The sequence below is a fragment of the Hermetia illucens genome, chromosome 6, assembly GCF_905115235.1.
Source record: "Hermetia illucens chromosome 6, iHerIll2.2.curated.20191125, whole genome shotgun sequence".
Classification (NCBI taxonomy): Eukaryota; Metazoa; Arthropoda; class Insecta; order Diptera; family Stratiomyidae; genus Hermetia; species Hermetia illucens.
The window spans coordinates 82,168,317-82,290,212 of record NC_051854.1 but is presented as its reverse complement, the minus strand read 5'-3'; the positions used below and the strand labels follow the sequence as shown (position 1 = coordinate 82,290,212).

At 42.2% G+C, this 121,896-nt stretch overlaps 9 protein-coding genes across 14 annotated transcripts; 4 read left to right on the top strand and 5 right to left on the bottom strand.

Moving 5' to 3' along the window:
- Positions 1–3,079: 3,079 nt before the first annotated feature.
- On the bottom strand, positions 3,080–10,938 carry LOC119660241. Its single transcript, XM_038068694.1, has 5 exons — positions 10,781–10,938; positions 9,743–10,203; positions 9,593–9,684; positions 9,173–9,534; positions 3,080–4,522 (listed from the first exon to the last, which is right to left on the bottom strand). The coding sequence occupies exons 2-5, from the start codon at positions 10,184–10,186 to the stop codon at positions 4,374–4,376; spliced, it is 1,047 nt and encodes a 348-aa protein (XP_037924622.1). The 5' UTR covers positions 10,187–10,203; positions 10,781–10,938; the 3' UTR covers positions 3,080–4,373.
- A 4,772-nt stretch (positions 10,939–15,710) lies between these two features.
- LOC119660204 (protein arginine methyltransferase NDUFAF7 homolog, mitochondrial) lies at positions 15,711–17,465 on the top strand. 2 transcript variants are annotated; one of them, XM_038068639.1, is made up of 5 exons: positions 15,711–15,831; positions 15,936–16,268; positions 16,322–16,957; positions 17,022–17,198; positions 17,254–17,465. In XM_038068639.1, the coding sequence occupies exons 1-5, from the start codon at positions 15,829–15,831 to the stop codon at positions 17,416–17,418; spliced, it is 1,314 nt and encodes a 437-aa protein (XP_037924567.1). In that variant the 5' UTR covers positions 15,711–15,828; the 3' UTR covers positions 17,419–17,465. The 2 variants fall into 2 exon arrangements, with proteins under 2 accessions (XP_037924567.1, XP_037924568.1); XM_038068640.1 differs by having other exon boundaries at positions 15,786–16,268.
- Positions 17,466–23,454: 5,989 nt separating this feature from the next.
- Positions 23,455–35,749, bottom strand: LOC119658859 (GRIP and coiled-coil domain-containing protein 1). Its single transcript, XM_038066612.1, has 3 exons — positions 35,519–35,749; positions 30,204–31,929; positions 23,455–23,745 (listed from the first exon to the last, which is right to left on the bottom strand). Exons 1-3 carry the CDS (start codon positions 35,598–35,600, stop codon positions 23,562–23,564), a joined length of 1,992 nt encoding a protein of 663 aa, XP_037922540.1. The 5' UTR covers positions 35,601–35,749; the 3' UTR covers positions 23,455–23,561.
- Positions 35,750–35,809: 60 nt separating this feature from the next.
- LOC119658861 (DPH3 homolog) lies at positions 35,810–41,329 on the top strand. Its single transcript, XM_038066617.1, has 3 exons — positions 35,810–36,099; positions 36,157–36,231; positions 41,159–41,329. Exons 1-3 carry the CDS (start codon positions 35,992–35,994, stop codon positions 41,234–41,236), a joined length of 261 nt encoding a protein of 86 aa, XP_037922545.1. The 5' UTR covers positions 35,810–35,991; the 3' UTR covers positions 41,237–41,329.
- A 140-nt stretch (positions 41,330–41,469) lies between these two features.
- Positions 41,470–53,859, bottom strand: LOC119658860 (arfaptin-2). 3 transcript variants are annotated; one of them, XM_038066616.1, is made up of 6 exons: positions 53,790–53,859; positions 53,332–53,492; positions 52,765–53,275; positions 42,671–42,836; positions 42,507–42,614; positions 41,470–42,442 (listed from the first exon to the last, which is right to left on the bottom strand). In XM_038066616.1, the coding sequence occupies exons 2-6, from the start codon at positions 53,477–53,479 to the stop codon at positions 42,398–42,400; spliced, it is 978 nt and encodes a 325-aa protein (XP_037922544.1). In that variant the 5' UTR covers positions 53,480–53,492; positions 53,790–53,859; the 3' UTR covers positions 41,470–42,397. The 3 variants fall into 3 exon arrangements, with proteins under 3 accessions (XP_037922544.1, XP_037922543.1, XP_037922541.1); XM_038066615.1 differs by having other exon boundaries at positions 53,763–53,856; XM_038066613.1 differs by having other exon boundaries at positions 53,684–53,832.
- Positions 53,860–58,474: 4,615 nt separating this feature from the next.
- Positions 58,475–82,639, bottom strand: LOC119659731. 2 transcript variants are annotated; one of them, XM_038067989.1, is made up of 9 exons: positions 82,300–82,639; positions 74,355–74,426; positions 74,188–74,300; positions 73,711–74,130; positions 73,594–73,651; positions 73,029–73,501; positions 64,613–66,973; positions 59,148–59,435; positions 58,475–59,070 (listed from the first exon to the last, which is right to left on the bottom strand). In XM_038067989.1, the coding sequence occupies exons 1-9, from the start codon at positions 82,514–82,516 to the stop codon at positions 58,768–58,770; spliced, it is 4,305 nt and encodes a 1,434-aa protein (XP_037923917.1). In that variant the 5' UTR covers positions 82,517–82,639; the 3' UTR covers positions 58,475–58,767. The 2 variants fall into 2 exon arrangements, with proteins under 2 accessions (XP_037923917.1, XP_037923916.1); XM_038067988.1 differs by having other exon boundaries at positions 74,188–74,426.
- Positions 82,640–82,933: 294 nt separating this feature from the next.
- Positions 82,934–93,928, top strand: LOC119659999 (putative riboflavin kinase). 2 transcript variants are annotated; one of them, XM_038068377.1, is made up of 3 exons: positions 82,934–83,228; positions 83,353–83,568; positions 93,499–93,928. In XM_038068377.1, exons 2-3 carry the CDS (start codon positions 83,353–83,355, stop codon positions 93,709–93,711), a joined length of 429 nt encoding a protein of 142 aa, XP_037924305.1. In that variant the 5' UTR covers positions 82,934–83,228; the 3' UTR covers positions 93,712–93,928. The 2 variants fall into 2 exon arrangements, with proteins under 2 accessions (XP_037924305.1, XP_037924303.1); XM_038068375.1 differs by having other exon boundaries at positions 82,944–83,228; positions 83,417–83,568.
- A 5,866-nt stretch (positions 93,929–99,794) lies between these two features.
- On the bottom strand, positions 99,795–110,554 carry LOC119659434 (transcription initiation factor TFIID subunit 7). The gene is made up of 4 exons (XM_038067517.1): positions 110,369–110,554; positions 110,096–110,311; positions 99,965–100,894; positions 99,795–99,904 (listed from the first exon to the last, which is right to left on the bottom strand). Exons 1-4 carry the CDS (start codon positions 110,444–110,446, stop codon positions 99,872–99,874), a joined length of 1,257 nt encoding a protein of 418 aa, XP_037923445.1. The 5' UTR covers positions 110,447–110,554; the 3' UTR covers positions 99,795–99,871.
- A 206-nt stretch (positions 110,555–110,760) lies between these two features.
- On the top strand, positions 110,761–116,554 carry LOC119659436 (40S ribosomal protein S27). The gene is made up of 3 exons (XM_038067518.1): positions 110,761–110,866; positions 111,323–111,542; positions 116,367–116,554. The coding sequence occupies exons 1-3, from the start codon at positions 110,861–110,863 to the stop codon at positions 116,393–116,395; spliced, it is 255 nt and encodes an 84-aa protein (XP_037923446.1). The 5' UTR covers positions 110,761–110,860; the 3' UTR covers positions 116,396–116,554.
- Positions 116,555–121,896: the final 5,342 nt, after the last annotated feature.

The window sequence follows — 121,896 nt, the reverse complement described above, 5'->3', positions numbered from 1 at the left end:
TTTGGCTGAAAATTGGTGGAGAGGTAGCTTAGAACCAGGAGCCCGTTTAGCCCGTTCAACCGCGTTTCCTACAAAACGTGGTATAACAAAAACGCAGCTGACATGGAATAAGAAAACGCAAATGACAGCTAATCATAATTTTGTCTATGGTTAGGTAGAAAATTTGATAATATAAATTTTGTCAGAAATATAAAATCATCAGTAATTTTTATTCTATTTGAATCATCATTAACAACGCTGCGACCAAGACAATCGAATCTTTCCCGACACTTGGAATGCTTTATTGAAGAATATTCAACGACAGAAGCAAGGCGATACGGTTCCTAGTTATCCGGATGTGCGTTCTACTGATGCTCTTGGTCGTGTGTATACAGTTCATCCAAAGAATGATGATCGAAGACATCTGTTACCTTATGTGCGGTCTATTAGTCAGGTTAGGAATGCCGCCGCCAAACGGTGAAATGAATGACGCATTTAATCGAGAATTGGAACAGGAACGTGAATATGACCACCAGGAATTGGATTTAGTAGTTCAAACGAATGTACCACTGTTAAACCCCCAACAAAAGGAAGTTTATGGTAGATTAATGAAGGCAATTGATGATGGAAATGGTGGTTTATATTTCCTGGATGCCCCTGGTGGAACTGGTAAGCCAATCCTCATATCAGTAGTTTTAGCTGCTGTTCGTGCGAGATCCAACACTGCGCTTACAATTGCTTCTTCTGAAATAGCAGCCACATTGTTAGGATGCCGTACGGCTCATTCAGCTTTAAAATTGCCGTTAAATCGTCAAACTATTGAAAAACGAACATGTAATATTTAAAAAAAAACTCCGCAATAGCGAACCTTTTATCAGCATTGAAAATCATCATCTGGGACGAATGCAGGACGGCCCAAAAAGGTGCATTAGAAGCACTTAACCGAACATTGAAAGATCTACGCAATGACTCGAGATGTTTTGGAGGCCCAATGATTTTACTGTCTGGCGATTTCCGCCAAACACTGCCAATCATTCCAAGATCAACGGCTGCCGACGAAATAAACGTTTGCCTCAAATCATCGAATCTATGGCGCTATGTGAACAAACTTCAACTGACAATAAACATGAGAGTTGTATTGCTTAATGATACATCTCCTGAAGATTTCTCTGAACAATTGCTGCCTATAGGTAATAGTCGAGTACCTGTCGACAAATCAAGCGGTTTGATTTCATTTTCTCAGAATTTCTGTAATTTTGTCTCAACGTAAGACGAACTTATCAACAAAGTATTCCCAAACATCATTACTAACTACAAAAATAGTAAATGGTTGAATGAGCGAACAATTTTAGCGGCCAACAATAAAGATGTAGATGACCTAAACTACATAATTCAGAATGATATCATTGGAACAATGCATTCATTCAAATCCATTGACTGTATAGCAAATGAAGATGAAGCCACCAACTATCCAATTGAACTTTTAAATTCCTTGCCTGGCTTACTACCAGAGAATTTATGCCTAAAGGTTGACTCCGTAGTAAACATATACTCAAAGGAAAATTCGAAGGTGAGGAAGTTCTCATTCCGAGGATCCCGGTGATCCCAACCGATATACCGTTTGAGTTCAAAAGAATTCAATTTCCGATCCGTCTTGCATTCGCCATAACCATTAACAAATCACAAGGCCAATCCTTGAAAGTTTGTGGTCTGAGTCTGGAAAATCAATGTTCAATTATATGTGGCATGTTCACGGGTCGGAAGACCATCTGCGTTGTTTGTTCTTGCGCCTGATAATAAAACAAAAAATGTCGTGTATCACAAGATCCTTAACTGAAGAGTGCAGCCTATTAAAGAATCATTGAAATATCAAAAATCTTCTTCTTTTTTTTGCCTCTAAGGCGGAACAAAGTTCGAAGGGTCAGCTAGTATTCAAATAAATAAAAGCCATATTTTTAAGAAAAAAATGTATTAAATTTATTTCAATTAAAATAAATAAATGATAATTCTTCAATAAATTTTAAATGCCCTGTCAACATCTTAAGAGAAAAATATCTATATTTTATTTACGAATAATTGTCATTGAGGAATATCAGTGAAAGATAACAGAAAATATTCCAGATTATCAAATTTCCAATTAAAATGAATATTCTCTCATTTAAAAGTTCTCCAATTATTTCGCTTTTAATACAAATAATGCTTGTGTTATTTTCGACGACAAATAAATTAAATTTTTTTTGGTTGTTTTTTTTTTAAATAACTTAGCGTTTTATTCAAAGCAGATAATGATGAACGAATGCATCAGAAGTGAATTCACCTGCATATGCCTTCTTGTCAAATATTTTGAATTATCTCAACACTCAATTCTAATAGAACCCTTTCCTCCAAAAAGATTTCATTTCGAATCACTTCAACGTGTTTTCTTCAAGAATTAAATAAATATAATGTTACAATAAATATTAATAAAGTTCAAATGGACGGAATTGCGAATTATGCTAAACAATATTTAAATGAATAAATAAATTAAGTATATCATATTATTGTATAATAAATTAATACCCGCGATCAAATTAAGATTAAAATATTAAAATCAATTTATCACCGAAGGTTTACATAAGAAAATATTTTCATTTTTGTCATTTTTATGTTTTTTAACTACTAATTGAAATTTGATTAACGAACTGCACTTCGAAATGTGAAAGTGAAGAAACAATAACATTAAATAATAAAACAATATATGTTTAGAGAATGGAAATAAAGAAAGAAATGTGAAGAAAACCTATTAGATACTGGTTTAGAATTTAGTATTTGGATAAGCTGCAATGGCAACAATATTTACTAATTTTAACAGCTAATATTCAAAATTTCATTAAATAGAATCAAATTTTCATATAATTTTAATAATGTTCAGTTTAAGAGGCGAAGGAAGAAACAAGGAAGCAAAATGATCGAAATGACTCAGCTCAACAAAAGTTACCCCAACAATCACGCGCTTCTGATAAGATAGGGAAACTATTAAAATAAAAACTAACAATAAAACTAAAATTTCAACGCGTTAATCGATATTAATTTAACGTGAAAATATTCTTTTCTGTATTTCTTTGTGGCAACTACTTTTTTTTGTTTTCAATTTTTATTTTTTTTTTTTTTGTTAATTTTCATTGGAATTTCAAATTTTTGTTTAAAGATATATTAACAAACGGAATCAGTAAAGGCTTATCGAATAAAATCCACTCCGTCCTTAAAACATTACTCATAAAGAGTGCAGACGAGAACAAAAACTCGAATGAAATTTATGAAAAATATACGAGGCGGTACTTTGAAAGCGACAATCCAAACTTTTATATAAATATCAATGAATAGGATATATGTTTATGGCAAGAACAAAGCTACTACTAATTTAATATATTCTCGCCCAATCATTTTATAATTCACTACGATTCTTTACTTCGATTGGTCCCAAATAAAAATCTGAATTAAATGTATACATCATGGAAACGAAATCAAGCCATTATGATCAGAAGGCTGATATCCAATGCAAAAAATACTTACAAAAATAATTGTACAGTTGAACTTCATCTTGAGATAAAGCTAAAACTCCCAAATAACACTCGAAACTAGAAAGAAGAAATACTTGAATAGATCAAGATTCCCTCCTCATCGAGAAATTAACTTCATTTCTCGGACAAAATATTTAAATAAAGATATTTATAAGTTCTGTGGTACTCAAGGTACACAATTTCTTGTCTTTTTTTGCAATCTTCTTTTGTTCCTTTTACATTTTTTTTTCATTTATATTCTTTTTTTCAGCATAAGAAATTATAATACGTACCGAATTACCACGGGCCACTATATATCGGCCACAAATTAATATTTATTATTAATAATAAATTCCATCGAACTCTTGAGTCATTTTTTTAAATGGAAGAACACAAAAGATTATTTCATGTAAAACATTTAAACAGAGCCGAAAAGAGATAAATTACAGAAAGATAAATAACTTATTAAAACGACATGACAAATATATAAATATTAAAACCCAGAATTGAGAAACACGAAAATTAAATACACTTCTAATTAATGCAGTGAATAAAATCGAATAGAATAAAATAGTTATCATAAATTAACAGATACAATTAAAACATATGCAACAAATTTAAGTTAATTAAAATCAAAATATTTTTTTAAAAGAAACCTCAACAATAGAAGGGAACACATACACCTTACGGTTACGTAAACAACAAATCTACAATCAAAAGTTGCGTTAAAATAAAAATATTTTTTAGAAAAATAATGCGATCACATGTGATGTAACGAAAAATTAGAAAATTTTATAATCCAATTGACAAAGGAAATAAACAAAGTATTTGATTTGTGTAAACACTCCATTTTACTTAACGTCCAACAAACATTTTACGACGACCTTCATAAGCGGCTGTTTCTTTAACCAGTAATTTCTGCGCAGTAATTACGTAGATAATACCCATATATCTGATATGAATGATTAAATCGGACAAAACATTGTCAACTTTATGAACCGTATCTGTAAACAAAGTCTTTCTATAAAAAGTGTCATTGCATTAAGAAAGTAATAATATAAGATTAAAATCCGAATAAATAGGAGTAATTCATCAAAACTAAAATTCAAATCTAAAAGGCAAATTGCCCTGCAAGCTTTAAAAACTTCGACCTTTTAACAGGTTCAATACGTTTTCTGTTATCAAATTTTATGCCAGCCAACGGCGGACACGATCCGATGCGTGTGTTTGCTTATTATTGAACTATACCTAATAGTGGACAAAGAGTAGCATAGGTCCCAGGGCGAAACGTGGATTGCTGAACCAACACCAACAGCTCTACTACCAAACCCTATCTCCACCTCCACGTCGTGACCGCTGGGAGCTCTTTCTTAACGAAAAACTCCAGACGGAGAAGGATGAAGGCGAGTCTCCCGCGCCTAAAGATTCTACCAACTGATCCTCCAGGTTTGGGGTTGGGTAAGGCTGACAACAACAATTTGTTACGAAGCCACAACAGGAGCCTTGGAATAGACGGATAACACAACAACGAACCCGGCAACGAAAAAGGAATAACGATTTGGGTACTTTCTCATGGAACATGCGCTCCCTGTGTAGAGATGGAGCTGCCAAGCAGCTAGCCGATACCCTGTCCTGATATAGGGCTGATGTAACAGCGTTACAGAAGATGCGTTCGACAGGGACCGGTTTCCTGGAGAAGAGTCGCTACACCCCATTAATTATAGAGGTCATCCAGTAAACCATGTGCTCGGAGTAGGTTTCTTAGTCAGCCGGAAAAATAAAACCTTCTGATATCGGCTTTGAAAACACAAGCGAACGGCTATGTCCTCAGCGTTTGCGAGGCAAGTTTAGAAATATAAGCCTCATTAACGTTCACGCCCCTACAGAGGAGACTGCAGAGTCGGAGAAGGATAGTTTCTACGAGGCAGTAGAACGAACCCTCGAAGCCTGTCCCAGATATGATATCAAAATCATACTTGGGGATTTTAACAGCCAAGTAGGGAAGAAGCCCGTATTCAGGCGGTACGTTGGCTCCAATAGCTTACATCAAAATACAAATGATAACGGACTGCGGATTATTCAATTGGCAGTGTCACACCAAATGATTGTTGGAAGTACCTGGTTTGTGCATGCTTGGCCACAGCCGCAAAAAGAGTCGCAACGGCTGGTTTGACGATGAATGTAAGCTGGCAACGAAACGGAAGAATGATGCATACCAGGTAATGTTGCATTCTCAAAGAACGCGGGCACGCACAGAGACTTATCACAAACTCCGTCGGGCGGAGAAGCGACTTCACAGACGGAAAAAGCAAGCCTGGGAGAACCAACAAGTCTGTGAACTAAAAATGTATAGGGAGCAACCGCACCAGGCGCGCAAGTTTTACCAACAAATCAGTAGGATGAAGCCTTATACACCTCGATGCTCATCCTGCCGAGACAAAGAGGGAAATCTGCTTTCCGACACAATGGGCATATTTTTTTGGGGGGTAGGGTAGTTGAATGCATTTACGCACGCAGTGTTGGACTCCCGATCCGGTACGTCGTCGGACTACCAACTAAACACCTCCCTGGAACCGTTTGTCATTGTCACATTACTTCGGGCTAGTCTCGGAACTCTCCCGCCTTGCGAAGCCTTCAAATCAGGGAATTCCTTTCACCAACGGGAGGGGAGAGGAGGAAGGGAACTGTCAGTCCAAGGAACCCCCTGCCATCCGGCTCCTCCACCGGTCGAGCTCTATCTTCTTAGCCCGAACGTAATGGGCAACACGGCTCCACTTGTCAACACTCCTCAGCATCTCTTCGACAATGTTGCCTAGCGAGAGATCACCTGTGTTTAAATTGAGCTGCTGACGAACCCCATGCCAACTTCCAGAAGAAAAAAAAGTGTGGTGGGCGTCGTCCACAACTCCATTGCAAAACACAATCCTTTCCAATCTTGTGCAGGTAAGACTGAAAACTTCCATGCCCACTTAAAAATTAGGTAAGGAAATAATCAGTCTCACCATGCTTCTGATTCAGCCACGCACCTAAATTGCCGATGAGTCGCGCAGTCCATCTGCCTCTAGTTTCATTTTGCCACGAGAGCTCCCACTCGTCTAGAGTGCGTTGCCGTTCTTCGCGAGCAACCACCTCCTTTGGCTCATCTCCCTTGCGCTTATATATGGCTTGACGCTCCTTAGCAAGAAGGGCAACGGGGATCACTTCCGCGATCACCATCACCAGTGCGGTATGCAGACGCCAGCCGCAAAGCTCCCCGTCTCTGTACTTGCGTGAGACGTTTACGATATACCTCCTTGTTAAGAGCGTCAACCCATACCTCTGCGCCGTAGAACAGAACAGACTGCGTTGAACTCATCAGGAGACGTCACCTGGTAGACGTAGGACCCCCCAATGTTTGCAATTAGCCTACTTAACACCGAAACTCCAGCTGCAGCCTTGTTCGCTGTTGCTTTGATTTGCTCAAAAAAGCTCATCTTTGATTCAAGAGTCAACCCGACGTACTTTACCGTTGATTTTGACTCGATTGTCGACTCGCCGCACGATATGGGACGCAGAGTTGGAATCCTCTTTTTAGTCAGGATGACTACTTCGGTTTTTTTCCAGTGCAAGGTTGAAACCATGAGTAGTCATCGATCCCCTTACCCGTCGCATCAATATGCCGAGTCTGCTTTGCGCCTGTTCGACAGTGCGTCCAGCAACAAGCGCTGCGACATCATCTGCATAGCCGACCACTTCCATCCTCCTTTGACCCTATAGTGTTTCATAGAGCAGGTAGCGGTTCCTCAGATAGTCCCTCAATATCCGGTAAGAGATAGTTTGGCACATTGAAAGTATTGTCTAGTGTGCCTAGAATGTCTTTCCATCTTACGGAATTAAATGGGCATATTGGAGCGATGGGTTGAGTACTTTGATGAACTACTGAACAACCAGAATATCGGCGAGTTCGAGGTCCAGCCAACTAAAGATGACGGACAAATACTGCCACCACCAAGCTTAGGAGAAACAGTCCGTGCAATTCATCGGCTAAAAAATCATAATTCGCCAGGAGCCGATGGAATTAAAGCCGAATTGGTTAAATATGGAGGCGACCAATTACACCAAGTGATTCACATTCGCACTGTGAGATATCACACAGTGCAGCAATTATAGAGGTATCACGTTGCTGAGTACCATTTATAAGATATTCTCCACTATGTTGCTAGGCTGGATAGCCCCATACGCCCAGAACATCATTGGCCCATACCAAAGAGGCTTCACTCCAGGTAAATCAGTAACAGATCAGATTTTCTCTGTATGGCAAGCGATGGAAAAAGTGTTGGAATATGGACACCAGTTGCACTATCTTCTCATCGACTTTAAGGCTGCCTATTACAGCATAGCCAGGGTAAAACTGTCAATGGCCATGAGAGAATTCGGAATCCCAAAGAAATTGATAACACTGACTAGGCTGTCCCTGACCAATGTGCGAGGCCAGATAAAAGCAGTAGGATCACTCTCAAGACCATTCGACATCAACAACAGTCTACGACAAGAGGATGCCCTATCATGCGTTCTCTTTAACGTGGCCCTCGAGAAAGTGATCCGTGAAGCTGAGGTAAATGCAAGAGGTATGATCCTCTTTAAGTCCACCCAACTACTGGCCTATGCTGACGATATCGACATCATGGGAGAACCGAGACGTACAAACTGCCTTCATCCAGATCGAGCAGGCGCTGATTGGCGCGAGATCTTGGGCTGCCCATCAATGAAGGCGAGTCAAAGTATATGGTGGCAAAGTCAGCACCGAAAACCAACCAACAACATCAAACCGCACTGATCAAACGGGAAAAATAAAGATAGGAGAATACAACTTTGAGGCCGTTGATAATTTCTCCTATCTAGGGTCGAAAATCACAACCGATAACAGCTACGATGATGAAATTCGCACACGGTTATTGTCAGCCAACAGCCTATTTCAGCTTACAAAAACTGTTCCGCTCGAAACGTCTCACCATAGGGCAAAGCTCTTACTGTACAAGATAATGATCTTGCCAGTCCTCATGTATTTCTCGGAGACTTGGGTTCTTAACAAGAAAAATTGCGAACTCTTGGCCGCGTTCGAGAGAAGAATCCTCCGAAAAATTTTTGGCCCCCTACATGAGGGTGTACGATTCCGTAGCCTATATAACGACGAAATCTATGAACGATAGCATGATTGTCAGGTTGTGGATAAAATCCGATTCAATGGGTTACGGTGGGCGGGTCACTTAATCCGTATGGATGAGGATGATCCAGCCCGGAAAGTCTATAAGGGCAATATCTAGTGTAGAAAAAGAAGACGAGGAAGACCAGATGGAGCGATGGCGTAGGCTAGGACGCCAGACAGATTTTAGGGATATCGAATTGGTGGATCGCTTCGCAAAACCGGGTTTTCTGGAGTTCCTTATTAAGGCAGGCCTCGACCGGATACCGGTTGTTGCGCCGTTAAAGATGATGATAAATCTATTTTTTAGAAATCTAATTTCACGGTCTTTTTTTCGAGAAATGCATAATTATCGAAATATTCGAGATCGAAAATGGGCTGGGTCAAATTGACACCATGTGTACGAAATGATTCGCTGTGAAGATGTGCACACTAAGGATTAATACATAAACAGTAAATGTAATTAACTTACCCAAATTCTTCAAATTAAGTAACATTTCCTGTCCATTGAAAACATTGAGCGTCTTCACAGCTGCGAGCAAGTTGCCAACATGATCCTTGCACAGTTTAATCAAACTGGTGTCGTCACATTTCTCCTGTATACTGTGAAAAATCGTCTTCACAAATCTCAGTTCAACCGACAAGCTCTGCAATGCATAGTCGACATGGCCAGCAACACCGACATCTGCCGGAAGGATATATTTTTGATTTGCTTCTCTTTCTCTTGAGAACACTATGCTTTCAAGGATCGTCCTTTCCTTGCATAAAGACGTCAGGTAAATGTAGAGTCGACGAAACTTCACTATCAGACGATCAGCATCAATAGGTGGGTGCCTACGCAGAGGAAAGAAGTTAACGATGTAAATCATGCAATAGTTCAAGGGTCTCTTACCTGTGTCGCCCCAATCCAATTTCTTTCAAGTTGACGACGACGTCTTTGTAATCTATTGCACTAGGGCGAGCGTTTTTCGGCGAATAAATTACCTTTAATTGAAAAATATCAGAATATGCCACCCACGAAGCCAAGCAACCACAACCTTACCTTCTTTTTGAAATTCTTCGATTTCTTCATATTCGAAAACGTTTCCTTCGACAAGTGCGCTGGATAATCGACTACTTGTTTTCTACGTTCAACCCTGACTTTGTCACTTACATATACCCAACCGCCCTTTACCTTAGGGTCGACTTTTGTTTCCGGATAGTTGGGCAAAATTTTAGTCGGGCCCAAAGTCTCAACTACATTCCAGGAAGGATATGAGGTAGGATAGATGCATGGCCGAGGGACGGCGTCACATGTAACCGCAGGGAGCCCTGGCAGCATCTTTAGCTGCCAATTGCCAACAGGATTATAACGATATTCATCCTGGGGCCCCCGTCCTAGGGAGTAATATCTGTTGCCGTCATCCTCTATCAAACGCAGGAGCTCTAGTTCCTTCACGTGGATGTTGTTCTCAAGCTCGATATCGTCCATATTGAAGAAAGACATACTTGCGAATTTGGAAACTGAAAAAGGTAGAATACGAACGCCCCGCTTAGCATTTAAAAATAAAAGGAATAGAACCCATCCCTCCCAAATTAAGCTACGCCTTAGATCCTTCATAAAAATGTATTTTCTCCAAAATTTCACAAAAACTCTTCAAGTCTAGAAAGCCGCGTCAGTCACTTTTGCACAAACTGGAGCGTCGGTACTGGATATGTATCTAATATAACGGTAAACAGGCGATCGGCCAAATATAAAGCCAAGAAATATTCAAAAATCGAATGCAGTTCATCCACTAAACAAAAACAAGTGAACTTTCCATTTTTATAGCGTCGATAAAAACAAATGACTGCCAACGGGGCGCCTGATAGAATAAACTCTGCTCGGACGCCTTTAAAAGAAAGCGAACCGCCAAAACACCACGAAATAGGAAATGACTGTTAACGCAGAACGCGCCATTTTTTCCCGCGAAAACTTCCAATCAGCAAAACTCATAAATTAATCCCATCATTTCGTGACGCAGCCAACTTTGTTATTTAAACATTTAATACGATAATAGACAACTACTAAATGCTTTTTCCTTATTAGAATATAACTTACCCAAAAAAGATTCAACTTAAAATTTGGAAGCCGGAACAAAACCCTAGCAACCGCGCGCTCCCAGCAGTGAAACAGTAAAGGACGTGAATGTATCCGTGTTCTGATTTCATGGATTCCAATTCCAATTAGTACCCGACGGTATTGCCACCTGTGTTGAACCAACCCAACCACATCTTTTCCCTCAGTAGCTGAATTGTATGGAATCTATGCAAGCAATTCGAAACGTAAAAACATCTATAATGAAAATACGATAAGTCGGTCAATTTAGAAAGAGAATACATATACATTCCTGAAGATGTTCGGGAAACCCCCAAGCAAGAATTCCAAGTAGAATCGTGGGTGTTTAACCCTTAACTACAGACGTTCGATTATACAAACGTTATAACAGACCCCCGGTATTTTTTTTACCGATTATACTAAATTTAAGAAAATATCTGTATACTAAATGTGTATGCTTTCTATATTTGTTTAGAGTTTCTAGATTTAGTAAAAGATGTTAAAAAACACACAAATTTTATGAGAAAAATGTATTGAATGGCATTTTTTAGGCGGCCTGGTCTGATTATCATCATCATCAACGGCGCAACAACCGGTATCCGGTCTAGGCCTGCCTTAATGAGGAACTCCAGGCATCCCGGTTTTGCGCCGAGGTCCACCAATTCGATGTCCCTAAAAGCTGTCTGGCGTCCTGACCTACGCCATCGCTCTATCTTAGGCAGGGTCTGCCTCGTCTTCTTTTTCTTGACTTTCCGGGCTGGATCATCCTCATCCATACGGATTAAGTGATCCGCCCACCGTAACCTATTGAGACGGATTTCATCCACACCCTGATGGTCATGGTATCGCTCATAGATTTCGTCGTTATGTAGGCTATGGAATTGTCCATTCTCATGAAGGGCGCCAAAAATTCTTCGGAGGATTCTTCACTCGAACGCGGCCAAGAGTTCGCAATTTTTCTTCTTAAGAACCCAGGTCTCCGAGAAATACATGAGGACTGGCAAGATCATTATTGTCTTGTACAGTAAGTGCTTTGGCCCTATGGTGAGACGTTTCGAGCGAAACAGTTTTCGTAAGCTGAAATAGGCTCCTTTGGCTGCCAACAACCGTTCGCCGATAGCTGTTATCGGTTGTGATTTTTGATCCTAGATAGGAGAAATTATCAACGGTCTCAATGTTGTAGTCTCCTATCTTTATTCTTCCCGTTTAACCAGTGCGGTTTGATGTTGGTTGGTTTCTGGTACTAACGTTGCCACTATATATTTTGTCTCCTTCATTGATGTGCAGCCCAAGATCTCGCGCCGCCTGCTTGATCTGGATGAAGGCAGTTTGTACGTCTCGGGTGGTTCTTCCCATGATGTTGATATCGTCAGCATAGGCCAGTAGTTGGGTGAACTTAAAGAGGATCGAACCTATCGCATTTACCTCAACATCATGGATCACTTTCTCGAGGACCAAGTTAAAGAGGACACATGATAGGGCATCCCCTTGTCGTAGACCGTTGTTGATGTTGAATGGTTTTGAGAGTGATTCTGCTGCTTTTATCGGGCCTCGCACATTGGTTAGGGTGAGCCTAGTCAGTTTTACCAATTTCGTTGGGACACCGAATTCTCTCATGGCCGTGTACAGTTTTACCCTGGCTATGCCAGCATATGCGGCGTTAGATTAAATGAAAAGAAAAAAGATGATGCAACTGATGTCCATATTCCGACAGTTTTTCCATCGCCTGCCATACAAAGAAATGATCTGTTGCTAATTTCCCTGGAGTGAAGCCTCTTTGGTATGGGCCAATGATGTTCTGGGCGTATGGGGCTATCCGGCCTAGCAAGATAGCGGAGAATATCTTATAGATGGTACTCAGCAACGTGATACCTCTATAATTGCTGCACTGTGTGATATCTCCCTTTTTATGTATGAGACAGATAATACCTCGTTGCCAATCGTCAGGCATTGATTCGCTGTCCCATACCTTGAGCACAAGTTGATGAACCACTTGGTGTAACTGGTCGCCTCCATATTTAACCAATTTGAAGTAATTCCATCGGCCCCAGGCGACTCATGATTTTTTAGCCGATGAATTGCACGGACCGTTTCTCCTAAATTTGGTGATGGCAGTATTTATCCGTCGTCTTCAGTTAGCGAGACCTCCAACTCGCCGATATTTTGGTTGTTGAGCATTTCATCAAAATGCTCAACGCATTGCTCCTATACGCCCATTCTGTCGGAAATCAGATTTCCTTCTTTGTCTCGGCAGGATGAGCATCGAGGTGTATAAGGCTTCATCCTACTGACTTGTTGATAAAACTTGCGCGCCTGGTGCGGTTGCTCCGTGTACCTTCCGAGTTCACAGACCTTTTGATTCTGCCAGGCTTCCTTTTTCCGTCTGTGAAGTCGCTTCTCCGCTCGACGGAGTTCGTGATAAGTCTCTGCGCATGCCCGCGTTCTTTGAGAATGCAACATTACTCGGTAGGCAGCATTCTTCCGTTCCATTGCTGGCTTACATTCATCGTCAAACCAGCCGTTCCGACTCTTTTTGCGGCTGGAGCCAAGTATGATTGTGGCCGTATTTATGATAACGTTCTCCAGATGATTGTGAAGATCATTTGTTGATGCTTCATGTCCAGGATCTCTGTTGACTGCGGTTATTGCGGCATCCATTTCCTTCTCATAGGTGTTGCGGAGAGCTGTTTTGTGGATGGCTTCAGTGTTAACTTTTCCTGGTCGTCAGAGGGGATTCTGGGTGGTGTTGTTATTCGGCGGTGTTCGATCAACACGTGGTCAATTTGGTTGAAAGTGGTCCCGTCTGGAGAAGCTCACGAATGTTTGTGGACCGCTTTCCGCACAAACCACGCACAAACGTTCAGCAACCATTTCGTGTGGCGCTGCTAATTGAATAATCCGCAGTCCGTTATCATTTGGATTTTCATGTAAGCTATGGGAGCCAACGTATCGCCTGAATACGGGGTTCGTCCCTACTTGGCTGTTAAAATCCCGAAGTATGATTTTGATATCTTATCTGGGACAGGCTTCGAGGCTTTGCTCTACTGCCTCGTCTCCGACTCTGCAATCTCCTCTGTAGGGGCATGAACGTTAATGAGGCTTATATTTCTAAATTTGCCTCGCAAGCGCAGAGTGCATAGCCATTTGCTTATGTTTTCAAAGCCGATAACAGCAGGTTTCATTTTTTCGCTGACTAAGAAACCTACTCCGGACACATGGTTTACTGGATGGCTACTATAATATATGGTGTAGTGACTCTTCTCCAGGAAACCAGCCCCTGTGCAAAGGAGCTCCTGTAACGCTGTTACATCAGCCCTATATTGGGACAGTATATCGGCTAGCTGCTCAGCAGCTTCATCTCTGTACAGGGAGCGCACTTTCTATGAGAAAATCGTTATTCCTTTTTCGTTGCCGGGTTCGTCGTTGTGTTATCCGTCCTGTCCGAGGCTTCTGTTGTGTCTTCGTAACAAATTGATTTCCGTGTAGGATTGTCAGCCCTACCCAGCCGCCAACTTGGAGGACCAGTTGATAGAATTTGTCCCGTTTTTAAGCGCGGGAGACTCGCCTTCATTCCCAGCGGTCACGACATGGAGGTGGAGATAGGGTTTGGTAGTAGAGCTGTTGTTGTTGGTTCAGCAGGCATTTCCCAGGTTTTATGCTCCATCGTGAGTACCAATCCACGTTTCGCCCTGGGACCTATACTACCCTTTGGCCAATGGTCAAAAGGACCAATGGTCAAAGGGTTTTCCCGATTTGTCCCTAATAACCCCATTTCGCGAAAAATAATCTTTTTATCCTCTTTTTTCAAAACGTCAACCTGAAACCAAACAAAAACTTCACTCTTCAAAGCACCCACCAAGACCAATAACATTGATGCCAACTGACCGCTGAACACAACACTGAATAGATTGGGTACGTTCTGTCGCGCTGGCGTTTTACAACTCGATAGTTCCTCTAATTTGATGGTTTCTTGGCGTTTACTTACTGCGCTCATGAGCCCGTTGTTATAAGATTTAAATTCAGCCAATTCGCCGCTGAATTTTTCGTCGATATAAAAGTTTGGTCGTAATATCCGATGTTGTTATAAATGATAAGTCACACGTGCAAAAGCACTCTTTCTGGCCGGGTCTTTTGAAATTCGTCGTAAAATCGATATGTCGTTATATCCGATGTCGTTATAAACAATATTTACTGTATATATCAACATAATATTTTACACAGTTATTTTTAAAGGTAATATCTATCAAAAAATGTTAAAATAAATCGAAGAAATATTTGTTAAGACTAGAACAAACACTTAAGCCGAAATCTCTATAAATCGAACACTTTTTCCTGTTAAATGAGAATTTAACTTAGACAGGTTTTCCTGTATAGTAGCCTACGATTAGCAACTTTATTCGAGCAAGTATCGAAATACGCGTACTGCTGAGTCTAGCTATTGCAGAGTACATCTTCGAAATTATTTTGAGATAATTTTTTTTTGTTAGATAGTTGATGATAATGTGTCCTTGGTTTAAATGTAAAGTTTCCGAAACCCTATCTCCCCTTGGAATGTCCAACTAATATACGCTTGTAGAAGCACTAATCGAAACCTTTCATTTTCTACCCCACATGACTATATTCGGGATAAAAACGAGGCTACCGTAAAAGGAGGTAATTTGCTGCATGCGTTGAAGTTTAGAGCTCCAACGTCTACATCAGCTACATCAGTTTGTAAACTTTTTGGGAATGTACTTGTGGAAAATAGTTTACCTGGAATACAAACTACAAAGGAACAGATCTTAGTCAGCCAGAACTCCGACCGCAAGAGATATTTCACCGACTGAAAACTGAACCATTTAGATTTCATTCACTTAATCACGACTATCCAACCGTTTGATTGATATTCAATCATTTCCTACACCTTCTAGTACTTATCAGTTGCTTTCCAATCATGTAGTATTCACTGTGCCCATCCTCATATAACTCAGATTCAATGATCATTTTGTACTAAAGCTTCATCAGCTGATTTCGACGTTGGAGGTTGTGTTTTTCTTCCCGGTATCTGGCAAATGGTATAACAAGTTGCGATTTTTTAGAATTTTGAGGATTGTCAGTGTTCTGGGAAATATTCTTATAAATTCCCGTCAACGGCCGAATTCATTGATGTTCTTTCTAGACCACGCATCATATAGAAATGGCCACATTGCTCAGAAAATGTTGCGGGTTGATGCAACTAGTGCATAGAAGAACCTTTGCCTACAAACCGGTGAAGCGACCATCACTAATCAAAGAAGGAGGGAAGTCATCACGGTCTGAACCAAACGCAGAGTCTCTCGACCTAGCCACAATACTCCAAACAAAAATCAAAGCGGCTGGACCAATCTCTCTTGCGGATTATATGCGAAACGTCCTCACAAACCCGAATGGTGGCTACTACATGGAAAGAGATGTTTTCGGCGAAGGTGGAGACTTTATTACATCACCAGAGGTCGCCCAAATCTTTGGGGAGGTATTTACATTTCCTGCCACTCATTGCTATGCATTCTTTATTATTGTGTGCAGTTGATTGCAGTTTGGTGCCTAACCGAGTGGCGCAAGATTGGATCGCCTTCACCCGTTCAGCTGATCGAATTGGGGCCGGGTCGAGGAACGCTTTCTCGGGATATCCTCCGAGTCTTCTCGCAATTCAAGTTGGGCGACCAGTTTTCCCTGCATTTAGTGGAAGTTAGCCCCTACTTGAGTAAAGTTCAAGCTCAGCAGCTGTGCTTCAATCATTCGGAGGTCGACCCTGAATCAAACGAACCATTTTATCGACAAGGAGAGACGGTTTCCGGGGCTAAAGTTTTCTGGTATCACAAATTGGAGGATGTTCCAAAAGAATTTTCCATTGTTTTAGCGCATGAGTTCTTCGACGCTCTTCCTGTCCATAAAATGCAATACGACAAGGGTCTGTGGCGCGAAGTGATGGTGGATGTTGACCCATCTGAAGAAAAAAAGTTCCGTTTCGTCCTTTCGAATAACCAGACCGTGATGAGCAAAGTTTTCCAACCTCTAGAAGGAGAATCAAGGGAGACACTAGAATACTCACTGGAAGCAGATGCGATAATTCAACGCTTGGCGCATTGGTTTGAATTTCATGGCGGATTTGCCTTGATTATTGACTACGGACATCTAGGGGATAAAAGTGACACCTTTAGGGTATGAATACGCTCACGCTCATACGCTACTCACCCCGAAAATCATAGCTTTACAAATCTTCTAGGCGTTCAAACAACATAAATTACACGATCCTCTTTTGAACCCGGGAGCGGCTGACTTGACTGCCGATGTGGATTTTAAAAGACTGAAATTCGTTGCTGAGGCGAATGGTTGCTTGACATTCGGCCCAGTGAGCCAACAGGAGTTCTTAAAACGTATGGAAGCAGAAGCCAGACTCAAGGTATTTAGCCAATCCTTCTCAAATTGGAATAATTGCTGAAAAATTACTTTTGAAGGTGCTGTTGGAGAAGGCGCAGCCTGAAGCTCACGAAGCGCTGAAGTCTGGATACGATATGCTCACTCATCCCGATAAGATGGGATCTCGGTTTAAGTTCTTGTCGATATTCCCGCAAGTCCTCAAAGAACATTTAAAAAAGTTTCCTGTTAATGGATTTAGCTAGTCAAAGCAAATACAAAAGTTTAGCAAAGAGAACGTTTCCAATTCTAACTGATAATGATAATTTGTGTTTGATCCTGGAAGAATTATGATTTAGCGGGATTTAGTTTTCGGCTTCGGGGCAAGATTTTGTTGAATAAGGTCTTAAGATGCTAAAGATGATAGCTGTGATGCTGTCGATGTGAGCAGCAAATTGTGATTTCAGCGTTAATACGAAGAGAATTATTCTAAAAATGGGACAAATAGTACCAACTGGTCCTCTAGGTTGGGGATTGGGTAGAGCTGAAAACCCTTCACGGAAAACTGAAGTTGCGGACCCACGAATGGAGCCTCGGATTGAGCGGATTTTACAACGACGGACCCAGCAACGAGAAAATGCAAAAAGTAAATTCCTAGTTAAATATTGTCCGCAGAGGGAGGAGCAAGTAAATGGTTTAACATGCGCGTAAAGCTAAGTAAGAAGACTGAGCCAAAGAACCCAAGCGGTCGGGCTTGCAGGACCGACATAGCCTCGGCATCGGGGGGTAAAAGTAAATGTTGAGCTCCGCGAAGGATACTTAAAAAATGTCCGTGCTGCGTTTACTCCGAGAGGCGCTGCAGAAAATAATATCGAAGTTGGCAGAGCAGTCCATTCGGCAACTACAGAGTTTGAAAAGTGTGATAGGGGATAGTCCACCCGGGGAAGCTTCCTTTTGAAAAAGAGGGTCCAGGTGAATTTACTCTGTACAGCTTCAAAAGCGCGACAATCACGGTTGCGGAAAAAGGACCAGACTACACAACAATATTTAGGTATTTTTCTAGCAAGGGGGTTCAAAAGTATTAAGGAGGACTGAATTGAGGTAAAGTTTGAGGAGGAACGTAAAATAAAACCAGACATTTTGGAACGTTGATTGATGATGTCAATTAAGTGGGAACTGAAACGAAGTTTGGCATCGAAGATTACACCCAAATCTTGAACGGAGGTCAATAGTGAAAGGAGTTACCCGCCAAGATAGTAGGGAATGAATATTGGGAGAATTTAAGTGAATAGCGCATCCAGTGACATTTGCTAACATTCAGAGTCAGCTCGTTAACCGAGGACCAACGGGCCAAAGAGTCAAGGTTGGACAATCCAGCGGAAACGAAACAGACTCAAAAAATTTGAGCTCGTCAAAGTGCAGAATACATGGGCACGTGAGCACGGAGGGGAGGTCATTGATAAAAAACAGGAATAGTAGGGGGCCAAATGTGGAACCTTAGGGAACATCAGAGGCGGGAGAGGAGGAACGGGATGACTGCCCATGAAATTAAACGCTGCAGAAGAGTATAAGAGGTAGGAGGAAAGGCAACAGGGGGAGTTGAGTAGAGAACCATGTTGTTCTTTCACAGTGAGGTGACCGAAATGCACGTTCAGCCAATCGTAAACGTACCTCTCGAGAATTTTGGAGCAAAACGGACAAAGAGAGATGGGACGGTAGTTCATAGCTAGTGAAGGATCTCCGCTGTTGATGATAGGGATGATAAGGGCCTCTTTCCAAAGATGAGGAAAGTAGCATTCTCCTAAACTTTTGCTGAAGTTAATATACAGAAGGAAATGTGTTGTTTAGAGTTAACAAGGAAGAGGTTGATAATCCTATCGGGACCAGGTCGAAATTGGTATCAAGAACACCAATGAGGAATTCAACTACGGTAAAGAAGCCCTGAGGAGATGGCGTGAGATTCAGACCAGTCTGGATCAAGAAGAGGAGTAGAGGGGCGCAGTGGTTGCTGAAGTAAACACGGAAGAGAAGTAAGAGCAAAGAAGGTCGCAGAATTATTGTGGGGAATAGGCAGTGGAACCAGCAAGTTGATGGAAGAAGGGAAAGAATGGTTGAGGTTAGAGGAATGGTGAGTGTGGGACCGAAACTGTTTCCAGTTACCGCGGGCAAAGGTGTCCTCGACGCTTAACAAGTATTTTTTAGGCGCTATTTTAATCATTCCGCCTAGCCTTAAAAATGGGCAGGGTAGGCGTCATTCGTTGAATTCCAGAGTTCCTTCCGCAAAGAAGGTTTTAGGTGGATCTGATTTCCGTGGTGAACCAAGTTGGGTAGGAAAAATTAAGAGAAAAAGGGACAAAATAGGATAGAAGGTCGGACACGAAATTATAAAAAGTTCCGAGGGCTTGATCACACGTAGAGGTTGATCATTTTTTATCCCAGCTGATTGACGCTAAGGTTGAGTTGATACCGTCAAAGCAGGCTTCTAGTAGGCTTAAAGTTGAATTCAAAATACGCCCAGTTTTGGCATCTGAGCCGGGGAGCTCTGCATCAAATGCAAGTGGGAGTGGTGAATGTCAATTTTGACATAGCGGAATAGGCGAGGAAATAGAGAGAGGTGGTGATCGCGGAGGTTGGAAAGGGAGAGATCGAAGATCAAGAAATTTTTGGAGGTGTTGAAATTCAGAGCAGAACAAGTGTTCATGAAAGAAGATAGTGAAAGAGATTTTTAGAATCAATAAGAAGGCTAGGACGACTAGGCCAACTGAGCATGGGGAGGCTTAAATCTTCGCAGATGCAGAAAGAGAGGGAAGGGAATTTGACAGTAAGGAGTTCCAACAAGCCGTCCAACAATTGTTCGTACAAGTGGGAAGGGCTAGCGCAGAGGACGTAAATACAAGATACAATAAACGGGTGGGAGTTAGGCGGGCAGATACGTAGGACAACACAATCATATGCTAACCCAGAGGAGGGAAAGACGAGTTCGGCGCGGAGTATATCTTTGCAATTATGACTCCACCACCAGTGGATTTACGCGAGGCAGCGCGGTCCCTGTCGCAGCAGAAAATGAAATACCCTTCGGAGAGCTCACAGTTCAGTATATTGTCATCAAGTCAGGTTTTAGAAACACAAATTACATGATGTTGTTGAGCCAGCGCGGATAGGCGCGGAAGGCCCCCAGCTTGGTTCTTAAATCCCTTACATTTTGATAAAGAGGACGGACAGTGGACACAGAACATTGATAGGCGGGGTGCCCTAAAAGAGTTGCTACGTTCGTACGGCTTAATAAACACATGGTCAAAAATCAGAATTCCCGATTATGTCATATTCGTAAGGATAAGTGACTTTAAAAGAAGCTATCACTCAGTTGAGATTGCTGTCTTTTGTCAGTTTGGACCAAGGCAATGTTGAAAGTGCATCGACCTTGCGTTTTATGTAATCTAGTACCGCGTCCGCAGAAGTGGCGAATACAAGCTTGGAAACAAACAGGGGGGGAGAGGAGGCTGCGTCGTTGGAGGCCCTTCCTGGGGAGAGCTAGAGCAAAAACAACTTTAATTATTGTTACTTCTTTACCACCTTAAACATATTCCACAATTCTTAAAGTAAATATATAAATTCTATTTCTTCTCATTGCCATTGCCAATACATAATAACTATCGGTATACAGTTATTACCTCAAAAATAATTTTCCATTTGTTTACATAAAAAGTAGATACGAACTTACTTTTTTCTCTTGAAGAAAAAGAATTCGTACCCAAACCTTTTCATTGGGGTATGTCATCTATTATTAGATGAAAGGGAAGGAAAATGAACGTGTATTTAATATCATCATAATTTCAGTTGAAGCTCTAATTGGCATTTTTCCTTCACTTTCTCGCTTCATTGCGTATTCAAACACATTATTCGTATCAGGTTAAATTTTCAATTATCATCTTAGATACTGAATTTTATGTCGCTTGACAAGACAATAGATTACGGTGGACGAGCTTAAGTAATTCATATGGATGAGGATGATCATACTCGAGAAGTCTCTAAGGGCAATATCTGTGGTAGAAAAAGAAGACGAGGCAGACTCTGCTTGAGATGGAACGATGGCGTAGGCCAGGACGCCAGACCGCTTTTAGGGGTATCGGAATGGTGGACCTCGGCGCAAAACCGGGATATATGGAGCTCCTTATTAAGGCAGGCCTAGACCGGATACATGTTGCGCCGTTGATGATGATAGAATCAAAATAACTTCTACGAAAAAATGTCCGGGACTGATAAGAAATTCTTTCTCAATCTGGTCGCATGGACATGAGAAACTTCATGAATTTCTAGTATACGTAAACTTACTGCATCCAAATATCAGATTTTTAGGAATTGAAAACGCACTTCCGGTTAATCGCCTTGCTGTTGATTTGTTGTTGTTGTTTTAAATGCATGTCCTTATACTCAACGTACAATTCCAAATTACTGTCGGTTGTTTTTGACTATCAACTACTGCCCCAATGTCGTTCGACCGCATACTACAGCATTATTCAAGCGCCGTGTTTGAAATTTTGCTGCACCCTGATGCGCACAAGTATGTACAGTTCCATATTAAAATTAAGGGATTCACATAGTGAAACAGAACCAACAATATTCACGGAGTTACCTTATATAAAAGGTACGACGGAGCAAATCAGAAGAATTCACATCATCTTCAAATCCCCGACCAAAATAGGACAAATGCTAAAATCTTCGAAGATCAAAAAGCTGCCACTTCATACAGCAGAAGCATATAAAATCCCGCGCTCTTGCGGAAACGTCAACATAGGGACTTCCAATACTATGATACAACGACGTATTAAGGGGGTCATCCGTTATGAAGGTCGTTTTTTTTTTGGCTTTTTTAGAATCTTTTTGTGAAGAACTGGATAAAGATACAAATACGAATTTTTCACCATAGATTTACTAATATCTTGAGCGTGCATAGTAATTTTTCCAGTCCGATCACATAGTTCGTTATTGAAATACAGAGCAATTTATACACCCATCTCCAAAAAAAAGGTGTTTTTCTGCTGCCCCGCTGGAGGGTGCTGCGATCATCTTAAAGGGAAAAAAAAAGTAAACGGCATTTTAACGTACAGATTTAACTACAGTCTGCAAACTAGGATTATTAAAAAATATTAAAAGCTAAATTTTTGGGGCCGTGTTAATCTTTTCTTTTGAGAATTTTGGTGTTTTTTTAAGGCTTCTTTAATGAATAAAAAAAAACTACTGGATGAATCGCGATTATCCTAGTTTGCGGACCGTGAAAATTTCAAAGAATTCTGTTGGATAGATTTTGGGCTATTGTGGCAGCCGATTTTCAACATGCAATTTCGAGAAAAACGCATTTAAAAAGTAGAATGCGATTTTTAGCCATAAAACCTTAACTGGCCATTAATCTGTTATACCTAGTCCATAAACCTTAGGTTTCTTCAAGAAACACATGACTTCGCTAAAAGGACAAGAATTGAAGCCAAGGCTGTGGCTTCAATTCTTGTCCTTTTAGCGAAGTCATTCGGATCGATAAATACGAGCTTTATTACGGCGATTGACGTAAATCTGGCATGTGACTTATCACGTATTTACCACTATAATTTCCGAACGGCTTAGAATATTAAAAAATCACACTATATTCTACACTATATCTAGACACAATTGAAGCAAAAAAAATTCGATTCCTCGAATCCGACACACGGGATGACCCCCTTAAGGAGCACGAAAGCAGTGTAAAACACAACTGCTTCGTAGAGTCAGCCTTAGCGGAATACAAACTAGTATCGGCGCATCAATTTTCCTTCCACAGGATCGAGGTACTGTCAAAAATTGTCTCACATTTAACCACAAGAACATCATGGAGCCAAAATTAGGATTTTTTTCCACCTGAAGAAATCATTTAAAAATTAAGATAAATTTGGACATATTATCAAATGGTCTAACTCATGTTTTCTCATCCAAAAACCGATGCTTTGTTTTTTCGGGCAAAGCCTTTTATTTTTTCCCAAATAATGTTTGGATGTTGTTACAAAAAACGCTGAACTGTTCATTTTGAAACATCCAAGGAACTCTAATGATGATGATCTTATTAAGTAGTACAGCGCACTGTAATTGTAACTATCAGAGGTAATTGCAATATGTGTACGAATATTTCTCTCCAAAGTTTTGGGTTTATGAGTAAAAAAGTAAAAATTCTAGCTATATGCCTTCAGATATACAAATTAAAAGGATCCTTACCTACGATAATATTTTTAAAAACTCTCAAAATTTAGTTTCCCCGTCAGCAAAGGCAAACCCAATTTCAATTTAATTTTCCCTTTATTCATAGACTTCTACCAACATCGGAATAACAATACATCACATAATACATATTTCGGATAAATTCAACATAATTTCGGTTGATAAATCATTTCTTGCTATAGAGCAAGCTATTAATTGTTTTCATTTCCACAGATGTGAACTGTAAGACCGCTGCAATAGCATTGACCATGTGTTTTTTCCCATCTTTGTCTGTCGATGATAAATAACTGAGAATGACATTCTTTAAATACTCCAGATTGGCTCCTTCACGGGTTTTGCATCGTTCCAGCCTGGAAATAAACATATAAAACATAAATCGTTAATAATTTGACTAAACACAATTCACTTTTTCCTTAAAAGTTCCTTTGATCATCTTCGTATATTTTTTTCACGCTATTTAATCAGTGAAAAAATTGCGACTGTTAATGCTACATCTGCTTACATAATTGAAACACAATCTTTTCATTGGTACCCTTAGGAGCCATAAACAGATGCTCAGTTCAATATATTCGCTTAGAAGTAGCTTTTTGAACGAATGATCGTAAATGTATATAAAAAAAAACGTCGATGTATGGGGGGGGATATTCAATGAATTACAATGTACCCTTTGAGGAAGAACATAAATCAGAAGTTTAATATGGGAGGGAACTCGCCTCAGTAAGATATTATTGTACGAAGAAATAAGGAAGCTGCAGACTCGGAAAAGCGAATCAATGCTTGATGATTGACTAGGAGGTATTATCTGCCCTCAAAAACTGGAAAGTGATATCCGCCAGTGCTACAATTATACTTGTATCATATCGATGAATACCAGTTATCAAGATATATTCCGTTATTTTGTTAGGCTAAGTCGCCTCATACCTCCTACTTTTCAACGAGCGACGTGAATTTAAGACTTTCCGGTCTCATTTCATATCTGCCCGTACTTCGACTATTCCGCCGGTGGTTGTGGTCCTGACGGTCTTCCTAATATTTTTTTTTTCTAAATGCAAACAAGATATCTCACTTCCTCTTTCGCTAATTTTTAACAAAAGTTTATCTGAAGGTGCCTTCCAGATAATTGAAACACACACAAAAAAGGAGATGCCACTTTAGCTAGAAACTACCGGCCCGAACCATTCCTTTGTTCTACGTCTAACATTCTAGAAAAATATATCAAAGACCGCCATTCGTCTTGTTTCGAGCGTCTCATTGCCAAGGAACAGCATGGGTTTCAAACGGCCGCACCCGGCCGTAACTAACTTATTGGAGTTTAGCAACTTTGTTGCTAAATCCCTCAATGGAAGGAAAGACGTGCATACAATTTATAATGATTTCTCCAAAACTTTCGATTCCATTGATCCATCGATATATCGATCATATCGTTCTTAAGAAACTCGGTTCATATGGCTTTCCACCATCTGTACTCTTCTGGTTAGGGTCTCACTTAGTGGTAGAGTGAGTATGATCTCCTTCAACAGTTGCGTTTCAACTCCTTGTTCTCTCTCATCTGGAGTCTCGCAGAGTTCTATCCTTTTGCCATTTCTTTTCTAATAATAATAATAATTGTTGGCATAATAATCCAAATTGGAACAGGGCCTGGAAGTGTGTTAGAGCGCTACATTCAAGACCGTGACGGTACACTACAGTACACTGTAGGAAGCAATGTGGTCAGCATTGCGCTCGCCCGAAATTAATACCCTATTTTTTGACACAGGTACTCATTCACAGCTGAGTCTACTGTTATCCGGTATCTAGTCACGATAACAAATCCCTCTGCCGTCAGTGAGATATGAACCGCGACCTTCCGCTAAGACAGCCCAGCGCTTTAACCACTTGGGCCATCCTTGTTTACTAATGATCTATCTTTCATCCTTACTTACTGTCCTTGTCTTTTGTATGCACACAATTCGAAACTATTTTCTATTGTAGACTCACCTGCAGAACTCAATCACCTGCAATCAAACCTATACTCTGTCCTCTTGATGTACGCAAAACAAGTTGGTAATTAATATTAGTAAATGTTTCACGTTAGTTTTTTCTTGACATTAATAGTCCTCCATCTGTTTATTATTTGGATGGTCACCACCTTCATGTATTTCCTCTTATAAAGACTTTGGGGTAACATTCGACAGCAAGTTTCGATTTAACTGTCATTAATATTATCTCAGAGGGTAGGTGAGGAAAATGCAGAAATTGTTCAGTCTTGCAGATTACTCACTGAGAAAGCTATCATCACACCTGGCAGTTAGGTATAAAATGCAAACCTAAAAATGAGAGGATAAATTTGAAGTCCAGTAAGGATAACCGGCGGGAGTCGTCTGACTTGGTGATTGGGTCGGGCTCCCGTAATGGACAGCACGGCGTCGAAACCGCTAATCGTGGGGCGGTTCGATGTCTAGGCGCCAGGATGACCAGGGGCATTCTTTCGCCTGCTGCAGCTGTTTTGCCACAATTTGTGGCGACTAGTTCAGCAGGTTCACGTAGGCAGCGGACTGAGGAAATGAACCTCTTCATCATCTGTTCCTACTACGAAATAACAGCGGAGCGGGTACAACATTTTACCGTTTCTTGTTGAACCTAAGATTCGTTGAGCATTTCCCGCGATTCGCGCACGTTACAGTGCAGTGAATCGCAGATCAGTACCGCTGCGACACAACCCCGATCATCATCAGGGAGGGTGTTCGAATCGAGGTCATCGCCGAGACTGGTGACTAAGAGTCGATGGGCGCTGAGACGGTGGCATCAACAACATCACGCCGCACTGCAGGGAACAGTTTCAGTATTCGCTGAAGCATTCTTCTTCACCGTCCGGTTGAAGTCTTCGCTGAAATTCAGGATGCATTCCAATGAGTGTATATAGAATTCCTCGAAATGGATCCTTTGCACAGGTCAGGAGTTCCCAAGCTCTATGCATTTCCAGCAACTCCGATGATTCTAGTTCAAACCAATGATGAGATTGCATCTTGACTGTGTTCTGATATGTCGCTGTTGCAACTACAATCACTTGTGTATTGTGGTGCAGTTACGGCTGTCAGATTGCACGGTCGGAAGATTCGCTTTCGCGTTATTGGTTTAAGTAACCGAAAAGATGCCCCAAAATTCGTCTGCAACGACAGTGGGGGGGGGACTTTGGGGATTACCTGCCCAGCGTTCTGAATGGATTATCACCGAAGGCGCCCGCCATGCCACATTACCGGTCATGGATTTTGCGAATGTTACCGAAGAGGAGCTCGAAGAACTGAAGGGGTCCAGGTTTGGATCGAGTGGCAAAACTTCTGGTACAAAGAGTTCACCAGTTCGCCAGTATACATAGCCGGTTGGAACGCAACATAAATCAGGTTATGAGTCGGGCGGAGGAATTTCCACCCTTCCTCACTGCGGTGATTACCTACCTTATCTTAGGAAGACACGGTTCAGGCCCCACAGACACAAGACCAATTACTTGCTTACCAATCCTCTAGAAATTGATAACGTCCATTATTATTGGAAGGGTCAACGCGTACCATTCTTGCAAGAACAACGAGCAACTCATTATCGACCCAGTAGTTGTAGGACAAGCAACTAGAGGCCAAAGAAACTTCTTTAGTTGCTATATCGAATATGCCAAAGCTTTCAACTGCGTCCTGCATACGTGGCTACGTCCTAAGTCTGTATCCCAAACTAATAAAATTTGGCGAAAGTCATGAAAGGGTGGCATACCACCTTATCAGTGCGCTCATCTGAGGGTACCAATACATCAGAGTCTATCCGTATACGAAGAGGCATTTTCCAGGGGGACTCGGCTACTTAATGATGCTAGAGGTTTTCCAATAAAATATGGCCTACCTGCTAAGGGCGAACTGACAGACTTGATATAGTTAGATGACATCCCGCTGTATACTGGTACTGACGACCCCTTACAAGTCTGTTGCGAATAGTACACATGGTCAACCGTGATATTACGATGGAATTTGAATTAGATAAAGGTCGAATCCAAGCCATCTGCAAAGGTCATTACGAGCCGCATGCCAGATATAGCATTGGTGACCTCCACAGCCATGCTATGACCGAAACAGACTTCTACGAGTACCTAGGAATTCTGCAAGGAACCCGAGTTGGTGATCTGAAGGATGTTCTGCTGTCTGAATTCCTGCGACGTGTAAAGCTGGTACTGAAATTGCATCTCTCGGGGAAGAACAAGATAAGCACATTGAGTGTATTCGCTATCCCTTCAGTGGCGTATTAATTCAAAATATTGCCTTCGACAAAGATTGATCTGGAAAAGTCCAACGGCGGATACTGACTACTTTGCTCAAATTCCGAATGCATCATCCAAACTCTGCCGTGGAATGGATGAACCTGCCTCACGGCAGCGGAGGTAGGAGCGTGGTTGACGTGGCGGCACAACATCACTGCCAAGTCGGTTCGTTGCGAGCTTATTTTTACAGCAAAGAGCAGATGAGTCCCTTGCATGCGGCTGTGTGGGCTGACTCTACTTAACTTGAAGGGTCGATGTTTCAATTCTCTGAGTAGGGTGAAGTCGGACCAAGAGCGGATGGATGAATGGCTGTGTGCTGGGGACCTCTTTGTTGAGACGGAAGGCCACTTCCACCACCATCGGCGCTCCCCTTTTTTAAGTAGGTAGGATCGTCCGAGTCTAAATGCTTTGTGACAACTCGCCAAAAAATAAATAAACATCTAAAATTCCTTCTGAGAACCAGGTAAGAGTGAACGCTAAAGCCATCCATTGCACTTATGAGAGGAAAAGGGATGCTGCAATAACAGCAGCTAACAGAAGTGGTGAAGATGAAAGATCGACAAATAATAAGAACGTTATCATTGATACGTCCACAAACATGTTTGGCCCCAGTCGTAGGACGAATGCAAGCTGGCAACGGAAGGGAAGAATGCTGGATACCCAGGGCATGTGTAGAGATCTAACACGAACTTCATCAAGCGAACAAGCGACTTCACAGGCAGAAAAAAGGAAGCCTGGGAAAACCAACAGGTCTGTAAACTCGAAAAGTGGAGGGAACAACCGCACCGGGGGCAAGTTTTGCGAACAAATGAGGATCATCATCATCAACGGCGCGACAACTGGTATCCGATCTAGGCCTGCCTTAATAAGGAACTTCAGACATCCCGGCTTTGCGCCGAGGTCCATCAATTCGATATCTCTAAAAGCTGTCTGACGCCCTGACCTACGCCATCGCTCCAGGCAGGGTCTTGTGCTGATCGCCGCCTGCTCCATCTATATGAAGGTAGTTTAGGATGAAGCTAATTTCCGACTGTATGGACATATTGGAGCGATAGGTTAAGTATTTTGATGAACCAACCAATTGAAGAAGACGGACAAGTGCTGCCACCACCAAACATGAAAGAAAGAATCTGTCCAATTTATCGGCGTAAGAATCATAAGTCTCCGATGGAATTACTCCCGAACTGGTTAAATATGGAGGTAACCAATTACACCAAAAAGTTCAGCAACTCAAGGTGCGGCACAGCGAATCAATGCCTGTGATCCGCAATGCTGATGTTAATGCGAGAGGCACCATCCTCCATCCACTAAACTACTGACCTACACTGAGGATATTGCCATTATCCAGATCGAGTAGACGGCGATCGGCGCTATATATTGGGTTTCATATTAATGAAGGCAGGACGGAATATTTGGTGGCAACGTCAGCATCAAAGCCTGTCTGGTTGTAGATAACATCCGTCTCAATAGGTTGCGGTGGCCGGGCTAGTTAATCCGTATCTATAAGGGTGATCCATGCTGATAAGTCTGTAAAGGTAATATCTATGGTAGAAAAAGAAAACGTGACAGATCATGTCTGAGATGAAGCGTTGGCGTAGGTCAAGAAGACAGACAGCTTGATATCGAATTGGTGAACCTCGGCGAAAAACAGAGATGTCTGGAATTAATTACTAAGGTAAGCCTAGACCGGATTTCGGTTATTGCGCCATTGGGAGTCAGTGGTAGACGATGAATGTAGGGATTGTTTCCCCACCATTTGCACAAAGCTTTAGGGTATTTAAAAAAGAACACCACCCAACGGATCTCTAACAGGAAAGCAATATACCGACAATAATTAGGCCAAAAATATGAATAGAAGCTTTGAAAAAAAAGTCTATGCTCATTTGGTCTTTCATGAGTTGGCATGAGACCAAAGGGAGACAAATTGTGGAGATTGCATACCATAGAGTGTAAAAAGAGTACTTTTCAAAATCTATCCAACCCAAACATTGAAACTTTTGCCTTGCACATGTGAAACCAGTTCCTAAATTAACCATAAGTCCCTCGTTTATCACATGTTGGATGTTTGCAGAAAGGTACATGAATCATTGATTTAGACCTAAAGGATCCGGAAATTATCCGAAGACGTTCAAATAGCACACACCGTAATAAGCACCCGATTATTATCCATCTATGGTTCCAACAAAAATATCTTTGGGAAGAAAAATGTTCCTTAACACTGTGCCCATATGTACCAAAGCATTTAGAACTTCTAATAGATTAAACAGAAACCTATAAAAATATTTTCATAGAACTTGCATGCTGTACACACGTAGAAGTTGGAATCGTGGTGATAAACTTGAGAAATAACTTAAGATTAAAGTTTGGTGTGGCATGGCTTACTTGCATAATTTGTATTCTACTGATTGAGAGTTTCTGCAAGTTACATTGTTACCTCCGCAATAATATGCTATTGTAGATCAAATGTTTGATTGAAAAGTTCAAGTTTAGTTCAGTTGTAATAAAAAAAATCACTTTTCCAAAACTCACCTATCAACCTCTTGCTCCAACTTCATTATCTTATCATTAAGCGCCTCCTGTGCCGTGACCTTGTCCTGCAATGCCTGTCGCAAAGCTGTCTCAGCTGCATGTTTAGTTTTCCTCAATCCCGATATCTCAACATCTTTTCGAGCTAACTCATTCACATAATGCAAAATATGGCAGCCCTCACTAAGAGTGGATGCCGACGCGGTTGTTGTTGTTGCTGGTGTGTTCGAATTCAATACCGCATTCAAATGTGATGCAGAAATTTTCCGGGCACTGGGGGGTTCTACTGTTTCACTCGTTTGTTGCTGAGGGATGAATATTTCGAAAGATGTCTTCAGCGCTCGAATTTCATTCTCCTTTTCATCAAGAAGTTGAAGTGATCTGGATCGCTGCTTTTGTAGCTGATGCTCCAGACTGTTCAGTTTACCTCTGTAATCGTTTTCTAGAGCCTCAATCGATTCTTTCCATTTACTTCGTTCGGATTTAACAGCGTGGACGATTCGATCCGCTTGTGCTTTTAATTCGGCTTCTTGGTCGTCGATATTCCGATTCAAAACTTTGACTTTTTCTTGAAGGGTCTTGATGTGATTTTTCTGTGTCTCAACGGAATTTGCCAGGTCCTTGTTCTCGTTCTTCACTGCATCAAGTTCGACTTGCATTTTGTTATAGTCTTCCAAGCAATGAGAGTGGTCTGTATCTGTGTTGAAAATTTTGTTGATATCAATCGGATTCTGGCTTCTGGCATTTTCGATAAGAAGAATTTTCTTCAATTGCTGGATTTCGTCAACAATGTCTGCCACTCCACGTTTCGGAGATGGGGTTGGTGGAATGTCATTCTCGGTAACAGTAGCCAGCTGCGCAATTTTATCCTTCAATTTTTGAATGTTTTCTTGATCCTGCTGTCGAAGCCGGTCGTAGGTGCCAACCGTACTTGATAATTCCGCAAGGCGAGCTTCTAAGTTCGCAACACGGTCCTCATGGAGAGCAGCAAGTTTTTTATTTCGCTCTTCAGCCACAAGCGCTCGTTTCTGTTCAGACTTGATGGCAATGGCATGCTGTTGTTTTAAGTGTTGCATTTCATTTTGTAGCTGTTGCAGAATGTTCGAATTCTCCGGAGCCGGACTCATTTTTTTGTTTTCATATTTTTTCAATTTCTCCTTAGCCTCATGAAGCTCTTTTTGCAGATCTTTCACTTTAGTATCTGCATAGCCAGTAGAAGAAAACTGACTCTTAAGATCATTCAATTGCATTTCAAGGTTTTCTTTTAAATGACGTTCGTCAGCATAAAGTTTCTGAAGTTCACGAATCATCACCATGTGGTTGTTGCTTTCTTTTTCGCGCTCATGTCGTTCCACTATGATTTTCGATTTCATTCCCTCGATTTCAATTTGATGTTGTCTGCGAAGTTCATTTGTACGTTCGAGTAATTCTTTATTTGCTGCATCTTTCTGGGCAATTTCTGCTCGCAATTGCTTTTTGTCGGCTTGAAATGATGACTCCATACGAGATTTCTCTGCTGATAGAGTGGCAAGAGAGTTCATTAGCGTGGCAATTTGAAGCTGTAATTCGCCACTGGAAGCGGCATCTTGTGATGGAGCGGTGTTTGTTTTGTCGGCTGTACTAACTTGTGGAGTCTCGTCGGACTTAGCTTTGCTTGAGGTCAGTGCTGCAAGGCTAGCTTCCAGAGCTTCCTTTTCCTTTAGCAGACCCTTGTATGCCGTGACAACATCTGAAAAATTCATTCACCTCGATTTATTTATCAATGCACTAGATTTGTATATGATTTTAAAAAACAGTAGGACAGGAATTTTAGTTGGTTATTGATTAGGACATAGTGAGTTTGTTTTAGTCTAACTGGCTGAAACTAGGAAATTTTGAACTGTTGTGTTAGTCAGAGATGGCTTGTATTTAGCCACGAACTGAATATAGTTGGATAAAAACTCGGAATATTTATGAAACTTCAATTGTAAAGTAATTACTGTTCGCGTACTGCCTTCGCGCTCAGAAACTCAACAGTCTTATCGTGAAAATAAGTCTAAATGTACCATATCAACTGGAATGCCAACATCGAGCGATGCAATTTCCGCAAAGATTCGATACCATCTACCAGGCTTCATATGTAGGCAACTGTAACATAAGTCACACAAAAATTAATTTGCTTTAATTCGAATGGCAAACTAAAACTCAGAGTCGCAATAACGAGGCGTTTCAATACCAAATAAAAAATCTGACCTTGACAAGGATAATCAACAGTGTATGTTAAACAACAAAATATATAAGGATTGATATTGGCTTTTTAGACAATATTTTGCCCTGTAACTGAGTCAATTCAGGGTATTAATCTATTGCTCCTATGGTACTGTAATCCTGTAGTGTACTGCTACGGTCTTGAATGAAGTGCTCTAACATTCTTCAAGGCCCAGATCCAATAGGATTCTCGCGCCAATGATTATTATACGGGAAGTAACATAGTGGGATTCTGGATAGTACTCCTCCTCCTCATGTAGCAATGTGATTTATAAGATCGAATCGATGAACGGAAGAGATTGAAGATTCTATTGACCTCTACTAGTGGTGACGATACTGTGTGTAATTGCACCTCCGATGGTTCCGTGAGGGACGTTAACGGTCTAGGCTGACCCTGACCAATGTCTGAGGCCAGATAAAAACACCATGATCACTCTTGAGACCATTCAACATCAACAACGGTCTACGACAAGGGGATGCACTACCATGCGTCATCTTCAACCTGGCCCTGGAGAAAGTGATTCGTGATGCCGATGTAAATGCGAGCGGCACCATCCTCTTCAAGTCTAACTACTGGCCTATGCTGACGATATCGACATCATAGGAAGAACAACTCATGATGTACAGTCTACCTTCATCCAGATCGAGCAGGCGGCGCGAAATCTTGGGCTGCACATTAATGAAGGTAAGACGAAGTACATGGTGGCAGCGTCAGCGCCAAAACCAAAAGAACGAACAACAACCGATAACACCTATGACGATGAAATCCGCGCACGCGGACAGCCAACAGACCCTATTTCAGCTTACAAAAACTGTTTCGCTCGGAGCGTTTCACCATAGGGTCAAAGCTCATATTGTACAACACTATGATCTTGCCAGTCCTCATGTATTCCTCGGAAACTTGGGTTCTTTGCAAAAAAAAAATGCGAACTCTTGGCCGCGTTCGAGAGAAGAATCCTCGGAAGAATTTTTGGCCCCTACATGAGGATGGACGATTCCGTAGCCTACATAACGACGAAATCTATGAGCGATACCACCACCGTCTGGTTGTGGATAAAATCCGGCTTAACAGGTTGGGGAGAGCGGGTCACGTAATCCATATGGATGAGGATAATCCAACCCGGAAAGTCTATAAGGGCAATATCTATTGTAGAAAAAGAAAATGAGGCAGACCCTGCTGCGATGGAGCGATGGCGTAGGTCAGGACGCCAGGCAGCTTTTAGGGATACCGATTGTTGTGCCGTTCATGATGATGACGAGCGCAATGCTAACCACATTGCCTCCTACAGGGTACAGTAATCCTGTAGTGTATCGTTACGGTCTTGAATCAAGTGCTTTAACAAACTTTAAGACCTTGATCTACTATGAATAGTTGCGCCAACGATTATCATTATTATCATTATGTTGTTCTGATAATAGCTACTGGGGACGACACGAAAGTTTGGCTAGAGGTACAATCGCATCTACGCTACGCGACGCGACACTACATTCAGCATATTTCACTATCGCAGCATGTTTTGACATTTTAACAGGTGGATACAAACCAAAACGAGAGAATCGTAATAGTCAAATAAGTTCGCTGCAAAATATTTTCGGCCTGGCAGCTTTGCCGCGTCGCGTAGCTAAATGCCGCGCAGCGTAGCTTCGCTCAAGTCTGTATTGCTGCTTCCAAAATCATATAAGCAGCAGATTCACTCTCAAGACCATTCGACATCAACAACGGTCTACGACAAGGAGATGCCCTATAATGCGTCCTCTTTAACCTGGCCGTCAAGAAAGTGATCCGTGATGCTGAGGTAAATGTAAGAGGTACGATCCTCTTTAAGTCCCCAACTACTGGCCTATGCTGACGATATCGACATCATGGGAAGAACCACCCGAGACGTACAAACTGCCTTCATCCAGGTCGAGCAGGCGGCGTGAGATCTTGGGCTGCACATAAGTGAAGGCAAGACAAAGTACATGGTGGCAACGTCAGCATAAAAAAAAAACCAACCAACAACATCAAACCGCACTGGTCAAACCGTTAGAATATAGATAGGAGACTACAACTTTGAGACCGTTCATAATTTCTCCTATCTAGGGTCGAAAATCACAACCCATAACAGCTACGATGATGAAATCCGCGCACGGTTGTTGGCAGCCAACAGAGCCTATCTCAGCTTACAAAAACGCCGGATGTCAGGACGCCAGACAGCTTTTAGGGATATCGAATTGGTGGATCTCGTCACAAAACCGGGATGTTTGGAGTTCCTTATTAAGGTAGGCCTAGACCGGATGTCGGTTGTTGCGTCGTTGATGATGATGATATCTAAATACAGTTAATGCAAAAAAAATTCGATTGCTCGGATCCGACACACAGGATGACCCCCTTAAGCCGAACAGAAGATATCGAACAACGGGGTTACGTAGTGGCCCGTGCCGTGCTATTCGTAGCACCGCAGGGTGCTGCATCTGATAAGAATACCCATGGTGCGGGACAAAACCGAAAATGGTTTTCTGCTCATTATTGAAACCGTTTTGAAGTCGTGCGAACGAGCAGAATATCGATCTGGAGTAGAATCTACCTGCAGCGAATTTTCATAAAACTGCATTATGCAGCAAATCTACCAAAGTAAAACACAACCAAAAGCGATAAACAACGTTCAATAAAATTAGTCAGGGCAGTTTCCGGCATACTAGCATTATCGCTGTATCTAAATTGATAACCTACCATAGCGACAAGCATATACGGCGATGCTAGTTCTGAGTGCAAACGAGGCCAATCATTGCAACGATGCAGCTCGCCCTCGTGAATTTATATATGTCCTTCAACTATGGTTTAACAATTGATTATTGCATTCATTGGGACCAAAGTCGCATGGTTACAACTCTAAAGAATGAAGACCTCATTAGTAACGAAAAAGATAAATGTTGAACCTATGCTCGTATATTAACATTGCCGCGACATCGGCAAATATTGTGTCCTTATTTCTTCTAAATTTAATTTACTTTTACTTCTATTAGATTTTACTGAGAACTCATGTACAATTAATAATAACAAAATTTTTTGGTTGTCCAAAACAAATTACCTTTAAGCCTTGTTTCATATCGTGAAAGTTGCTCCTTCTGCGTTACGACAAGAGACTCCAAGTCCCTCTTGCTGCGATCCATTTCACCAAAACTAAGCAGTGGCAATCGTCAAGGAAGTAGATGAAAACATCATATTTTACAAAACATTACGAGTTCACCGCGGAAACTCACAAATAAGAAACTTTAAGACGTCAACAATTTACACAGGTGAGACGTAAGACTGAGAGCAAGCATTGCCAGCAGTACCCGAGATTTTAGTATTTTTAGTAAACATTTGAATCATCTGACAGATGGCTGATTGGCGCATATACTCGTGTGTACAGCGGAATGTGGGGCTCGTGGATCACAGGAGGGACTTGGTCTAGGGAAGTGTTTTATTCAGGCGATTCAAGGTGATTCTAATTAAGGATTCAAGCGATCGGGGTACCTGTTTTTCATCTTTCCCTTCTTTGTAAATCATGTGATTTTGAACATGAGTATCTATCACGACGAAGTGGAAATCGAAGACTTTGAATATGACGAGGAAGAGGAGATGTACTACTACCCATGCCCTTGTGGCGATAGGTTTCAAATATCGAAGGTAACAAAATGTGCTTGTCATTTAAATCCACAATTGTTGAGCATTCTGACTTTGCAGGAAGAGCTGATAGCCGGTGAGGAGACAGCCACTTGTCCCAGCTGTTCATTGATAGTCAAAGTTATCTATGATCCGGTAAGTAATTACATATATTGCGTCGCCTGCTTTGAAGCATTTATAAAAATCCACTAGTCAGCTTCGGGAAGAATACACGATTGATGTGTGCAAACTGTTTGATATGTGTAGCTTACACCGTGAATGATATGCATAGTATGTAGCTCTATCCTTTCGAAGTTTCTCAGTGACCAATTCGAGTCGCCTTTCGTACACAATTTAAGTTAACATGCAGTTTAACTTCAGGGACCGGCCTTCGTACTAAGCTATAGGTTTAAATTATTGTATCACAGATGGACATATTTCCCTGGTGAAACATGTGTGGCCATCATGCAAGCTTAGGATATCTCAGTTTTACGAATATCCACTTTTAAACACGTGATTTTGTATGATGCTTCCTGAAAACTCAAAATTTCTAAAATCTGGAGGAAAAAACCAAGGTCTTTTGCGGTAGCGCATTAGATCCTTAACGGAGCGCGGTTGTAATACCCTTAGAGGTGGGGAAAAGTAGCGAAAGTTGACTGTACAGGTCAGTTAGCATTGCGGGCTTGCACGTCTCTGTGTTAGCCATGCTCGAGAATGTAGGCGATGGAGGTCATTTTGACACTTTAGTTTCCCACACGTCATTAACAAAAATTTCATATGTCCTTTAATATAGTGCGTTGAGAACACACTCGAATCCAATATGAGAAGTTTGAAAAACGCACGCAAATCTGTGGAAAAAATTCGTGATCTGATTGCCGAAAGATTGCGGAAAGATTCACTACGCCTCTCCTGCCTCCGGTGTAAATGAAGTGCGACCTTTGGGCTCTCTTCCCTACCTAGCCAATTCATTTTTTTTTTGTAGCAAAATCAGAAAAACAGAAACCCAGATGGAATTTTTCAACTTCATAACACCACTCTACTCGCAGAAATCAGACGGCGGAGAGCCACTAAAACCCCAAATTTTTTGTGTAATGTTTGCGCAATAAAAGTCCCCACAAATTGCATTATTAGAATGAAAAACGTTAGGAAAGTAGCTCCTATCAAGTTTGGTGGAAATCGCACTATTAATAACGACGTTATAATAGGTCAAATTAGTAACTTCTTTGCAAATTCAAGACTTTGAATGTCAATATCACGCGAAAGTGGATATTCTCATATACTATATGCATATATGACTCGCCAGGTACTAATGTGTCAAATGCACATTCAAATGGCTTTATAAAAGTCATACACAAAACTTTTCATACCTGAAACTTCCATTGGCAAAAGTTCATGACCCTGTGAAGGGGCAAACAGATGTCATTAGCGTAGGCGGGATGTTGGACGGAAAATGTTATTGTCCATTAAACTCCTCTATGTCTTTCGAACAAGGCAACATGAAGAATGTCACCGACAACCATTCAGGACGGCGTGGTCGCCACCCGAGCTTTTAGCTCATCATGTGTAATGATATTTATCGAGATAAGAGATCAAGTCGATCCCTTGAGTGGCCGATAACGACCTAGAGGGTAGAGCTATCCCAAAAAGCTAAACAAATTGGCAAAATTTGACCGTGAAGGTCCGCCCACAAAGATTGCAGCTCTATCAAAGTGCTCGGTCGACACGTTCTTGCACGCCTCTGTGCTAGCCAGGCTCGGGAATGTGGGGGGTTCCTTTGAGCGCTTTGATCCCTCACGCTTCATTACTTAAAACAACGTGCCTTTTCCGATGCGTGGGTCCGCACCGGATTTTAAATTCGATTTTAAGTCGGATTTCGCGACGGCCTATCGAATGAAAACCAGAACGCGAGCTAAATTGGAAAATAAAAAAAAACCGGCCCGACCGCGCGCGTGGAGCCGTAAGTCTCCGGACCCGAGTGCCGCGATCAAGGAGGGGAAGATCCACGACGGATCACCGTCTCGATTGCCGTCTCTTCCGCCTCAGATCTTGTACGAGGCGCGGCCGATGAGGTTCCCGCCCTCCCTCGACATCCTCCGGCCAGTTATTCGATTAGAGGATGTCCCATTCATAAGAATTCCGCGGGAGTAAGGAGGAACTAAGGGGAGGAAGTCCTCAAACTACGTCGGATTATTCAAAATTCATTGTTTATAAAAATTCTATGATATTAGCCATAAACACAAAAATGAAAATAAAAATAAACAATTATTCAAATACAAAAAGGAAATAATAAAGCAAATGAAAAATAATTAAAAATAAAAAAAAAAGAAAATAAAATAAAAGAAAGTCCAAACAGTAACTCACCCAAGTCGTCACGCCGAGCTCGGTTGGCGGCTGGTGTACCTATTTTTTTGTTTTTAAAATTCAAAGTATTAATTATTTCAAAATATATAATCGCACAGCGCGGGAATTCAGAACTCTACTTCGTCGCCAAAGATTAACTTTAACTCATTTAAAAATTCAATTATGCGTTCTTTCAATTGTTTTCTATGTCTTAGTTTCAAACCACTGCCTTCATTATCTGCTAACGATTGAATTTATTCACGGCACATCTGCTGGAACATCACTTGCGCTCTCGAACCCTCGTTCAACGAACACTTCCGTTCCCTTTTTTTCTTCTCCCAGACTTGTCCAATTCCTTTTCTTCCTCTAGTCTCTTTTTTCTTCATCCAAATTCAATCCCGTTCCTCCGTTGCTCCTTCAATCTTTCCACTCAGATCAAATCTCACTCCCGTTCCCCTTTTCTTCTTCTCCCAAACTTGTCATTTTCCGAAAACTCCTCCCGAAACATCTAAGAATTCTCCGCCACAACCAAAACTTCTAGACACAGCCCGATGAGCCACCTTCTCTTGATATTTCTCCTCGTCCTCCACCAAGACGCTCCAACCACCGTCCTCCAGATCCAAAACCAAACTCCTCTTCCCGCCAAAACTCTTCTCCCCAGCAACATCCTCGCTGTCTTTGTTCGTGCACCGCTTCTATTCCCGCTACATAGCCTTTCTCACTCGGCAATGTTGCGGCAACATGCGCATGCGCCTGCAGATGCGGCAAATCATTCCCCTCCTGTCAAGATCAATTCGCTTGAATACATTGAATAATGTGCAATCTGCGGCGAACTTTAAGGCAATTGCACACTATTAAATGCATTGTTTAAGCAAATTAATTAAGAAAGAGCCGAATGAAATTCCGCTCCCGTCGCGCAGCCGCGGTCACTACACATGAAAGAACGGGTGGAGATTGACCAGTGCAGAATGTGTGGTTCGGCATTAGAGACGTTCGACCATCTCATTTCTAGCTGCACTGTTATGATACCAGTGCAATACATCACCAGGCATAATGCTGTATGTACGGTTATCCATCAAAACCTTGCATACAAGCATGGGCTGATCACGGGAACATGTCCGGTTTACCGATATGAGCCGCAACAAGTACTTGATAGTTCTACTTACAGCATCTATTGGGATTGGCAAGTTCTGATCGCCATACTCTACAAAACAAGCCTGACGTACTGTTAGTTGAGAAGTCGGGTCATAACAGGAACATCGAACGGAAATACGTGGAGAAGAAGGTCAACTATGAGCCACTAGCTCGGGAAATCAAAAAAATTTGGCATCTCGACTGGGTGGTTGTAGTTCCCATAATATTGTCAGCTACAGGTATCGTACCTAAATCCCTCACGGCTTGCCTTGATGTCCTGGGACTTTCGTACAGTCTGGTTCAAACCATGCAGAAGTACACCATTCACCATACGTGCTCGATGTAGCGGGGAGCTCGCGACGGACTCCCATTAACCTACCACCTTCCTTTTCCTTTTGTCACGGTGCGCACTACCTTGAACTTCTCGGTATCAGAGTTCGAACGCGTCACGCCCGCCCTCACTCGCAGCCGTCAATAGAACCTTCAATCCCTTCCATTAATCGATTCGCTTCCACGATTGCACAGTCAGCCAGATCTTATACCGCCCCTTCGGGAAGAATATATTTTTGGTTTTTTTTAGACTTGGTAAAAAAATCATAAGAAATCTTTTTCAACATTTTTTTTTTAGTTCAAATAAAAGATAATTTAGTATTGAAGAGAGTAAGCTATAATTCATTCTAAAGCATTTATTAGTCCGGACAGTGGGGTGGGTGGCCAAGTTCTGTGAATCCCGTAGCTTTTAGGGCAACCCTCCCAACCAGAGCGGTGTTAACGTTCGCGTTATCCTGCATAAACTTTACGACTGCCTCACGTGCCTGACTCAGCAAATTAGCGTAGTTCTTTCCGTTCATTGTAGCCCCTTTAGGCAAGTAATCAATTGGTAAAATTCCCTCTCCCAAAAAATGGTAGCCATAAGCTTCGATGCCGACTTTTCCAATTTGAATTTCTTTGGTGGCCTTTCTCCCTTTTCTATCCACTGCATCGACTCTTGTTTGGACTCCGGATCGTATTGACGAATCCAAGCTTCATTAACAGTCACAATACGGTAGCAAATTTCGTCCAAATTACCTGACACAATTCCAAAAAAGCTTTACAACTCTCTAATCGTCGTTGCTGTGAGCATTCGTGGTATCCAACGTGCACTTTTTTTCATGCAAAATTTCTCCAACTCGTTCCTTGCTAATCTGCAGTTCTTCCATTATCTGCCACAATTTAATTCTTCGATCGGCCAGTACTAATTTTTCGACTCTTTTTAACATTTTCTTCGGTGACTACTGTCACTGGGCGACGCGGGCGGATGTCGTCTTACCAGGACTCGCTTCCTTGTTCAAATAGTCGAGCCTATTTTTTAACCATTATATGCGACCGTGCAGAATCCCCAAGGACAGATAACATTTCTTCCAAAATTTGTTTGACATCGTGTCTGCTTGTACCAGCAATATTACAAATGAACCAAATAAAGGAAAGAGGAGAAGAAAAGAGAGAAGAAGAGAAAAGGAAGTAATTAGTGACTTATCAGTCTCCCCTCGTAAATGTGTATCTCTTTTGCCCGTTGTAAATATGGTTGAATTCGAACTAACCATTCATCCTTTTTATATTTAATTTACAGGACATGTTCCAAGCGGAAGAGGACGAAGAAACCATATTAAATGAAAAATTAAGTGATTTGAAATTGGAGAAAAATTGAGTGCTAATTTAGATTAAAAGAAATCCTTCCTTAGAATATTTTAAGTTTATAACTTTTATTGGTTTTTCTAATAAAGAATATTTACTACGTGAAGAACTCTTTTCATTTGCCTAAAGACAATTTTTCTTACATTAGGAATAGTAAGTCATGAATACAATATTTCAGTGGTAATGTTCTCGATCAACAAAGAGACTATTGCGCCCAGATCTACGCAAAACTGCGGCCGCCGAAAACTTGGCGACGAGTTCAGTTTGTAATCTACTCAAACCTGTGTCGAACAGCTTAAAAGCAAAAAATTGCATGTGCTTAACTAACAACGAAATGCGCAAGCATTGCAACTTGTATGTCAGAAAAACGGTGGGAATTGGGTTACAAAACTACAAAAAAAAATGGCATAAAAAAGCTTTATGAATCGATATTCAATTTTTATTAGACATTTGATGCTCTAATTTATTTTTGCTAAGATTAAATAAAAATATTGGATTACATGAAGTCAAGATACATTACGTACACATATATATCTTATTATCAACTTAAATTCTAATGGAAAATAATTTCACTTTGGGGAAGAAATAAAGCGAGGCCAATGGTACATAAAATATGCAGCAGTTAGCCGCTGTAAGCGAAATGATAATAAAATTAAAAATACAATCACAGGTTCTATAGTCGTTTTTAAAGAAAAAGAAATAAGTTAATGTACATAAGGTTTGCACAGAAATCTCTGATGAAATCGCATTAAATTGTTTCATTGTGTCGTTGATAAAACTACGGAAAAATCACTGGACAGTGAAGACATGCAGCTTTTTTTCAAACGATTGTGTGAAAATAATTCTCTCCTTTCCTTCCTCTCTCTGGGTATATGGCTTTCGATCAGTATTTCTTTTAGTACGGAATTGAATTAACGAATACATGTTATATATATGTATGAAATCGCTATGTATAAATATAAAGAGAGCCTAACTACACATTGGACTTAAGATTTTGCACATTCAATAATCTTCTTATGATATTTGTTAGCTTTGAGATTTTCCGTCCAGTTCAACTTGTTCGAATTTCTCCGTTTCCTTGCTCGTTTGTTGAGGTTTATAAATAAAATTAATGGCATGGTGAACCTTTCGTCAATTCGTTAATTAAGAGGTTTGGTAGTCACTTGTTTTAATACTACTGCTCTAACCAGGAGCCTGTTACCGAGTTAGGAGATTTCAACTGGAAATGAGTTGGGCATTTTGTCACAACAATTACAAATTCAGAAAGTAGCGCATCGACTTACCTTAATGTTGAATTGTTTCAATGTTCCCTCCAAAGCGGTTGCATTTCCCGAAAAATATGCAGCGACAGCGTTGTGTAGTAACACTAGTTGTTTATGCATTACTTTAATCTGTAAAATGATTTGTTAGAATAAAAGTTATGGATGAAGATTTCCAAATATGGTACCCTATTTTCGTCCAGAAACTGCATCTTAACGGCTACATCGGCACGTAATTTCTCATATTGTTCCTTATGCCTAGCGAAATTCGTTTGCAGATCTTCTGATATTGGACTATTTGGAGGCTCTGGCCGGGAATTCTCCAAATCCATCCTATATGCGTCATACTCAATCCTGTGGATAAGTTTAAAATATTTAGATTACGATAAAACTTATAATTTAAAATCAACTAAGATGCTGCTACCAGTTAGAAGAACATTCAAGAACCTTTAGGAAAGTAGACGATTTGCGATTTCGTCCAGAGCAGAGGCCACTCAGCCTGCCGTGGGAGTAGCGTGACCGAAATATTTACAAGTTACATTCATAAGGACGACGTGAGTAGTAATTATATTTAGGACAGGTTAAATCCATTCCTAAGCCAATTGAGAGAGCCTGGAGTTCATCATTCATTTGATGGCAGAAACTTTCCTGTTCGTGCTCCCCGCCCCCACTATTTTCGGTTAGCACCCATTTTTTTTTTTAAATAGATGACTTCCAGTTTCGTTCAGCGCAGAGGTAACTAGTAAGACGCTACCCGAGAACCACTTCAATCACGGTGCTCCCAAGGCAGAGGTAAAACAGGAGAATTCTTTGCTATCACGCTACTAACCGATAATGTGACTTTCAATGTGAAGAACTGGAAGAATATGTAGCGACGGGAGCGGAATCTCATTCGCCTCTTTCTAAATGAATTTGCTCAAATAATACATTTCATAGTGTGCAATTACTCTAATGTTCGCCGCAAATTGCACATTATTGAATGCATTTGGGCGAAGTGATCTTGACAGAGGGGAATGATTTGCCACATCCGCTGCAACATGAACTCAATAGAGTTCAAGGCGAACGTAGCGGCATGGAGAGCGGTTCTTCGGGAAACAGCTGGACTGGCAGGTGAGATTAAAGAGAAAGTTTTGGATTGACAGCGGAGACAGCTGTGAAGACGAGAAGTGAGGTTCGAGGAGAGCGAGAGCATCTGGTGAAGCGGATCTTTTTCAACGGATACAGATCGAGGAGTGTAAAAGGATACGTTGGAGCAGAGGAAGTTGGAAATTGTAATGGTCAAATGGTAGTATAGGTCCCAGGGCGAAACGTGGATTGGTACCCACGATGGAACATAAAACATGGGAAACACTTGCTCAACCAACACCAACAGCTCTACTACCAAACCCTACCTCCACCTCCACGTGGTGACCGCTGGGAGCTCTTTCTTAACGAAAAGCTGCAGACGGAGAAGGATGAAGGTGAGTCTCCCGCGCCTAAAACGGGGACAAATTGTAACAATTGGTCCTCCAGGTTGGGGGTTGGGTAGGGTTGACAACCCTAGATGGAAAACCGATGTTACGAAGCCACAACAGGAGCCTCGGACTGGATGGATATCACAACGATGAACACGACAACGATAAAGGAATAACGATTTGCGTAATTTCCATTGGAACGTGCGCTCCCTGTACAAAGACGAAGCTGTTGAGCAGCTAGCCGATACCCTGTCCAAATATAGGGTCAATGTAACAGCGTTGCAGGAGATGCGTTGGACAGGGACCGATTTTCTGAAGAAGAGTCGCTACCCCATATTTTACAGCGGCCATCCAGTAAACCATGTGCTCGGAGTAAGTTTCTTAGTCAGCCAAAAAATGAAACCTGCTGTTATCGGCTTTGAAAACAAGCGAACGGCTACGCACTCTGCGCTTGTGAGGCAAATTTAGAAATATAAGCCTCATTAACGTTCACGCCCCCACAAAGGAGACTGCAGAGTCGGAGAAGGATACCTTCTACGAGGCAATAGAACGAACCTGTCCCAGGTATGATACCAAGATCATACTTGGGAATTTTAACAGCCAAGTAGGGAAGGAGCTTACACCAAAATACAAATGATAACGGACTGCGGATCATTCAATTAGCAGTGTCACACGAAATGGTTGGAAGTACCTGCTTTGCGCGGAAAGCGGTCCACAAACATACGTGGGCCTCTCCAGACGGGACCACTTTCTACCAAATTGACCACGTGCTGATCGAACGCCGCCATCTCTCAGCCTTGATGAATGTTAGAACATATAGGGGGGGGCCAATATAGACTTGGATCACTATCTCGGGATGGTGCTCCGAGCTCGAATAACAACACCACCCGAAATCCCCTCTGACAATCAGGTGAGAGTTAACACTGAAGCCATCCATAACACAGCCCTCCGTAACACCTATAAGAGGGAAATGGATGCCGCAATAACCGCAGTCCACAGAGATCCTGCAGATGAAGCATCAACAAATGATTTTCACAATCACCTGAAGAACGTTATCATAAATACGGCCATAAACATACTTAGCCCCAGCCGCAAAAAGATTTGAAACGGCTGGTTTGGCGATGAATGTAACCTAGCAACGGGACGAGACAAAGAGGGAAATCTGATTTCCGACGGAATAGGCATATTAGAGCGATGGGTTAAGTATTTTGATGAACTGCTCAACAACCAAAATATCGGCGAGTTAGAGGTCCCACCAACTGAAGACGACGGACAAATGCCGCCACTACCAAGCATAGAAGAAAGTCCGTGTAATTTATCGGCTTGAAAACCATAAATCGTCAGGAGCCGATGGAATTACAGTCGAATTGGTTAAATATGGAGGCGACCAATTACATCAAGTGGTTCGTCAACTGATACTCAAAGTATGAGACAGCGAATCAATGCCTGACGACTGGCAAAGAGGCATTATCTGTCTCATACATAAAAAGAGAAATATCACACGGTACAGCAATTATAGAGGTATCACGTTGCTGAGTACCATCTATAAGATATTCTCCGCTATCTTGCTAGACCGGAAAGCCACAAACGCCCAGAACATCATTGGCCCATACCAAAGAGGCTTCACTCCAGGCAAATTAGGAACAGATCAAATTTTCTCTGTGCGGCAAGCGATGGAAAAACTGTTGGAATATGGACATCAGTTGCACCATTCCTTCATCGACTTTGATGAGACTGACTAGGCTGATCCTGAACAATGTTTGAGGCCAGATAAAAGCAGCAGAATCACTCACAAGACCATTCCACATCAACAACGGTCTACGACAAGGGGGTCCTCTTTAACCAGGCCCTCGAGAAAGTGATCCGTGATGCTGATGTAAATGCAAGAGGAACGATTCTCTTTAAGTCCACCCAACTACTGGCATATGCTGACGATATCGACATCATGGGAAGAACCACCCGAGACGTACAAACTGCCTTCATCCAGATCGAGCAGGCGGTAATCGGCGCGAGATCTTGGGCTGCACATCAATGAAGGCAAGACAAAATATATGGTGGCAACGTCAGCACCAAAAACTAACCAACCAAAATTATGAAACTGGACTGGTCAAACGGGAAGAATAAAGATAGGAGAATACAACTTTGAGACTGTTGATAATTTCTCCTATTTAGGGTCGAAAATCACAACCGATAACAGCTACGACGATGAAATGTGCGCACGTTCTTCGAATGACAAATTTATTTGGAGTCAGAATATATCGCGAAAGGAGGGAACTTTTGAGCGTTGAGCAGCTCCGGGCATATTTCGGCATACTGTTACTCCCTGATGTATATTGCTCGGACGAGGTATATTACACAAGTCCGGGGTGCTATCAACGGCAGACCAATTTTCTGAAAAGCCATGAGCCTCGAAATTTCCTGAAAAATTGAAAGATACATGCGCTTTTACGACCGCAAGCTGGTGGTCAACACAACCATCTATCGTCCATTCGATTCGTCCTCGAAAAAAGTGCCAGATCCATTTGTACTCACCACAAATACATCACTTGGCATGGCTGCTCGCATACGTTAGAATTAATTTCATCAAATTTTTATAGATAACTGATTTTATGAAAGAGTTCTGATAAATATTCAATTATCATGTCTTTTTTATGGAATCACTAGAATATTGAAAAAAGAGTGAACAAAGAGTGAAGAGTGAAACTTTGCTGAAAACGGCCGATAATGTGTAGGAGGTGAGGCAATTTTCCCTGATGAGGGCATAAAAGGAGGAATTGAACATTTTGGCATTGAGAATCCCTCTGACTGCCAGTACAGTTTTTCTGTAAGGAGGAAGTTCGGCCACTAGCGCAAAGATGACACGTGTTGGAGAGGGCCTCATGAAGGCAAGACAGCGCCTCAGGGAAGCAGTAGGGAGAGTTTCAATTTTTTTCTCAAGTATTTGAGAGCAAATACTGAGGAGGAGGCGTAGTCAAAGTTTGGAAGGATGGACTCCCTAGTTGGCTATCGTGGAAAAATTTATGACCCTGGTCGCCTCCTTGGCCTTATCTAAGAGGTATTCAATGTGCTCTTTGACTGTGAGAGAGGCAGTGATGATTCTTCCCAGGAAGGTGATTGACTTTTTATGCTCAAGATAGATATTATACACTGAAGTACGGTTTTGACAACTTAACACTATACAGTTTGCGAAAGGAACCGCGCAAAAAGTTAATTCACAAACGTATGATATATCTGACCTGCCCAGCATATCACATAATATATAACAAGCCAAAAATAAAAGAAGCTGAAAAAAAGAAATTAAGGAAAGATACAAGACTCACGTTTGTAGCTCCCAAAAGACACCCGGACATGTTGCTCAGTATTCTGTTAAGTGCTACCGCGAACGGCTTCTGAACAAAGGGAAACTCAACAAGACAAGAAGACGTCCGAACTCTACAACGGCTGGTAAGAGAGTGTACATTTATCCGGAATTTGTAATTTAAATAAACCGCGCTAATGATTTTCAAATATTTTTTTTGTACAAGCTGTTAACACTGTACTTAATTATAGTCGATAGACTTGTTCCACAGATTTGAAATCTCTTTAAAAAGATTAAAATACGCTGATCTTATTGAACACGGTAAATGGCGTCAATTCTTATCCTACATTAATGGAATGGAAACAAGTCGACAGTCATCAGTATGGCAGAGAAAAGACCGACAAAAAAAAACCGAGACCAAATAAACTACATTTCGTTGAAGCAACTGAAATAATAATAATCGTTGGCGCAACAATCAATATTGGATCAGGGCCTTGTGTTAGAGCACTTCATTCAAGACCGTAGCGGTACACTAAAGTAATACACTGTAGGAGGCCATGTGGTCAGCAATGCGCTCGCCCGAGATTATTATCCTGATTTTGACTCAAGTACTCATTCACAGCTTGGTCGCCTGGTATCCGAACTTCCGTACGACAGCCTTGTGCTCTAAACACTCAGCTATCCGGACTGAAGCAACTGAAAGTTATACCGAAAATAGCCTAAGCCTAAAGGCTAAATGTTTCAAAGAATGGAAAAGACGTTGGCGAATGTAAGTTGCATCACATGGAACCGACTTTATTATTATTCTGTTAAGGAAAAGTCGCACCGCGTCCTTAAAGAACTATTGTGCCCCTTTTACTGGTTTAGTGTATACTAAACTATTATTGATCATAGTATCTCAAGCAGGCCTATAACCGTGAGGAACTTTAGTATGTTCCCTACTTCCCTCTTTTAGATTTGCATCTGGTATTAAGTGTTCTCACAAATGCCTCGACCTACTTTGCATAAGTGCCGGACACTGTCCCCCACAAAATCTGCAGACAGTGTCCGTAAATATCCCTAGCTTCCCTAGGTGATAGTTCACCCGACAATGACCAGTGAGAGTTCCCACTATGATTCGGGGGTTTTTTTGGTGAGGTTTAAGCAATCCTTTGTGCCCCCAATAAGCATCCTGGACTGCTCCAACCCTGGTAGGCCCGCCCAGTATAGTTCACTCAGCTGTTCCTCTTCATTTCTTAGAATCATAGCCATGAAAACGTTTTCGATTCCACAGAAGGATTCTGGCTCGTGTAAGGGCGTCTCTGCTCCCTTCTTAGCTAGTTCGTCCGCTGCCTCGTTGCCTTCCAACCCAGCATGGCCTGGAACCCAAAGTATCCAGACCTTGTTGGACGAGTCGAGTGTATTCAGTCTCTCAAGACATTTCCACACCAGTTTAGAGCTCACCTGGTTGGATCTAAGTGTCTTGATCGCTGCTTGGCTATCGGTGAGAATAGCTATGTTCTGCAGGGAACCTACTCTGAAGAGGATGTAGTGACCGCGGCTTCGCGACGGGAGCGGAATCTCATTCGGCTCTTTCTTAATTAATTTGCTTAAGTAATGCATTTCATAATGTGCAATTACCCTAATGTTCGCCGCAGATTGCCGTTATTGAATGCATTCGGGCGAATTAATCTTGACAGAGGCGAGTGATTTGCCGCATCCGCCGGCGCATGCGCATTTTGCCGCAACATGCACTGACAGAATTCAAGGCAAAGTAGCGAGAGTCGAAGCGGTGCTGGGTTGAGGAGGAGAGGTCAGAGGCGGGAGAGTTAGAACAGTGAATTGAACAGTAATGAGTGATTTATAGTACTTTTCTCCAAAATAGATATATTTCAAGATTTCAATTAAATAATTATTGATTTTAATTTAGTGAAAAAATTAAAAGGTGCAATTTGAACAGCGCGAATCCTTTGTCGTCTCCGTTCCAGACAAAACAAACCTCCGGGACTACCTCGAAAACTAGCCTTGTTGTGGTTTAAATTAATATTGACGGTAGGAAATTGTGGAAATAAATTGTTATAACAGAAAACAGCAGAAGAAAGGCGAAGAGGTGGCTGCAATTGAAGTAAAATTCATCTAGCCGGATTCGGTAGTGTGTTTTCGCAGCCAGATCAGGAAAATCCTCGCGTACAGCAATCAAAGTCACCGAACTCAAATAGGTTTTCTTTTTTATTATAGAAAAAAAAGAAGAAATATATAAACAATTATAAATTTTGTTTAGGAATTCCTAATGTGCTTAATTTCTTCCCACCACAGAAGCAGCTACCACGCCGAGCTCACAGTGTTTAATAGCAAAAGTAAGTCTGAAGATTTTTTTTTCAAATTTCTTTTTCTTTTTAAGGTTTTGTGTAAAACAAAACCTTATTAAAATCGATTCAATGTCTGTCTGTCACACGCATTTTTCTCCAAAACGGCTAAACCGATCCGAACGAAATTTGGTGGACAGATGGGAACTATGAAATCCCACGCATACAGTGAGTGGCATAAATTTAGGTGGAGTTTAAAGGAGGGCTCCCCATACATGCAAAGGGGGGATTCAAAAATTTTTTTCACCGGATATAGTTGTGTAAGGTATCAAATGAAAGGTCTCGATTTGTACTTTCCGTAGAAATTAACGCCAAAGTTATAGCAGTTCAAACTTAGCAATTTCGCGCGAATTTACCGCTTCCAAAGCATGCAAATCAGATGCTGACGTCATAATTACCCGGAATAATTGACATTCGCGTGAAATATTAAAGTCGCATTTATGAAGAATCTACTTATCTGCAGGACTTTTTAAGATTTTGTGTAAAACACTATGTGAAATCTAATCTAATCTTCGAGAGATGTCCTATTCCGGTATCTGCTCAAAAAATTTACTAATAGTATATTATCAACTTTTAGAAATTGACTAAAAAACTCCCCTTAAGTTACTCCAAAGTGTACTAAATTTTACACCGACATAGAGGACAGCCTCGTGCATACACATGCCAAGTTTCATGAAAATCCAACTATTAGTGGGAAATTTCGTGCTAATTAACAGCATTCTAAGCCATACAAATAAGATGCTGACGTCATAATTAACGAGAATAATTGAAATTCGAGTGAAATACTAAAATTCCATTCAAGAAGAATCTAATTCTCCCTAGCCCTTTTTTATATAATATTAGATGTTGGTTAAATTGTTTTCATTCGCTAATAATATTAACCTGAGGGCGTGAAGCGTATGAGGTTGACCATTATCAACACAGGGCTTTCCATCAAGTGATTTATTTAAATCGCTTTCTAGAAAATAGAGGGCAATGGAGTTTTTAGCTATATTACACGGAGCTGTCGTGCACTCGTCGCTCCTCACATCTTTTTCCTTTTTTCTAGCCTTCAGTTCACAAGCGGGGTCGGCCTGTGGTGATCGGTTTCGTCATTTTATTTTATCAAATGCCTGATCAGGATGTAATCGCGAGACCTTTAAATCCCCATCCAGCGTATCAAGCCACCATTGTTTTGGCCGGCTTTTTGGTTGCTTACCATTGCTTTCGATGTTCTGATCAATACTGGTTGTTGAATTCTCGTTAGCGTGAATTACGTGACCACACCATCGAAAACGCCTCTCTTGCAGTTTTTCCACGATCAATGCAAACCCATATCGATCGCGGATATTCTCATTTCAGACGTAATCAAAACGTGTCACGCCACCAGTGCAATGCAACATCTTCGTCCCCATTACCGCAAGACGCCGTTCATTGTCCTTTATAGTCGGCCAACACTCAGAACTATAGAGAGTGGTAGACGGATGACATTGCAGTAAATTTTAGATTTGGGACGTGCGCTGATACGTCGATCACAAAGAACACCAGTTGGGGAATGCCACTTCATCCAGGTTGCATTAATGCGTGAAACAATTTCATTACGCAGTTCTCCATTAGCTGATAGCGTTGACTCGAGATTTTTAAATCGCTGAGTTCTGACAATGGCAGTAACATGCCCTTCGAGATACTTAAATCGCTCAATTCTGGCAATTCCAGAACTGAACGATTTCAATATCTCGGGTCAATGCTATAAGCCAATGGAGAACTACGTTATGCTCCTCACATAGGGAAACACAAAACCTTTTATACCTGAAGCGTCAACCTTCCGGTTTCCCGACTTGTTTTTTTGTTGATTTTTGTTTTATTTTTTTTCTAATTTTTGATTATTTTTTTGACATATTGGAATTTTTTTGAATAATTACATTATGAATTCTAACTAAGTCTTGAGTAATTTGAGGGCTTCCTCCCTCTCTTTTCCTCCTTGCTTCCGCAGAACCTGCTCAGGGACATCCTCAAAAAGACAAACTGGCCTGAGAATGTCGAGGAAGGGTGGGAGCCTCCGGGGCCGCGCCTCATTCAAGATCTGAGGTGGAAGAGGTAATAATCGGGACTGTGATCCGTCGTGGATCTTCCCCTCCTTGATCGCGGCACTCGGTTCCGGAAACTTACGGTTTCACGCGCACGGTCGAGCCTTTTTTTTATTTTTTAATTTTAGCTCGCTTTCTGATCGTTATTCATTAGGCCGTCGCGAATTTCCTTGTAATGTCTATTTTGGAATCCGGTGCGGACCTACGCATCGGAATAGACACGTTAATTTTGTAATAATGAAGCGTGAGGGATCAAAGTGCTCAAAGGATAAAAAAAAGTCAAGCGACGACGGCTTTACGGTTTCTTACCAGGGCAGAGGCAAATCGTCAGACGCTGCCTCACCTCTGCCCTGGGAGCAGCGTGACCGTAGCGGCTCGCAGATGTTGAATGCTCCTTTATATAATTCGTAAAACACGACATGCCTACGAATTATATTGAGCGCAAATCCGCCTTGTTGACCAAAGCTGGCCAGGGCTGAAATATTCGTTTTGAGAATGAAGGGGGTCCTAAGTCCGCATCAACTTAATGCAGGACCGGACCAATTGAGGAGCAACTTACTCCTTCTTTTCTGGTCCACGGACCCCTCGCAGGGCTTGCACCCAAACTTTTTTAAAAAAAGTCAAGCGACGACGGCTTTACGGTTTCTTACCAGGGCAGAGGCAGGAGTTTTACGAATTATATAAAGGAGCATTCAACATCTGCGAGCCGCTACGGTCACGCTGCTCCCAGGGCAGAGGTGAGGCAGCGTCTGACGATTTGCCTCTGCCCTGGTAAGAAACCGTAAAGCCGTCGTCGCTTGACTTTTTTTTAAAAAAGTTTGGGTGCAAGCCCTGCGAGGGGTCCGTGGACCAGAAAAGAAGGAGTAAGTTGCTCCTCAATTGGTCCGGTCCTGCATTAAGTTGATGCGGACTTAGGACCCCCTTCATTCTCAAAACGAACGTTAAGGATATTCAAGAAAAAATTGTAGTTATTATGATAGAGCTTCTCTCACACATAAATGCCACTAAAAAAATGTCCATATCCCCCAGAATTAGATTACCTTATATGACTGCCCGGGTTCACCCTATCAACTTATTGGTAACCTAATAAGTGCATCAATCTACATTACATTTACTCACCTTGCCGTCTCGTATTGTCTTATCGTTATTAACGTGTCGTCGATCGTTTTATTACACAATGTATTCACGGACGATGTGAAGAAATTCAATGCACTTAGCAATAATTCACCATTTTTCGTGAGGTTCCTTTGTGTTTCCGAGTTATATGTGAACTCCTCCTGCAGCTCGGGACTTTTTTGTGCTAAATCGGAGAATGCTTCGGCTAGAGCATGCTGTGTAACGACAACATGATGAAAATGTGAACTAAGTGCACGAGTCAGACGTAAAATCGACAAATATTTTCGCTGCGTTTCACGTAGCTGTTCGATTTGTGCTTCCAACTCAGAATCGACGGTGCGCTGCGATTTGCCCAGCTTTTCTAGCATCAATTGCCGCGTACACTTATACGTGGATATGCTCCAATTTTTAATAGTGTCAATTTTCGATGCACTAGATCTCAGCAGATTCGAATCTGAGCCATTTCCATTGCCATTTTGTGTGGGACTAGTTGGCGACATGGGGGTCGCTGGGGCTGGAATGAAGTCATGAAAGATGGTTTTCACTCAATGTAAATTTGGCGAATTTTACCGGAAACGTTGCGTAAAGGCAAACTGTTGGGCGCTTTAAAGGGTTTTGGCTCGGTTCCCGAATGTATTGCACTTGTGCTCTCGTTCATTGGCGGCGTATCTTTCAACATTTCATGAATGCTCCGCTCTGAGTGCACGGAATGTGCCATATTGCCGGCGTATCTGCAAATAACGATTGATCTGTGTTTTATACATGCTTGAATGTTATGTGCCAGGAACTCCTGGATTCACTGATAACTAGAACACGAGACTCCGAGGCAAAAATAAACAAAAAATCGATTTTAACAAAAAAATGTTCCATGAGATCTGCATTGAAGGAAGAATTTTTAGAATGAAATGCTCGGTACAATTACATTTTCTGGCAGTAGAGACGATTTCTTTAAACAGTAAGATATCTAGCGATATAACATTAACTCCACAATGTTGATTTACCGCGGCGAAAATAAGTGGAAAATTCACCTCCCGCTCCGGTGACGCCAAAAGTCAGTTCTTGGTTTTGACAGTTGGGTGAAAAGTCATCGGCGATTAGACGACGTTTGTTTCTTGAACAATAACTTCGAGCGTTCAATGCGCCCATCAGCGTTCTATTTTTGACATTGCAGTTTACGATAAATTCAAACGGAAGGTAAGCAAGCAAATATGGCTACTTGGTAAGGTTTTGTTTGTATAACAAAACTTTACTAAAATCGATTTAATATAGAGGTGTGTAAAACATTACCTTGCTAAGAAACGTGATATCGTATCATTTCTTGAAAAGGGTGATAGTACAAAATAATATCACAAACATCACCTGCAGGATAGACTGACGCGGAACATAGCTCCCTGGGACAAACCTATCTCTCTCTGAGGATTAGCTGCCTCTCCCCTAAGGCAATGCGTGGCTTTTCAGGGGTCAAGCCTCTCGTCTACCAAGACCGTTAGTGAGTGGTGATACCCACACCTGGTACGAGGTAAGCTTACTATTACCAAAATGCTACGGATCTAAACTGGGGAGTCTGCAAAAACTTCCACCAATCTAGGGTGTCATGCGAACCGTGCCCATTATTGGATAGTCCTAATCCCCATTCTCGTGGGAATCAAATGATTACCAGCAATCAAGAAAAAAAACGAAAACCAATAAAGCGGGATCTGGTACCGCACACAAACTGGTTAATTAGACGGAGGCGCATCTCCGAAATACTGAGAGCCAAGTCATTACACCCAAGAAGGGAGATTTGGGACTTCAAGCAGTGAATCCAAGGTTAACATAGGTATACAACCAACAAATGCCGCTGCTCAAAAAGCAAGGACCAGTAAAAGCCCGTCTGAGATAAATATATCAGACGTGAGGAAGAAGAAAATCTCAGTAGCTCAGGTGCTAAATGGTACCTACGCTATCTGAAAGAAGGCCTGAAACCAGAAGAGACCCTTAAGAAGACTCATGATAGGCCTAATCTATCTCTACTGGAGCCGAGAATGCGGGGAACAGCAGAGATTAGTCCGCATGAAGGGAATGCTCCCAAAAAATTCAAACCTGAACCCAAGGGAGGAGAAAACCCGGGCAGGTCAGGGGTGAAGGCAGGACTCAGGAAGCTATACTAGTGCGGTCAAGGGCATACGACTGGCCATACTGCCAAAAATGTTTCCCAAGCAAATACTCACTCCTATGGAGCAGGAAACCATTGAAGACCTTGTCGTCAGGCAGCTGTATAAGGGATGGACTTCGAAACTTTTGTTCACCGGGATACCCTTTCGACCAGGTCTTACACTTGTGAACCTCGTGACGGAAGGCACTGCAGAGTGGATTAGAGCCATAGTTCCTGATTTGCGAGGCTGGGAAGGGGCAGAACTGTCAACATGTGCTGGGGATGATACACCAGGACCACACATGTTGACAGTTTTTCTCCCAAAAGCCGCGGTAATAGAAACCGAAGATCTCATGGGCCTCCTAATCTCTCAGAATGAGGATCCCCATACGCGACTATGGAGAGTCTTCTAAAGCAAGGTGGAGGGAAAGGGTAAACTCCTCACGATCGGGGTAGATGATCGATCCCTGGAGGCAATTAAACGTCGGAGTTGCCACATCAACTATCGATTTGGCAAACATACTCGTGCGTGTGCACAGGAAAAACCCGAGGAGAGACACCGGGTAAAATGCGTACCGAGGTCCCCGAAGAAATCTCGCGACACTGACGCTGCATATGTCGACCACCCCAGCTGTTATACGTGTTGCTGAATGCTCGGTCGTCTTCGTCTCAGGCTCTTCAAAAGTTATTTTGCGTGGGTCTCATTATACGAGCAAGCGTTTCATACCACTTCGCTCACGCTGCTTCCACGGCAGAGATAATGTAGTGTCTGATGAGTTGCCTTTGCTCTAATACGAAATCACAGGCGGTCTTCGCCTCTTAAGTGGGAACAAGTTTGTTTCCATTTTATCTTGTTCGACAAAAATTGGATGCGGACTTAGGTTCCCTCAATCTTTAAACAAAAATGTCGCCATATAGTAGCGCAGGTGGAAGAACCCCAACTTGAGTTTAATGTTGAGCAAAGGCAGATTTGTGTCCGGATAGCTGAGTTGTTAGAGCACAAGGCTGTCGTACGGAAGGTCGCGGTTCAAATCTCGCTAGTGGCAGTGGGATTTGTATCGTAATTTGACAACGGATACCAGTCGACTCAGCTGTGAATGAGTACCTGAGTCAAATCAGGGTAATAATCTCGGGCGAGCGTAATGCTGACCACATTGCCTCCTACGGTCTTGAATAAAGTGCTCTAACACACTGATCCAATATTGATTGTTGAGCCAACGATTATTATTAAATGCAGATTTAACACCATTTATGCATCGAGCGGCATCAAGTTGGATGTCGTATTGGCTGCAGCAACGTTGTGAATAAGTTGATAGATTGAATCGAAGTTCTCCTCATCAATGCTAATAAGAAGAGAGTGATGAACCGGCAAACTGAGAACTTTGGTTTTGTTGGTGTTTATCTTTAGTTCAACTCAGCTCGATTTTTTTTCCAAACCCAGAGTAGTTTGGTCAACGTCCATGACTTGGTGAGAGAGCAAGCAGATGTCATCCGCGTAGTCTATAGAAACCCTTCATGTCCTCCAATCAAGAGAACATGAAGAACGTCACCTCAGATCCCATTTTGGCACTTGTATAAGAGAAAAAGAGACGAAAGTTACTTTTTGGCGCACATGGGTATATCGAATGAATTCGTTAGTCGAACCTGGTTGTTTAGTGAGTAAATCTCTGTAAAAATGGATAAGAAACAATTGAAAAAAGGTAGTAAGTGACCAGGTGCTAGCGGCAAGAAAAGAAAGTTTGAAGGCAATCGACATACGTCTGAAAAAAATACTGACATTGTTAACACTTCAGCTAGAAAACTCAAAATTTCAAGTGATTTTCAAGTAGCTTACGACGAAAATTTCAATTACTGTAAGTTTTAGTTTAGTATTTACAGTGCTGCAATCAGCCATAAAGTGGAAATTGTGTGATGGTGACATACAGTTTTCGAAAAAATCCCCGCCAGGTTTAGGATTTAAAATAGTGGTAAAGTGTCCTTGCCGAGAATTTATAATTAATTCTTGTCCAATGATCCAAAATTCATATGAAATCAACAGAAATTTCACTTTCATTATGCGTCTACTTGGAGTTGTGGCATAAACATTTTTTGTTCATTAATGGATATAAGAGATAGCAACGCTTTAGTTGCCAATTTATGAGGAATTATCGGCGGATAGTCTTCTAGAACAATGTGTTGAGAGAAATACGCAAAATAACAACGAGAGTTTTAATCATTGCGTATGGAATTTTGCACTCAAACATATTTTCGTCAGCAAAAAGTCATTGGAGATAGCAACGCTCACTGCTGCCGGGATATTCAACGAAGGATTTATGCCTGTTTTGAAAATAATGGAAGCTATAGGGATTGAAAAAAGTGTACTTTTCCACTCAAAAATAACAAAATTTAGTTTTACACGCGTTTTTCTTAAAACAACATTTTTACGTGCGGCGCAGGTGATTTAGAAAAAACTACTCGACTGATTTAACAGAAATTTTAATGTTATTCTACACAATGATGGCTCTGGCCAGAACTAGAATCATCCATTTTTAGTGAATATTTTTTTTCGATTTTTTTCGAAAAAAAAAACACGAAATTATGAAATTTCTTTTTTAAGTTCGCCATTTTGTAATTTTTTTCATAAAATTGAATAATCCTAGTTCGGGGCAGAACCACGAGCATGCAAAATAATATCCCCTTTGGTTTTTCCATTTGAGATCTCTTTAAGTGCTGAAATCACCTGCGCCAGCAACCCGGGTTAAATGGAAGGTGTCAACTTTGTTCATCAAAATAAAAATAATAATAGTATGTAAAATTGAACTGAAAAATTTTTTTACGTACTTCACGATGCGAATAAACACATAAAAAATTTGAAACGATCCTATTATATTTTGTTATAAAAAAATCCCCAAAAATACCTTCAAAAATCGGCCTACACATGAGACTACTTCCTTAAGAAGCCTCTCCTCAAGTATGTATAATTACTCATAAAATGCGCCCTTCTCCACTATATCGACAGTCTTCGACAGTGCATATTCCGTTTCCTCTTATCCTAAACTCAACTAAGCACTAATCAAATGGAATACATTTCTACTCAAAATCTTTTCACTGGTTGAAGAAAAATTAAAATTTTATTTGTCCCGATGTCGAGACAGCGTTTTAAATATATTTTGAGACTTTTTGGATGGAAAGGTGTCTTTTTCCCTCCTGCTCAATCTGCATTATCTTACTGATTTAAATAGCTAGTGTTTAATTTGTGTGTGGTGTTGGCTTTGTTTTTCAATTTAGATTTGACAGAATAATAGTGATGTCCACGTTAATTATTGGAGAAGTATTGGACAGAATTGTCACAAGCATATAAAATCGTTTGATGGTTCCTATTTTAAAGAATTGCAGACAACAAAAACTCTTATCTATGCATGAGAATGCTGATGCATGCGAAATGCCATTTCACTTTAATGTCGTGACCAAATTGTCCATATAAACATATTGTGCAGATTTAAAAAAAAAATCCTTTGTACGTTGACCTTTTCTTCTCACATAGCGTATTGGTAATATCCTATTCTCATTCAAATTAAAATACTATATAAGAATTCCATAGATAAATTTATTTACAGTTTCATTTTCAAAACTAAATGACTAAATTTACACCTAGCAGTTTCCTCATGAAACCTGTTTTCAAAACATTCACTCGGTCATGATTTTTTGCGGGCATTTTTGATTTAATTATGATTTAATAAATAACTATACATTTTTAAACTATAATCCTTAGTAATTTTATGGAACAGCTTCAAATCAGCAGGTTTTACATTTAATTGAAGGTGAAAACAAATCTCAACAAAGGTGAATTCACTTTAGACTACATATGCACTATAGTTACAAGCAGAGGCGTATCACACTTGATTCTCATTATATTTAATTTGTTTTGGCCAAACCGGCAGTTTCTTGAATTTGTTTTCATAAAACTCGTCTATGTATTTTTCAATATTTTTTAAATATTTATTAGGATTTAAGGGATATTTTCTTTTAATATCCGATCGAATTAGTCTCTTGATATTCGTATGTTTTCTAAATTGTTCCAGACTGATTGCTTTGGGCGTCCGTATTTGTAGCGTTTTTTTCCTTAATGCCTCCTTGAGGATGTCTTGTTCCGATTGTTTTAGATTTATTGGGTCGTGCATTCTCCGACTTCTAGCCTAGAATTGAATGTAAAGTTAGCAATACTTAACTGACATATAGCCCATATGATAATGGATTGCTTAATATCCAATACCTCTACACTGCTCATGTTTAATTTCGGTATGTGTACTTCAGAATTTTGAAGTTTAACTTTTTCTGGCCATGATTTTAGATTTTTAAAATGGTCCTCGTAATAGTATTTTATAAAAGGCTCTACGCAGTCCATGCAATCATTGTGACCTTTCCTAGATGTTCCAATAAAAACCTTGCGGACTAGTGATTTGATATTGGACAAATCGCGAAATACATCATATTTTATACTTCGGGGGGAAATAGGTTCCGAACTCCTTTCCGTTGTTGCTCCTCCGATGAATATGAAAAACTATAATTGAAGACACAAATGTCAGAAATTCTAATATTATTGGATTGTTTTGACGAACCTGATAAACAAATACGGACATATCCAATTATGTATATTTTCGTAAAAAAAATCTTAGATTGTTTACACTTCGTTGTTTTGATCTGCACAATAATTTTCACTTGTTCGACAAAAAAATTGCAAAACCGAATCGGAATGAAAGTATTGAAGGTCTTATATGTGCTAACATAAATACAAGCTTATTCAAAGGGCATCAACACGAAGGACAGATTTTCATATCTTACCAGAAAGTGTTTTGATTAATTCTGCCATACTATTAACCCAAGTCCAGATGAAGGAGGAGGGTTTGAGGCAACGTGCTCTGGACTATCCTCAGTAAAACAAAAATAAAATGCTGAGATCAGGGAAAGAGATAAATAAAGTTATTCTATTATGCTAAATCCTACCTGATCTCCCTTGGTGGCAAGTCCCACGACAGGCCGACCCAGAAAATGCATACAATGTCGTTACAAACATGATGACCGGATTGAGTCACAAGTTTCGGAGAAATGCTAGGGCGTCCACCTCAGTCAACGCGGTAGGACGGGCCCCGGTCCTGTCGAGAAATGGGCAAGTGCTCTTGACGCATGGACGGCGTGAGGACGTAAGCAAGTTAATCCGAACAAAACAAATACGCGTCTGCACGCTAAATGTTGCTACCCTAACTGGAAAGACCGAGGAACTCACAAGAGCCCTTCGGAAAAGAGGCATTGACATCTGCGCTCTGCAAGAAACCCGATGGTCTGGTGCCAAAAGGTGCGACATTGAACGCGAACGCGGTAAAAGTAGATATAAACTTCTGTATTTTGGAACCCCACACACTTAATATGGTGTTGGCATTGCCATCTCAGAGGGTTTGCGTGATGCCCGTAAAGAAGTCGAACGATTTAATGATCGGCTGATCGGTAACAGTTGCCATGGGGAAAAGGGGTTCGGAGCGTGCAATGAGGATGGTGAGCGTATAATCGATCTTGCGGACACCCATGACCTTGTACTTATGAATACAGAGTTCATCAAACGATTGCCTCATCTACCTACATTTTATAGTGGGAACAGTAAAACGCAAATCGACTATATACTCATAAGACGCCGACATTTTACCACCGTCGCTGATTGCAAAACCGTTCCCTATGAGACCATTACACCTCAGCATCGGCCATTGATTGCCGTCCTGCGAATTAAGCCACCGATAAAACAGCGTGAGGAACGCACTGGTCCGCGGCGCATTAAATGGTGGCGGTTTGGTGAGAAGAAAGAAGAAATGATCTCACTCCTATAATTACCGACCATTACGAAAGTGGAAGAATCGTCGAACCAAATGAAAGACATGATCCACAAAGCGGCCTCTGCAACCCTAGGGTTCACCAAGCCGGGTAAGCGGTACATCTACCGAGATACTTGGCTTTGGGATGATGATGTTGAAATGAAGGTCCGTGAAAAGAAACGTCTCTACCAAAAATTTCTCGAGGATAAAACGCTTGCTAATGGGCAAATTTATAAGAATGCCAACCGGGAAGCAAGGAAAGCAGTCGCTGTCACCCTAGCGAACTATTACAAACATCTTTACGATAAACTGGACACTCGGGATGGCGAGAGAGATCTGTATCGAGTTGCTAAAAGCCGTAACGAACACACACAGGATATCGAACACTTCTGTTGCGTTAATGACAAGAACGGTACTTTGCTTACCAGTCGTCGAGCCGCAACGGATAGATGGCAAGAATATATTTGAGCAGATTTAAACTGAAGAATTTGCTCATCCTCCACTTCATAATCATTGCCGACATTTGGAGCAGTTTCACATATCAGCGCAACTGAAGTCGAGGAGGCAATAAAACGAATGAAGTCGGGAAAAGTCACAGAATCTGAGCTCTGGAAAGTGAAGAGCTGGGACCCAACACTATCGCTCAGTGAATTCTTTAATTGGGTTATTCAGGAATGAAGAACACCATCTGACTGGCAAGAAAGTACCACTGTTCCAATATGGAAAAAGAAAGGTAGAATTACCGTCCGATCGGGTTACTTTCCCATATCATGAACATTTTTGAACGCATTCTTGACAATCGTATTCGCGAAATCGTTGAAATAACCGTGAATCAAGCCGGATTTGTCAAAAACTGCGGAACTACTGACGCAATGCACGCTGCGCGGTTACTCATGGAGAAACACCGTGAGAAGCATCGCCCTCTTTACATTGTATTTCTGGATCTAGACGAAGCGTTTGACCGTATGCCATATGAACTCATCTGGTATGCTTTACGACAACACTTAGTGCCAGAACTCGTGAACTGGATTCAATTGCTCTACCACGATCCGAAAAGTAAAGTTCGAAGTATGGCGGGTGTATCAAAACCGCTTCGTGTCTCTATTGGTGTTCATCACTGAAGCGCCCTTTCACCACTCCTCTTTGTTCTTGTTATGGACACCGTCACACGGAATATCCAACGTCCAGCGCCCTACACACTGCTTTATGCAGATGATGTTTTCCTAGCATCTGATCTCAAGCAACTTGTCCAAAAATGGAATGATCGCTTTATGCAACACGGCCTGAGATTGAATCTAAACAAAACTGAATTTTTGACGACCGGTCCCCATGAAACAGACATAATCACTGTCAGGGGGCAGTGATCTGCCCACAACTGAGTGACTTAAATACCTCGGGCCAACGCTATCAGCCAATGGAGAACTGCGTTATGAAATCGCTTCACGCATTAACGCAACCTGCATGAAGCGGCAATTGGTGTTCTTTGTGATCGACGTATCAACGAACGTCTCAAATCTAAAATTTACCTCAATGTCGTCCATCCTGTTGCTCTCTATGGTGTGTTGGCCGACTGTAAAAGACAATGAACGGCGTCTTGCGGTAATGGAGACGAAGATGTTGCGTTGGACTAGTGGCGTCACACGTTTTGATCACATCCGAAATGAGGACATCCTCGATCGTTATGGGGTTGCACCGATTGTGGACAAATTGCGAGAGAGGCGTTTTCGATGGTGTCGTCACGTAATTCGTGCTAACGAGAATTCACTTGCCAAGATTGGTCTGAACATCGAAGTCCATGGTAAACGACCAAAAGGCAGGCCGAAACAACGGTGGCTTGATACGCTAGATGGGGATTTAAAAGCCTCGAGATTACACCCAGATCAGGCATTCGATAGAGTCAAATGGCGAAACCGATCACGACGAGACGACCCCGCTTGTGAATGGGACAAAGGCTGAAGAAAAAGAAGAAGAATATCTGAGCCCAGGCGTGACTAACACTGCAATTAAACGATACAGTACCCCAGTTGTAAAGCGCAATTCCACGCATTGAGCCCAAAAGGAGCTCTGTCCGCGATATGGGCGGAACCACAACCTCAATAAAAATTTCAGAGCGCATCTTGCAGCAATCCTCATGGAGCATATTTTCTCAGAGAGCCACCACTGCTCCCGTGGTGCAAGATAACCTTGTACGTGGTGGCGACATTCCCAACGGGCCCAGAAAGTATTGACAATCCATGGCCAAACGTCTAAAACGCGTTCAAGCTTCGGACCGTAGTTCAGTAATGAGCACGTATCCTTTTTTATGACGAGAAACTGCCTGCACCACTGCTTACAATTATTAAGAGGAGAGTTTCTCTCGCGCTCCCGGAATGACGGTAGTCACTGAACACCGTTAAAATGCACAATCAATCATGGTTTGGATAGAATTTTGGGCCAGATCTTATATTCGTGGATCAAGGGATGACAATCAATCAAGACATGAAACACCGCAACATTTCCGTACCCATAGTACTTTCGTGAGTCTAATAGCTTTTCAGCGATGCGGTTTGGATGTTTCAGCAAGACTCCGCCCCGGCTCATATTTCAAGGGTGACTTAACAATGGTGCAACGTTAATTTTGAAAACTAAAAAAAAGAAGAAAAACCCCTCTATATACTGAATCTTAATCCGATAAACTATAGAGTGTGTCTAATTTTGGAGGCAAATGCCTGTGTTAAACTCTATAAAGTTTATATATAGTTTGGCGTTTTGGAATCGGAATTTTGAAGTCACATTTGGTCTTATGCATCATTATTTGAGGTTCTGTATTATTGTTCTTAATTTTTGCTCTGTTAAAGTTCTGCTATTTAACAGAAATTTGTAGACAAATCATTAACTGAATTGCTTTGCCGCATCTTGTGCAACAAACGCCTTGTCAGTGGCTGGAATGGTTTCGGCAAAAAGTGCGTGCAGCCAGACAGTTAAGTTTTAATAAGATTTTATTTGAACAAGGTCAACTTTTAAACGGTGAATTTAGAAACGAGAATTCAATTCAGAAAAATCTGAGATTTAGGTTGAAATGAAGATATAATAATGCGAATATCTTTAAAAGGTTTTTAATTGAAATTAACTTTATTCCTTCAAATCTTCACAGTAAAACAATAAAGTAAGTTATTCACTAGATTAAACGAATTCGTATGATTTAAAAAAAAGGAATATCAATGTAAATTCAAATAAGCACTGACACATTTGACGTCATATCGTTTTAAAGCATTGAATTTAGCCTCACTGCTGTATCTACCGTTCATCCCTCCATTTCTACGCCAAAAATAAAACTTAATTAAGGAAAGTGCTATTATTTGTGATGAATAAAACCAAAAAAAGGGAGGCGAATTGTGGACTAAAGACTTTATAAGGTTTGCCGAAAATAAATGGAATGGTAAGTGGACAGTTTTTACCATAATTTAATGGGAGATGATGTAGTCAATTTACCATAAAAAAGTCTCGGAATCGATTAAAGTTGACTTTTCCGAAAATTTGAAGGGTAAATAAATTGTATCTGACAGAATATATGAACTTTAAGGGCTTAAAATGAAAAATAATGTAATAATAAGACAAAACAAATTAATGAATACTTTGAATGAAGCATCAATGCCATGGATACATTCATTGATATTAAAAAATAATTTTATGCTTCTCAAAATTAACTGCTAAACGAAAACATTCACTTTTGCTATAGTTATCCAATTAGGGTCACAGTGACAACATTTTAGCAACACTTGGCTGCCCCCAATACTTCTAGAATTCTGTGTATAATTGTGCGCTGTGATATTTTTACATTTACTTTACTCAATGCAATATTAATGGAGGAATGAATTGTGAAATTAGCATATCGTACCTCTTCTCGAATGTTAACAGTTGAAAATCTCCGAAACTGGTCGAGTATATGCTGCAATCCTCGGGCGATCACTAAGTCATCCGCTGAGCAGGAATGATTCTCCGGAACAACTATTTCCAATATTCTAAGTAAGCTTATCATGTTTTCCTCATTCGTTGCATCTAGCTCAAAATGAAATTCGAGATTGAAGCTAGATATTCTAAACCGTAAACATTCATCGCGAACTATTTTACATTTCGACTGTAACATCGAGGCCTTAGGAAAAGATGGTAGTGGAAAGTTGCTGTTATAATACAAGTGAGTGACTATTGATCTGGGGATTGTTTGCATATTCAAAAAGGTGATCCAGCAAAAGTTAAGATTGGTAGGAATTTGAAACATTGTGATGTGGGTGCCCGACACACTTTTTTCATGTAGATCTAAATCAGTCTCATCATTTACACTTTTCATTAGAGGATCGTCTTTTCGGAAGATTTCAGTATTGAAATTATTTAAGAAAGTTTCATCTTCAGATAATATTCGTTGTAAAGTGTTTAGACGTTCTTCCTGGGACGCAGTGTCACTATCGAAACATTCAGTCACATCCTCAATGAAATAATCAGGATCGATACTGGTTTCAACTTTCTTCTGTTGAAGTTTTGATATTACACCTCGTATTTTCTTTTCTGCGAGCTTCAAAGCAGTGGAATTACCATTCTTAGACGTTGAAACCAATGCCAATGGCTGGAAATTGTGCTTCACCTGTGGCACTATCGTATCTGGTGGAACATCTAATTTCTCTGTGTGTCGGGGTTTCTTACAAGACACCTTATTTGTAGATTTAGGTTGTGAGTTCTTCTTTCTTTTAAAAATATTTCTGGTTTGGGCGGTTGTTGGATCTGATTTGGTAATGTTATTTTCAACGGAAATGAGGGGTGTCTTGGGTTTTTGTATTGATGTTTCAAATGGTTTTTCCTTGCATAGTTTCTTCTCCTTAGGAATAACCTCACAAGATGGCTCAATGTTTCGTTTTTGAACCTTTTCCAACATAGTTGGTTTCACAGGCACTTCGTCTGTACCCGTGTTAACCTTTTCTTTCTCGTCACCTGGAGTAAATCTATCAGAGTGGTTTTCGACGATCTGATCAGCTATTGGGGCAGGCAGATCGGGCTGGCGTATGTTATCTTCTGGCGCACTATGCCAGTTGCTTTCATTAGGATCACTTAGTTCTATCGCATTGCCCTCACTCATCCTATTTAGAAAGATATCTTCTTGATTTAGACTTTGGCTTAACCGGCAGGATGTTAGATTGCTTGGGGAAATTTCCAGTGCTTCGTTAGTTGGAATGTGATTCCTATAAATTGATTCTTGGGTAGTGGATGGTGTTTCAGCACAATGGAACATTTCCGCAAGCAATGCACTGGCCGTGTATTCGGAATCGTGGATTTCTATTGGCTGCACGAGTTTATTTGGAATAAACTGAACATCTGAATCTGAAGGCTCCGTAGGTTCATTTTTGCACGTAACACTCTCATGGACTTCATCAACTTTTTCGGTTTTTATATTGGCATTCGTGTTAAGCTGTACTAATTTCTCTAAATTTCTGGTAAGATTTTCTGTGTTCTTTACAATTTCGTTGTTTGTGGTGCCTATTGAGAATACCCCTATTTCGGAGGGTAGATTAAGGAGATTTTTGTTTGAATGTTGCGATTCTTTTATCTTACTTTCGATATCTTTTAATTTAGAGCACAGTTGATGAAGTACATTTAACATATCATTTGTTACGGTTGGTGGGGATGTTTGTTCATTGTCAGTTGGTTCAACTTTTATCGCAGGAGTTTCATTAGGATATGAACGAGTTAATATATCGGGTACAATCGTTTCCTGGGGTTCCTGGGTATCGTTGTTTGGACAAATATTATTCTCAGTTGAACAAACTGCAAGGGATTCCCGCGTAGATGGTTTGTTTTCGAAATTTGTTTCCGTTCGCGGAAAACGTTGAGGACTGATTGTAATATTTGGTTTTTCTTCATATTCATAAACTAGTGGTTCTTTCTCTTCTGGAGATTCACTTTCATCGGGATTAAAAATCAAAGTTTCGGTGCTTGAACTATTACTTGAACTGTTGCTTGAAATATTCATGGTGGCCAGGTTTTTCCCATTGGCACTGGGATCTTGTGAATTTAAAGCTAAAGGATCATTAATTTCAGATAGAAGATTGGCAGATGTTAAGCTGCTTGGAATATTATTCATGTCGTAAAAATCGATGTCTTTATAACTTTCTTGAGATCCAAATATTTCAGTTTTAGGTTGACTATTATCATTGTTAGGATTCTCACCACTTGATGGAAACATATCTTGGGATTGGTTGCTTGGTTTTTCCTGAAAATAAAAAAAAAAACAATTGAAAGTTGTCCCGAATTATTTGATTCTTCAGGTTTACTGAACTGATATGAACATTCAAATGATGATAACAGAGAAAAACTGGCAAACTGGAAGCTTGAGTATGAACAGTTTTGTGTATTTCATATGAATAATGGTTGCTAATATTCCCTAAAGGGAGTCTACCACGCTTACGCGTCATCGTTGCTGATTTGAGAAAATGCGCTTTAGGTCACTCTAGATCATCTTCCTCTACCGGTAGTTCGAAATTTTCTCAGCCCGGGTGGGATCATCGGCAGAAACAACATTAACGAGATAGACAAATCGGATTCTCGACGGTCTGCCCATCAGTGTAAAAAGGAACAGTGCAGTAACCTGTGGAACTAAGAACCTTGATTTTGTTTATTTTGCCTGTCTTTCCCGATCTATTCGACTATGCTTGCTTCTCTTTCCAGATTGGGAACAATTTGGTCACAGTTGGTGACTCTTCGACTCTGCGAGAGAACCAGCAGACATAATTAAAGCAGTTGAGTTGTTTGAAGAAAGATATCATTAAAGTCCTCTACGTCCTCCGGACAAGGTAGGCGACGCTATCAAAAAAGAATAGTATCGGCAATAAAATGCACTTTGTCGAACCGCGCTTTGACTTTCAAATCCAATGCACCTATCATATGTTACTCTGATAATTGGCATTAGATTCTTCGGAATGCCCCTCGTGTGTTGAGCATCCCAGATACACCCCCAGAGTAGTTGAAGCGAAGATTTAAATTCCGCGCACAATTATCCGAAGGGTTTTGATGTGGTCAACGCAAGAGTATCCAAAGTGAAAACCAAAATCTCTCTCGATCAAGCTTTCAAGTTGTTCTTTAATGCATTCCAGGATTGCTTTAGCTTTTGCGAAGGTAGGTAGAACGCAGATACACCTCCAATTGTTGCACTTGACACTTGGGAACGATGAATAGCTTGCGGGAAGACCATCAAGCCCAGCGGCTTTACTTCGTTTGAGGATATTGATGGTCGAAATGACTTCTCTTCTATTTGGGGGAGTAGTCCATATCCGCATGTTATATTCCAGTCATTAAAGCTGAAACTCCTGTACGATCTCCAAATTCTTCCAGTCAAGATCGATTGATATGGAATTTGGTGTGGGGGTAGAGGGTTGTACAAAAAACAAAAGTTATATAGCGTTAATGTGCGCCGCAAATTCCCTTTTGTCATGAATCACGCTATGCTGTAATTCTCGACATTTGCCACAGTACCGCAGTTCAAGCGAATCAAGTTCGCCTGCACCCTGAGTGTAAATAAGAGTCTTTAATGGTCAGCCAGATCTTATGACGCTTCCTTAGGGACGTGGCTCACATTTTAATCTGCATCGGAAAGGAGAGCACTTTAATTGCAGCACCGCACTCATCAAGATTCTTCGCTAATTGTTCAAGATGTCTGATAGTTACTTTTCTCAATGTCGAATGAAAGGTGACTCCTACAAGCGAACCGGGAGTTGAAGCGACAATCCAATTGGATTGGAGCACTTCATTCAAGAACATTGGGGTGCATTGATTTTAATTTAAGTATTCATTTACAACTGAGGTATATAACATACAGTCAAGATACAAACGCTTTAACCATTAAGCCATTCGGTCACTTTAGGTCACCTTTAAGTAAAATTCATTTACACGCCATGGAACAGACAAGTTTAACCTACTATAACTTTGTTAATTGTACAATTCCTTCCTCCTTTCAATATTATATCTTATAATGTGTTTTACTTTTAACCAAATTTTGTAATTCCTTAATAAATTTAAGGGGTATTTCCAATAAAATGTGGGGAATCCGAGACCTTTCCCAGAGATTGGAAGAAGAGAATGATTTTTAAGCTTCGAAAGAAAGGCTCCCGTTTTGAGTGTGAAAATTATAAGGTATGTGCGTGCGCCCTGCTGTTGCAAATATAATTGCTAAAATAATCCTCCATCCCGCATCAAAGAACATCTCGACAGAGAGCAGACTGATTTCCGTTTGAGATCTTCCGGCATTACCACATTAACACCCTATGGACCACTTTGGAATAATGCGCGGAGTTTCTTCGATTCACCTGCTCCTTTCGACAGCATGAATAGGGAGTGTATTTGGCGTGCTCTACGCAGGAAAGGCATTGCGGGAGAACAACTATTATCACAATAACATATGATACGCAAAATGTCACGTGCTGCATGGGGGTAAAATATAAAAGGAACTTGAGGCCCAAAACGGAGTCCGCCAGGGTTGCAACTTGTCATCGATATTATTTCTTCTTGTTTCTGGTGACGCTCTTCATGCTGTCTTGTCCGTAGCGCGTGGAAGGTTTAAACGGAGCATGGCATCTTTCCTCAAACACCTTGACTGCGGTCATGACTCTCACAGAGTCACGGCGCTTAGTCAAATGACTCTGGATTTGTAAAAAAAGGCAAATGAAGTTGGACTAAAAATAAACACGAACAAAACGAAAGTTGGTGAAGCCTCGTTGGTATGGGCTGATGATGTTCTGAGCGTATGGCGGAGAATATCTTATAGATGGTACACAGCAACGTGATACCTCTACAACTGTTGCACTGTGTGATATCTTCCTTTTTATGTATGGGGCAGATAATGTCTCGTTGCCAGACGGACCCTTGCCTCGACATGGGGACTCAGGCTTTAGGTGGGAATGTGGATATACGTTGCTATCATTAGACCGATGCATCCGCTTATGCATCCGTAGTGTGGTGGGTTAAGTTGAAACAAAAAGGTTTTCACTGTAAACTAGTCGCACTGCAAAGAACTGTGTGTCGGGGTATTATCGGTGCCATGAGCACGACATCCGGCGCAGCTCTAAATGCATTGTTCAATTTACAGCCCTTGGATATATTATTCAAAGCACTGTAATGAGAGCAGCTTATAGACTAATTCGATTAGATCTATGGGGAAACAATCGACGTGGGGACAAAGCATTGGAAGAGTTATTGAAAGTACTGAATCCAGTTCTTACAATGCCTTCAGATTCTTGGGTCCACATACATCTGTCTGGTAGAAGATATCAAGTTACCCTGAAACGTAGAGAGAACTGGGAACACCCAGAGGAATGCGTGACGGGATATACGGAAGTTTTCTACACCGATAGCTCAAAAACAGAACAGGCATCTAGAGCCGGAGTCTACCTCTCGAATAAAAACGAGAGAGGACAATATGCAACCCTTTTTCAGGTCTAAGTATATGCGACCCTAAGGACGGCAAACTAGGTGATTGACGAGCGGTTGCATCGCAAACTGCAGCAGTAGCCAGGCTGCATGAGTAGTCCTTTGATTGGTTCAAACTCCCCCATGTTCGGAGTAAAAGCAATTAGACTATCAGTAGGGTTGGCTGTCTTCAAAAACTGGGAACAAGCTTCCCACAATGACAGGTGGCAGAGCCTAAATGCTGCTAGACACACCACACTTTTCCTGTCAGAACCGAACATGCGTACCGCAAAGTTTATCCTGTCGAAAAGCAGGAGTATTGTAGGCATTCTGACAGGCCATAATTCACTAGCTGGATGGCACATGAACAACATTATCGGTGACAGAAGGAACCATATCGGACTTCCAATTCCTCGCTTGCTTGCTGAGGCCCTTTATGTTTTATGTTCTCATATATCTTTTAAATAAGTTATTAATTTTTCCTGAATTTCTTTCATCCGTAGAACATTGCAGATGTATCCCCAAAGTCGACGATAAGTAGATGAGACGGAGGTAGGTTGTTGATGTAATCATTAATCATCAAAATAGAAACCAGTCTGCTCTCTGTCGAGATATTCTTTGGTGGGTGCGTTATTTTAGCGTTTGCGAGGCAAATCATCATCATCATCATCAACGAAGCAACAACCGGTATCCGGTCTAGGCCTGCCTTAATAAGGAACCCCAGACATCCCGGTTTTGCGCCGAGGTCCACCAATTCGATATCCCTAAAAGCTGTCTGGCGTCCTGACCTACGCCATCGCTCCATCCCAGACAGGGTCTGCCTCGTCTTCTTTTTCTACCATAGATATTGCCATATTATATTGAGTCGGATTTTATCTACGACCGGACGGTCATGGTATCGCTCATAGCTTTCGTCGTTATGTAGGCTACGGAATCGTCCATCCTCATGTAGGGGGCCAAAAATTCCTCGGAGGATTCTTCTCTCGAACACGGCCAAGAGTTCGCAATTCTTCTTGCCAAGAACTCAACTCTCCGAGGGATACATGAGGACTGGCAAGATCATTGTCTTGTACAGTAAGAGCTTTGACCCTATGGTGAGACGTTTCGAGCGGAACAATTTTTGTAAGCTGAAATAGGCTCTGTTGGCTGACAACAACCGTGCGCGGATTTCATCATCGTAGCTGTTATCGGTTGTGATTTTCGACCCTAGATAGGAGAAAGAGAGAGGCAAATACCTTTCCAATTATTGCCATCTAGATGGATACCCTTCGTTAGAATCTTAATTGTCATCTCCTTCCTCAAGAAATAACGCTAATTCCCATAATTTACAAATAGCTGGAAATAGTAACACTATTCAGTTCTTCACCGCATACGCCGACATTTTACCACAGTGAGTGACCGCAAAGCCATGCCCCAAGAGATCATCGCACCTCAACATTGACCGTTGATTACTGTCTTGCGAATCAAGCCTCCGATAAAACAGCGTGGGGAACGCATTGTCCGCCGCGTATTAAAAGGTAAAAATTAAACGCCTTTACCATAAGTTTATCGACGATAAAACGCTCGGCAAATTTACAGGAATGCATGGAAGCAAAGAAAACGTTCGCTGTTATCCGAGCGGTCCATTACAAAGATCTTTACGATAAACTGGACATTCGAGATGTATCGGCTTGTGAAAAATCGACACCAACGTATACCCGATATTGAACACTTTTGTTGGGTTAATGACAAGAACGATATTTTGCACGACGGATAGATGACGAGAATATTTCGAGTAGATTTCAACGAAAGAATTTGTTCATCCTGCATTTCCACAAACACTGTCGACATTTGAAGCAATTCCACCTGACAGCGCCACTGAAGTCGACGAAGCAACAAAACGAATGAAATCGGAGAAAGGAACAGGACCTGACGGCATCGAGCTCTGGAAAGGGAAGAGCTGGGACCCCACATTGTGGCTCAATGAAATCTTCAACCGGGTTTTTGAGGAAGGTAAAAGCACCACAATTCCAATATGGAAAAAAGAAAGGAAGTCCAGCAGCAGAATGTTCAAATTATCGTCCGATCCAGTTGCTGACCCATGCTATAAAGATTTTTGAAAAGCTCGTTGACAACCGTATTCGCGACATCATTCAAATAACCGTGAATCAAGCGGGGTTTGTCAAGAACTGCCAGAACTCACCACTCCTCTTTGTTCTTATTATGAACTATGTTTCATGGAACATCCAACTTAAAATGCCCTATACACTACTTGATGCTGTTGATGAAGCAAAGATGACCTGGAGCAACTTCTCCAAAAACGATTGGTTGCCTCATGCGACACGGTCCCAGCTTGAATCTGGATAAAAAAGAATTTTTGATGACCGATCCCCATGAAACAGGTACTATCATCGTCAGTGGCAGTGACTTGCTCAGAACTGAGTGATTTAAGTATGGCATTGCTTCACGTATGAACGCAACCTGGATGAAGTGGCGTCGTTCCACACTGGTGTTATCTGTGATCAACGTATCAACGAACGTCTTAAATCGAAGATGTGCCATAGTGTTGTCCGCCTTGTCGCTCTCTATGACTCTAATTGTTGCCCGGAAATGTTGCGTTGGACTAATGACATAGCATGTCTTCAGCACATCCGCAATAGATATGGAGTTGCACTGATTGTGAAAAAATTGCGAGAGAGGCTTTTCAATGGTATGGTCACGTAATTTTCGCTAACGAGAATTCACTTGCCAAGATGACCGGCCGAAACAACGGTGGCTTGATGCGCTGGACGGAGATTTGAAATGACAAATGACCGAAGGAAATGGCGCAACGCTTACATTGTCAAGGATTTTCAGTATCACAATTAAGACTACATATTAACACCTACCTTCCCAACAGTTCCTTCAAGTCGTTCATTTTCAGCAGTCGCGTTTTTTTCTTTATCGTAATGAGGAACGCAGTTTTCAACAAAAGATTCTATAGTAACGATTTTACTTGGTAGAAGTTGATCTTCACTTGCAGAACTGTTGCATACATCATGGTCTGCTGCATTTGAAGCCCATCGTGCCTGATTTGAACGATTTCTGCCTCTTACTGGATGAGACGATGTCGATGATTTTCCGATACTAGGGTTAGTTCGTTTTGAACTAACTTTTTGTTTTGAGGTAGAATTGGGTTTCTCAATAGGCGATGGGAGTTTGGTTGTACTTGTTAGATTTGGTTCTAGACAATACCCAGGATTTATGTTTAGGGCGGTGCGGCCTATGTCTGCCGGTTTAGTTAGTGCCACTCCAGCGTCGGTTGTAGTATAATTAATGAGTTTGGGATCCACAGGGTTTGATTCCTCCCCGATGACTGTATCTGAAGAAAAGTAATTGCACATCTTTAATAACTTCTTTTCAAACATATGGAAAAGCTTCGCCTACTAATAGTGTATATCTATAAATAGTTACCTTTATTAGTTTCACCGCTCGATGGGAACATATCTGGCGATGGATTGATTGGCTTTTCCTGATTTTATAAAGATAGTTTATTCATTGATAGTACTACTTGTTCTAGAGACCACGTACCTGCTTATTTTGATTTTCCATGGAGCTTTGATTTTTCACGCAAATAAGGTCCTCCAAAGTTTTAATTGAACTATCGTGAAATTTTATCAAGACAGGCCATTTGTCCAATTTGATGAAAATAGTGTCGTAATGTCGTTTGATATATTTGTCTATCTGTGCCAGGTACTTATTATGATTGGTTGGAAATTTCTTAATAATATCTTCCTTTACTATGGATTCTATGTTCGTAAACTTTCGAAAATCTTCAAATTTAATATGCTTGGGTAGGATTTTAACCTCCGCCTCCTTTGCATTGCATGATATGTTATTTCGGTTATGGTTTTGAGATTTGTGTTCATTCCCAACGCATTCTTCGTCCCGAGACGTTTGTGTTCGTTTTGCAGATTCTTTGGTCTTCCTCTGAAGTTTGCTTTTATGGGACTGAAAGGATAGATTCATTAAATTTGTTCGTTTTGACAGTAAATACTGTAGGCCTACCGAAGATGTACTGTTTTCTGTATGATTCCTCAGTTTCGGAGACTTAATTTTTGGTTGTAAAGGTTTTGCTGTCGTTTCTTTGTTTCCATGTGTTATCAATTTTGACGCGTTTTGAGAATTTTTCGTTTCACACTTAGCGCTAGGAGTCCCTTCGTTACTTTTGTTTTCGGCTATGTTGGTATCCTTTTTTGAAATACTAGTTCTATTTTGACTCACCGAATTTTTGGTCTTAGATTTATCTGTAAGCATAAATTTACAGGAATTATTAGATTAATTAAGTGAAATCGAATCGAACCGACCAATTTTGCGCACACTAATATTCCGTGCAGTATGACATTCTGATACATTTCATGACTGTAATTCGGATACCTTTAAACTTTTTAGTTGGATAGTTTTCAGAAAGTTGCTTAAAAGGAGCCATCTGCTATCTTTTTTAAGGTTTTTTAATCAGATCAATGTCTGTCTGCTTTTCTATCACACCTGATTTACTCGGAAACGACAGAACCAATTGATACGAAATTTCTTGAGAAGATGTGGTCTATGAATCATAGTTTCAGGAAGGCTCCCCATACATGCGAAAGGGGGGTGAAAGCTTTTTTCCTCGTGATTCATGATTGTCAGATTTGAGTTCAGATTAAAAGGCATCACAATCGTACAGTGCTATGTACGAACAGAGAGTTCCGTTATAGTGGAGAAGGAAGCTTTTTGTGAGCAATTAAACGTAGTTTGAAAGAGATTTCTTAAAGGTGACATTACGAGCGTGATGGGTGATCTGAGCGCCAAAGTATGTTCGGAAATATGATGCGATGGGCCTTGACAAACCTAACGATAATGTGAAAGGTTTCTAAATTTTTGCAGTTTCCATGCCTCGTTATTGGAGGCACATTGTTCCGAGAACATATGTTAGGCTGCCATAAGATGCAGACGGTAACGGTCGACTCCTCATTTTCGGCCATTAATGCACTCAAACGAAGTAAAGCACCTGCAGTCTTTGCGGATCTGCTACATCTATTATACGGAAACTCTGGGAATCCAAGACCCGTCATTAGTGCAACAAATGGAAGGGTATCGGCATGATCCCTGCCGTTGAAAGGACAATACCTAAAATAATTCTGAAATGCATCAAGGAACATCTCGAAGGCATGATTGAAAAGCAAGCTGGTTTCCGTTCTGCATTCTCCTGCAGCATTCAGATCAACATCTGCGGATCATCTTGGAACAGTGCGCGGAGTTTAAATCACTGCTTAACCAGCTCTTTATGTGTTCGAGAAGACTTTCGATAGCGTGAATAGGTAGTAAATCTGGAGAGCTTTAACCAGGAGAAACTAACAGCTTATCAGAGCGCAAAATAACAGGTGCTACAACGAGGTAAAATTTCAGAGGAAGCTGAAATCCAAATCGGAGTCCGCTAGGATTGCATGTTGTCAGTGTCATTATTTTATCTTGTTATTAGTGACGTTCTTCATGCTGCCTTGCCCGGAGAATGTAGAGGAATTCGATGGACGATGACATCTGTTTGCTTTCTCACCGAGTCATAGACCTTAGCAAAATGGCAATGGATTTGGAAAGAGAAGCAAGTGGTACCAGACTGAAGATAAACGCCAACAGAATGAAGGTTCTGAATCTGAACGGTCATCCCACTCTCCCTTTCTGCATTAATGGGCAGAGCATCAAAGCCGTTGATCCAATTTGTATATATATATGGGAAGCGTGGTTTCTGGTGACGATAGCATCGAACTGGATACGTCCGTCCACCATTAACAGCGCTAGATCCGGTTTCGCTGTCTTGCCTAAACTCTGGAAATGCATTTATCTCAACAGTAAGATCCGCCCACAATCCCCTCTGACAATCAGGTGAGAGTGAATACCGAATCCATCTACAATACAGCCCTCAACACACCTATAAGGGGAAATGGTTGCCGCAATAGCCGCAGCTAACAAATATCCTGGATATGAAGCATCAACAAATGATTTTCACAACCACCTGAAGAGCGTTATCATTGATACGGCCACAAACATACTTAGCCCCAGCCGCAAGAAAAATCAGGAGAGAGGAGAGAAGAGATCAGATCAGAACCAGAACGGCTGGTTCGACGATGAATGTAAACTAGCAATGGAACGGAAGAATATTACCGAGTAATGTTGTATTCTAAAAGGACGCGGGCATGCGCGTAGACTTATCACGAACTCCGTTGAGCGGGGAAGCGATTTTACAGAAGAAAAAGGAAGCTTGGGAGAACCAACAGGTCTGTGAACTCAAAAAGTAGAGGGAGCAACCGCACCAGACGTGGAAGTTTTACCAACAATTCAGAAGGATGAAGCCTTATATACCTCGATGCTCATCCTGCCGAGACAAAGAGGGTCTGTGCATTCAGTTACCCGTAGACGAGTTGATCAGAAGGGAAGTTGGAATTTATAGGTAACACATTACGGAGAGGGGACAATTCTATTCTTGGCTATGCCTTGCCGAACCGTTGAAGAGAAGTGTAGGGTACTCGGGAAGCCCTAAAAGGAATTGAAGCGTATTTCATTAGACCGTGAAATATGGTATACCTCACCAAGGGGTGAATGGCAACCATATTTGTTGTTTCAAGTTCTGGTCTCAACGTATCATGTATAAGCCATGTGGAAATTTGTACGTGACGTGAGAGGAATCCAATTATCCAAAACGAAATTGTTACGTCGCTATAATTTGTCTGGCCGTCGTCCGAGGTTTGGATATTCCAATTTGAAATTTAAATCTTCAGGTTTCGGTTAGGGAAGGGAAATTCATCGCTGTAGCTGCGCTGCTCTGCCTTGCCGCGCTACATGGATGATTGTTCGAAAAGAATAGGGAGAGACAAAGAAATTTTTCGAAAGGAAGTGGTGAAAAGGGGTACGGGCAATTGGGACTCAAGGAGGAAATGGAGATCTCATATACTGATTTTACGTTTCCCTAGTTTGTATTGGTTTTCGGGAGTATAATTTTTATTGAAGACATGGAACGTCTTCACATCGCCATTCGTGATTAGCGCGAGAAATCGGGCGATGCGAACGGAGGAAAAACGTTTCTTGTGCTTTTAGTTGATGCTCGATGTACCGTGAGGCGTTCCTGGCCACGGTCCCTGCTCAATTGTAAAATTCGCTTAAATAAGTGGGGACTGGGAATTGAGTGAGTTGGTGTCGAGCTCACTGGCAGAAATCGCAAATAATTTGAAGTTGCGCGTGGCGCAGCCGGAATAGTGGAAAGTGCCGAGCCTCTCGTCCATTTTGCGATGTTAATTGGTTTCCATATTGTAGCGGATGTTTGGCCTCGTTAGTGAAGTTTACGCCTGGCGCTCGTCTCAGTACGCAAAAGCATCTTTAACGGAATCTCAAAAGCGGTCCACCATCTGGCGTGTAATGATCGGAACAGCTTCCCACTTTGTGCAGGCAGGTGTCCGAGGAACGTGGAAAAAACCGGTGGCCTGGTTCACAGCTTGTTCACCACATGAAAGACTTCCCTACAAAAATGTTTAGTAGCGATAAAATCTGGTAGTCATGAGTATTAAATGTAATCAGTGCGTCAGCTGCGTGAACGACAATTTTAGAACATTTTGCTTGAATCGTTTTTAAGGTTTTGTGTAAAACAAAATCTTATTAAAATCGGTTTGCTGTCTGTCTGTCACAAGCATTTTTTCTCGGAGACGATTGTAGCGATTGGCACCAAATTTGGTGAAAAAGCGGAAACTGTGAACCCTTACGTATAATTCGCATTGCTACATAGTTCCACATCGAATTTAAGGGAGGGGATGTACATTTTTTTTCATCAAATATAGTCATGTGGGATAACAAATGAAAGGTCTCGGTCAGTACTTTCAGTAGCTGGTCTTATTTTTGACATTTGTTGGAAAGGGTGGGGAGCTCATGGGATTTAAAGTGATCATTTTTTTAACGGACCCATTCTCAGAAACTACCCAACCGAAAAATCTGAAAATCAAGAGGCTGCCACTAGATGCTGTCTAGGCTCCGAAATATCCTACATACCGATACCTGTTCAAATAAAGTTAATAATAGCATGGTCAAAGGATAGTATAGGTCCCAGGGCGAAACGTGGATTGGTACCCACAATAGAGCATAAAACCTAGGAAACGCCTGCTGAACCAACACCAACACTCTACTACTAAACCCTATCTCCACCTCCACGTGGTGATCGCTAGGAGTTCTTTCTTTATGAAAAACCACAGATGGAGAAGGATGAAGGCAAGTCTTCCGCGCCTAAAAAACGGGACAAAATGTACGAACTGGTCCTCCAGGTTGGGGGTTGGGTAGGGCTAGGCCCTACACGGAAAACGACTTGTTACGAAGCCCCAACAGGAGCCTCGGACTGGACGGATTACACAACGACGAACCCGGCAACGACAAAGGAAGAACGATTTGCGCATTTTCTCATGGAACGTGCGCTCCCTGTACAGAGATGGAGCTGCCAAGCAGCTAGCCGATACCCTGTCCCAATAAAGGGCTGATGTAACAACGTTGCAGGTGATGCGTTGGACAGGGTCCCATTTCCTGGAAAAGAATCGCTACACCATATATTATAGCGGTAATCTAGTAAACTATGGAGTAGGTTTCTTAGTTAGCCAAAAAATGAAACTTGCTGTTATCGGCTTTGAAAACATAAGCGAACGGCTATGGACTCTGCGCTTACGAGGCAAATTTAGGAATAAAAGCCTCATTAACGTTTACGCCCCTACACAGGAGACTGCAGAATCGGCGAAGAATACCTTCTAGGAGGCAGTAGAATGAACCTTCGAAGCCTGCCCCAGATATGATATCAAAATCATGCTCGGAGTTTTTAACAGCCAAGTAGGGACGGAGCCCGTATTCAGGCGATACATTGGCTCCCATAACTTACAAAATACAAATGATATCGGACTGCGGATTATTTAATTAGCAGTGTCACAAGAAATGGTTGGAAGTACCTGGTTTGCGCGGAAAGCGGCCCACAAACAAACGTGGGCCTTTCCAGACGAGAACCTTTTAACCTCTAAGCCTTGATGAATGCCAGAACATATTGGGAGGCCAATATAAACTCGGAACACTATCTCGTTGACGAGGTGCTCCGAGCTTGAATAACACCACCCAAAATCCCCTCTGACAATCAGGTGAGAGTTAACACTGAAGCCATCCCCAACACAGCCCTCCGCAACACCTAAACGAGGGAAATGGATGCCGCAATAACCGCAGTCAACAGAGATCCTGGAGATGAAGCATTAACAAATGATCTTCACAATCCCTGAAGAATGTTATCATAAATACGGCCACAAACATAGTTGGCTCCAGCCGCAAAAAGGGTCGAAAGTGCTGGTTTGACAATGAATGTAAGCTAGCAACGGAACGGAAGAATGCTGCATACCGAGTAATGTTTCATTTTCAAAGGACGCGGGCACGCGCAGAGACTTACCACGAACTCCGGCGAGCGGAGAAACGATTTTACAGACGGAATGAGGAAGCCTGTGAGAATCAACAGGTCTGTGAACTCGAAAATTGCAGGGAGAAACCGCACCAGGCGCGCAAGTTTTACCAACAAGTCATTAGGATAAAGCCTTATATACCCTCGATGCTCATCCTGCCGAGACAAAGAGGGAAATCTGATTTCCGACAGAATGGGCATATTGGAGGGATGGGTTAAGTACTTTGATGAACTATTGAAGAACCAAAACATCGGCGATTTGGAGGTCCCGCCACCAGGAGCCGATGAAATTACAGCTGAATTGGTTAAAAATTGAGGCGACCAATTACAATTGTGCTTCATCAACTTGTGCTCAAGGTGTGGGACAGCGAATCAATGCCTGACGGCATTATCTGTCTCATACATAAAAACGGAGATATCACGCAGTGGAGCAATTATAGAAGTATTACATTGCTGAGTAACATCTATAAGATATTCTGCGCTATCTTACTACGTCGGATAGTTCCATACGCCCAGAACACCATTGGCCCATTAAAAAGAAGCTTCACTCCAGGCAAATCAGCAACAGATCAGATTTTCTCTTTGCGGCAAGCGATGGAAAAACTGTTGGAATATGGACATCAGTGGCCCCATCTTTTCATCGACTTTAAAGCCGCCTATGATAGCAAACCCAGGGTAAAACTGTACGCGGCCATAAGAGAATTCGGTATCCCGACGAAATTGATGAGACTGACTAGGCTGACCCTGACCAATGTGTAAGGCCAGAAAAAAGCAGCAGAATCACTCTCAAGACCATTCGACATCAACAACGATCTACGACAAGTGGTCGCCCTATCATGCGTCCTTTTTAACCTGACCCTCGAGAAAGTGATCCGTGATGCTGAGGTAAATGCGAGGGGTACGATCCTCGTTAAGTCCACCCAACTGTGTCGACATCATGGGAAGAACGACAAAAAACGTGCAAACTGCCTTCATCCAAATCGAGCTGGCGGCGAGAGATCTTGGGCTGCACACCAATGAAGGCAAAACAAAATATATGGTGGCAACGTCGCGCACCAAAAACCAACCAACCAACAACATTAAACCGCACTGGTCCAACGGGAAGGATAAAGATAGGAGACTAAAACTTTGAGACTGTTGATAATTTCTCCTATCTAGGCTCGAAAATCACAACCGATAACAGCTACGACGATGAAATCCGCGTACGGTTGTTGGTAGCCAACAGAGCCTATTACAGCTTACAAAAACTGTTCCGCTCGAAACGTCTCACCATAGGGTCAAAACTCTTGCTGTACAAGACTATGATCTTGCCAGTCCTCATGTATTCCTCGGAGACTTGGGTTCTTAGCAGGAAATATTGCGAACTCTTGGCTACGTTCGAGAGAAGAATCCTCTGAAAAATGTTTGGCCCCCTACGTGGGGATAGACGATTCCGTAACCTACATAACGACGAAATTTATGAGCGATACCATGACCGTCGGGTTGTGGATAAATTCCGGCTCAATAAGCTACGGCGGGCGGGTCACTTAATCCGTATGGATGATGATGATCCAGCCCGGAAAGTCTATAAGGGCAATATCTATGGTAGAAAAAGAAGACGAGGCAGACACTGCCTGAGATGGAGCGACGGCGTAGGTCGGAGCGAGATAGCTTTTAGGGATATCGAATTGGTGGACCTCGGCGCAAAACCGGGTTGTCTGGAGTTCCTTATTAAGGCCTAGACCGTATAGCGGTTGTTGCGCCGTTGATGATGGGGATGAGTCTCCCTCCTCTATCAGGCCGTTTGGCATTTTAGTTCCTTTTGGATTGAAACTTTCGGTGGTATCACTCCGCCTCGAGACTGCACGTCTCTAATATAGTAGTTTACTCCGGTTTGGTTTAGTTTTGTTTACTCCTGGGTCAAGGCACGTGATTAAATCTGTGTCCTGACGGGGAGATAATATATGAGAACCCACATCTCGACGAACTATCATTGGGGTTAGCTGGTGCACGTGCCGTCCGGTTCCATATATTATCTCGAGTAGCCGGTGTTCACGACTAGCAAACCTGTTAGGGGAGTTTGGTTGGTTGACAGCTTTGGTGACCGTGTTGGTTCCAAAGTGATACAACACTGGACTCTCATTGTAGCAGAGTTGGCGCCCAACGTGGGGCCACAGTTTTTGCGTCTGTAACAAAATCAACACAATCCCGAGCCAGGCTAGGACATAGATATTCGGATGGTTGCTTTGCTGCTACCCTCGAACACTCTGTGCTACTATATGGAAGCCACACAGGAAAAGTCACCGCCACTATTACTACAAAGCTCAAAGCTATTAACTCATGTCTGCTTCGTTTCATTGGGATAATGAACTCCGCACCTACACTTTACAGAAGCTTGTGGATGTTTACATCAGAGAACGGAAATGTCAAAGAGGTAAGTCATGTAATGAAAAAGGGTGTCCAAAAGGAAGTCCACTATCCATACAACCCAAAACAAATCAAAATCTTCGAACATACATTGATCGATTTTGCTAGGGGAACCAAGACTTATTTAGAAGATAAAATATAGTTAGTCCTATTGAGAGCTGGAAGTAACCTCACAAACACTTACCAGGCGTTGATTCCCGAATCTTGTGCAAACACCGGGGGATTCCAACAATTATCTGCCAATTTATTCGTCAATTCAAAATAATATAACTTACCGCGCGTGAATCCATTGATCGACCTCGCCATTTCCATGGGGTCGCTACTCAATTTCTCACGGAAGTATTCCTTTGCTACGGCGCTCACGGAGTCATCTTCAAGATCAGGATATAAAAGGCGGATTCGGTCAACTACTGTCTTGTACAAATCCGTCTGATTTCTTATAAATTTCAGGTCAAACAGAACTGGAAGGTTGGCATCAGTTGACGAACCCATTAGGGGATGGATCTGAATGTGGAAAAAGACATTAAGCCTCTCCTTGTAGGTTTCCTATGAATAGGTATGCGGCAAAAAAGGCAAAACAATTAGAGGAGCAACAAACAAAATCTAGTTTGGCGGTTATCACGTCAAAGTTTTGACACTGGAACTGTTGAACTACTTTACCTTCTCTTAAGGGTGGTCCACACTTATATGTAGTGTCGGTTAACTCTGAATGAATGAAGTGTGATTTTCATAGAATGATTTGAACTTTCAGTATCCTTAATATTAGGAGTTGGTTGGGACTACGGTAACAATGTTTTTTTTTTGCTTCAAATATTAAATTTGACTCTTCAACTCTCATGATTTGGCAACAAAGTACCTCTGCCCCATTGCTCTCCTATTTAGTAAGCAGTTGCGTTTCACTCATATGTCAAAGCAAATTACAAATCTATGAAAACGTCATAAATACTTGGGCAATATCAGACGGAACATTCAGAATCAGTGCGAAATTTTCCTCAGATCGATGTTTAGTTAGTGATCCGCGACGGTATAGAGTATATCGCGTGTGGTGTGCGGAGTGCGAAGCGAGAGTCGACAAGTGAATTGCAAAATCCAGTCATGAAAATCAAACCAAATTCGGAGCTCGCAAAAGTCCTTCCCTACTTTACATGTGGCAAAATCATCAAGGGATTTGGCCGCGGATCCCGCGAGCTGGGAATCCCCACAGGTAAAATGATTAAGCAAATTCTGGATTGACCTTCTCGAAAAGAAGTTCTGCAGATAAGCTTGCACGCTTGAGATAATTGCGGGCAATTTGTAATTGGCCTTATGTAATTCCAATTGCTGACTAGATGACGTGCATCAGCAATCGATTAATCGAGGTTTTTGTCACCGTGGATTATTCTCTTGTTCCAGCCAACTTCCCAGAGGACGTGGTGAAATCACTTCCCGAGGCTGTAAATCGGGGTATCTACTTTGGCTGGGCATCTGTCGATAATGGGCCTGTTTACAAAATGGTCATGAGTATCGGATGGAACCCGTACTACGACAACACAGAGAAAAGCATGGTAAGTTCGTGGGGCTTCACTGAAGCCACTTTATCAGATTTGCAGATTAAAATTGATTGGGTCTGTGGTCACAGAATTGTACTTTGTTCTTTATATTCTCAATCAATAAATATTGCTTTGGATGTGCTCAGTCAACAGTTTGGGCACCTAATATTCGCGCGGTTGTAATATTATATTTGGGCATTCTATTCCTTTTGTGTCAGTATGCCCAGGGCTATCAGAAATTGATTAACGAAGCGCTTAAAAATCGTTTACTAGTTTTCAAAAAAAGGAAAAAATTAAATGGGACTTATTATTCTGCTCGGTTTTTGGCGAATTTAGTTTTTTGAAACAAACAGTTCCCAATAAGTTTGCATTATTTGAAATGTTCGTTACAATCGTTAACAGTAACAGAAGATTAGTTGTAGGTTTCGATGGAATCGATCTAATCAATATTGTTCATTCATCTTCCTACAAAATTTTGAAATCAATTTGTTGCCAAATCCAAGCCGAGGGTGAAACTTTGCGAGCTTGTCTTTTTTCCGGACAAAAGTGAAATCACTTTCTTTCTCCCCTTTCTCCCCTTGTGCCACCTGCAAGCATCCGCAAACCTCTTGTTCTCAGTATCATCCTCATCTGGATCATATGGTTGCTGCTATGTAACTCGTATGCTGCAGGAGCTGGGTACCATTTAACGTAGTGCACATCATCACTCCCGCATGCAGGTCAGCTCAAAAGAGATGATGTCATTCCCAGTTATGTAAAACTTTAGCCTTTGTATCGTTCTTAAGCGGAGTCGTCTGGTCGCGATCGATTGCGCCATTTTTGGTTTATCGGAGGCCTGATCTGGATGCAGTCGCGAGGCTTTCAAATCCGTTGTTTCGGGCGGCTTTTTGGTTGCTAATGATCGATTTCGACGTCCAGACCAATCCTGGTAAGTGAATTTTCCTTACCGCGAATTATGCTCGAATCGAAGGCACCTCTTTCGCAATTTCTTCATAATCGGTGCAGCTCCATATCGATCACGGATATCCTTATCTCGGATGTGATCAAGGCATGTTATGCCATTAGTCCACCGCAGCATCTTCATTTCCATTATCGCGAGACGTCGCCCATTTGCCCTTTACAGTCGGCCAACACTCAGAACAATAGAAGGCGACAGGGTGAACAACAATACGCTCAATTTTGGATTTGAGACGATCGTTGAAACGTCGAAAGAACACTGGTTGTGGAACGCCACTTCATCCAGGTGGCGTTGTGTAAAGCAATTTCATAACGCAGTTCTCCATTGACCCAAAATATTTGAAATGCTCAGGTCTAGGCAGATCACTGTGCTGCATGAGGCGATCATTCCATTTTTGGACAAATTCTTCGCGATCAGTGTTGCTATTAGACGCTAGGAAAACTTTGTCTGCATAAAGCAGTGTATAGGGTGCTGGACTTTGGATGTCCCATGTGAGAGTTCGCTTTCTTGATGAACACCGACGGAGGCACGAAGCAGTTTTGATACACCAGCCCCACTTCGAAATTTACTTGTCAAATCATGATAGAGCAATTTAACCCAGCAAACACGTTCTTCTTGCACTAGGTGTTGTCGTAGAGCATACCAGATTATTTCGTGTGGCACACTGTCAAACGCCTTCTCAAAACCCAGAAATACATATAAAAAGAATGATGCCTCTCACGGTGTTTCTCCATGATTACCCGCGCAGCATGCATTACAGTAATTTGAACGGTGTCGTGAATACCGGATCGGAAGTTAAATTGAACATTCTGCTGGAGTATCCTTTTTTTCCATATTTGAACTGTGGTGTTTTCTTGCCAGTCAGATAGTTTTCTATCTTCCTGAATAACCCAATTGAAGAATTCACTGGGCGATAGTGCTGCGTCTTCGTTTTCCACAGTTCGTCGGTCGGTAAGCAAAATATCGTTCATGTCATTAACGCAATAGAATTGTTGGATATCCTGTATGCGCTTTTGACAAATCGATATAGATCGTTTCGAGTGTCCAGTTTATTGTAGCGATCTTTGTAATGGACTGCTCCGGTAACAGTCATCGCTTTCTTTGCTTCCCGGTTGTCATTGTTATAAATTTGCCAATAGGCCATCGTCGAGAAACTTTTAGTAGGGGTGTCTCTTTTCACGGACCTTCATTTTAACATCGTCATTTCAGAGCTAAGTATGTCGGTTAGTTGGCTTGGTGACTCGGGTTGCATAGGCCGCCTTGTCGATACCAAAATGAAGGATAGTCATTTTTATCTCGTTCGCGTTCTAATGTCGCAGCTTTGGGCACGGGTTTCTTGTAGAGCGCAGATATCAATACTATTTACTTGTTAAACGTTAAATACATATTGTACATGATGTTGTATAGAGCTATGATAATTGGGTAACTTGACAAAATCAACATAAACACTGGGAATATCAATCGTTGTTAGGAGGTCACCCAATTTTTTCCAGTTTCTACATATATATATATATATGTTTTTCTACATATTTTCAGCCAAGCTGGTAAGATCTCACTGACGAAACCCTAAAATTGGTTACCGGCTTTTAGGGTTTCGTTAGTGAGATCGGTTTACGGAAACTAAACTAAAAAGCTGAAACCCGCTCCCCTTCGTTTCCCCATGATGCCTAAAAATATTCGTCTGGAAGTTTACCAACTCACACAAGTTCCTGTCATTTCCATAATGCAGTGCATAAGCTCACAACTCAGCAAATGTGTTCGGCCTAGTTTGGAGGTCTTTTTAAGTTTGTTTTTTTGGACCAAAGCTTTACTTCCCCATATTCGACTGCATATTGTTTTTTCCTGATGACTGTCTATTATCTTCCAAGTCTCTAATTGCAACCAGGGAAGATTTGCTGGCGGAAAACCTGATGATTTTCAGTAAAAGGTTAGATTTATCCGCGGGAAGGTATGTATATCTTTTGAATGGTTTCATCGCAATGCTTACACCACACTTGTGCGCCATGGTCAACGAGAAGCCTACACTCCTCTACTGTTCTGCATCAAGAGTTGTAATGACTAATGAGGATTGACGATAGTCAAAAGTCATCCTCTTGCCGACAGTCGACCTAGAGGCGAGAAATACTTCAAAAAACCTAAATAGTCGGCGAAATCGACCGCAAAGGTCCGCCCGCAGATACTGAAGTTCCACTGAAGTATCGCATCGACACGTAGTTGCATGCCTTGGTGCTAAACAGGCTGGGGAATGTGGAAGTAAGGTCCTTTTGAATACTTCGGTCCTTCACGCGGTATTGTAGGGAACCTAAATATCGCGCGAACCTAGCCGAAGAATACAGCTAAAGCTGAAAATAGAAAATATATATAAATATATATATATATATATATATCGCGCGAACCTAGCCGAAGAATACAGCTAAAGCTGAAAATAGAAAATAACTATCAATAAAACTCTGAGCCTGACCACGGCGGATTACATCCTCAATCGATGCTTCTCCTGGTTCAGATTTTTAGTGTGATGAAACACGCATATGGTGATAGTTCCCTAAAGATCAATAGCGCGATTGAAGAGCCACAGAACGTTCTGCTCGCTGCTTAATCATCTGGCTTGCAATACACTCTGCGACTATTGTCATTCATAACTATTCCGAAACAATATTAAAAGACGACCAATGTATAATGCTGCTTGCCGCCGAAACGCAATGAAAAATATACTTAGAAATGGGTATCATCTTCAATCCTCACTGCAATACTCTACATACACGAAAATTGTTAATTTTGTCGTCCAGAGAACGTGCGTACTTTTCGTCAACAATCGCTTCGCGTGAGAACACGCTATCGATTTTATGATTAAATTAAAAGGATTCCACATCCAGTTTTCTGCATTCTTTCCATTTTCAAGCACGTTCCTCCAAAGAACCAAAAAAAAAAACCGTCTGCGTAGCCTGCCACCTTTTTTTGCCACCTAATTTGTATTTTTCCATACTTACTCCAGCAGACATTTAATCATTCATATCTTTTTCCTGTCCTCTCGAAACTCACTCTCCACTTCAGTTGAGAGCAAATTCAAGATCGAAATCACTTCTTCCACTTTAGTTCAGATCTTTCAAATTCGAAAATAAACAAGTCGGGAAACCGGAAGCTAGATCCTTACATTGCTCGTTACTTTAAATGTGCTGCTTCCACATAATAGCATAGAGAGAACATTGGACAACCTCAATATAACGTTGATGTTGGGTACCTGCATTTCCGATTTTTAGACAGAATAGAGGAAGCGGATCTAGCACTGTTAATGCGTCCAGTGGCATCGAATCTAATGGTACCGCCTGCAGAAACAAGGCTACTAAGGTGACAAATTAATCGACATTTTCGATGTGCTATCCATTAGTTCAGATAGAAAAGGTGGGATGACTCGTCAGATTGAGGACCTTGGTTATTGGTTATTGGGAGAAATAATCTTTATTTCATGTTACGATGGCTAGCCTTCGCCAGATATTATACGGTTGGGAATCGTGGCGAAATATTTTCTTCGTCTCTTATGCTTCTCATGCTCGGGGATGAAGAGTCTGCCTTTAACATTCCTCACAGGACCACCGAGGGACTTGCGATAGCAAAATGGTTATTATTTGCGGTAGCTTCTGCTTTCCTAATTAGCGCAATGACAAATTCGCGAACCTGCATACCCCTTCGAGAATATGGGGACACGATACGTAACCCCATGGCAAGCGACCATGAAGAGATAATCTCGGTTGAGGTCGATATCGCGCCTCTTATGCTTCACACAACCAGATGGCAACTTATAAATATACTGCATCCCACGATGTGGTTGATTTGATTAGATGTGCGTTGAAACTTAACGGACCTTATGGCAGATTCTGTGATCAAACAATATGTCGCCAGTTGCGAGGTGGAGTAAGCTGCAGAAAATCGCAAATCTCTCATTATTGTCATTATAGTCGCTAAAATCGTGTTTCCACATTATATGTCCGAGCAAGCCGTTATCAGAATCTAGCTTGGGATTCATCCATCACAATCGCAAGCCTCCCTGGAGTATTGCGTTCAGCTGCCCATAGAAAGCCTCTTCCTCTTCATCGGAAGGCATCGTTGGTGCATAGCATTGCACTGATGATTCTCATCCTGGGTTTTCTGTCCAATATGAGCTTCTTCAGCTTTCCTTATAAAATCATTTAGATTATTTGAATCGATCACAAACCGAGCCGTAGCCAAATCACTATTTCATCAGTTGTTGGGCTTTTTGTCCGTAAGGGTGCATTTTGGAATTGGATGGCATTTTGTTCCGTAAAAAACGTTATACGGGTCTCAAATTTAAGCAGATTTATACAAAAGTTTGCTAGTTCATTACTTTCGCTAGGCATCTTGGAGTCCTTGTATTAAGCTTGGAGAACCTCAATCCCTGAAATTCAACCCCGACTGGCTATATGATCCGGCTGTCGTCCGACAGTGAGAGTTCCCTTGCTGACCAGAGGCAGGGGCTCTGAATAGTGTGCCTGAGAACGTTGATGAGTATTGGACCGTCATTAAAAATTCTGTTTTGTTAGGCTATTAGGTTGTCGACCACATTTCACATTACATCAATGATTGAAAGCACAAATCTTATGCGTATACAACGCTTAATCCAACAACTCAAAACCATCAATAACAAAATGCACAGTCAGGGTCATATCAACAATAGATACTCGTTAGCTTGTTTGATATCGCATAATATGAGCGATAAGTATTGCTGAGAATTCATTGAAATGTTTGTCAGCTGTAATTATCTACTTGTGTCTCATGACGACAGCGGCAACATTGCATAATATTTCCACACAAAATAGTAATCATCGAGCCTGTTTTCTATTTTCAGTCTGACGCAAGTGATTGCTCTGTAATTAAATAGGATTCTAACGAAATATGAGACTAATCCAGAAATGTTATATTCCGTGAGATATTTGTCGTTATATTATTATTAGAACAAATATTGAGGATCCCGAATGGTACGCTATACATATTCCCTTCCCTTTATAATGGAGGCCCTTCAATAGGTGGGCTGGAAACTGCTACACTTGGATTAATAGTAATTGATTGATTCCCAGTAAAGATACCTCCCAGGGAATTAATTTCGCTAGCACAGTAATCTCTCGCCATTTACTAGGGTTAAGGTCGGTAAATATTTCCACAATCCGCGAATGTTAAGCCTGCTTAATTAGATTCGAAGAACAAACGTAAAACCCATATTTAGAACATATTTCTACGGTCCGCAAATTAGGATAATTGCGATTCATTCAGTAGTTTTTAAGGTTTTGTTTGTAAATGTATATCTAGATACAATTTATGCAAAAAAAATCGATTCCTCCGATCCAACACACGCGATGACTCCCTTAACACAGCAAGTATTGTTTCTAGAACGAGTAAGATTTTTATATTTCCTGTTCATTCATACTAAACCTCTTCAGGATGCTACGAATGCAGCCCGCTTGTAATAAGAAAGAGTCATTCCGATTCCGAAGAATCTTTATATTTTTCCAAGATCCTTCGGGTTGGATTTTGTCTTCAATTCATCTCTGATGTAGTCCGGCTTTTAAGGTTTTATGTGGAACAAAACCTTATTAAAATCGATTTACTGTCTGTCTACCTGTCTGTTGTCACGGGCATTTTTCTCGGAGATGGTTGTAGTGATTCAGGCCAAATTTGGTGGAAAGGTGAGAACTGAACGTCAGGTATACAGTAAGTTATATTGCGTTACGCCAAATTTAAGGGGAAGTTTCCATTCATTGAAAAGGGGAGGGGGGGGGGGGAGTGTCAATTTTTTTTCACCAAATAAAGTCATGTGGGATATTAAATGAAAGGTTTCGATTAGTACTTTCCAGCCAGTGCGGGGGGTAGAAAATGATCATTTCCTTCACGGACCCAACCTCAGAAAATATAACTAAGATGTCAGAAGTGCACTTTTTCTCGTCGATGGCGGTATCGTGTAGACAACATTGTCGTCAGGTATGATGTGATGATATCAAACTAAAAAATTGTCATGTTACATTCGGCTATGTTTGCAAGGAACATTCTTATGGAGCTGGGTGTGGCATATGGGGCAAAGGTTAAAGGTTTACCATCAACTTCGATGTTCAGACCAATCTAGGCAAGTGAATTCTCGTTGGCACGAATTACGTGACCATACCATCTTGCAACTTTTCCACGATCGGTGCAACCCTATAATGATCGCGAATATCCTCATTTCGGATGTGATCTAAACGTGTGACGCCACTAGTCCAACGTAGCTTCTTCGTTTTCAGTTCGACATTCGATGATCTTAATTTTCTGAGATTGATCGACAAGAAGGGTCTTCACCTCGTCTCATTAATTTTGTCTTTCCGTCAATTTCCACATTCGGATCACATCTTAAGGAAGCCTCACTTGAAATGCGTCCAATTCCTTATGAGAAGTATCCTCTTTTTTCGATGAAAAAACGACATGTTTGAAACTCGGAAATTACTACTTGTGCAAAAAAATTCACTAAACATTTTTTTTCTGTTCGAAATCGACCATTTGATCCATTTCTGTGGTTACTTCGAAAAAAAATTCTACCCCGGAGGGGGTGCCACAACCTTCTACCGGCTGCTCGGAGTAAACGGCTTCAGTAACGAAAAATTGCTGTATGTCATTGCAGAGATGTACTGTAGAAACCTATCTAGGCATCATCTGTCACTGTCCAAGATTTTCACAATTTCTTTGCTGAGCGTGTATGAGAGAAATGCTACTTGCTTTCGGTCCGCTTTTTTCTTTTTTTTTTGTTTTCCTTTTTTTATCCAAACTACTTTAGTTGGCTGATGTCCTCATTTCCTCCGATGCATAGACGCAAGAGCCGTTGCGTTTTACCAACTTTGCGTCCAATTTGCTCTTATTTGTTTTTGTATTTTCTTAGTGCCAGAAGAACTCGTGCGCTGTCTAAAAATGGGATGATCGCCTCACGCAACACGGTCTGAGATTCAATCTAAATAAAACTGAATTTTTGGCGATCGATCCACATGAAACAGGCACAATCACTGTCAGCGGCAGTGATCTGCTCAGAACTGAGTGATTTAAATATCTCGGGTCAATGCTATCAGCCAATGGAGAACTGCGTTGTGAAATTGCTTCACGTTTTAGCGCAACCTGGATGAAGTGGCGTTCCCCAACTGGTGTTCTTTGTGGTTGACGTATCAACGAACGTCTCAAATCTAGAATTTACTGCAATGTCATGCGTCCTGTTGCTCTTTATGGTTCTGAGTATTGGCCGACTATGAACGGCGTCTTGCGGTAATGGAGACGAAGATGTTGTGTCGGACTGGTGGTGTGACATGATTTGATCACATCCAAAATGAGGATATCTGTGGTGGATATGGGGCTGCACCGATCGTGGAAATATCGCGAGAGAGGCGTCTTCGATGGTATGGTCATGTAACTCGCGCTAATGAGAATTCACTTGCCAAGATTGGTCTAAACATCGAAGTCGATGGTATGCGACCAAGGATTTGAAAGCCACGCGATTGCATCCAGATCAGGCATTTGATAAAACCAAATGGCGAAACCGATCACGACGAGTCGGCCCCGCTTATAAACGGGACAAAGCCGAAGAAAAAGAGGAGGACGGATGGGTGATTTATGTTATGTTATGTGTATGCAAACTTTACCTGAAATTTCATGAAGCATTTGTACACAACAATAAAGTAACCTTGATTTTGAAAGAAACGTGGGATCCGGAATCGTGAGGGTTTTGTGACGGGCAGTTTTTTCCAGATATGGCCATTAGTCCTACATCAATCCAGAACCTGGAGGAGCAGTTTACGCCTTCAGTTTTCCGTTAAGTGCAAACTCCCAGCGATCACTACGTGGAGTTAGGGGATTTTGAACCAAAATTGTTGGTTTGGGTTCAGCTGGCATTTCCGCAGTTTTGGCCTGCATTGTAAGTACGAAACGACGCTTTTGTTCTGAGACTCCTAGACTCCCTTAGTCTTTGCTGCTAAACTCTCTTTCGCTACAAGTATTCTATCCATATTTCTTAAACATGTTCAGCCCGCTCAAGCACCACGTTTCGAGTTAAAGGCACTCGTTTTGGTGAATATAAATACCTTGTTACCTTGTTGTCTGCCATGAACTTTTTTTTTACTTCAACCGTGATTCATTGATCACAGAAAGAGCGCCTGCAGAAGTAAAACTTTCTCTCGCGTTTAATATTCTAATTTCCCTCACAAAGGGTCAGCGTTTTTTACCTTTTAAAAGAGGAGGCATTATTGACGAGAGATTTGTTGTTTGTGTAGATAAGAAAAAGAAATGATATAAAGTGAAGTCTAAGTGCTCTGAAAAAACCTACTTAGCTTTGTATCTGTCTCCACTCTACTTTATGCGAATTATTTTCTATAGGAAAGTTGAATTGTTTATGCAAGTGCGTTCCTCTGCGAAGAAACAAAAACGGGGTTGCAATTATTAAATCTGTGAATAATGAAAACCACGACTGACAAACTTGGCCATGTTAAGGGATTATTGTAAATATGACCACCAAAAAGTATAACAGGCCTCATTCTCAGAACCAACCCAACGTTTGTTTTATTTATTAAATTATGTTAAAGTAATGAAAATTTAACCGATTGCTAGTGGGACTATACATCTACATTGCTGGTCAAAAGGTAGAAGCAAAAGATGCAACTAGTAAGCGAAGTTTATGAAAGCCAAGTAATGACTCAGTTGAAGGAGTTTCGTTTTATATCTATTAAATAGAAAAAGATACATTGAGTCTAAATCTAAAACAAGAAACAAATTGCCCACACCGACAATCTAAACCCAACGTAAACATTTCTGTTTACTCCGTTCCCATCTGGTACAGTTCAATGTCATTTTTATCTAATTGTTTATTGCTTTATTCCGTCTAAGTTCTTGATTGTTTCTCTTTATTATAGATTTAGAATAACACTCGTTTATGATACAGTAAATATTCAACATTTTATGATTTGTTATTGCAGGAGACACACATCATGCACAACTTCAATCGTGATCTCTACGGTAGCGTACTTAAAGTTTGTATTGCGGGGTACCTGAGAGCGGAGATGAACTTCAACTCATTGGATGCATTGATTGAAGCAATACAAAATGATATAAAGCAAGCGTCAGAGCAGTTGGACAAAAGCGAGTACAAACAATATTCAGATCATCCGTTTTTTCAAAATCAGGAGTAGATCTACGATTCAAGAGTATCTCAATTAAAATGTAGTTAATTTTCTTCTTTTTGATATAAGTATTTGGTTCCCTTTTGACACCATTTATTTGTTTTTATAAATGTGTACAAAGATAAGACTATATATTATTTAAACTTCCACGGAATGTAAATAGTGATACGGACAAGTAAAAATGGAACATACGGGATAAATAAAAATTGAAAATTATTTAATGTTATTCTTTGTTTTCAAATTACCTGCCCTCAAGACGTGTTTGCGGCGAAAGCAACTTCAATTAAATAGATTTGCATTCACTTGGTTTTCCAGATGTAGTGATTAAAAGTCATGTCTGATTAGAATGTTGATACACAATTGTATATACTATATTACAACTACCATAAACAATTTGCTTCAGACTCGGCAGAAAATCTACAACGGTCAGCAATCCAATAAATATGTGGAATAAACATTGTTTTCGTTTTTATGTTCAGTTTCATTCCTCATATGATAATGGAAGTACTTCCAGTCATAACTCACAACAATAACGTCTCTTGATATTTCAAGCTTTTAAACAATAAATTACAATATCTTAAAAAATATTTGCACTTAAAGTACAAAGATATTGCATTATCGTTACCGAGAATAAGAAAGAGAAAAAGAATCTCTTCCGGCGCTGTAAACAATGAATTGTTGTACAGTAAGAGCTTTGACGCTATAGTGAAACGTTTCGAGCTTTTTTTGGTGCTCACGTTGCCACCATAAACTTTGTCTTGCCTTCATTGATGTGCAGCCCAATATCTCGCGCCGATTGTCGCCTGCTCGATCTGGATGAAGGCAGTTTGTATGTCTCGGTTCGTTCTTTCCATGATGTCGATATCGTCAGCATAGGCCAGTAGTTGGGTGGACTTAAAGAGGATCGGACCCCTAGCATTTGCTTCAGCGTCACGGATCCCTTCTCTCATCCCCTTGTCGTAGACCGTTGTTGATGTCGAATGGTCTTGAGAGTGATCCTGCTGCTTTTATCTGACCTCGCACATTGGTCAGGGTCAGCCTAGGCTACGCTATCATAGGCGGCTTTAAAGTCGATGAAAAGATGGTGCAACTGATGTCCATATTCCAACAGTTTTTCCATTGCTTCATCTATTGCTGATTTGCCTGGAGTGAAGCCTCTTTGGTATGGACCAATGATGTCCTGAGCGTATGGGGCTCTCCGGCATAGCAAGATAGCGGAGAATATCTTATAGATGGTACTCAGCAACGTGATACCTCTATAATTGCTGCTGATAATGCCTCGCTGCCAATCGTCAGGCATTGATTCGCTGTCCCATACTTTGAGCATCAGTTGATGAACCACTTTGTGTAATTAGTCGCCAAGAAATCAATTCGGCTGTAATTCCATTGGCTCCTGGCGACTTATGGTTTTTAAGCCGATGAATTGCACCAAGCCGTCATCGTCAGTTGACGGGACCTCCAACTCGACGATATTTTGGTTGTTGAGCAGTTCATCAAAATGCTCAACGCATTGCTCCAATATGCCCATTTTGTCGGAAATCAGATTTCCTTCTTTGTCTCGACAGGATGAGCATCGAAATGTATAAGGCTTCATCCTACTGACTTGTTGGTAAAACTTGCGCGTCTGGTGCGTTGGCCCCTTTATGTTTCTAGTTAACAGACTTTTGGGTTCTCCCAGACTTACATTCATCGTCAAACCAGCCGTTCCGCTGAATGGTTTTGAATGGCTTCGGTATTCACTCTCACCTGTTTGTCAGAGGAGATTGTAAGTGGTGTCGTAATTCGAGCTCGGAGCACCATGTCAACGAGATATTGGTCCGAGTCTATATTGGCCCCCAGGTACTTCCAACAACCATTTGCGCAGTCCGTTATCATTGGAATCCTTATGTAAGCAATGGGAGCTAACGTATCGCCTAAATACGGGCTCCGTCCCTACTTGACTGTTGAAATCCCGAAGTACACCGAAACATCCGAAATTTCACTTCCCTCTTGGTCACAGTGATCAGGTATCCAGAGTAGTTCCACTGGATTGAATCTAGAAATAGAGTTCAAACGGTTTCTGCATTCCTGAACGATTTTCGAGGTGATCAAAGGACTACTCAACGCTCTCAATGTAGCCTGGCTATCACTGCAGATTGCGATGTGCCTGCCCTTCAATCGCCTGTCAATCACTCAGTTTGCCGCCCTTAGGATCGCATATACTTCGGCTTGAAAAAGCGTTGCATATTGTCCCAAAGGAAAAGCCCACTTCTCGTTTTTATTCGACAGGTAGACTCCGGCTTTAGAGCCATGTTCTGTTTCTGAGTCATCGGTGTAGAAGACGGGATTTCCTAGTTCTCTCTACTTTTCAGGATAACTTCATATCTTCTACCAAACAGATATATGTTGACCCGAGAATCAAAAGGCATTGTAAGAATTGGATTCAGTACTCCCAATAACTCTTCCAATGTTCTGTGCCCCCACGTCCATTGTTTCCCCATAGATCTAATTGAGTTAGTCTATGAGCTGCTTTCATTGCAGTACTTCGAATAAATATATCCAGGGGCTGCAAATTGAGTATTCCATTTAGAGCTGCGCCGGATGTCATGCTCATGGCATGGGTAATACCTAGACACAGTTCTTTGCAGTGCGACTAGTTTACGGTGAAAACCTTTTTGTCTCACCTTAACCCACCACGCTACGGATACATTAGCGACCATCGGCTTAATGATAGCAAGGAAGGAAGGAGCATTATGGAATCCAAGGCTAGAACTTGAATTCCATTCAAATAACTTTTAAAAATCTTCCTTTTGTGGCGCGGTGGACTATCCTGTTCCGAAATTTAATCATTTTTATTTAACAATTTGTCAGTTCCGTACGAATTAGCCGGAAATACGGATAATCTTATTCATTGTAATTTGATATCACTTTACAAAAGATTACCGCTCTTCGTAATACAAGTGCCGTGACAACTGTCGGGTGTCGAGCCGGTACTGAGTATGGTTTGACTGATTTTGGTGGGCTGCCTTCGGGCTGGCTTTGGGTTGGCTTCGAACTGGCCTTGGTTATCGTTTACTAACGATTATCGGCTGCTGATTGGTGTGGCCAAAGGGAAGATAAATCCCCAGAGCGAAACGTAAGTTGGTACCCACGATAGAGTTAAGTAATACATTTTATTGTACCACTTGTATTTACAATTACTTTAAATAAAACATTTTATTTTACAATTAATATTTTAGATAAGCTACGAAATTAAAACGACCTGCACGGTCGGTGGTTCGCAACTTAATAACTTCAATTATTTCTTTTTCATATTCAATAATTTTTTTTCCAACCAATTCCAGGCCTACTCCGCCACGGAGAACACCGGAGGTGGCATTTGTCAGTCGAATTAACAACATTTGAAATACATTTCTAATGCTGCTAATCCCGCTGCGCTACAAGAGGGTAAAACCTGGAAAACGTCTGCTCAACCAACACCAAAACTTTACTACCAAACTCTATCTCCACTTCCACGTGGTGAACGCTGGGAGCTCTTTCTTAACGAAAAACTGCAGACGGAAAAGGATGAGGGCGAGTCTCCCGCGCCTAAAAACCGAACAAATTGTACCAACTGGGGTTGGGAGGGCTGACAACCTGACATCGAAAACAACTTGTTACGGAGCCACGAAAGGAGCCTCAGACTGGATTGACAACACAATGACGAACACGGCAATCAAAAAAAGAAAAACCATTGGCATATTTTCTCATGGAATGCGCGCTCCCTGTATAGGGAAGGAGCTGCTTAGCAGCAGTCCGATACCCTGTCCTATACCACAGCCAGATCATCGGCAAAGCCGTAGCTTTCTCTGGGACGAGAAGCACAAGCTCTCCATTATTCATAAAATCCCACAGCAAGGGCCAAGTACCGAGTCCTGCGTTTGGGAAGCAACACCAATTTTTCGACTTTCCTTCTTTTAGGCACGCTTCGAGGGTATTGGTGAAAGAGTCAGACCTAATCTTCACTGCCAGTTTCAAAGCTCGCTCTCTTGGGTCCATATTATCACCGATCTTATCAGCTCCTTTGACTTATGCGAATCGTCTCTTTTAAGTGGTCTATGTGCTTCTTTTCGATCGTCGATACCGAGTTTGCCTTAAGCCTCTGGCCCCGAAAAGTGCAGTTCACGAACTTGCGATTTCGTTGTTCCCCTACTAGTCATCGTATGCTTGCGTCACCCATAAGTAAGTGATCTGAGTGACTTTTCATTCAAGCACTGCCGAGAGTGTATTCCCTAGAACACTTTTGTCGACCATCTCGGCATTTTTTGAGCGAGTTTATTGGAGCTCGATTCGCCTACAGATTTCCTGGTGGTCATTGTAAGTGTAAGCCTCACTAGATTGTCAAGCACCCTTTCTGATTAAAGCGGCTCTCAAATATGTCAGGTGCACTATAGACTCTAGACTCACACTCTCCTTCTCTTTGCATAGTAGGCAAGTTGCACCCATTCTATAGTCCCTTCCTTCCGTGTATCTTGCATTACATCGATTTGCCTGCTAATAGTTTGTGTGCTGCTTTCATTGGTATGCTGATGATGGCGGCTTGCGTCCTGCCGTAGGCTTTCCCAAGCGTTTTTACCACTGATTCTTGAAGTCCAATTAGGTCGAACTTCTTTTTCAAGGCCCCTCTTCTTTTGTAGTATCCTATATATATATATATCCTTGCACTCTATAGAATTCTCCGGTCTGCTCACTCTGAAGTCGGTTTCCCGTCCTAAGAATTTTCCGATTTGATTCAATAATTTGTCCGCCTTGATATCCTTGGATTTCTTGAGCTCTCACATCGAGTCTCTTTTCTGGCATCGTCTAATGCGGCTAACATTGTATTCCAGATTGTAGAGTTCTGGGTCTGCCTTCACTCTCTTAAAAATGATAGCGTACGACCCTTCGCCTGGTTTGGAGAAGATCATAACCTCCGATCGGATCCTCCTCTTATCTTTCTTTTTCTGGGTGCTACTTTTTTCCAGGGCTCTTTCTCTGTCCGGGATGGCGGCTAGTGAATTCTACTAGCAGCTTCAGCCGTCTTCCTTACCTACTCCTCTTTTATTGGGAATTGCGTGGAAAAGTGCGATAAATGGAGCTCCCGGTTGATTGTAGTTAGGCGTAGCATTTTCATTCGCGGGAGCTTGTGCCTGTAAGGGTGAGGATCTACCAAGAATCGAGCTTCTTCTGAGCGTGTCCATCAATGGAACTAGTTCTATTCCCTCCCGCACGCTTGTAACGTTTCATGCAACAGTAGCCAAGGTCCCTACTGTGACACTGCCGTCGTTGGAAATTGACGGTCGGGGGTCCACTCTCTCACTACCAAAAATTGCACAGTAGTTTTGTTTCCCTTCCTTTCCCTCGTTTCGGTTTTATCTTTGGATATCCTTCCCATAACTAATTTTTATCCATGGGTGGGCGTTTTCTTCCCACTTATCCGGTCCGCACATTGGTATCTCCATACAGGAATATGTCCAGATGCGCGCACATACAAGCCTATATTATGTCCGCCGAAGGCTTTTTTATCTGCACAAAGGAACGCTTCTGATGGAAGATTCGGCTACTCAGCACTGGGGACAATACCAGTATTAACGCAACTGATATGTAATGGAGCCCGCAAAATTTTTTCAGAATAAATCAGGGCTTATTCGATAACTACATTGACATCTGTATCTCTAATTGGTGCTGGATTAATGTAGGGTCAATTGCCTTTACAGTGATGAAATAGCGGCATACTTAGTCTACTGGCAGTTCACAGGGAGAGTAACTTCCCCCTATCTCACCAGCGTCGTGAAGTGCTTTGGTGTCGGCCCATTCATACTATAATACTTTTCCCTCTCTTTCAACAGGGCTTAGAATTTTATTGACAAAGACCCCAATACTAAGTTAAAATTGACTCTCTCAGCGCATTTCGAATAGGCAACCTTGACCATTTTTACCAATGCTTCCCCCCTTTATTATTTCGATACCCTCGACACTATCTGATGTGTGCATGGAATATTCCATATAATACTTTATTTCGGCTGGATTTTTTCAAATTACTTTTTCGCTTTTATTGATTCGAAATACCTCCCGGAAAATGAAACAAATAAAACTGTTTTTTTCATGTAGTTTATTTATACGCAACTAACCCTATACAATGAAGCAATATATTGTTAAATGAGAAATATCCTTAGCTCTCAAGTTTATTTTGAAGATCTTGAATCTGTAATAATAAAAATTTATCAGTCCCAATCAAGCACCGTAAATCTAAAAATCCCTTTACCTCCATCTCCTTATCCAGAATCATACTCATAAGATTATCCACAGTCTCCTGCATGCGCATGCGAAGCGTTGGATTCTGAATAGATGCAATCTCTTGTGATTTTTGTGAATGTTGAACTTTCAACGCATCCAAGACTCTCTGAAATTCCATGATGCGACTGTTAATTTGCTGCCGTGACATCTGCGGTTCATTTGAATCATTGTCATCGAAAGATCCTGGTCGATTTTGAGTGTAGAAATCTTGTGCTGCCATCGACGAAGATGCTTCTGGTGCAAGTTGATCTTGAGTCGCATCAGCTTTACGGCTCTTAGGACTGAACATGGATTTATTGAATTCCGTGAACATTTTATCAACATTTGAGTTTGGTGGCATTGAGAAGTCCGAAAGACGGCTATCATCGGCCGATAGACGGCTAATATCTTCGATATCGTGGACATTTGGACTTTCTTCCTCATCCTCGGACGATGAAACCTCTCCGCCGAAAATGTCGTGCTCAGCGACAACGCCTCGTGGTGTCGATGGTAATTGAGCCATCGACTCGGTTTCGATATCATGGGTGTTTTTGCTTTTAGATTTATCTGCATGTTTCGTGGAGATCTTGACGCCGCTTTCGGATTCTAGTCCAGCGTGCTGATTGCTTCCGCCCCCTTTGTTGTGGTCTTCGTCTTCATTAATGATGTCATATCGTACATTTACGGCTTCGTTATCTACTCGCAAAAGTCTTTTGACTTCTTTTTCGATTTCAGGTGCTTCCACGTATTTTTTCTTCAAAGTTTTACGGAATCTACGTTTGCGAACATTTTTGCAAGGCGGCGTGACACCATGTGGCCAGAGAAATTTTTTGTCCACCTTATTTGGATCTTTTTTCTTAGCTTTATTTGGAGATTCTTCGTCAGCTGATGGCGCATCGGGTTCGTCTTTGCATTGGATCTAGTAAAATAAAAACAACACACAATAAGGATTAGTTGAAATTTTCTTCGCATTTCCTCAATCGCAAATGTCGAAAACAAGTCATGCATCGCGTTATTCCACCAACCAGAAGAGAATGCAGTTTGTCTGTACAGATCACGGGAAACGAAACGTTCTTATTTCGTCAAAATGCAAAAGCGACAAAAAAGTCTGTAGAATATGAAAAAACCATCAGCAATTGCGCCCTGTATTGAAATGCAATGGTTGTTTTTAAAAGTAGGCGCAACCATAGCCGCAGAAAGAAAATCCTTTTTTTTTTGGGGTAGGGTAGGTGGATGCATTTACGCACACAGTGTTGGACTCCTGATTCGGTACACCTCTCCATCGTCAGAGAGCTAGTCTGGAACCGTTTGTCACATTGCTTCGGGCTAGTCCCCGAATTCTCCCGCCTTACAGAGCTTTCAAATCAGGGAATTCCTTTCACCAACGGGAGGAGAGAGGAGGAAGAGAACTGTTAGTTCAAGGAACCCCCTGCCATCCGGCTCCTCCACCGGTCAAGTTCTATCTTCTTAGCAACGAGAAGGGCCCGAACGTAATGGGCAACACGGTTCAGCCTGTCAGCAGTCCTCAGCATCTCTTTGACAATGTTGTCTGGAGAGAGATCCCCTGTGTTTAAATAGAGCTGCTGACGAACCCCATCCCACCTTCCACAAGAAAAAGAAAGACAATCCTTAGTTGGAGGAGATTGTATACAGGCGGATCGAATGATATCCGACGCCCAGTCTACAATCCAAATGTAACTACCAACCGTGAGATTTAAACTGCGACCTTTCCTTGCAAAACTTTAATGCACTAACAAATAAGCCACCTGGAATGAGTGACTGAGAGTAACACCGGGATAAAAGTCACCGTTTGCAATATTGGCAGGATTTAAAAATGCGGACTTCTTGATCGGGAGGCATTAGAGTTGTTGGTGACAACATAATGTTGACTAGTGAAATGAAATGAGTAGTGACTCTTTGAATGACTTGCGAGATTGAGATTTTTTCGAGGTAGAAAGAGGGTGCAATTTTTCGGCGAAGAATTGTCGTATCCATTGGCAACTTCGCCTTCCGATCACACCGCTCACGGGTGGGCTGTACGCCGACCAAATTTCTTTGTTCGAGATAGTATCATGCCAGCATATCCCAATGATGCGTCCTAGCCAAGTGTTCTAGAAGGGTTAAAGCTTTTGAACAGTCTCAATGACTAAATATGCAGTCCTTAGTGGGTGCCCCATACCACACAATCTCTGATGAGACTGTGCTTCAGTTTCATTATCATCGCACGTAGTGCTGTGCAAGTGAATAAAGTCACTGTAGCGAGGCACATCACAATCATCCATGACGATTGGGATTCGAACCTCGAGCAACGAGATTGAGAGGCACTCTACCTCCTTAATCATGGCGCTGTCCCGGGTTGTTCCTAATTGAAAAACAATCTGCTTTTTTATTCATTTTCAACTTGATTTTGATAACTGCATTTCCAGATTTTAGATAAGGCAGCGAAGGCGGATGTAGCGCTGTAGCGCAGAAACCACCCTCTTGATCAACGCCTTGGACATACCGTCCATTAATCTAGATAGGGAGATTGCGATGACCCGTCAGACTGACATCTTGGTTTTGTTGGCTTTTATCTTAAGTCCAATTCTACTTGCCTCTCTTTCCAGATCAAGAGCCATTTGACCAAGGTCCATAATTCGGTACCCCGCAGCGTAATCGAGGTTTTTGGGGACAAATTTCATAGTTCATTGAAGCTCCTCCACTTCCTCTTGAAAAGGCCGCATGTTGAATGTCAGCGATAACAAGAAGAAATAGTATCGATGACAAGGTGCCACCCAGGGCGGGCTTCACTTTGGACGTCAAAATCTTCAAGATTTTACCTCGATGGAGCACGTGACATTTTGCGCCATCATATGCCGCTCTGATAATTGTGTGGTCAATGCATGAGGATACGGAGCGGAAACCAGTCTGTTCTCTGTCGATCAGGATTTCGTGATGTTCTTTGATGCGCTCGAAATCTTGTTTAAGCCACTATCTTTGCAATGACGGGGAGCACGCAGATATCCCCCATTTGTTACACTGAAACAGTTGCCCTTTTTTGGAAACCTAGCGATCATTCCCTTCTTCCACTCTCTGGAGGGAGACTGTCAACTTCAGCGGTTTTACTCCGTTTGAGTCCGTTGGTGGCCGATATGATTTCTTTTCCGCTTGGAGGGACAGTCCGCATTCGCATGTTATGGTGACTAGCCATTTCATTCGCAAGAGGATAAACCCCACCAGATGTGATACGTTTAAGAGCGGTGAAATGTGCTTTCCACCTCGGTTGCTCGTCATCGTTGTTGAGGAGTCGACCGTGAACGTCTTCCACAGGACCATCGAAAAGTTTGCGAAAACATGCAACCTCTTTCTTGATGCGGTATATACTTCTGAAATCATTGCGTTCTGCGGCATCTTCTGCTTCTCTGACTAGCACAATAACAAAGTATCTCTTGCTATGGCGCATACTACGCTGAAGTTCTCGGTATTTCGTTCGGTATTGGAGTGTGAGCACGTCACCCCCGCCATCACTGGCAACGGTCAATTGAACCCCTTCCGTTTATCGATCCACTTCCACGATTTCGCAGAAGCCAGATTATATGACGTCCTTCGTAATACTCTAGAAAAGAGCATTTTATGGCGGCCCAATGCTAATCGATATTCTCAGGCAAGTTAGTTAGTGTATCCACTGTCCGATCAGCAGGATAGCTCTCCCACTATCGAGCGACGCTGGCTCATACGATCGATCGATATACAACTTTGGATGGCACAGCGAATTCTGCGAGAAGTGACTGTCGTGAGCGTAGGCGACCATCATATTGTGATTGTGACTGTGATTCCTTTCGAGGTCGATGTCAGTGCTTTTCTTCTTACATACATCGAGGAGACAACTCTTAAATCTATTGGTGCTCGCAAAGTGGTTATTTTAATTGCTCGTATGGTGTCGGTCAGTTGAAACCCAATTGACTTTCTGATGACAGGCTCTGTGGTTGAACCATGTGTCATCGATGACGAGACGGCGGAAGCTACAGAAATCTGCAAACGTTCCACCATTTTCGTTACGGTCGCCAAGACGCTCCCGATTAGCGCTTTGGTGTGCCGTTTTCATGCCACAAACTCTTAAAACCATGACTGCTGTTATGGAAGCAAGGAGACAGAGCCCAGCACGTTCAGATCTTTTGAGCAACAAGGTAAGCAGATCTCCCGGTAGCTTGACTCTAACTAGAGCTGGGAAATCGGAAAGGAAGTGTCTGTCTTTGATTTAGTTTGTCAAATCATTCACTTTAGTATGGTATTGACATTCAAAATCTCAGAATACAAGAAATTTGCACAAAACTGACAATTTTGAATTATTATAACTCTGTTTGTAATAGTGCGATTTGCACCAAACTTGTAGTGCCGATGCAAAAGTTGATGATTCTAGGGTAAACTAAAGGGGGGTTCCCACTCAATTTCCAGGGAAAATACTCATAATATGATAATATATTATTATATTATATTTTATTATTAACTTTCTATAAACAGGTATCGGTATGGAGAATATTTTGAGGCTTAGAGACCATGTGCATGAACCATCATATTTCTTTTCAGATATTTGGGGTGGGTAGTTCCTGAGAACGGGTCTTTAAGTAACTGACCGTTTTCGGACCCCCGCACTCCTTCCAACCAATATCAGAAAGTAAAGTATCAAGACCTTTCATTTGATATCCTAGATGACTATACCCGATGAAAAAAAATTGTACACCCCTTTTGCATATATGAGGATCTCCCCTTAAATTCGATATAAAATTCTGTAATTCACTGTATGAGGGTTCACAGTTTCCACTTTTCCATCAAATTTAGTGTGAATCGCTACAACCGTCTCCGAGAAAAATGCGTGTGACAGACAGACAACCAAGACATATAACATCGGAGCGCTGATTGCGAGAATTCTACTAAATATAGTTGGCCCAAGGCCGAGCAGTCGATTCCTTAATTCGAAGATGGTCAGTTCGATCCTACTGTATGCAGCCCCAGGATAAGCAGATGTACTGAAAAATACAGCAAATAAGAGAAAGATTTGAGCTGCGTATCGCAGTAAGTGTACTCCGTTTGCGCTTACAGAACAATATCTAATGAAGCAGCTTGTGTGATAGCAGGAATCCCGATTGAAATTCTGGCAAAAGAAAGACAACGACTTCACGATCGAGCGTATCTCACCGGAGAATCTCCTGGGACGAGTCAGAAAATGGCCGCTGGACTCAAAGAATCATATGATATCCGGAAATAGATCGGACGACCCCACGGCAAAGTAGACTTCGACCTAACTCTATTCTTGAGTGGACACGGAGGGTATCGAGCATGTCTGTATCGATTTGGGCGTGATAATTCGCCATATTGTCTAAATATTGCAGAGGACGCAGAATACGTTTTTTTCCATTGCCCGAGATTCGCATCCCAAAGGGCTGCATTGGAAGCTACAACCGGGGAGCACTTTATACCCGAAAATATAATGGAACATATGGTGAACACGAAGGGGATATGGACCAAAGTCAAAAAGGCGATTGCGGCCATCACAAGAAGCTTAGGCAGAAAGAAATCAGCTGGAAGAACGAACGCGAAAGAAACATGAATGTTAACACGGGCGCAGATTAAATTCTAATCCAGCCCCGCGACATGATACCAAATGGGAGTCGCGCGGGAAGAGTGGAAGGAGAAGGAGGTGGTTTTAGTGGGTCAAAGTCCCACATAACCGTGTGGCAGAAGCCTTTGGTAGCTTTTGAAGCTTTCCACCTTCTATCGTCAAAAAAAAAGACAGACAGACAGTAAATCGATTTTAATAAGGTTTTGTTTTACACAAAACCTTAAAGAAGTTAAATTTGACCACGAGTGAAGGAGGATTTTATCCGCTTATAACAAAATCGGGTCACGTGAGCTCCTGTGCCAGACTCGTACCAATGCGTACAAAATTACGGGGGTCTGTACGGAGCATTGGCCCATAGGGGACAATGCCGCTAGGTTTGGCATACCCTACAATTCGCATTATCGAAACTGCGGAGAAGAGAGGGAACCTCAGTCACTTAGTATGCGAATGCCTAGCTCTAGCTAGAGTTAGGCTACGGACGGATTTCTAGTTGCAGGATAGGAGAGCTGCTTTCCTTCGTGAATGCTACGGTCTGGTTCTGAAGATCTGATCCGGCTGGACTCTGCCTCCCTGTTCTCATAACAGCTCTAATAATTGCTTCCCTGCTCTCATAACAGCACCGTCTTAGGAGTTTGTGGCATCAAAACGGCGCACCACAGGGCTAATTGGGCTCTTCGAAACGACCACTGATACTTATCTGACTCAGACCTAAGGGATCTGGGTGGATATGTCAGCAAGATCCGAAGGACCCAGAAAGACGATCTCATGTTTGAGCTGAAAAATCCAACTTGGACAAAATCGAAGGCTTTCATACCCAAGTGAAGAGCTCGCTTGGAGAGAATGTCACAATTAGGACCGAAAAGCATGAGATCTACATACAGTGCTAGGATCTTTACGAAGTGACATCCACAGAAGAAATATGCATTAAGTAGAAAAAAACAATTTAAGTTGGAGGAACTGGAAGAAGAATCCATCATGAAGCCTATGGTAATACTCAAACGGACACGATGTGACGACCAGTGGAAGCAATGCAGAAATTATTTTCGAGCGGAAAGGTTCGAATTGGATAGGTTATCTGTCGCCTGTCGCATATTAAAGAGGTGCTTCAAGTGTCTCATGTTTAGACAGAAGTGGTAAACGCCCAGAACTCAGGAAGACGTTAACTGCAATGAAAAAATGAGATTTATTTAAACAAACTACAATCATTGCAGGGTCGTTCAGGACTTACTTGAGCAGACCGCTTATGAATCTCAGATGGAAATTGCCATTATAAGTGTACCCTACAGAAACCGTGATGGTGGTGTATGGGTCATTGACTTGACTGGTGGAGCGGCGACATAGACGTGCGGTCGCCAAGCTATACAATGCTCCATGAGTCAGTCGACCATGGTTTCTTGTGGGCGGAAATAAGCGGTATGTATGCATCTAGTTGATAAACTCCACCCAGTCTAACATTGTCTGAATTTGAAGACATGTTAGACAATTTTGTTCGAAGTCCAAAGGTGTTTGCCGATGACTACAACGCTTGGGCCCTCGAGTTTGGAAGCATTGAGAGTAGCGCAAGGGGCCGAAGTTTATTAGAGGCTTTTGCCCAGTTGGACTTAGCTTTGGTTAATGAGGATAATACAAGCACCTTTCGTCTTTGATCTTTGTCAGCTCTGAACTGGTACATGGTATGTCCTGCCACGTTTGCAAGGACTATGCCGGTGGTGATCATCAGGCAATCTTCTTTGAACTGAGGAGGGAGCCACAGGTCAGAGAAACAGGACACTTAAAGCCGAGGAGGATATTAGGGTGGTCTGTAAAAGTATTGGACGAGAGGAGCTTCTTGAAAGTGTGGGTAGGCGAACCTACTAAGGCAGGCGGTCCCACGGAGAAAACTCTCCATATCACATAATGCACCACCAAGGCATGTGGCCCGTCATGTCTAGAAAAATAAAATACTCAACTACTGATGGAATAGTGATCAGCCTGCCACCGAGCCAGACGAACGACTGGGAGGGTGGTAGTTCGCAAAAACTTCAAGCTTGCCATCCAATGTAGCAGGAGGCAATGTTTTAAGGAGCTCTGCTTGGAAGTGGATGTAAATCCGTGAGGGAGGGTCTATAGAATTGTGATGGGACGGTTGAGAGACCCCATCCCCACAGATTGTATTCCTTACTACTTTTGTTGAAAGGTGTTATTTCCGCAGCAAGAGAGGGGCACTGACACATTTCAGAGAACTCTGAATGTGGCGACAATTCCTGCAGTATGGGCGAGCTGTTGGAGAACTGGAGCAGAATAGGTGACAACAAAGCTCCGGGCGGCATACCGAAGCGAGCTCTTAGGCTCGCCGAATTGTTTGAAGCGGGCATGTCGGAGGGAATATTCCGTACAACATGGAAGCGGCAGAAGCTGGTATTGCTGCCTAAGGTTGGAAAACCTTCAGGGGAACCGGCCTCCTATAGACCCATATGTCTTCTAGATATTATGGGGAAAATGTTGGAGTGTGTAACTCATAATAGATGACTCCCGGTCATGCAGAGCCAGATCAACCATTGATGCCCTCAAAATGGTTACTGGCGTGGCCGAAAATACAATTCAAGGAAGGGGCAGTATCAGTAAATATTGCGTGGTTGTGACCTTAGATGTGCCAAATATATTTAATTCGGCCAATTTGAAACTTTTACGAAAGTGCCTGGCGACGATTGGTGTTCCCGCCTGTCTCGCAGCTATTGTCGATAGTTACCTGCGAAAACTGACGGTTTGGTATGACAGCGATGATAGGCCCAAGGAGTACGTTGTTTCCGCGGGTGTCCCAAAGGGCTTCGTATTGGACCCACTATTGTGGAACATCATGTACAATGATGTTAGGGGGTCACGGCGAATATGGCCCTGGTAAAGATAATGGCGAACGTGGGAGGACCACGGTATACTTGTAAGCTGCTTGTTGCCAGGGTGTTGAGCTCGATCTTGCTTTATGCACTCCCTGTTTGGAGAATATTACGTAAAACTCATAAATTGAGTCCGGTGTTCAGGAGGACAGTCCTAGGGGGGTGTTCTGCCTTCAGAACCGTCGCAGATGATGAATTTGCTCAATTGTCCAAACTCCGACTACTGTCTTCAGGGACAAGAGGAGAAACCTAGAGGGAACTTTAGGTGCAGCACTGATACCGAAAAATGTGGTGAGTAGAATGTCAGCATAGTAGAAGGATTGGGATGCAATCAACTAAATGATCACAACATTGCAGGGCAAACTGCGAAAAGCGAAAGAGGTGAGGGAGGCGCGGTTATGAGCGTCGCGCATAGAAGGTAGGAGAAATGGCTAAAGTGAGGTAACTTCGTCCCGTGATGTAATACCTTATGGGGGTTCCACGGGGAAGGGGGACTCGGAGTGGTTTTACTGGATAAAAAAAGACAGACAAGCAGTGAACCGATTTTAATAGGGTTTTGTGTTGTACAAAACCTTAAAAATGAAGAAAAACTTCAGAAGGAACTCTACCGGGCAACTTCTAACTCGCATACGATAGTTAATGTGGAAGTGATCTAATGGTAGATAGGTATCAGCGGCCGCTCCGAGGAGCCCAATTAACGCTTTGGTGCGCCGTTTTGATGCCACAAACTCCTAAGACCGTGACTGTTGTTATGAGAGCAGGGAGGCAGAGTCCAGCCGGCTCGGATCTTCAGAGCCAGCCCGTAGCATTCACGAAGGAAAGCAGCTCTCCAACCCTGCAGCTAGAAATCTGTCTGAGGTCCCCAAAGAATGGTTTGCCCAGACTGAATCTAGCCAGACAATCGCAGACAAAGTGCATGAGGGTTTCCCTTCCTTCTCCGCAGCTTCAGCAATGCGAGTTGTAGGGTATGCCAAGGCTAGCGGCATGGTTCCCTATGGGCCAGTGCCCCGTGCAGACCGCCGTAATCTTGAAAGCATTTGCGCGTGTCTGGCACAGGAACTCTCGTGATCGGCCTCTCTCCTTGATTTGGCACAGCTTGTAACAATTCGCCATCTCAAGCCCGCGGCTGCTAGGCAGTGCGAGTAGACTCGGCCCCCGACAGCCGTCAGCGGAACACAGACTGAATTCGCCGAGAGACTGCCAAGAGCAGAGCCTTGCCTGGCCAATCCGTCAGCCCGCTCATTCCCCTCAATGTTCTTATGCCCGGGAACCTAGAGGAGAGTGACTTTGAGCGTGCCGCCCAGACGGTTCAGCGTGTCTCTGCCCTGCCCCACTAGCCGGGAAGATGTCGTCGTTGAGTACAAGGCCTTGATGGCCGCTTGGCTGTCGGTCAGAATGGCTATGCTACGCTTGAGGCTCGAATCACGCTCCAACCATCGACAGACTTACAATATCGCCAGTACTTCCGCCTGGAATACAATGGCGAAACCTGGGAGACCATACGACTTGGATACACCGTGTGCATTCAAGAAAACCCCGCGCCGACTCCATAGGCCATCTTTGATCCGTCCGTAAATAATACTGTGTCTATTTAATACTTTCTCGACAATTTTGCTTTCTGCAAAGAAGAGAATAGCAAAATACTTACCATTTGGCAAATATCTGCGGTTTTATAGAAGCTTTTGTTGTCGATAGTTTTCAGTGATTCAATGACGGTTGGCAAATCAACGACTTTCGCATGCATAAGCCAATGATCAAATCGAACTTCTCCGTAACGCAGATCCTGCTCTAGTTTAATATTGAGTCGATCCTTCAGATTGTTTGCGCCAGCCTGGATGGCCTCCCGAAGGCTTTTGGCAGGCTCCTGAGAAGTAAAACTCGCTTAAGAACCGAAGGCGTTCACAGAGAGGAGTCATGTTACCTTCGGAAGGCGCAGTATAAGTTGCGTCTCCAATTCCACACCATCGTCGCGCTTGGGTTCCACCGGTTTCATCTTCATCGAGAAAAGTCTAGGAGAAGCTACTAACTTCGATATTTACTGAAAATGGGAAAATGTCAACAGACGGTGTAATCAGTGAGACAAGTGACATTTGAATTTCAGGGGTGCCAGTTCTGATTTTATGGCCATCTTCAAAATTGTGAAGGTGGTTTATATGCATTGCGAAAAGTAAGGAAAAACGGCCTTTTTCCCATTTAAAATTCGATTTCGCCCATTTTGGTTGCATTATTAAATAATATTATGCAATAGTTATTATTTCCACATTTCGCAATAAATAAAATATTACACAAATTGAAGTAATCACTCAAAGCTTCTCATCCCAACATCCAGAGGTCCCTATAAATTCGAACACTGACCAACTTCACTGTTTAGTGAGCTCACTTCCTTTTCCTACGTAGCTACGAAAGAAGAAACATGCCGGTGTGTGTCAATTTTCCCAAAATTTATTTATTTAGCCGTATTTTGTTAATCAGTGCCACTGGAAATTGTGTTAAAGTGCCGCGCGAAAGTGTCTGCAATATATTTAGGAGGCAAATTCACGCGAAACTTGTTAGTTTCGGCGAAATTTCAATTAAAGAAAGTGCGGTCGCGTTTGACAGCTCAGCGACACATGGGAGCACCGACAAATTTTGCATTTGTTTTCGCGCGAGTTACTTAGTTACGATGTGAAAATTGTTTCTAGCGTGATATTTGGGTACTTTTGTGCATTGGTTCATCTCGTAATCTTGAATATCTCCAACGGCACTTTAACACAATGTTGTGAAATTGATGTAAATATAACCTAAAAGTGCATTGCTCTCTTGGGTTGTGGCCTTCAGGCGGTGGAAATAGTTCTTGGTTAGACCATTCTAATTTGGTAAATTCTTCCCATTGCAGTTAGCAAAAGATTTGTTGCATCCCCTCGCAGCGGAAGAAAAACGCAAGCACAAGCTCAAGCGCTTGGTGCAGCATCCAAACTCGTACTTCATGGACGTCAAGTGTCCTGGTTGCTACAAGATCACGACCGTTTTTAGCCATGCCCAGGGAGTAGTTGTTTGCGCAGGATGCTCAACGATCCTGTGCCAGCCCACAGGCGGACGTGCTAAACTTACAGAAGGTGAGTAAATACGTTTTGTTCGCGTTTTGATCCTTTCAGAATTCAAACTAAGTCGGAGATGGAAATCTGCTTTTACTATTTTGGGCTGAGTTACTGGCAATGGATGATGAAATTTAAGGAAAATCTTCCTATTTTGCTACTGTTTTCTAAGTGAATGTGTCCAGCATCATCAAACAATCCTCGTACCCGCGTGAAGGGCGAAGGGGGCTCACAATATCCAAACGAACTTGCTGGAATTTTCCGTCGGGCACCTCGAATGGCTGGTACGGATTTTTGGTTTGCTGACAACATAGGCAGTTACGAGTTAATTTCATTACCTCCTTTCGTATGCCACACGAATTTTCTCTTGATCGCGTTGAGCGTGACATGGGCTCCTCCCGGGTGCGAAGCATCGTGCGCTGTGTCGAATATGCGCCTTCGAAGCGGGGCTGGAGCGAACGATCTGATGAACCAGCGCGAAGGTGTCGCAAAACAACGTCTTCCCGTCACCAACGTCCACTGGTTCCACTTTGAGCAGTCCTTCTGCTGTTCTACTATCAGCTCATCAGTACAAACGTTGCGCGAGAGTGTGTCAGCTTCCACGCTCGCTTCTCCCCCGACGTGAACGATGCTGGTTGAAAATTCGGCTATGTACGTCATGTAGTGTACCTGGAGAGGCGATGCTTTATCCGCCTTTTGCCTGAACACGTAGATCAACGGCTTATAATCTGTCCTGATAACAAATTGCACGCCCTCCAAAAAATGACGGAAGTGCCGAACGCCAACAGCTCTATCGAACGTGCTGTATTTACGTTTGGAGGTTGAAAGCTTCCGCTGGAAAAATGCTATTAGAAGCCAGTTGTCGCCGTGTTATTGATTCAAGACTGTACCTACGGCCATGTCCGATGCGTCGGTTACCGATACAATTGGTGCGTTCAGTTGGAAGTCCACCAGCAATGTCGCTGAAAGGGTCATGGGTGGCGTTCCGTAGACCGATCCTCATTACGGTGCACTCGTAAAGGCCAAATGCCGTTGTCCCGGTGTTTTTGGGATGTCCGTTTCGACAATTATTATTTGGTGGAACGCTCTGTGAAGGTACATCTTGAAGAAAACGCGTTTTTTGTTTAGTCCGATGACGATATCCTGGATGTGCCGTATCGGATATCCATCCGGGGCTGTTACTGCGTTTAATCTCCGGAAATCCCCAAATGGCCTCCAAGTTCTATCTTGTTTTGGGGCCTAATGTTCTGTTCGACGGGCGGCAATAACCCATTTTGGCCATGTACTAAAACAACTTTCTCGTTACCTCCAGTCGATCGGGCTTCAGACGTTGAGGTCTCTCTGCACCGGGGGTTAGTTGGTAACAATGTGGTGTTGGACTCCATGTTGGCAATTGGTTTGAATGGAGGGGTTCGCTGTGTTGGGGAACTCTTTGATTAGCTGTTGATACGTTGAGTTGCCTGCCCCTGTAAAAACGGATCGATACTCCACGCAGGCCAAGGAACCACGTGATGACAACTGACCACTGGACGTCGGCGACGAAAAACTCCCATCAAAATTCCCTGCGCTGCCCAAGGCTAACTGATCCTTTGCCGGCTGTATGTGTTAATACATGATCCGTTGGTGGCGAAAAGTTCGCAATTTCGCGAGAGCCAGCTTCAAATCCGCCGTGCCATTGAGATATTTGACCATTCGTTCCAGTCGTCTTGAGTCGGTTGACTCATTTTTTGTGCCAACAGCTTTTGGCACTGCTTATTCGACAGTATTGGACTTTTCTTACTGCCAATTGCCTTTCCTCTGCTGGCCATTGGCAAAGTCCCGAGCCTATCATTTTTCTTCATCGATGCGATTTCATCTTTCATCGCCGCCACCTACTTGGATTTATCCTCACTGTTTAAAACTTCAGACACACTTTCATTTTGACTTGAATCGACTTCCGATGGCTCATGCTCCATATCCGAATCATCGGTCACATTTAGATTGCCAAAATTCCTCGATAAATCGTGCTGTTTTTGGGAGTGGAGTAGGTGAGTGCTTTTACGCACAGAATGTTGGGCTACCGCAATAGTACGGCGTCGGACTACCAACTAAACACCTCCCTGTCATCAGAGAACTAGCATAGAATCGTTTGACACATTACTCTCCCTTATTTGGGAGCCTTTGAGTCAGGGAATTCCTTTCATCAACGGGGTGGGAGGGGAGTTGCCAGTTCAGGGAACCCTTTACCGTCCGATCGCTCTGCCGGTCGAGTTAAATCTTCTTCGCAATAAGAAGAGCCCGAACATAATGCGCAATACGATTCCAGCTGCCAGCGCTCTTCAGTACCTCTCTGAGAATGTTGTCTGGAGAGAGCTCGCCTGTGTTTGCATAAATCTGCTGACGAAAGCCGCCCCACCTCTCTCACTGCGCAAGAGAAAAAGGTATGTTCAGAGCCGTCCGCCACTCCATTGCAGAACACACAATCAGAAGATCGCGCCTTCCCGGTACTGTCCAGGTAAGACTGAAAACCAACCTCCATGCCCATTTAGAAGTTGGGTAAAGAAGTAATCAGTCTCACCGTGCGTTCTGTTCAACCACGGGTCTAATTTGTCGATGAGCGCGCAGTCTATCTGCCCCTTGGCTCATTTTGCCAAGAAAGTTGCCACTCGTTGCCCTAATCAGGGCGATCAGACCCGAGTCTGCACGGGGACTCATCTGAAGTGGCAATTTGGTCACGAAACCTTACCAGAGGTGTATTGGTACCATGGGGACCGTGGTAGCCCCTGAATTCTCATGCTTTGGGTGAACGCCCGTTGTATGTGGGTACAGCTCGGTTGTTGGCGGTTGGCCCCCTAGTGGGAGTTTCATGGGGGTTGTGGTTATAATAAAACGAATGAAATCGGGGAAAGTCACAGGACCTGACGACACTGCATCTGAGCTCTGAAAAGCGAAGAGCTGGGACCCAACACTGTGGTTCTTTTTAATCGGGTTATTCAGGAAGGACAGGAAGGTATCCGGATGGCTCAAGTGGTTAGAGCGCTGGGCTGTTGTAGCGGAAGGTCGCGGTTCAAATCTCGCTGGGGGCAGAGGAATTTGTTATCGTGATTGGATGTCGGACACCAGTCGACTCAGCTGTGAATGAGTACCTGAGTCAAATCAGGGTAATAATCTCGGGCGAGCGCAATGCTGACCACATTACCTCCCACAGTGTACTGTGGTGTACCGTTACGGTCTTGAATGAAGTGCTCTAACACACTTCAAGGCCTTGATCCAATATGGTTTGTTGCGCCAACGATTATTATTATTATTATTCAGGAAGGAGGAACACCATCTGACTGGCAAGTATATACCACTGTTCCCATATGGAAAAAGAAAGGTAGTCCAGCAGAATGTTCCGACCCGGTTACTTTCAAATACCGTGAAGATTTTCATCATTCGCATTCTTCACAACCGTATTCGCGAAATCGTTGAAATAATCGTGAATCAAGCTGGATTTGTCAAAAACTGCAGAACTACTGACGCAATACACGCTGCGCGGTTACTCATGAAGAAACACCGTGAGAAGCATCAGCCTCTTTACATTGCGTTTGTGGATCTGGAGAAAGCGTTTGACCGTGTGGCACACGGACTCATCTGGTATGCTTTACGACAACACTTAGTGCCAGAAGATTTGATGACCGATCCCCATGAAACAGGCACAACCACTGTCAGCAGTAGTGATCTGCCCAGAACTGAGCAATTTAAATATCTCGAGTCAATGCTATCAGCCAATGGAGAACAACCTGGCTGAAGTGGCGGTCCACAACTGGTGTTCTTTGTGATCGACGCATCAACGAACGTCTCAAATCGAAAATTTACCGCAATATCGTCCGTCCTGTCGCCTTCTATGGTTCTAAGTGTTGGCCAACTATAAAAGACAATGAACGGCGTCTTGCGGTAATGGAGACGAAGATGTTACGTTGGACTAGTAGCGTGACACGTTTTGATCACATCCGAAATGAGGATATCTGCGATCGTTATGGGGTTTCTTCCGCTGGAGACCACGGCGAGGAAGATGCAAACACCGTGGGCACTTGTAGCGACTCTTGAACCTGTAAGATTTCCGACAACCGTGATACAACGCTGAGGATGGCCTGGGCGCTAGCTGGTAAGCGCAGCTGAAGGGCCACAACGATTTGAGCCTTTTCTGGGAAAATTATAATCCATAACATTTGCCCAACGCATTAAACTGTCTATACATTTGCAAATTATTGCGCAACGACAGCATGTTTAAAGAGATGGTTATCAGTGGGTAACAGGTCTGGTGAATATGGTAGATGTAGAGTCTCGTAATTTAATTGATCGGTTTCTACACTGTAGTACTTGATACATGTGGCCTGGCGTTGTCATGAAGCAAAATGATACCATGTCTGTCGACTAGTTCTGGTATTTTTCTTAATAATTGTTAGGCATTTCTTACAGTTGGGTATAAAGCTTTGTTGTCTCTTGTTTTGCCGGGGTTTAGTAAGCATCAGTCGCAGACCATCAAATGGCCACTAATATTTGCGTTTGGTGAAGACTTTGCTTTGGCATATGTCCTGGTGCTTGTGGGTCGTAACGCCATTGAGGACATCGTCGGCGATTATCGTATAGGATTCAATTGATGTGGAGGCCTAAACTGTGCTTGGGGGGTATCATAGCGAGTATCTTCAATGCTGCTATATTGACTGGCTATTCGCGGTTGTTTCGCTTAGCTTCATCTCATCATCAATATTCATAATTTTTGCTTTTTTTTTATTCCAGTAAAATTCGATATAAATTTTGAAATTCTCTTTTGATATTTTTGCTACAACCATTTGGACTAATTTATTTTTCTTTCTTTTTCAGGCTGTTCATTCAGAAGAAAGCCACATTAAAGTCGTTCATCCTTTTTTGATTTAAGTAAGAGGTGTACGAATAAGCTTTCAACATTTCCAATTCGATCTTAAGTGAAGCTATTTAAAGCTGCTGCTGAATAAATGGATCAGTGTATAAATAAAACCACTTAATAAAAAGATTGATTGTTTATTCGGAAATTGGGGTTTCATTTATTTTATAGTGGCGTAATATAATGACTAGGGTCCGGTTCAAATCTTACTGGTGGCAGAGGGATTTGTTATCGTGATGGGTGTCGTATACCAGTCGGCAGTGTTGGGCATATTTGTATTCGTAACTACGAATACGAATATTTTTTTTTGGTTTTCTATGAATACGAATTCGTATTCGTTAAAGTAAATATCTCGCTATTTATACATCATCATCATCAACGGCGCAATAACCGGTATACGGTCTAGGCCTGCCTTAATAAGGAACTCCAGACATCCCGGTTTTGCGCCGAGGTCCACCAATTCGATATCTCTAGAAGCTGTCTGGCGTTCTAACCTACGCCATCGCTCCATTTTAGGCAGGGTCTGCCTCGTCTTCTTTTTCTACCGCAGACATTACCCTTATAGACTTTCCGGTCTGGATCATCCTCATCCATACGGATTAAGTGATCCGCCCACCGTGACCTATTGAGCCGGATTTTATCCACAGTCAGACGGTCATGGTGTCGCTCATAGATTTCGTCGTTATGTAGGTTACGGAATCGTCCATCCTCATGTAGGGGACAAAAAATTCTTCTCTCAAACGCGGCCAAGAGTTGGCAATTTTTTTTTGCCAAGAACCCAGGTCTCAGAGTAATACATAAGAACTGGCAAGATCATCTTGACCAGTCGAGCGGAACTAAAAGTTCAGAAGGGCCCAAAGTGCCCAAAGCAGGAATACTGGCGAGCGAAGCGAAACTGAAGGAAAATAAGAACGGTGATTGGACGAAGGTCGTGAACAAAAGAAGGAACAAGATATCAAAGGTGCGAATTCGCCCGGAGGCAATTGCAGTTTTCCGTAGAGGACATCTAACGTATGCGGACCTAAAAGACCTAGACATGAGATCAATATACAGTGCATGGGTCTCGATGAGGGTAGCATCCAGAGAACTGTCTGAAGCGACAATTCAAGTTGGAGGAATTCAGGGAAGAATCTATCGTGAGCCTAACAAAAGCTTATGGCGGTACTCAAACGGCCACAGTGCGACCGCCAGTGGAGTCAGCGCAGTTGTTGGCCGTGGGGAAAGTTCGGATTGGATGGGTTGTTTGCCAACTAAGGGAACAGATCTCTTTAAAGAGGTGCTTCAAATGCCTTCGATGGACGTCGAAGGTGTGGGGAGAAAGGGCATATTGCCAAGGAGTGCAATGGAGACCCCAAATGCATTTAGTGTGAAAGAAAGGAGGGACGGGATAACCGGCATATTGCGGGAAGTGCCTGGAATTTAGGAAGGCGTTAACTACACTGAAAAAATGAGTTTAATACAAATAAACCTCAATCATTGCAGGGTCGCACAAGATTTACTTGCGCAGACCACTTACGAATCCGCGATAGAGATTGCTATCATTAGTGAACCGTACAGAAATCTTGATGGTGATGTATGGGTCGTCCAGCCGTACAATATAGCATGAGTCTAGCGGCTTGTGGCTTTGTATGGGCAAAAAAGTGGTATATCCTGGCAAGTTGGCGAAGGCTTCACGTACAGCACCACCAGGCAATCACCTCTGTACTAAGGACGAAGCCGCAATTTAGGAGACCCGCACCCGAAAAGCCGAAATTCAAAAGAACACCAGAATGGTCTCCAAAAGCAATGAATGAGCATGAGCAACATTGATGGAGGTGTGGCTAGACCTGCCTAGCAAAACAGGCACCTCCAAGGATAGAGGTCTCCATGTTACACAAAGCATCTCTAAAGCATGTGACTCGCTCATTCCCCACTAGAAGACCCAATTATTGGTGGAATAGTGAACTTGCAAGCCTTCGATCAATTTACCACAGAGCCAGATGAACGGCTCAGAAGGCAATAGGTAGGATGGATCAAGGGCAAAATGAGTATGCCTATAGGGAAGCGCGTAAGAACCTCAAGCTTGCCATCCAGCGGAGTAAGAGGGAATGTTTTAAGGAGCTCTGTTTGGAAGCGGACATAAATCCGCGGGGTAGCGCGTAGCCTGTTCGAAGCGTGCATGTCCGAGGGTATCTTTCCTGCACCATAGAAGCGGCAGAAGCTGGTGCTGCTGCCTAAGACTGGTAAACCTCCCGGGAACCTTCCTCCTATAGACCTTGTCTATAGTATGTTCTAGACTCTATGGGGAAAATGTTATAGCGGGTTATTTATAATAGATTACTCCCAGTCGTCGAGAGCCAAGGGGTCTTTCAGATAGGCAGTATGGGCTCCGTAAAGGCAGATCAACCAGTGATGCCATCAAAATGGCTTGGCCGAAAATGCAATTCACGGAGGGGGTTGTACCAGCAAATATTGTGCGGTGGTGACCCTGGATATGAGGTGTGCATACTACTCGGGCAATTCGAACCGTATACGAAAGTCTCCGGCCACGATTACTGTTCCCACCTATGATGGACCTCCAATGATGGACCCAAGGAGTACATTGCCTTCGCGGGTGTCCTACAGGGCTTCGTACTGGGCCCACTACTGTGGAACATCGTGTATAATGATGTACTTAACCTTCCTGTTCCGGAGGAGGCCGCAGTGGTGGGTTACGCCGGCGATATAGCACTGGTTGTGGTCGCAAAGCATCTCGAGGATGTTGAGTTGTACTCAAGCGAAGCAATCAGTGTTGTTAAGGCTTGGTTAGAAAGTGCAGGACTGGCACTCGCGGATGAAAATACGGAAGCGGTCCTTATCACCATGCGCCGCAAGAGAAATTACGCCTGCATAAGAATCGGGAAAGTATGGGTCTGCAAGGATGATTTCGAAAGTAGGAAGGCCGCGGCATACTTGTAGGCTGCTTATATTCAGCTAGTGAGTTTTATCTTGCTGAATGCAGTGCCAGTTTCGGGAAAAGCGCTGTATGTTTCAGCCAATGCACATAAACTGGGTGCGGTTTAGAGAAGAACAACATTTCCATGATCGCAGTGATCTAGGATAAACTATGAAGAGCAGAAGAAGTGAGGAAGACGCGGTTACGAACCCCGCGGGTAGACGGGATCTAGCTAAAGTAAACTGATTCCGCCCCGTGATATAATACCTAAAGGTGGTGGGGGGGGGGGGGGTTGGAGTCGGGGTGGTTTTAATTGATAAAAATCTCACACTTGGGCGTGCCTAGCCCAGAGCGTTTTGAAAATTTCCACCTCCTTACAAAAACAGACCGATGGACAGACAGACATCGAATCGGTTCTAATAAGGTTTTGTTTCACACAGCACCTTAAAAATGGAAATGGTTAGTATATGTCTCTTTTGGTGATCGATTCCGAACGTATGTATTTTTTAATGGAGAATGTTTATACACTATATAATTTGCTGTAATTCGCCACTGTATATATATTTTTCCTTGGAAAATTTTATGGTTCCATCCAGGTTGTTGGATGGCGCTGCAACAGATCAACTTCTACACCGTTTGCCCGATTCCCATGAAAATGTTCAACCCCTCCACCCGCCGCCCCCCGTAGGCGGTGAGGACGTCATGCAGAGGGATAGGGGCGGTCCGTCCTTTATTCCTGATGAAAGCTCGTGACGGTCACCCCCAAAGAAAGTTATGGCCCTTCAAAGTGGGTGTTTGTCATGTTTTCATGGTAATGTTTTGATTTTCAATCCCACTGCGTTAAAAGGAAAGGATCGAGAAGGTATGTGGTATGTTAAAAATTGCGACGGCCACTTCTGTTTAAAATATTAGCGCCCTTAAATTGGGGTTATTTTCATATTAAACGGTAAGGTTTAACTTTAAACCCTATCCTCCGAGGTGAAAAGGATGGTATGAATGCGGAAGTAGATTAGCTTCTCTCGCAAAACCCGTTAAAAAACAGCAGTGGTCACTTCCTTTTAAAAAGTAATAGCTCATCAAATGGGCGGTATTTTGATATCATCATTTACCAGCGTCAGCCGCAGAGAGCAAGGAAATAACGAGGGTATGAAGAAGGAAAGGGGTTATTTCCGTAACTTTTATAAGCTTATTGGTAGTGCAATTACCGTCGCGATGTGTAAGGTATGTTACAAGGTGTAGTTATCTTTGCAATCCCACTTGCACATCGCGACGAAAATTAGTCCATCAACAAGCTTATTAATGTTACGAAAATAGCCCCTTTTCAGGGCACCGTAGTTTTTTAGGAAGAAGGGATCGTTAGGAGTTTTCAGCGAGAGTAGAATGAGAGAACCTTCTTATTTCTTCTCTCTTTACCTCCCCCCCGTCCGGTAGCGGGGTTGGAAAATCAAACTTTGCCATGATGATATCAAAATATGTCCATGCCCAACCGCCATGAGTTTTCATCGAATTTGAAGAGAGGGCTTCCTCTTTTCTACCATAAGGTTTTCATCCCCTCCTGGCATGGGGTTGAAATTCCGAAAACTATTGAAAAAGCCACCCAAAAAAATCAAACATTGAAATATCAACCAGACCTGCACGGCAACTGTCAGCCAGTAGAGTTGGCGAAATATCTGAACAAGAAGACTCGTGACCGAAAACAGAACGAATCAGGGACTCTATTTCGAAAGCATTTGAAACATGGGGAAAATGAGATGCGTGATTTAACAACGTGATTTTGGCCGAGGTGTCGAAACATCTGAACTACACGATGGGCGAATTGCAAAATTTGAAGCACAAGTGTCTGCTTTCAAAGCTGCTCCAATTCCCGAAGAGTAAGACACCCAATGTGGTGAAGCTGAATGCTCACGACAGGTTTGATCAAGCATTGATATAATGGTTATATAGTTCTTATATCGTCGCATTTAGAAGTTTTAGGAAGAAATGTCTGGTATGTGTTATTCCATTGGCAAGGTCAATTGACCACTCCTAGCTGAGCCGCTAGAGATACTTCTAACTCATGTTACTTTAGCTGCTCAAACACTAAACACCTTTTATAGTTCTTTCTTTGTTGGAATTAAGGCAGCCCAGTCTGTTATCCGCTAATGGTGGACTTGATTGGAGAGAAACTTCCTCTTACGTTTCTGATCCATGGGCTCATTTTTAAGGTTTTGTGTAAACACAAATTAAAATCGGTTTACTGTCTGTCTCTCTCTGTCTGTCTGTCTGTCCGTCTGTCTGTCTGTCTGTCTGTCTGTCTGTTCGTCACACGCATTTTTCTCGGAGACGGTTATAGCGATTGACACCAAATTTGGTAGAAAGGTGGGAACTGTGAACGCTCACGCATACAGTGAATTACATCCTTTTACGTCGAATTTAAGGGGGGTCCCCATACATGCAAAAGGGGGGTGTAAAATTTTTTTTCATCAAATATAGTCATGTGGGGTATCAAATTTAAGGTCTCGATTAGTACTTTTCAAAGCCGATCTTAGTTTTGACATTCGTTGGAAGGGTGGGGAGCGCGGGGGGTTGAAAGTGAT

What these genes read in the sequence shown, in the direction of transcription:
- LOC119660241 (XM_038068694.1), bottom strand. Translation starts at nt 10,186, where the DNA reads ATGTCTTTCTTCAATATGGACGATATCGAGCTTGAGAACAACATCCAC. An exon ending in CGAAGAATTTCAAAAAGAAG is followed by an intron (nt 9,685 to 9,742) that starts GTAAGGTTGTGG and finishes TTTCAATTAAAG; the next exon opens with GTAATTTATTCGCCGAAAAA. An exon ending in ATTGGATTGGGGCGACACAG is followed by an intron (nt 9,535 to 9,592) that starts GTAAGAGACCCT and finishes TCCTCTGCGTAG; the next exon opens with GCACCCACCTATTGATGCTG.
- LOC119660204 (XM_038068639.1), top strand. An exon ending in TCGCCCAAATCTTTGGGGAG is followed by an intron (nt 16,269 to 16,321) that starts GTATTTACATTT and finishes TATTGTGTGCAG; the next exon opens with TTGATTGCAGTTTGGTGCCT. An exon ending in ATAAAAGTGACACCTTTAGG is followed by an intron (nt 16,958 to 17,021) that starts GTATGAATACGC and finishes CAAATCTTCTAG; the next exon opens with GCGTTCAAACAACATAAATT.
- LOC119658859 (XM_038066612.1), bottom strand. Translation starts at nt 35,600, where the DNA reads ATGGATCGCAGCAAGAGGGACTTGGAGTCTCTTGTCGTAACGCAGAAG. An exon ending in ATATGAAACAAGGCTTAAAG is followed by an intron (nt 31,930 to 35,518) that starts GTAATTTGTTTT and finishes TGAATTTTTCAG; the next exon opens with ATGTTGTCACGGCATACAAG. An exon ending in TTGGAGCAAGAGGTTGATAG is followed by an intron (nt 23,746 to 30,203) that starts GTGAGTTTTGGA and finishes GTTTATTTCCAG; the next exon opens with GCTGGAACGATGCAAAACCC.
- LOC119658861 (XM_038066617.1), top strand. Translation starts at nt 35,992, where the DNA reads ATGAGTATCTATCACGACGAAGTGGAAATCGAAGACTTTGAATATGAC. An exon ending in ATAGGTTTCAAATATCGAAG is followed by an intron (nt 36,100 to 36,156) that starts GTAACAAAATGT and finishes CTGACTTTGCAG; the next exon opens with GAAGAGCTGATAGCCGGTGA. An exon ending in TCAAAGTTATCTATGATCCG is followed by an intron (nt 36,232 to 41,158) that starts GTAAGTAATTAC and finishes TTTAATTTACAG; the next exon opens with GACATGTTCCAAGCGGAAGA.
- LOC119658860 (XM_038066616.1), bottom strand. Translation starts at nt 53,479, where the DNA reads ATGGCACATTCCGTGCACTCAGAGCGGAGCATTCATGAAATGTTGAAA. An exon ending in AGACAATACGAGACGGCAAG is followed by an intron (nt 42,837 to 52,764) that starts GTGAGTAAATGT and finishes ACTTATCCACAG; the next exon opens with GATTGAGTATGACGCATATA. An exon ending in TGAAACAATTCAACATTAAG is followed by an intron (nt 42,443 to 42,506) that starts GTAAGTCGATGC and finishes ACTCATTTCCAG; the next exon opens with TTGAAATCTCCTAACTCGGT.
- LOC119659731 (XM_038067988.1), bottom strand. Translation starts at nt 82,516, where the DNA reads ATGGGTTCGTCAACTGATGCCAACCTTCCAGTTCTGTTTGACCTGAAA. An exon ending in CAGAAAACAGTACATCTTCG is followed by an intron (nt 74,131 to 74,187) that starts GTAGGCCTACAG and finishes CTATCCTTTCAG; the next exon opens with TCCCATAAAAGCAAACTTCA. An exon ending in TAAACATGAGCAGTGTAGAG is followed by an intron (nt 59,071 to 59,147) that starts GTATTGGATATT and finishes ATTCAATTCTAG; the next exon opens with GCTAGAAGTCGGAGAATGCA.
- LOC119659999 (XM_038068375.1), top strand. Translation starts at nt 83,120, where the DNA reads ATGAAAATCAAACCAAATTCGGAGCTCGCAAAAGTCCTTCCCTACTTT. An exon ending in CGAGCTGGGAATCCCCACAG is followed by an intron (nt 83,229 to 83,416) that starts GTAAAATGATTA and finishes CTCTTGTTCCAG; the next exon opens with CCAACTTCCCAGAGGACGTG. An exon ending in ACAACACAGAGAAAAGCATG is followed by an intron (nt 83,569 to 93,498) that starts GTAAGTTCGTGG and finishes TTGTTATTGCAG; the next exon opens with GAGACACACATCATGCACAA.
- LOC119659434 (XM_038067517.1), bottom strand. Translation starts at nt 110,446, where the DNA reads ATGAAGATGAAACCGGTGGAACCCAAGCGCGACGATGGTGTGGAATTG. An exon ending in TTATACTGCGCCTTCCGAAG is followed by an intron (nt 110,312 to 110,368) that starts GTAACATGACTC and finishes TTTACTTCTCAG; the next exon opens with GAGCCTGCCAAAAGCCTTCG. An exon ending in TTCTGGATAAGGAGATGGAG is followed by an intron (nt 99,905 to 99,964) that starts GTAAAGGGATTT and finishes TTATTATTACAG; the next exon opens with ATTCAAGATCTTCAAAATAA.
- LOC119659436 (XM_038067518.1), top strand. An exon ending in ACGTGCTAAACTTACAGAAG is followed by an intron (nt 111,543 to 116,366) that starts GTGAGTAAATAC and finishes TTTCTTTTTCAG; the next exon opens with GCTGTTCATTCAGAAGAAAG.